At 45.5% G+C, this 140,846-nt stretch overlaps 7 protein-coding genes and 2 long non-coding RNA genes across 15 annotated transcripts in view; 5 read left to right on the forward strand and 4 right to left on the reverse strand.

Moving 5' to 3' along the window:
• Positions 1 to 14,890: 14,890 nt before the first annotated feature.
• On the forward strand, positions 14,891 to 29,449 carry NCF4 (neutrophil cytosolic factor 4). The gene is made up of 10 exons (XM_083462394.1): positions 14,891 to 15,087; positions 18,716 to 18,800; positions 19,970 to 20,123; positions 20,412 to 20,482; positions 22,067 to 22,194; positions 22,330 to 22,387; positions 23,128 to 23,226; positions 23,957 to 24,087; positions 25,746 to 25,811; positions 28,894 to 29,449. The coding sequence occupies exons 1-10, from the start codon at positions 15,062 to 15,064 to the stop codon at positions 29,120 to 29,122; spliced, it is 1,047 nt and encodes a 348-aa protein (XP_083318520.1). The 5' UTR covers positions 14,891 to 15,061; the 3' UTR covers positions 29,123 to 29,449.
• Positions 29,450 to 32,543: 3,094 nt separating this feature from the next.
• Positions 32,544 to 36,393, reverse strand: LOC310687385. The gene is made up of 2 exons (XR_014516393.1): positions 36,252 to 36,393; positions 32,544 to 32,886 (listed from the first exon to the last, which is right to left on the reverse strand). It is a non-coding gene; the product is annotated as an uncharacterized lncRNA (long non-coding RNA).
• CSF2RB (colony stimulating factor 2 receptor subunit beta) lies at positions 36,292 to 57,059 on the forward strand. Of its 2 annotated transcripts, XM_083462300.1 has the most exons (13): positions 36,292 to 36,432; positions 38,275 to 38,401; positions 41,066 to 41,232; positions 46,238 to 46,395; positions 46,950 to 47,130; positions 48,309 to 48,447; positions 48,551 to 48,711; positions 49,297 to 49,439; positions 49,528 to 49,690; positions 50,802 to 50,892; positions 52,478 to 52,547; positions 53,375 to 53,454; positions 54,432 to 57,059. In XM_083462300.1, the coding sequence occupies exons 1-13, from the start codon at positions 36,372 to 36,374 to the stop codon at positions 55,513 to 55,515; spliced, it is 2,625 nt and encodes an 874-aa protein (XP_083318426.1). In that variant the 5' UTR covers positions 36,292 to 36,371; the 3' UTR covers positions 55,516 to 57,059. The 2 variants fall into 2 exon arrangements, with proteins under 2 accessions (XP_083318426.1, XP_083318425.1); XM_083462299.1 differs by lacking the exon at positions 36,292 to 36,432 and having other exon boundaries at positions 37,711 to 38,401.
• Positions 57,060 to 61,247: 4,188 nt separating this feature from the next.
• CIMIP4 (ciliary microtubule inner protein 4) lies at positions 61,248 to 69,996 on the reverse strand. 4 transcript variants are annotated; one of them, XM_083462338.1, is made up of 6 exons: positions 69,852 to 69,996; positions 66,589 to 66,664; positions 64,535 to 65,187; positions 63,083 to 63,233; positions 62,003 to 62,113; positions 61,248 to 61,422 (listed from the first exon to the last, which is right to left on the reverse strand). In XM_083462338.1, the coding sequence occupies exons 1-6, from the start codon at positions 69,858 to 69,860 to the stop codon at positions 61,331 to 61,333; spliced, it is 1,092 nt and encodes a 363-aa protein (XP_083318464.1). In that variant the 5' UTR covers positions 69,861 to 69,996; the 3' UTR covers positions 61,248 to 61,330. The 4 variants fall into 4 exon arrangements, with proteins under 4 accessions (XP_083318464.1, XP_083318463.1, XP_083318462.1 ...); XM_083462337.1 differs by having other exon boundaries at positions 64,535 to 65,190; positions 69,852 to 69,995; XM_083462336.1 differs by having other exon boundaries at positions 64,535 to 65,190; positions 69,133 to 69,939.
• A 2,319-nt stretch (positions 69,997 to 72,315) lies between these two features.
• Positions 72,316 to 79,553, reverse strand: TST (thiosulfate sulfurtransferase; the record flags this gene model as incomplete). Its single annotated transcript, XM_083462402.1, has 2 exons — positions 72,316 to 72,812; positions 78,956 to 79,553. The coding sequence occupies 2 exons, from the start codon at positions 79,551 to 79,553 to the stop codon at positions 72,514 to 72,516; spliced, it is 897 nt and encodes a 298-aa protein (XP_083318528.1). The 3' UTR covers positions 72,316 to 72,513.
• A 249-nt stretch (positions 79,554 to 79,802) lies between these two features.
• MPST (mercaptopyruvate sulfurtransferase) lies at positions 79,803 to 86,765 on the forward strand. Of its 2 annotated transcripts, none has more exons than XM_083462395.1 (3): positions 79,803 to 79,919; positions 84,640 to 85,292; positions 86,023 to 86,765. In XM_083462395.1, the coding sequence occupies exons 1-3, from the start codon at positions 79,903 to 79,905 to the stop codon at positions 86,319 to 86,321; spliced, it is 969 nt and encodes a 322-aa protein (XP_083318521.1). In that variant the 5' UTR covers positions 79,803 to 79,902; the 3' UTR covers positions 86,322 to 86,765. The 2 variants fall into 2 exon arrangements, with proteins under 2 accessions (XP_083318521.1, XP_083318522.1); XM_083462396.1 differs by lacking the exon at positions 79,803 to 79,919 and adding an exon at positions 81,183 to 81,305.
• Positions 86,766 to 91,633: 4,868 nt separating this feature from the next.
• Positions 91,634 to 123,664, forward strand: KCTD17 (potassium channel tetramerization domain containing 17). Of its 2 annotated transcripts, none has more exons than XM_083462405.1 (6): positions 91,634 to 91,877; positions 94,856 to 94,964; positions 103,972 to 104,063; positions 105,888 to 105,983; positions 106,659 to 106,784; positions 123,584 to 123,664. In XM_083462405.1, the coding sequence occupies exons 1-6, from the start codon at positions 91,662 to 91,664 to the stop codon at positions 123,647 to 123,649; spliced, it is 705 nt and encodes a 234-aa protein (XP_083318531.1). In that variant the 5' UTR covers positions 91,634 to 91,661; the 3' UTR covers positions 123,650 to 123,664. The 2 variants fall into 2 exon arrangements, with proteins under 2 accessions (XP_083318531.1, XP_083318530.1); XM_083462404.1 differs by lacking the exon at positions 123,584 to 123,664 and adding an exon at positions 108,580 to 112,207 and having other exon boundaries at positions 91,639 to 91,877.
• LOC310687393 lies at positions 94,976 to 98,842 on the forward strand. The gene is made up of 2 exons (XR_014516404.1): positions 94,976 to 95,467; positions 95,507 to 98,842. It is a non-coding gene; the product is annotated as an uncharacterized lncRNA (long non-coding RNA).
• The window catches only part of TMPRSS6 (transmembrane serine protease 6), a 29,728-nt gene continuing 1,751 nt past the window's right edge, over positions 112,870 to 140,846 (reverse strand). Inside the window, exons 2-18 of the mRNA XM_083462309.1 lie at positions 140,481 to 140,641; positions 137,280 to 137,416; positions 136,536 to 136,603; positions 134,390 to 134,574; positions 126,836 to 126,877; positions 124,874 to 125,078; positions 123,606 to 123,742; positions 122,073 to 122,185; positions 121,317 to 121,426; positions 119,178 to 119,323; positions 118,550 to 118,648; positions 117,722 to 117,835; positions 116,751 to 116,867; positions 115,748 to 115,916; positions 114,860 to 115,131; positions 114,211 to 114,347; positions 112,870 to 114,034 (exon numbers count right to left, since the gene is read on the reverse strand). Coding sequence (XP_083318435.1) covers positions 113,873 to 114,034; positions 114,211 to 114,347; positions 114,860 to 115,131; positions 115,748 to 115,916; positions 116,751 to 116,867; positions 117,722 to 117,835; positions 118,550 to 118,648; positions 119,178 to 119,323; positions 121,317 to 121,426; positions 122,073 to 122,185; positions 123,606 to 123,742; positions 124,874 to 125,078; positions 126,836 to 126,877; positions 134,390 to 134,574; positions 136,536 to 136,603; positions 137,280 to 137,416; positions 140,481 to 140,631 — 2,364 coding nt within the window. The 5' untranslated portion in view covers positions 140,632 to 140,641 and the 3' untranslated portion in view covers positions 112,870 to 113,872. The remainder of the gene's footprint in view (positions 114,035 to 114,210; positions 114,348 to 114,859; positions 115,132 to 115,747; positions 115,917 to 116,750; positions 116,868 to 117,721; positions 117,836 to 118,549; positions 118,649 to 119,177; positions 119,324 to 121,316; positions 121,427 to 122,072; positions 122,186 to 123,605; positions 123,743 to 124,873; positions 125,079 to 126,835; positions 126,878 to 134,389; positions 134,575 to 136,535; positions 136,604 to 137,279; positions 137,417 to 140,480; positions 140,642 to 140,846) is intronic.

The following is a 140,846-nucleotide window of genomic DNA, read 5'->3' on the forward strand; positions in this document are numbered from 1 at the left end:
CCACGATCATGTGTGTGTGTAGCAGACACAAGAGGAGTAGTGGGCTGGAATCTTGTTCAAGTCATGCATCCCAACCCTCCTGTCTACATGGCTTAGCCAAGAGGAAAGATTTATGGCTAGCTGCTGACTAGTCCATCTTAGTGCTTCCCATAAATTAAAAAGCAGGACATATGTGGGTCAGGTTTTGGAGCTGTACTGTATGTCTTTGAAGACCGGGTTGGAGACTCCCACTCTCCCCACTTGTTTGCCCTTCTCATTCGTATCTGCTGTGGTGTGGTGGTAAATTTTGAAGTGCAGGAACTCATCAAGACAAACTCCAAAAATGCAGACCCCCCTCTCCCACCCTCCTATATATATAGGGATGGAGAGGAAGTTTGACCCCCCCATTTTAATATGAAACTACCAAACCTATACTTTTCAAAGCAATGTACAAGCTGAAACACAACTATCATTTCAAATTCACATTTCTCTGAATTTTGTGATGCAGGTCTCCAACCAGACAATATTAGCATAATGTGTGTACATAGGAAGAATAATATAAAAATACATTATAGAATGAGACATTACTATCGTCTGTCTATATCTATCTATCTATCTATCTATCTATCTATCTATCTATCTATCTATCTATCTATCATCTATCTATCATCTATCTATCATCTATCTATCATCTATCTATCTATCATCTATCTGAAAATTCAGCAGCATTTTAGTGCAAATTTATCCTAAAAATACATTTTTGTATGATTTTGACACACACAGTCAAAACCATACAAAAATGTGTTTTTTAGGAGAAACATGCACTAAAATGCTGCTGAATTTTTATGAGGATTGGGGGGGGGGAATCACAGATTGGTACAGAAATGTGAAGAACAGGAAGGAAGATGGGGAAAATGAGAAATGCAGAGAACCAAAATTGAGAGATTTGTCCATCCCTACTTATATGCATAGACATGTGTATTTAAATGTTTGTCTCATATATACAGAGGGAGGGCTGTATATAGCATAATTCCCAATTTACAGAGATCACCATGACTGCCACCCTGTGCATGGCTTCCTGGTGTACAGCTCCATTAAACGCTATAGTGCTTACTTCTGACTGCATTGGTTCAACTTGTCAAATAAATTGAGCTTAAACAAAAGGTCTCCAGCCTTTCAATTTGATGTGCAAACAATCTTGCAAATAAAAGTGTTAACTTCTAAACCAGTAGTATGAAACAGGAACTTCATCAAAGGCAAGAAAGGCATATTCAGTGCATGCTTGGCTATTCCCCTTATCCTCCGACTTCCTCTGTGCTAATCTGTCACAAACAAACCTGAAACCTCATTATCACCTCATTCACTTACCAGAACATGGAGGGTTCATCAGAAAGAAAGAAGTCCCGGAGCTGTGCTCCTTAGCACCTTCCCCCCACTACACCACTGTAAATAAATATTTCATTTATGTAAAATATTTTACCCATCCTTCATCACAAAGTTATATTAGGGTCGGGTGCAATAACATAAGTCACAATAAGAACTTTCAACTTCAAAAATGAAACTAACAGATAAAAGGAAGAGATAAGAAGCATAGCAAAGTCATCAGGGTTGCCTCCCATGAGTGACCGCCTCAGGTGGCAGGATCCACAGGGGCAAAAGACCCAGCCTTCAGGGAATTCATTGCCTCCTCCTCCTCCTCCTCCTCCTCCTCCTCCTCCTCCTCCTGCTGCTGCAGTAGTAGTAGTAGTAGTAGTAGTAGTAGTAGTAGTAGTAGTAGGAGGAGCCAGTGTGGTGTAGTGGTTAAGAGCAGTGGACTTGTAATCTGGTGAACTGGGTTCAATTCCCCACTCCTCCACATGCAACTGTTGGGTGACCTTTTTTTTAATAATAATATTTATTAGTTTTCCACCAAATTGAACACAACACTACAAAAAAACCAAAAAAGAAAAAACATACAATAATACAATGCAATACAAAAAACAACAACAACTGCAAAACACTAACATACAACTAACAAAACAAAACAAAAACCATTTAAAACATAGTCCAATTTCAATATCTTATCTTTCTTTCGCTAATTTCCACGACCTCCTCACACCTTTTTGTATTCCACTTCTATTAATTGTTTCAGCAATTCCTTTCCATCTTCCTCTGTTTTCTATCCTATAATTGTCTTAATTTACAATTAACTTGGCCTTCTGTTCAGAATATATTGCACCCATACCATTCTCAAATTCTTGCCCTACCCCCATCCCATGTAGATTCTTCTTAATAAAACTCCAAGAAATATTGTCAAAGGCTTTCTCCGCATCCACAAATATCAGAACTGCTTTAGTGTTTATATTCACCTCTAATAGTTCCAAAATGTCTATTATGTTCCTCACATTATCTGACAAATGTCCGTTTTCTATCCTATAATTGTCTTAACCCATTCTAACCTTATTTTTCCCTTTAATGCTCTAATAATCTATTTATACTTAATTCCTTATAACATTTCTACTAAAGCCATATACCTTCATTCCAACATCTTTCTAACATTCATTAATTTTACAGTATTTCTGTAAATAGTCTTTAAACTTTTTCCAATCTTCTTCCACTGACTCTTCTCCCTGGTCTCGGATTCTGCCAGTCATTTCCGCCAATTCCATGTAGTCCATCAACTTCATCTGCCATTCTTCCCTGGTGGGTAAATCTTCTGTCTTCCAATATTTTGCGATGAGTATTCTTGCTGCTGTTGTTGCATACATAAAAAAAGTTCTATCCTTCGTTAACACCAATTGGCCGACCATGCCCAGGAGAAAGGCCTCTGGTTTCTTAAGGAAGGTATATTTAAATACCTTTTTCATTTCATTATAAATCATCTCCCAGAATGCCTTAATCCTTGGGCACGTTCACCAAAGATGAAAGAATGTACCTTCAGTCTCATTACATTTCCAACATTTATTATCGGGCAAATGATAGATTTTTTGAAGCTTAACTGGTGTCATGTACCACCTATAAATCATTTTCATTAAATTTTCTCTTAAGGCATTACATGCCGTAAATTTCATACCTGTGGTCCATACCCGTTCCCAGTCAGCCATCATTATGTTATGTCCAACATCTTGTGCCCATTTAATCATAGCTGATTTCACTGTTTCTTCCTGAGTGTTCCATTTCAACAGCAAGTTATACATTCTTGACAAATTCTTAGTTCTTGGATCTAACAATTCTGTTTCCAATTTTGATTTTTCCACCTGGAACCCAACTTTTTTGTCCAATTTGTATGCCTCCATTATTTGATACTAATGGAGCCAATCTCGCACTTTGTTTTTCAATTTTTCAAAGCTCTGCAATTTTATTCTCTCTCCATCTTGTTCCAGAATTTCCCAATATTTCGGCCTTTTGGCCTCCATATTGAGTTTTTTCTGTGCCTTCGCTTCCATTGGTGACAACCATCTTGGGGTTTTCCCCCCTAACAAATCCTTATATCTGTTTGGTGACCTTGGGCTAGTCACACTTCTCTGAAGTCTCTCAGCCTCACTCACCTCGTAGAGTGTTTGTTCTGGGGGGGAAGAAGGGAAAGGAGAATGTTAGCCACTTTGAGACTCCTTAGGTAAGGTAAAGGGTAAAGGGACCCCTGACCATTAGGTCCAGTTGTGGACGACTCTGGGATTGCAGCGCTCATCTCGCTTTACTAGCTGAGGGAGCCGGTGTACAGCTTCTGGGTCATGTGGCCAGCACGACTCAGCCGCTTCTGGCGAACCAGAGCAGTGCACAGAAACGCCGTTTACCTTCCCACCGGAGTTGTACCTATTTATCTACTTGCACTGGTGTGCTTTCGAACTGCTAGGTTGGCAGTAGCAGGGATTGAGCAACGGGAGCTCACCCCGTCACAGGGATTTGAACCGCTGACCTTCTGATCAGCAAGCCCTAGGCTTTGTGGTTTAGACCACAGTGCCACCTGCATCCCTTGAGACTCCTTAGGGTAGTGATAAAGCAGGATATCAAATCCAAACTCTTCCTCCTCCTCTTCTTCTAGTAGTGAAGGCTGTGGTTCACTCCTTGGAGGCTGGATCCGTACCTCCTTGGCAGTCCCCCAAATGGCACCTCTAAAGGGACCTCTGGGTGAACTGGAGGCGCTGCTGGTCTCCTCCCACCCGCAGGTTTCCTAAAAAAAGAAACCTGTGCTATAGTTGTAGTAGATATGTCAGGGAACTATGTTCCACAACCTTGTTAAATATAATTAAAGTCAACAATAAACTAAAAGCAGATTAAAACAGATGCAATGTCCACGTGTTTGGGAGGGGAATGGGGTTTTCCTAACAACTCTCAACACCCTTCACAAACTACAGACCCCAGAATTCTTTGCAAGAAGCCATGGCGGTTTAAAGCGGTACTTCGTTGCACACTGTGAATGTGGCTAGGCCATCGGAAGGGTTGAGAAAGGGACTGAGGGGGAAGAAGGAAGAAATCTGTGCGGATGCTGTTGCACAAGGCCAGGAGTTATCCAAACATCCTGAGGCCAGCTTAGACATTTGCCTGATATCTGCCCTCCCTCCCGTTGCTTCTCGGCAGCACAGGACGGGTGTGTGTGCCTGGGTTGGCAGGCTGCTGAGAAGAGTTTCAAATTACAGAGCATCAGAGCCCTGGGCATAAAATTAGCAGCAGAGCTTTTTGGAGTGAGGCGCCAGCAGAAAATGTCACATTCAGCAGAAGGAGAAAAGCGGGAGACCTGGAACCTGAAGAATGATTTCTCACTACAGCCACCTTGCTGTTCCCCCACCCTTCCTCTCCCTCCTTCTATAGTTCTGTGCTTCCTGTTCCTGGGAGACCCCAAAGCCTACTGGCTTCTTGATAACAGAGGTTGGAGGCAGAATAATTAGATGGCGTGGCCTCCAAAGCATCATCATCAAGGACTTTGGCTCACATTTCATTTCCCTTCCCTTCCCTGCAGCCCCTTCCCTCAAATATGGCAAGAATTCACAGTCTCCCTTCCAAGAATTTGCTCACAAAAAATGCCCCAAAAGACTAAGACGAGAGCGAGGCAGCCTGTGCTTTCATTCCTCCAGTGTTTCGGCCTAATTCCTGCTCAGCTGTTTCTTCCTTTGAAGGGAGGACAGCAGGTCACAAATTGTCCATAGATAGGAAGCATCAAAATCAATGCAAGTTTTGGAAGCAGAGGTGAGGAGCAGAGGTACCGAGGTCTGCAGCTTGCCAGCAACGTGTTCAGAATGACCTCTCTTCACACCTGAGTTGAGGGAGTGGGAGGACATATAATGGAAATCATCTCTTGCTCTCTCTTCTCAGCCACCCCACTCCTCCTCTAGGGTGACCACTAGAGAGGGAGGAGAAATATTTAGTTCACATTTAAAAGCAAATCTAACAAATGTGCAATTTTTGAAAGGATGCCACCCCCACCCCCTGAGTAAAGAATGATGGGAAACATAAGACAGTATGAAGAAGGGGGTAGGACCAGGCCCCTGGCTATTACAAGAAGCAGCACAGAAATGAAGGATCTTGAAGGAAACGTTGTACAGAGTTCCTTTGCTTTGGGACTGCTTAGCATAACCTGACCACATGTGTTGTGTTAGGGAATCTTTCCCCCCTACCCTGAAAACACAGTATTTTTCCAAAATAAAAATAAAACCACAGTATGATTCTCATAATTATTTCCTCTTTCTGCCAGGGGCGAAGGAGTAATTTATTTTAATTCCTATTTAAAGGTGAATCTAACAAATTCACACTTTCTGAAACAATACGAAGCTTAGCCATCCTCTGAAATTTTCACTTCTCTCAATTTCGCAATGCATTCCTCTAACCTTGTAATCTGTACAAAAATGCATACACTAGGGTGAAGTGTGCAAAAAATATATGTGTTAGAGAAGACAACGTACAAAAATGCATTATATTAGGGAACATTGATTTGCACAAATTTGCATATCAGGGGGGGGAAATGCAAGCGAGCGTGTATTTTAGGAGAAAAGGGCACTAAAATGCTGATTAATTTTCTTGAGGACTTTTTTTTTTTAAAGCACACTGATGTGGAAATGCAAAGAGCTGAGGGTTGAAAAATATGAGAAAATGGAAGAAACTGAAACTGACAGATTTGCCCATCCTTACCTTCTGCAAGATAAACACCAGCAGGAATCTTGCTTATCTGAAAAGAGAAGCGTGTTTGGTATTCATGACAAGTAACTCTAACAGTCGCTGGCACACCTTGGTGCTGGCAGATACCAGGTCTCTTGTTCAATATCCATGCAGTACAATCCTATGCACATCTACACATGTGTAAGTCCCACTGTGTCCAATGGGGTTTACTCCCATGGAAGTGTGCACAAGATTGCAGTCTGAGAAGCCTGGGGCTTAATGGTTCAGATGATTTCCTCTTCCTTCTCTCTGCACCCTTTGTACTTTTCACCATTACTGACATGTGAGGTCCAGGGTTATTCTCCACCATCACTGCAACACTAAAAGAGGCCCTATGAGCTCCTAACAGGGCTCTTCCCTTCTTTCTTTTTCTTTACACATCTGTAAGGGCTGGATCTACCAGCTGGCAGAGTGAGACAGCCAGCTGATTTGGGGTGTCACAAAGGGGCAGTAAACTATATATTATGAGTTAGTTATTTAATTAGGAACACATGAAGCTGCCTTATACATACACCAGCATTGTCTGCACTGACTGGCAGCAGCTCTCCAGTGTTTAAGGCAGGGGGCTCTCTCAGCCCCACCTGGAGATATGAGGAATTGAACCTGTGATCTTCTGCATGCAAAACAGAAGCTCAGCCTCTGAGTTATGGCCATTCCCAAATAATTTCTTGTTATCTTTTTTTTTTTACAGCCAGGGAGGGGATGCTTGTAGAATCTGCTGTCTCAGCTGCCAAGATAACTTATCTGGCCTTGGGCACCATGCACCTTGACTTGGATAGATGGGCGAGTGTGGGGTACCATTTGCTGTTCTTGCTCAGTGTCAGGCGTCAGGGAATCCGATCCCCCGACGGTAGGCTTCCAGGAATAGATAGACAAGGAAGGTTCTTACCAATGTCTTTTATTCAATATTCACAGAGAGAGGCTTAGAAATGCAACCTCTTGGAGTAATGGCGTTGCTCCGAGTAATCCCCACCCCACTTCCCTCCTCAATCATCAACAGCACCACCCACCTTATGGTGGCTGCTTTGTCTCTGAGCTCTTTGCTCTCTCACTTTCAATGCTTGCCGGGTTCTGGGACAAGGGGGGGGTCTGGAATGTTTTCTGGTGATAGCAAGTCAGCCAGCTGCTCCAGCTCTGCTTCCCCCTCCTCTTCTCCCATTATTTCCCAGCTTTGCCCCTCATCTACCTCTGAGCTGTGACCTCCTGCAAACCACTGTGGTAAATCTATACTTTCTTGATTTTCTCTGGAAGCTTCAGGCTGGGGGTGGGGGTGGTGGTCTCCACTATTCCTTCTATCTGTCTAGTCCCTGACACTCAGGCAGTAAAATGTTGCTGTTGTTGTTGTTTTACAGTGTCTCCAGCAGGTTCAGTCCAGAGGCATTTTGCTGCCTGAAACAAAAGAGAAGATGGTGGCTGAATCTTACTTGAGCCCTGGAAAACAGGACCACACCCTCTGGCTGCCTGTGACTGTGCCTCTGACTGTGAGATCAGGATTCTGGACTAGATGGGACATTGGCCTGATCCAGCAGGGGGCTTCTTCTGTTCTTATCAGTGGCTTTTTGAGCACAGGACAGGCATTTCACACACAGCTCAACACCTCGCCACCACTCCATGTCCTGCAGTATCTGCTGCCTGAAGCTGCCACCTCCCTCTGACAAAATGGCAGGGCTAGCCCTGGCCTCCAAGTTCCTTTCAAAAGGAAGACATTTGCCTGACGATAGGTGCTCTAGCCTAGTGCTGCTCAGGAATATGCTGATGGTGTTTCGTGGCATCTCATTCTTCAACAATGTCTCTGAAGAGCAGCCAAGCAGCTCAAATGCAGCATCCATTAATCTGTTCCTCCAGAGCAGCTCAATCTGGTGCTCAGAGAGGGGAAAACCTTGAAAGGAGATTTGTGGACTGTGTGCAGCAGACCTTGTCCAGCTCCCTTGTCTTGTCCTGGTCCAATGCCAGAGGAAGTGTGGGGCTCGTCAAAAGCTGCAGTACCCCGGAGAGCTCCAAGTAAGCAATTGGCTCCAATCAGAGGTTGAGAGCAGAAGGAGGCCTTTAAAGTCCTAGTCCCCAGACTCCCTCCTCCAGCCTCTACCCCCTGGTGGAGAACATCAGAGGCCAACCCTCTGGCCTGAAGATAGGCACTCCTCTTCTTCCTCCTCCTCTGTTCTGTCGCCTCCTTCCCGATGCTGTTGGTGCCAGTGGGAATCCACATTCTGGCCCTACAGGACCAAGTGGTTCTTCTGGGAGCTCCTGTCCAGCAACCTCAGGCCCACTGGTGTCCTGGTCTCCACTGGTTGGCTGAGAGCCTTGAACTTGATCTGACTCCTTAAGCTCTACAGCCTCTGGCTCTGTGTCTGGATTGCTTGTGGGTTCATGGGCCATGTCACATCCAGACACCCCAAAGGGTATGCAACCCCCCCCCTTAAACAGGGAACCTCCAGCTCACATTTTATTTTTAATCACTGTACTATAAAACATTATGATATTGTATGGTCTGTATTGCAAAGAAAAGGCACGGCTAGTGTTGGGGTTGTGCATAAACCTTCAGGCTCCAGTCCTCTTTGGGCTGTGAATTTCAGTGCATTGCCACAGTCAAGCCGTCAGCACTCATCCTGATCTAACCTACATCACCCTGTTCTTGTGAGGATACAATGCTGCTCTGCCCTCATCAGAAGACGGCCGGGGTTCAGGTGTGCAAGAGAAATAAAACGCGCTCGCGATCTTAAGAGGCTGGGAAACCATGGCAAATCCCACAATGTAAAAGTCAGTGTGACAAAAGAACTTTGAAGTGTGTGGGAGATCCAGAGAAAGATGCTGTTTCTAAGGCTCAAAACAATTAATATCTGTATGTGCCCTTGTTAACCTGCGCAGAGGCAAAAGCACAGAGCTGGTTCTTTAAATAGGCTTAAGCCCACAGCTCAAAAAGGCAAGCAATTAACCTGTGGAGAGGGCACAGCGAATACTGAAGAATTTATTTAGCGCCCCTTTTATAGCATTCCCTGGACAAAGAGAAAATACTTGAAAAGCTGGAGAAGGGTACCTCGAGGAGACATGACTTTGCATTACAAAAATCACCTGGTGTTTCATAATCCTTACCTCCCCCCCCCCCCCCTTTGAATAGATATGGTACCTTATCTGGGATTGTTATCCTGCACACCGGATTCAAGTGTCTCTGAATTCAATAGGATTTACTTTTGAGCAGATATGCACAGGGCTGCACTGGCAACTTGGCTCTTGTGGATGTGAAACCTTGCACTGGTTTAAGGTGAAACCAGAACACACAGGAATTTCAAATAGATCTTAAGAACTGCTGATCTGATTCAGAAATAAATACTTTGTGACAAAACTATGTATAAAATCTGACAGTGGATATGCGTGATATTATTTCTGCTATATATCTGTGCTGTCTCAGGAACAATGCTCATGTCCTCTCCTGAATTCACCTCTGTTGGGAGATTTCTTTCTTTTTTTTTTAACCAGAAAAATAAAGTGATGGAGAATCATATTGCTAAGCACTGCCAGATGCATTTAGAGCTGGAGATGTAATGCAACGTTGCCCCCACCAGAGATGTAAAATTTAAAGACAGTTGAAGTCATGGGGGTTGGTGGGAAGAAAATTGAACTGTAAGCAGTACATTTCATCAAATCTTAAACTTCTGTTAAACCACTTTTAAGAGTGTGAAATGTTTGAAGGGTAACATAGGAAACACACCAACACCGTTCTGTGGTTCAGCAAATTTTTGAAATATAAATACCTTAATTTAATTAAAATTACTATTGCAAATATATAGATCTGCTGCATCCCAGGTCCTAGTCCTATACTCTAACCACTACACCAAAGTGGCTCTGCATTTTTGAATTTCTTGCATCTCTAGATGAAACGTAAACCCTATCTTAGCTGAAATATGGATATGCAATCTAACAGAATTTGTTTGTTTTGACCTCAGGGTTATACACACAGTAGATGGAGGGGTGCCTCTCTCTTTCTTTCATCTCTCCCTAATTAACGACATTCATGTATGCAGGCCCAGAGCATGTGGCTTCCTCAAACGCTTTACATGCCATGTGTAAAAATAATCTCTCTTCCCCTTTCCCTCATGAACCAACAGGCCGGATCTAGCTTTTGTGCATGGTGATCTGGCCTCTCATGTCCCTCGGGTTTTCTGAGGAGGAAGCACAAAGACTGTGGTTAGAAAGTTCTGTTAACAGACACCCCGGAGAAAGGAAAGGTGGTGCTGAGCCTGCCTTCTTGGGTTACATGAGGACTGGACACAGTCAGCATTGCTCAAGAAACAAAGGCCTCATCTGTGCTACACATTTAAAGCAATATCATGCCACTTTTAAGCAGCCCATGGCTCCCCTGCCCAAAGAATCCTGGGACCTGTAACTTGTTAAGGTTGCTAAGAATTGTTAGGACACCCCTATTGCAAGGCTGCAATTCCTAGAGTGGTTGAAACAGTCAATCCTTCTCTGGAAATTCTGGGAAGGCAGACTGCTGTGGTTCCCTGGAGTGCAACAAAACCAGCACCTGGAATGTTTTTTTATTATTATTTGTTAACTTTATTTCTGTTCTTTAGGAATCGTGAATTTTATTCTATGATTGTGTTTTGTTTAATACTGATTTCTCCTCACCCCTCTGCCTTGTTTGGTCATTAGGGTTGCCACCTGTCCCTAGAAAAACGGGATTGTCCTGTTTTTGCACAAAAGTGGCCCCTGTCCTGTTCGGATTTCAAATGGGACACCTTTCCCGCCGTATTCAAGCTTGGTGGGCCCCAAATGGCAGTTGCATCACTGTTGGTGCGACTGACAAGGAAAGTTTACATTTGTGGCTGTTAAGTTGTGGGCAAACATAGCAGACGACACAGCGATTTCTCCAGAGCAGCTCTTTATTTGTAAGCTGGACAGAACTGAACAGCAAACAGCTCAGCCAGCCTGCTTTTATAGGCAGCCGGCTGTCAACAATGTAGCAACAACAACCCACGGTTTCCCGCCTAAAATAACTGACGTGGACCTGAGTGAAATCTACATACACAATACTCCTGGTGGCCAGGGTGAGAACTTCAATACATAACACCCCTCCCCACCGAGATAAGGCGTTAGTTACAATCGTAATGGTTTCCTTATATACAGCACTATACGTAATGGTTCAATTAGGCACAAAAGCATATCGGTTACATTTCCCATACTTAGACCAACAGTGATACATGTCCAACAACATAGTCCTTTAAATCAGTTGGACGCTTGGAAACTCTGACAGACTGCTGGGGACAGGTAGCCAAGTCCGGGGGGCCACACAATTCTTGCTGAGGCTGTGGTGCGACCCTAGGTGGCATTGAAACCAAATCCCCTGGATCCGCTGCTGTGGGTGGAGCCTCCGCAAGTGGAGTGGTCTGAGCCTGTGGTAAGTCTGGCAGACCCTCTGAAGTGGCTTGGTTCGGCTCCACGCTGGCAGTTTGCGAGGGAGGTGTAGGTGAAGCCTCGCCATCTGTAAGTGTCTCTTCCGGAGCCACGAGCGCAGTTGGGGGCACCACGGTAGTGTCCAAGTCCCCAACCCTGCGCCTAAGCTGGTCTATGTGCCGGCACCACAAGTGTCCGTCTTCGAGTGCCACCTGGTACGAGCAAGGTCCAGTGACTCCCACTACTGTGGCTGGCACCCAAGGAATGTCCCCCACATAGTTCCGGGCAAAGACCTGGTTTCCTGGAACAAATGACCATGGCGCATTGGCACAGCTTGGGGGTTCGGCCACGGCAAAGTCCGGGTGCAGCCGGTCGAGCGGTGACCTGAGTCGGCGGCCCATAAGCAGTTCAGCAGGACTCAGCCCTGTGACCGCATGAGGGGTGATGTGTTGCACAAACAAGTATTCGGCGACCCGCTCATGCCAGTCTCCCTGGTCCAGGCTCACCAGTGCCTCTTTTACTGAGCGCACCATTCTCTCCGCTTGCCCGTTGCTGAATGGATGAAATGGTGCTGTTAGGGCATGGTGGATACCCAGTCCCAAAAGATACCGCTCAAAAGTGCCTGACGTGAACTGCGGTCCGTTGTCGGAGACAAGGACATCAGGACACCCATGCGTCGCAAACAGGCCTCGCAGCACCTGGATGACGGCCTCGGTAGTGGTGAAGGGCATCAGGGCCACCTCCAGCCATTTGGAATAGGCGTCCACCACTACCATAAAGGTCCGGCCGTGAAAGGGGCCAGCCAGATCGATGTGCACCCTCGAGCAGGGTGTCTTTGGCATCTCCCAGGTGTGTCCCTTAGCTGCCAGTGGTGCAGGCCTCGATTCTTGGCACGCTTGACAGGCGGACACCCAGGCAGTGATGGCATCATCCATGTTAGGCCACCAGACGTAACACCGAGCCAACGCCTTCATTTTGACGATTCCTGGGTGGCCAACGTGCAGAGCCTCCAGGACGCGTTGACGGAGTCTTTGGGGAATCACGACACGGTCTCCCCACAGCAGACAGCCGCGATGAGCCGAGAGTTCATGTTGTCTGGTTGCGAACGGTTGGAACTCCGATGCAAAAGGCCCTTGTGGTCACCCCCTCCACACCCAGTTGAGCACACGGCTGATGGTGTGATCCTGGGCAGATGCAGAGGCCACAGTGGCAGCCGATACAGGCGCTGCCAGAAGATCCTCAATCAGGAGGAGCAATGAAGCTGGAGCCGGGTCTTCCACAACTGCTGGAAGAGGGCAACGGCTGAGGGCGTGTGCATGGTACATCGATTTCCCCGGGCGATGGACGAGCCGGTAGTGGTAGGCAGCCAGCAAAACAGTCCATCGCAGCATGCGCGGTGAGAGGACTGGTGGAGTTGGACGATCACCGGCGAGGAGGCCCAGGAGCGGCTTGTGGTCAGTGATGAGGTCAAAAGTCCTGCCATAGAGGTATTCATGCAACCTCTTCACTCTAGCCACAAGTGCCAGTGCCTCCTTGTCGAGCTGGCTGTAATTCCGTTCCGTTGGAAATAGCGTCCTGGAAAAGTAGGCGAGCGGTGCTTCTCTTCCGTCTGGAAAACGGTGACTAAGGACAGCGCCGATGCCAAAAGGTGAGGCGTCACAGGCAAGGACCAGTGGCCTGGCTTCACTGTACTGTACCAGCACACTGTACTGTACCAGCACACGATTCGATCCATCAGGGCATTGTCTAAGTCTTGGAACTCGCAGTGCATTGCAGCCTGTCGCAGGGCGGTGGTGTAGTTGTTGATTGACTCCCCCTCTGCCTGGTTCCGGTGGTAGAACGCATGGCGGGCAGAAATCTTGGATGGCTTTGGTGCGTAGTGGTTGCGGAGCTTCTCTTGGATCGTGTCCCACGGTGTTGCCTGGACTGCTTCAGGCACAACCAATGCTTGGGCCGTCTCAAACACCTCAGGCCCACAGAGGCTGAGGAATAGGCCCCGCTTACGCTCCTGTGATACTTGCGTCAGCTCGTTGGCTTGGAGGTAGCAGTCGAACCGAGCGAGGTAGGAGTCCCATGATTCAGAGGCTGGCGCAAATGGCGGTAGAGGCACAAGTGAAGCCATGATTCCGATGTTGGCGTGAAGGGCGATGGATGGAACACCGTGCTCTAGCCAGAACAGTCAGCTCTGAATTGGTTCTGTTCAGTGATTTCGCTCAGTGATTCAGCTCAGTGATTCAGCTCTGCTCAGAGGGTGGCTGCATCTGGCTGTGCTCTGATGTCCATCGATCCCACCTTCGTCGCCAGTGTTAGGTTGTGGGCGAACATAGCAGACGACACAGCAATTTCTCCAAAGCAGCTCTTTATTTGTAAGCTGGACAGAACTGAACAGCAAACAGCTCAGCCGGCCTGCTTTTATAGGCAGCCGGCTGTCAACAATGTAGCAGCAACAACCCAGGGTTTCCTGCCTAAAATAACTGATGTGGACCTGAGTGAAAACTACATACACAATACTCCTGGTGGCCAGGGTGAGAACTTCAATACATAACAGCAGCTTTGTCCCCTTTGCCTCTAGTGCCCTCCAATATTGGCATGTGAGCCCTGGAAGGCTCATTGAAAGGAATGTGGCCCTCAGTGGAGACTCTCTGCCCCCTCTCTGAAAATATAAGTGTCCCCTCTTTGCAGATATGAGCTCCAAGGTTCCCCTCCCACCACTCTAAGTGGCAGCACCACATTTTAAGGCCACTTTACATACAAGAAAGGCCTGCAGATGGGCAGGTGGCCCGTAGAAAGTGTGCTGCACCCTGGAGAAACTCAAAAGCCATCATTTTTCTGAGCAGTGTTTCTGACGAGCGAATATGTTCTCATTTTCACTTTAAACACCTTTGCATTTAACATGCAGGTTTCAAAAACCAAAACAGCATCAGGGGGACAGGAGGAGGGGGCTGATAATCAATAGGATCAGAATAGGCATGGAGGGGAGGAATTAACCCTTTCCTGCCAATTTAACCCCTCTTAAATGCAAAAATGTGTTTAACATCATCTGTCCTCATTTCACCCTGAGTGTATTCTCTGCCTGGCACATCCTGACTGAGTCATTTTACATTTGTGCAAGTGGGTTCTTCAAAAAGGGGGCTGGGTGGGTTGCTGCCTTTTGAATGCTCCAGAGCCCAAATCTCACAGCTTTGCTCAGGTGTCAATATTTACTTGGGTGGGAAACTGGCTTCTATTGCAGTTTGGCCTTACTTGTGCATGTGTGTGTTTTAAAATAGGGTCAAGCATTTTTGACACAGGCATATGCACAACTCTTCTCTCTGTTTCAAAAGCCCCGTTCTTTCAGTTGCACTTCCTCAAATTGGACGAGGGAGGGGAAGGCCGATAAAAGGCAGACTCTTCTGAAAACAGAGAAGTATTCGGAGGTCTCGGAAGCCTCGTAGAGAGTTTGCAGCGCACATTTTAGGCCAAGGCAGGGTGCTGAGTTTGCCTTGCCTGAGCTGTCTGAGGTGTGGAGAAGCTGAAGGACCATTAATCCCTTTGGCTCTCGTGCTGACAAGGAACTGTAGGAATGTCTCAACAGCTGCGAGGCGAGAGGTGAGTCCCTCAGACACTTTCTCCTGGATACTCTAGCTTTTGCTTGAAAGAAAATGTCAGGAGCAAAGAGGGACAGGGGGCTCTCACACCTTTAATAGTTGTGTAGAAGAGGGCAGTGATGGTGGGCACCCATTGGAACTGGTAGCACAGAAGGCAGGCAGCCCAGCAATAGGTGGAGCCAGAGCCAATGACAGGCAGAGGCCATTAATCCTGGTTTTGCTTCTATCCTCCTCCCTGGTGAGTTCTGCAAAGAGGGGGAAGCTGCCAGGGCCACCCAGTGGACTGGATGTAAGTAAGAAGGCAGGCAGGTGGAGGGTGACTGAGGACAGACGGAGGTTGGTGGGGCACTGCCCCATTAGCTTCAGTGAGGCAGCCTCCACTGGAAGAAAAGATTGTCAAGCAATCCTCTTCTGTAAGACCAGGGGTCAGCAAACTTTTTTAGCAGAGGGCCGCTCCACTGTCCCTCAGACCTTGTGGGGGGCCAGACTATATTTTTTTGGGGGGGAGAGAATGAACGAATTCCTATGCCCCACAAATAACCCAGAGATGCATTTTATGTAAAAGCACACATTCTATTCATGTAAAAACATGCTGATTCCCAGACCGTTCGCGGGCCGGATTTAGAAGGCGATTGAGCCGGATCTGGCACCCAGGCCTTAGTTTGCCTACCCAGGTACAAGACTGTTGGAAATGCAGGAGCCTACAGTCCTCTTCTCATTTGGCCACTCTCATTTGAACAGCTCTCTGGAAAGTTTGTCTACTTGATCCAATGTTTGGATCTGCCTCTAGAAAACATAACAATGTCAAACACTGGTGAGCTTCTTTTAATAATAATAATAATAATAATAATAATAATAATAATAATAATTATTATTTATTATTTATACCCCATCCATCTGGCTGGGCTTCCCCAGCCACTCTGGGCGGCTTCCAAAAAAATATTAAAATACAGTAATACATCAAATATTAAAAGCTTCTCTAAACAGGGCTGCCTTCAGATGTCTTCTAAAAGTCTGGTAGTTGTTGTTCTCTTTGACATCTGGTGGGAGGGCGTTCCACAGGGAGGGTGCCACTACCGAGAAGGCCCTCTGCCTTTTGCGGGAGAGAGTCCTACAAGCAGCGGCGTAGCGTGAGTTGTCAGCACCCGGGGCAACGCAAGTAATTTGCGCCCCCTAACCCGGGGCAAGGCAAGTAATTTGCGCCCCCCCAACCCCTAACCTGCGAGTTGCCGCTGGCGCTGCCGCGCAAGCAACGCTGCTTGCCCGGAGGAGGATGGAGGCAGAAGCAGCCGCCGCCTGTGGCTCGGCCGAGGGGATGGCGGCGGCGGCAGGGTGCAGAGGCTGCCCGTGCCCGGCCAGGCGTCGGTGGTGGCGTCGGCGCTGCTGCAGCGGCTGCTCCTCCTGCGAGCAGTGAGCGGAGCGCAGCCACAGCGACGGCGGGGGGCGCGCGCGCTAGGGCGCAAGGCTGGCGGTGGCGGCGGGGAGCCCGGCGGAGGAAGGAACTTGTCCCTTCCCTCTGGACTCGCGCCCCCCCAGATGTTGCGCCCGGTGCGGTCGGCACCCCTGGCACCCCCCACGCTACGCCACTGCCTACAAGACCTGAGCAAATACTAAGGTGGCTCTAGTCTTAGATGCAAAAGAGGGCAGGACTCCTTTTGCAAGGAATACCTGGTAAAATTCCTTCTTCTACACAACTATTTGAGGCGTGAGAGCCCTGTCCCCTTTTGCAGCTGGCCCTTCTAGTTTTAAATTATAAACTGTTTCAATTCTTCAATCACTGGTGGGGAATCTTCAGCCTGCAGGCCTAACCAGGCCAGTCATTTGGTCATCCTCATTTGGTCCACGAGGCTGCTTTGGCCAAACCATCGTCACCTGCCCTTCACCTGATATCATATAAGGTTAAGGTAAAGATGTGCTTGGGCCAAACTGGAGGTTAAGCTAACCCCTTTCCAGTCCCGTGAGGAGTGCGGCGAGCATTCGCGCAACACACCTACACACTGCAGCTGATACACTAATGTGTCACCACACACAGTTTGGAAAGCTCTGCCCTAAAGTAACCTACTGTCCTCAGGTGCAGTAGGGAACACTGACCCATCACCGTGGGGATTCGAACCACCAACCTTCTGATAGGCAAGCCCAAGAGACCACAGTGTCATCCATATCCTCTACTTTTACCTTTTTACTTTTTCCATCACCGCTGTTCAGTTGGCTCTTTTAGGTGGAATGGAACAGGTTGCCATCTTGTCCTTTGCCTCAGGTAGCAAAATATCTTGCTTGTTTCATTCATTCATTCATTCATTCATTCATTCATTCATTCATTCCTCTGATTTCTTACCCATCCTTCACCGTAAGGCCCAAGGGCAGGTTACAGCAATATACTGTAGTATGCAGTTTTAATTGTTTATAACAGTTACAATTATAAGAACAAGTGAAACCATTTCAACCAAAACAGAGCAGTCTAGATTCAACAAGAGAGATGGGTCCTGCAAAAACACAATGCTTTACCTGCCAAAGGGGAAAGCTATTCAGTTTATGGTGAATGTTCTACAACAGAGGTGCTAGGTGCACCTCTGTGGCGAGGGAGTTCCACAATTTAGGAGTGCCACTGAGAAAGCCCTCTTCCAGGTCACTACCCCCCCCCCCACATTTCCGAGAGTGGTGGAACTACCAAACGAGCCTGTTTGCCTACCCCGACACCCAATGTGGCCTGTAGGGATGGAGGTGGCCTTTCAGCTAGACACCAACTTGGATGGCTTTAAAAGAGGATTTTCATGGAGTTTAAGGCTATCAATGGCAGCTAGCCATGATGGCTATGCTCTGCTTCTATGGCTGGAGGCAGCAATGCTTCTGAATACCAGTTGCTAGAAACTGCAGGAGGGGAGAGGGCTCTTATGCTTGGGTCTGCTCCTGAGTTTCCCACAGGTGGCCGCTAAGAGAACAGGATGCTAGATGGGTCATTGACCTGACCCAGTAGGTTCTTCTTGGGTCCTTATGTTCTTAGATTTTGGGGGACTAAGTCATTTAGGGCTTTAGATACCAATGTGTCTATCATTTGTGCTTTTTCATTCTATGTACCTCGGGTTACAGACACTTCAGGTTGCGTTTTTTTGGGTTACGGACCGCTGAAACCCGGAAGTACCAGAACAGGTTACTTCCGGGTTTCAGCGGTCACGCATGTGCAGAAGCGCTAAATCAAGCTTTGTGCATGCGCTGCTGCGGGTTGCGAACTCTGCGGGTTGTATTATTCGTATTTGTAATACACCCTGATTTTTAATTCATAGGTGGGTGGGGTAGATGTCTCTTGCATCATGACTGCCACCAGAATAATGGCTGTCCTCGTCTTCACTAATACCGTATTGGCCCGAATATATAAGCCACACTCCCCCCCCCCCAATTTCCAATCATGAAAAGTTAAAGTGCGAATTATACCGCGACCTTACGCTGCCAGCAAAGTGGTGTGACTCCCCCCCCCCCCGCCCAGGAAGCAGCCCGGGAGCACGGGGCAACGGCACCCATCCCATCTGCGGCTCCTAAGCATCCTCCAAGCTGCCGAATTTTAAAGATACAGCTTATTTGCGGGGGCGGTTTATATTCAGGCCGATATGGTAATCTCTTCACTTGTTTTCCAGTGATTTTGACCAGCTTCCCGATGATGTGCCTGTTTCTGCTAACATCGCAGACATTGAGGAGAAGAGAGGCTTCTCTAGTTACTACGTAAGAGAAGGACTTTTCTTATGAGTTTTGATCTGGGGATTGATGGGGAAACTGGAACTGCAGGAAATGTTTCCTTTTTGGGCAAACAGAATGTATCATTTCGCAAAAGGAACATTTCACATGGGAAATTACTTGCTTCACAGCACTAAATTTCACAATACAGTACTGTGATGACTGATGGTTATTACACAGCCTTATCTGTTAGACTCTTTCAAACATATGCAAAATTCCCTGATAATGTAATCCTGTACATTCTGAATGGGGAACCTGCCTCCTTCCAGATGTTGTTGTGCTACAACTCCTATCATTGGCCATGCTGGCTGGGGACTGATGAAGAGTTGTAGTCTAACAATATCTGGAGGGCCACAGGTTCCTTGCTCTGCCATAGATGTTTACTCAGAAGTAAGCCCCTGAGATACTTAGTGGGACTTAATCACAGGGAATTGTGCATAGGATTCTGCCTAAATATGCATTGGGACATAATGCTAAACCGTAGTTTAGTGTTATGTGAATGAACTTGGGAGCAGAGGCTCTTCCCTCCCATCTCCTCTGGAGCAGCTAAGCAGAGGAAATAAGAAGTGTTCAGTTCTGTTTTCAGCTAACCATGGTTTGAGATTATGCGCAGAGCAGACAAACTATGATTTGTGTTAGCTATGGTATGAGGAAACAAGGCCACTTCAATCTGAGCCTAAACCACAGTTAACATTAATCCTGGTTCTGGATTTGTACATAACAATAAACTACAGTTCTCTGAGAATTGAAGCCTAAATGGTTGTATTATGTTCTCAGTATTCAGTGCAAAACCCACTTATACTCCAGCGCCACTGAGAAAGTCAAGCACAGAAAGATGGTTTGCATATTTGTATGTTCCTGTCTTTCCCCTGCCTATTTTAAGGGTATAAGAAGCTTAAGCTAAGTCATTCTACAGGTCCAATTAATTCACACCCCATAGTTCTTTTCCAGGGATGTGGAATCTGCAGAGCTCCAGATGTTGTTGGACTCCAACTCCCATCAGCCGCAGTTCACATAGCCAGTGATGGGAGATGATAGGAATTGTAGTCCAGCAACATCTGGAGGGTCACAGGTTCTCCATCCCTGGTCTATTTTGACAATAGTTTTCCAAGTCATGCTGCTCAGTGTCCTTTAACTGGTGTCTTCTTCTCTCCCAGGTCTTTGTGATCGAGGTGAAAACAAGAGGTGGAGGCAGGTATATGATATTCCGCCGTTACAGCCAGTTCTATAACTTGCATGCCAAGCTAGAGGAAAGATATGGTTCAGAAAGCAGAAACAGTCGCTTTTGCTGTCTACTCCCTGTCCTTCCTGGTAAGACATAAAAACTTTCCTATACCTGTCTTTCATTCTTAGATAAATATTTTAAAGAATCATTCAAAGTGGCCGAGTAACTGGATAACAGTAAATTCAGATGCTTCCCATGTGTTCCTCCTTTGGATTTTCCGGCACTTGTGTCAGGAGATGTTTGAGGAATTCATTATTTATGAATTCAGATACAAACTGCCCTGCTCTATACCTACCAGGCTAATGTGTGGATCAGAATGTCATTATTCTTTGGATTTCACTCTTTTCTGAATCTCTTAATTTGGTGTTTTCCAGGAAAAGTTTATGTTGGTGCAAAGAGGGAGATTGCTGACAGCCGAATCCCAGTACTCAATGCGTACATGAAGGTAACTCTGGGCAGAACTGTCCATACTGGTGCATGAGGTTGTTTTTATATTGGATCATAAACTGAATGCAAAACCTATGCAGGGTATGAGTGAGCATTATTCCACTCCAACAGCATTCAAATATGGCTCAAAAAACCGGGGAAGCAACAAGGCAAAGAATTGCATTTGTTTCATATGAACTTTGCCATCACAGCTTCCTCCAAAGAATCATGGGAACTGTAGTTTGGTGAAGGAGCTCAGAATAGTTCATTGGCCATCACTGGCCACCCTTCTAGACTACAATTACCAGAGGTTGCTGAGGGAAGGGAATGACCGCTAAACCAGCTTGAATGTTATTATTTTCCTTGCCGCATTTGGCTTCGCTAAAGGACACTAAAGAAAGTAATCCATTTTGTAGGAATGAATCCATGCCAAATTCATAGATTTTAAAATCACTCCTCCACACATACAATGGGGCCACTATGAACATGTAGAGGAATTTTCATTTTCTATGTAACAAGATTTATATACCACATAATAATGATGATATAACTTACCTATGTGTAGATATAACAACAACAACAACAACAACAACAACAACAACAACAACATTTTAAAAAATGTAAATGAAGCCAACAGTTTTCTAAAATATAATGTGGGCAAACATGAGGTAAAAAATTTTCTTGCATCATCAGATCACATAATTTCAGGTCAACCGTTATGTGCTAACCTGACAACTTTGGCTTCACTACAACATATCAGGAAACCTGCAAGAGCTTGCCTTCTCATCAAGGGGAAATACCGTAACTCGCAATGAATGGGTTATAGTACCTGACCTCCCAATCAGACGCTTAGGCCCAATGTGCAGCATGAAGCCTGTAGTTGCCCAACTCTGACCTAATAGTTGAGAGGATTCCTAGCATCCCACTCACATGTTCAGGGATTATGTGAGGGGACTGCATTTGCAGTTCCCACCCCAGAGGTACAGCTTTATAGTCACACAGAACTCTTTCTCCTTAATGTTGTACATGTATTAGTGTTTAAGAAGTGGGGCCAATACACAAAATCCTACTTCACTCCCACATATTCATTGTAAGGCAAAAGGTAAAAAAAGGTAAAGGACCCCTGGATGGTTAAATCCAGTCAAAGGCGACTATGGGGTTGCGGCACTTGTCTCACTTTCAGGCCGAAGGAGCTGGCGCTTGTCCACAGACAACTTTCTGGGTCATGTAGACAGCAGGACTAAACCGCTTCTGGTGCAATGGAACACCATGATGGAAACCAGAGCACATGGAAACCTTCCCGCCACAGCAGTACCTATTTATCTACTTGCACTGGCATGCATTTGAACTGTTGGTTGGCAGAAGCTGGGACACAGCAACGGGAACTCACCCCGTTGTGGGGATTCGAACCGCCAACCTTCTGATCAGCAAGCCCAAGAGGCTCAATGGTTTAGACCACAGCGCCACCCGCGTTATATTCATTATAGATGGGTGGGGTGGGGGTAAACAGCCCCAGAGAGATCTCCTGTTGCTCTGGAGCAGAATCTTATCAGGGGTCATGCCCCATATTCATATACCCCCCTCTTGTTTTCCTTTGACACAGAAATTGCTTAGCTTCCCAGCCTGGTTGCTGCTAGATGAAGATGTCCGATTGTTTTTCTACCAGTCGGAGTTTGACAGTCAGCAGGTACCTCAGGGGCTGCGAAGGCTTCGCCCACGCACCCGTCGCGTGTGAGTATCTCCTCCCCAGTCTTTCTGCCAAATAAATAAGACACCCCCCCTTTTTTTACCTGCCTGGAATTTAATCCTGTAGCTTCATGGCCATGCATCCAAATGACACATTGCTCTCCCTCTTCTTGGTGACAGCAAGAGCGTTTCACCCCAGGAACCTGGCTTTGACCGACTGGCAGCCCCACGGGCAGAGGTGGGTACCTTATACAGCAAGTCGCAGAGGTGTATAAGATTGAATTTCTTTGAAGATATGGAATGTAGGGGCTCATCAACACTTCCCTTGTCCTATGCCTGGAAAGCATGTGTCTGAGCAGTTTTCCACGTTTTCTAGGTCTGGGTCCAAGCAGTTTTGCCTTTGCCCTGCTGCTTTCCCCCAGAAAACCCACTCTTCAGCACTAAATTGGGACAAACAGCAATTCACCAAAAACCCGATTGCCATTTCTTCTGATTCAATATTAAATATCAGGTTTCCTCGGGGGAGAGTGGTGGGGCGTACGGGGGTGTGGATAAGCCCTATGTTTCTAATACCAAAAAGATTGTTAAAGTAACATAGGCTGAGTTACCCAGCTTGTGCAAATAAGTATTTTGGCTTAGGAGAGCATATTGTTTAGATACCATGGGTCACCCTAGTTTGGGATTCATAAACTAACCTTAAACTCTAGTTTACAATCCTGGTTTGATCCTAGTTTGTTTGGGAGCAACAACCCAGAATGCTGGGTTTTCACGTTGTGGGAAACCAAGCTTAATAGATAGGAGAAATATAGTTGAAGTTAAAGTGTGTGTGTGTAATAGAATAATAAACTCTGCAGTCTCATTTATTGGACATCCCCTTCAATGATTGGAACTATGGGGATGTGATCTTTATCTTCTGTGAGCCTAGACTCAATCCATTCCTCCAGTTCTGTTACTTTATTTGTTTGGTTCTTTCAATAGGCACTGTTTGATTTTACTGGGTCCACTAAACTGGAACTGAGCTTCAAGAAGGGAGACTTGATTTATTTGCTCAGCAGGGTCAACAAGGACTGGTTTGAGGTAAATATCAAGGCCTTATCTGATCATATATTACTGGCTTGATTTCTAATGTCTATCCAGCTTGGAGTGTGCTTTTAATCAGGGGGTGGATTAGCTTTATTGCCATTGCTGGATAGATAAAGACATCACCAAATTTTGAGGATGGATTTGTGATTCCACTCCAGGTCAGAAGTGTGTGTGTTTTAAATGGACAATCCAGACAGCTGTGTTGTCATGCCTAGTTTGTTGCTTTTTGGCCAGATTTTTGTCATTAATGGCACATCCATATTTGGTCATTTTACTTACTGCCCTAGTCTTCTGCAGCTCATTTCCCAGCCCCCTCATTCCCTCTTAAGAAGATCTCTTTTTCACTGCGCTCATCAAAGGAGATTCTGTGCCACATCCATTGTTAAGTTGTGGGCGAACATATCAGATGACACAGTGATTCTTCAAACAGCTCTTCTTTATTCTGAGGCCCGAATTGAATTGAGCTGAAGGGCTCAGTCAGCCTGCTTATATAGAGCTCCAGTACCTTGTTACTGTAACAACTTTCTAAAACTATCCAATCACTGAACGTCACTTTTGATCCTTCATTTGCATAACTATCTACAGTATCCCCCTGCTGGCCCAGGGTGAGAACTTCAGTACATAACATCCATAGTCAACAAAGTCTTGCCATTGTGCTCTCACGCAACCATAGAGGCATGCCACCCTTTTAAAGACATTGCTTCTCCCCACCATCTTGTCTCAGGGAACTGTCCGAGATGCCACTGGAATTTTCCCAAGTGCTTTTGTGGATATCATCAAAGAACTCCCACAGGAAGAGGATACCATCAACTGGCTGCGCTGCTATTATCATGATGACAATGTCAGCAGCATCAGGTAGGGGAAACTTCTTCAGACGTGGGGCCACCTTCTGTTCTGGGTAACCAATAGTGGGTGGGGCCAGAGGTAAAAATGGGTGGAGCAAAGAATGTAAATTCATTAGGATAGTTTCGACATGCACCTCTTCCTATCCTCCATCCAGGCAAACGAACGGCATTGTCAGAGGTCAGTGACACATTTCAGCCAGGCGAACTATTCAAGGAGGGGCATTGTCTGGGAATAGGGGATGTGGCTGGGGGAAATGTTTGGATTTGGATTTGATATCCCGCTTTATCACTACCCGAAGGAGTCTCAAAGCAGCTAACATTCTCCTTTCCCTTCCTCCCCCACAACAAACACTCTATGAGGTGTGTGAGGCTGAGAGACTTCAGAGAAGTGTGACTGGCCCAAGGTCACCCAGCAGCTGCATGTGGAGGAGCGGGGAATCGAACCCAGTTCACCAGATTACGAGTCTAAAGATGTGTGGTTTAGGGAGAGTGCCGAGGGCTGGATAGAAAGGCTTGGAATTGCTGCTTCTGGGGAACTATTACAGCAACCTGGATTGACTCTTTATTTATTTTTATTTATTAAATTTGTATACTGCCCTTCATCTCAGGGCAGTTCACAACATGAAAATACAAGATAAAAACATGAAATACATAATAAAAGCAAGAACAACACCCCCACAAACCAATAATCCTCCCCATTGCTTCCCACAAACATATTTTAAAATGTTAATCAGCCCAAGGCCTAGTTGAAGAGGAGACTCTTGCCTCTGCTGTAAATTCAGCAGATAGTTTTAGGAAACTGCTGCCTCTTGAATCCTCTCACCTAACAATATGGGAATTAATAGTTCTGACATAGCTTGCAAGGTAGTTGTTAGAGATACTAGATAATGTACCTGATTCATTGCTCTGAATGTTGTTGTTGTTGTTGCAAAATGCTAATCTTTATGCTGAGTTGGGGAGAGAACTTGCATATTCAAGAACCCCTGAAGTCCTATATGCAGAGTTTCCACAGAACCCGGCCATTTAAACAGACACATGCCTTTCTTACTGGAGGATGGGGTGTTTGTGTATTTTCCATTTAAGCACTGATACAATGTCAGGTTGTTTCCAGATGACCTGCTTGTTGAGCATTTCTCCTGATTTGTTTGCACAAAGTTTCCCACAAGATTTTACAAAGTCTGCTGTTTGTTGAGCATGCTTTCAGTTTGGGTTGCGGAGAGGTTATCATACCCTCCAACATTTCTCCAATGAAAATAAGGACATCCTAAGGAAAAGTGGGACATTCAGGGATCAAATCAGAAACTGGGACGGCTTTTCTAAATCAGGGACATCCCTGGAAAATAGGGACACTTGGAGGGTCTGGGTTATAAGACGTTGTATTAAGCAATTGTTATCCCACACTTTCTTGTGCATTTCCCCATTATTTTCCCTACTGCAGAAAAGCCCGATTTCTTTTTGGAACTGGATTTGTCCCGCTAGAGCACCAACTCCACTTTAATGTACAACTTGATTTTTCTGGTCTGTGATCAAATCCCTTCTGCAAAACAGCCACAGTTTGGAAAGGGGCCACAGACTGAGTTCAAAAAGTGAAGTGCAAGCAAGCCCTTCCTGTTGGATTTCCTCTTTGGCGCTTCCGCTGCAAGCTGACCTCGTGCCTCTCTCTTTTAGGGACATATCGGTGGAGGAGGACCTGAGCAGCACCCCACTATTCCAAGACCTCATGGAATTAATAAGGTAAAAAGCACAGAAAGAAAGAGCTTTCTCAGGCAAAATACACTTAAATCATTTGCTCTTATGTGCACTTTGCTGAAATTCCAAATGACCTCTGCAATTGTATCTGGAAAAGATTTGCTGTAGTTAGGAGTTGAATTGCTTCCATGGTCCCTTAAACCAAAATAACTGAAAGAATCCCTTCATTATTATTTTTTGCTCTTAACAAGTGGAGGGAGTCTTCTGTTCCTTGAAGTTGTTTGTGCTGCTCTTCTCTTTGGAACTTTGAATGGGGAAATTTGTCTCTTTAGTTTGTCATTCCAGTGCAAATCTCTAGTGTAGGGTATGCTCACACTGCTATTAGCGCGTATATTCCCCTTACCTAATACTACGTACTGTCCTGATTTGCACTCCGCTTCCTTTATTTAGTACCAAATTTAGCAGCTCATTAAACAGATAAATTGGTAAGTGTGTCCATTAGTGCTAACTTTAGCATAGGATCTTTCTTCCTGCTCATTGTCTTGTCCTTCCTGCTTTGCTCTTATTGGGATGATATGGCTTTGCACACGTGCTTGTGAGTTAATCTGATTTTGGTCCTGTGCACTACTCAACTACTTTCACAAAGGAAATCTTAACTTTTAATCTAAAGGGCATAGGTGCCACAACACTAAAGGCCTGGTCCCTATTTTGTGCAGAATGGACATCCCTATAAGATGCTGTCTGCAGGAGGCCCTTACCTAGGGAGTGCAGTGTTCAATACTGTAGTGTATATAAAGACTGATAGGCTATTTCAGGTATCCTGGTCCCAAACTATACAAAGCTTTATACACCCAAACCAGAACCTTGAACCTAGCCCAGTAGCTAATTGGTGACTCATGGTATAAACACGATGGTGATATCCTTCCCCAGTGACCAGTCTCATGGGCAGCACCACATAGAACACATTGCAGTAATCCAGCCTGGATGTTACCAGTGCATGGACGACAGTGTTATGAGAATAGAAGGAAGAATAAAATGTAACTATTTTGAGAGCGAGAGAGCGAGAGAGAGCGCTACAACCAATCAGGAGAGGATCAAATACCGTATTTTTCGCTCCATAGGGCGCACCGGACCATAGGGCGCACCTAGTTTTTAGACGGGGAAATCAATAAAAAAAATCTCCCCCAGCCCCAAAGAGCAGCGTACAGGCTGCGCACAACTTCTCCCTGCAGGAGGGGCTGCTCGCGGCTATGGCACAAGCCTGCATTCGCTCCATAGGACGCACACACATTTCCCCTCAATTTTTGGAGGGGAAAAACTGCGTCCAATAGAGCGAAAAATACGGTATGTACTGGTATGTGCCGCAAATCAGTTGCACAGCACACACAACTTCAAAAATGTATATTGTCCAAGGACAGCCAGAACCAATGATCCAGGGACAAATACTGCTTGCAGCTGAAGTTTGCTGGTGCAGGTGGAGCCTGAGAGCTGAATCAACCATGTCACCATTTTTAATGAAGTTGAAATTTGTGTGGAGGACCACAGGAAACTTTCACATGTATGGAAACTAACTTGGTTTGGCCTACTTGTTTGCATTTGTGTGTGAGTGAGTGTGTGTGAGAGAGGGGTTTGGGGTTGGGGTGGGAATGGCTTTAAAAGATTTAGACAGATTCATGGAGGCAGTGCTTTCAATGACTGCTAACCATAATGGCTACGTTCTACCTCCCCTGTCAGAGGCAGTATGTCCCTGATTTCCAGCTTCTTGGAATTGTATGTGGGCAGAGGTTTGTAGCGCTCATGTCTTGCTGGCAGGCTTCTCACAGGCTTTCGGCTGGCCACTGTGAAAACAGGATGCTGGACTATAGGGGCCATTGGCCGGATTCAGCAGGCTCTTTTTCCATTCCTAAAATCAGCCACACCCACAGGGCATTGTTTTTATACCCTGCCACCCTCAGGTCACACTACAAAGCCTTCACATCTCTCCCTCCCCCCCCCCCCAGCTTGGTCTCCTCAGAAGGAGCTGCCAGGACTACACTCAGGAACGTTTGCTTTTGTGTATGGCTGCCCCATGTGGCGAATGATCAGAATTTCATTTTGGAACATTTGCTTTGCAAAAACATGTATGCTAAGCTCACAATTTATGCAAGGGTTCAGTTCCCAGGAACTGCACACAAACACCAAAAATGCGTGTGGCCAGGAAGGCCCCTTAATCCCGTAAAAAAAAAAATCCAGCAAAGAAAAAAACAGCACTTACCAACAAATGATGGCTGTGTTACTTAATCTTCCTCTTCCTCTTCTGAGCCTGGCATTGCTTCAGGGAATGAAATCACAACAGGGGTGGGGGGTGGGGTTTCACCGGTAGCCAGCTGAAGACGGTAAGCTTGGCCGTAGTCCAGCTTCAGAGCTGGGGTCGGCTTCCAGATCACGTCCCCTTGCTCTGAGACCACCTCTGCTTGTTCTCTGTGCTCTCGCTGGGCCCTATATCAGTCTCTGACTCTCTGACAACACCCAAACACTCTCCCAAGGTTAGTGCAGTTGCTGATGGGATTGCCAGCTTCTGACATTTTTCTACTGTGCATTTTGATTTTTCCGGTGTTTTTCCAATTTCTTTATTTTCCGATCGCCTGTGTATTGTTGTGTTTGTGTAAGAAAGGTGAGTGTAAGTTGTGGGCTTGCTGTATACCAGGCACAATTGCATAGAAGAGCATGTACATCAGCAGACATTTGCACTGAAATTCTTTTGAATTTTCATGAGGACTTTAGAAAAGAAAATCACAAACAGATCTGGAAATATGGGCAACTAAACTTTAGTAAAATGAGAAACCCAAAGAAATGAAAAATGGAAAATGAACACATAAGGATAAACACAGACTTCCCCATGCCATGTATGCTTTCCTTGTGGACTAGGATGGCTTGCTCTGTTCAAACAAGCAGCCCCCTGACTTGCCTTCTGAGATTGTATGGTTCAGGGGTGGAGAGCTACATTCATTGGTAGCCTCTGAGAGGTCAGGGGTCAGGGTTGGTGGGGCCATAGGCAAAACTGGCCAGAGCAGTGGCTTTACCTTTGTGCAGTAGGATGTGGGTCATCAGAAGAAGCCATAGGATTAACGTCTTTTTCTTTTTCCAGCCGAGCGTTTGCACGTGACGATATTGCCCTGAATTACCGTGATGCTGAGGGCGATCTGATCCGCCTGCTGTCTGATGAGGATGTTGTACTCATGGTGAAGCAGGGCAGGAGTTGGCCTTTTGAGAAGCACATCTTCCCGTGGAAACTGCATGTTACTCAGCAAGATGATTACAGTGTCTATGACCCAGCGGGAGCTGGAATCGCAGCACAAACAGCAACAGAACCATGATCCTTGTTGTTAGTGCTGCTCAACGTGTGTGTGTGTGTGTGTGTGTGTGTGTGTGTGTGTGTGTGTAATACAACAACCTGGAACCATGTGGAACTGTCCTGCAGGACTTTCTCCATATTTTACTACACATTTTCTTTGGTTAACAATATGCATTGCATTATCACAGAGGGTTATTTTGGGTTTCTCCTAAATACAGGTCCTCGTGTTGAGTTAGACTGTACCCACGCACCTCTCTTCTTGATTTAGAAGATTATTATTATTTTATTATTATGTTAATGTAAGTTATATGATAACATTGTATTGTAGTAAAAAAGTTACTATAAGCATGCTCTGGGTTCTGTCAGTCACTTCTAGGTTCTATCAATCTCATTTTAGTATTATATTATGGTTAGCAACTACAACAGTTTCCTTTAGCTCATTTAAACATGAGTTTAAAATTCATTTCTCCAGCTATCCTGTAAATAAATGTCTTTACTCGGGGATCTATCTACTTTATATACAAGCTTACGTTTACCAAGGCATCTATTTATGTAGAAAGACTAATAAAAAACGGGTTTTTAGAGAATGCTCGTTTACAGCATTGTTGGTTTCACTGAACTATAGAGCATGCCAGTGCATAATTCTTTTTTGAAACATCATTCCCTCTGCTTCTGATGCTTAGACTGTGAGTGACAATGCTTATGCTGTCAGAATGGTACCACCTGCACACAAGGGCGAGGTAGCAGTAGGATTGAATAGGTGGCCACTGACTACATTTCAACACTCCTGGGTGGCTTTTGTTAGTTTGCTGCTTCAAAAATCACACTGATGTACTTGGGGAAAGTGGGTTAATTGCTGGGAATTAGTGTGTGTTCACTTTTTGTTCTATTCTATTGTATGTGATTTCTAAAAAAAAAAAAAAAAAATAGTTTATGACCTTAGAATGTGTTGTATGTCACCTTGAGAACTTTGTGGTATTCAGCTAACAGAGAAATCTCTGTGACTTCTGGCGGGACAGATCCCCTGTTCTTCTGACTATCTTGATCCTTGAACCCCTGGACAGGACTCTGGCCTCTCTGGGGCAGCAGAATTTTGAGCCACGGGGCAGGCATGATAGGAAGGGGACGATGAGATACCAGGGATGTGCAGGGATAACATGCTTAGAGAATGGTGGTTGAATCTTGAAAACTGACAATGCTAGCAAATAAGACAAACAAGATTTCAACTGGACAAGGGGAAGGGATTTTCCAGGGAAAGGGACCTCAAAATATGGGGGCTGTCCCTGATACGTCAGGAGAGTTGAATTTATACCACCAGTGTAAAGCAAGGTGGGTATGGGTAGACAGATTTAATTTCTTCTGTTTTTTCCCCCCTTCATACCAAAATCCAAAAGTACTTTTATTCAGAAACAACACTCACCAGTTTCAAGGGAACTTGGAGCTGATACAAACATGAGTGTCCTTCAGGGCAGTGTGAGGGTGGGGGGATCCAAAACAATAGCATGTTGTGTTTGCAGCTGTGCTAAGTGGTCAGATTGAGAGAGTCGGCATGCATTCAAGGAAAAGGGAAGTTCTAGTCCAGAGGAAGTGGGATTGAGCAATTAATAACAGACCATGCAAACTGCCTCGGCATGGTTTAGGAGCCACCCACATTTAAAAAAAAAAACCCAAACACCTTTCTTTTGAAGTGTGTTTCACTGATACTACCACAATGCAGTTTGAGTGGTGGATTCTCTGCAACAGAAGTACAACCTGGAAGGAAGATGGCTGTAAATAGCTCCCTTTAGGTACTGCATTGGATCACTGTCCTACTACCCATAAGCCTGCTAAATATTTCCTAGATGGAGGATTGAGGGCACTTTTCCCAGGAGGATTTTATTTATTAATTCCACAGCGCCCTCAAGTGTGCTAAGCGCTCCAGAGAGAGAGAGAGAGTGCGCACAGGTATAAAGAGATATTTTCTTCAGCAGTTTTTAATGTTATGGAAGAGAAGAGGATTTTTTCTTTTCTTTTTGGTGTTGCTGCTTGAATAACCTTTGGCAAGCACTCTTGCCAGCATGAGTGTGCTGAAAGCTTCCCTCTCCTAATTGCAAAAGCACTGGCACTTATAATCCATGCAAATTTAATTCCGCAACCAATTAGCATTCCTTTCTGCCTTGGACAGAGGCGATGCTTGCTGAAAACCCAAGAGATAAGAGAGAATGCATTCTTTTACAGCTAAATACAACCAAACTCACTTAAGATGCTAGAAAGAGGAAGCTGGCAGGGGCAAAGGACAGCTGGTTCTTATCAAGCCACACTTTGAAGCTGCACATGCAGGGGAATAGTGGGGGGGGGGGGGCAGGGGGTTGTGGCCCCGGTCGTGGAATTTTGAGGGGATGCGAGCCAGGCACCCCCCCACAAGCACCAGCTTCCGTGGGGATCCCCATCCTTCACAACTTGCTGCCAGGGGTTTCTGGGCACCAGAGCCCAGCCCAGCTTAGCCACCAAATCCCCAGCCCCCTTCTCACTCGGGGCACTTCCTGGATGGTGAGTTAGGTGGGCAAAGGGTGAACCCAGCCCAGCCCAGCCCGGTTCTCCTCTCCACAAGCATCAGGTTAATTTGTCCACCAAGGGCTGCGTTGGCTAGTTGGGCTTCCCCCTGCACAACCGGGCAGGTGGTGCAGTGCAGCCCTGCTTGGCCCCGGTCAGGGCAGGGGCGGGTTCGCCCCAGTGGGGTAGACGTCCAGAGCCCACTTCAGCAGAATGAACAGGAGAGCCACAAAACACAGTAAGGCAGGTTTGTCCCATATTGTAGTAAGGGAAGCATAACACAGCATCGTCTAAAGATCCCCACTGATCATTCAGTCAACAAGAAAAACCTCTAGGTTTTAGCACATTGTGTTAAGAGCTTTTCAAGTTCATTTAAGCTTTAAAATGCCGTGAAATTACATCTCTTAAGGGCCACACCATTAATGGATGTACTATTCAAAAATATTTGTGTTGCTACAGTGTGGTATCCTATCCTATGGTCACTAACAGTTGGCAGGATGCAGCTGCTTCCCTGACCTCCCATCACTGACATTGCTGAGGCTTACCAAGAGAGGAAAGGGCAAAGCAGCAGCAAGGTCAGCACAGTGCAAATGCATTGGCAGAACCAGTCCAGGGCTCCTGCCAGTATGTTTGCACTGCACTGGCCTTGCTGCCACCTTCTTCCCCCTCCTAGTAATGCTGGTGCTGCCATGTTGGGTTAGCACCACCATCATCCTGACCTGCCAACTGCTACTGCCTGTGATTTGTTCCAGCTTCACCCCAACCTTGAATCTGGGTGGCTGTTGGCAGAGTGGTTTGTATGAGCCCCAGACCTTTCTGCTCAGTGAGATGGAGTCTATGGAACTGAAGCTAAATGACATCATATGAGTGGTCCCTGGTTCCCCACTTGTAGTTACTATGCACACACAGTCTTTTATTTCCATGTTGTCTCCAAGTGGAATGTGATAGGAAGAGAAGAGTGGCAAGAAGTGCTCATTTGCCAGCCCCCAAAACATGTCACACTTTGTCAGAAGACGCAGGAAAGTTGTGCAATCTGTATAACAATGGAAACAGAACAACTTCCTCTTCCATCCCAGAATCGATTTTGAAAGGAGGCAGCATATGAGAAAAGGAAACCGAGACGAAATTCTCAAGAACAGTCTCGATTCACCCAGGCTATTTGAAGACCAAAGAATGGGAGATCTCCTTTATCTCTGAAGAAGACCAAGAGGCTTAAGCCTCCCTTGGCTCCAGAGGAATCCATTACATCTCTTGCTTCAGGTAAGGAAACTATCTCTCTAGAGACGAGGAGAATTAAATGACAAAATCATTGGATTTTGGGGTGGGAAAGAAAGGGCATTTCCCATGCATTTGATGAACTGAACATTGTTATAGGATAGCCTCCCCAAACCTGGTTCCTTCCAGATGTTTTGGACTACAACTCTCATCAGTGCCAATTGGGGAAGGCTAGGATAGCAGATCATTATACTCAGGAAAATGGAAGCTCCCTGCTTTGCTCTTTCAGGTACAGGAGACAGGGGAGGAAAAGCAGGAGAAAAACACTCTTTCCTGAGATAAAGCACAGTCTTTCTCTCTCTGAAATGGAAGGCGGAGCCTTTCATAGGAGCAACCAGCATACTTGGTCCCATTTGTTCTACCCTGAAGCCTTTCCCTTGAGCTGATGATCAGAGGCACCTGCCTGGCAGTTCTTTGCCCTTGAGAAGTGCTCCTCAGTGGGCTGCTGGTGCGGTCAGGCACAATGCACACTTTTTCAACCTTTTGTTGTGCCCTAATCTGGCAGATAGGGACGCGGGTAGCACTGTGGTCTAAAGCACTGAACCTAGGGCTTGCCGATCGAAGGTCAGCGGTTTGAATCCCCATGACGGGGTGAGCTCCCGTTGCTTGGTCCCTGCTCCTGCCAACCTAGCAGTTCGAAAGCATCTCAAAGTGCAAGTAGATAAATAGGTACCACTCTGGCGGGAAGGTAAATGGCGTTTCCATGTGCTGCTCTGGTTTTGGCAGAAGTGGCTTAATCATGTTGGCCACATGACCCAGAAAAACTGTCTGCAGAAGTGGACAAACGCCGGCTCCCTTGGCCTATAAAGTTAAATGAGTGCTGCAACCCCAGAGTCATTTGCGACTGGACTTAACTGTCAGGGGTCCTTTACCTTTACCTTTTTTTAATCTGACAGATGGAAAAAGGTGTCTTTCAAAAATTATTCTTAACCCCCCCCCCAAAAAAAATCACCCTTGGCTATTTTGTCTACCATGAAACATTCTTGAAACATTGCCTCTGGTTGAAGCTTGCTCTTGCACAATTCCATAGACTTTTTTTTAAAAAAAGATGCATGTGCGCAGGTGAAAAATACCTGCGTACAACACATAGTACAAATGCACCCCCTCAAGCCCTGCCTGCTAATGTGAATGTGAAACATTGAGACTGGTTTTGGAGCCATGAAATTGAAAGCACTCATATGTGTACAATGGGGGGGGGATGATACACACACGTATTCCTGTGGACACAGCTATAGTCAATGGCCAGGGAATTGGTACCCTGCCCTAAAAAGAAAGGGATGGAGAAGAGACATAAAACAGCAGGGGGATGAGGCAGATGGACCAGAAGGTAGGCAGGTGGTGGTGTGTAATGTTGTGAATCCATTCATGTCATGCAGATTGCTGCAACCTTTTCCTAATAAAAGTATCATTCGCCAAATAAGACCCATTTTACACTCCTATGGAGCATATTAGAGAAGTGTCTCTTTCCTGGTCCCTCTTTCCTTGGAACGTAACTGTGTTTTCAGGGCAATAAGAATTCATCCTGGTAAGCTTGTGGGTTGTTTACATGTCTTCTCATTAGCCATTTGTTGATGCCACAACCTTGATGCACCTTCCAAGCAGCAAGAAGTCCAGTTTTCATTTGTTGTGCTAGGATGACAGAGAACTTTAATCTACTTTAATCATGCAAACTAAAATTCCTGCATGCCTTTGAATCCCCATCCCCATGAAAAATGCTACAGACTGGAAGCATCCAGAGTTTGGAAAGTGAAGTCAAGGGTAACAAATCTCCATAAACTCACAGTTAAACTGTAGGTCTGTAAGTCAAACAAGCCAATTGCTTGAGTTCTGAGAATGGTTTAACAATTGATCCCTCTCCCTCTTCCCAGGGAACACTGGGAATTGTAGTTCCATGTGGGGAGATGGTTCCCCCCCCCCACAACTCTGAGCACCCTTAACCAGCTACAGTTCCCGTGATTCTTCGGGGAAGCTGCTAAAGTGGCGTAAGTGTGCTTTAAATGTACAGTGCAGATACAGCTAGGCAAATAAAATGTCAGCAGGAGATGTGATCGTGGGTCACCCACATCATGACTAATGTGATCTTGAGTGATCACAGGATTCTTTCCTCTCATCCCCACACATAGAAGTTTCTCCGTGAGATGTGGCGAGAGTGAGAGTCCTTGTTTTAGCTCTGTAGACCAGTTTCGGTCTGACCTGAAAAGAAACTGGAGCAGTTCTTTCTGGAGGTCATAATGATGAATCAGAGCAGTTGGGGCCCAAGGCATTTCAGCACCTGAGGTAAAATGCCCTGCTGCCTCCGTGATGGGGGTGCAAACTCCATAAGCAGTTCCCCCTGCCAGGCAGGCGGTACATGCTTCCAGATCTACTCCCCGCCGGTGGCAAAGCTGGGTGGCAGAACGCCCCCACCCTTTTGCTGACCTGGCAGGAGGGGAGATATTCCTCAGAGCTTTGCCACCAGCCCCTCTGCTCCTAGAGACAGGGGAGACCAGAGGCAAAGCTGGGCAGCAGAATGGGGGTGATATCATTTGGGGCATGCCTCCTGAGGCAGCTGCCTCATCCAGCCTCATGGGTGAGCCGGCTCTGAATCAGTCTTACATTAGAATGTAAGAATAGCATTGCTGGACCAGGCCAGTGGCTCATCTAATCCAGCTAGCTGTTCATACAGTGGCCAACCAGATGGCCGTAGGGAGCCTGCAAGCAGGACTTGTGGTTTCCAGAAACTGATAATGCCTCTGATAGCAGAGGAAGAACATAGCCATCATGCTTAGTAGCCCTTGATGAACGTGGTTATCCTGCCCTTTATTTGTGCTGACTTCGCTAGACGGTTTTAAAAGTCAGCGGTGGTTTGGCACCAGGGGCTTTCAGAGTGTCTTCTGGGGAATCCTAGCATTCCTTGAAAGCTGATCATGGTTTCTTGATTGAGAAGAGCAGATGAGCTTCCCTGACAGGTAACTTTCCTACCGCTTTCAAGCTTCACCTATCATACAATTACAGCAGAGGGTTCTCTGTTTGCTCAGAGAGGGCAAAACGGATGGCAAGTGCTGTACTTGGACTGGGCTGTTTGCTTATTCCAGCAGCCCTTCCCAACCTGGTGCCCTCTAAATATTTGTTAGACTACAACTCCCTTCTCTCCTGGTCATTGGCCATGCTGGCTGAGGTTGATGGGAGTTGTTGACCAAGACGCCTGGAGAGCAGCAGGTTGGTGAAGTCTGCCCCAAAACAAATAAGAGTTTGGGGCAGATATCAGACAAGGCAATGTAGGTGAGTGGGGGTTCATTGAACATAACAGATTTGGAGTTAAGTGGGAAGAGAGAAGTATCCTTGATTTACACTTTTACTCCCACCTTCAGCAGGTAACCCAGGAAGAGCTGCAACGTGAACAGGTACCAAGAAGTTGGGCATCAGACAGCGGTCAGCCCAAGGAGTAGGACAATTATTCAAGGATAAACAGAGACAAGAGGAACATGAGATTCTGCAGGGTGGCCTTGGCTTTGAGCCTCTTGTCTTATGTTGTTGAAGCTCAGCGTGAGTTTTGTATTCATTGTCTCACTCTTCCCTCTCTCTTTTTTCTATTCTCCTTTAATTTATTTTCTTTTTCCATGCTCCTCTGATGCCGAGTGTTCTGTTACACCCTAGTGAAAAGGTTGCAAATCTTTGGAGGCCTCCGAGAACATCTGGAATTTTGAGAGCAAAAGCTGTGAGCACCATCAACTCTGGTTGATTCTTTCCCCTTCCCATCCCCCACCAACAGATTGAAAAAGAGAAAGCACACACATATACACATAGAGAGAAGGAGAAGGAGAAGGAGAAGGAGAAGGAGAAGGAGAAGGAGAAGGAGAAAGAGAAAGAGAAAGAGAAAGAGAAAGAGAAAGAGAAAGAGAAAGAGAAGACAGAGAGAGAGAGAGAGAGAGAGAGAGAGAGAGAGAGAGAGAGAGAGTCTTTACCTTTCCATGAGATCTAGGTAAAAGTTGAAGCCAGTAGAATTAAAATGGATCTTTGTGAATTTGCATGATTTTACATAATATCCCATTGACCAGCACATCAAATTTAAGCAGGGGTCACCAACTTTTGGGGGTCTTCTGGGAACATTTGCAAGCCAGAGAACCCATTGTGGTTACCACAAAACAAAGCACGTCCTTTGTAGGCACATGGACATCTGCAAGCACCATGTTGGCAACCACTGTGTTACACCAGGAGATGGAACCAGTAGGGTGGACAAGGCTATGAAAATGAAGGGGTGGGGTTATTGAGAAAGCAGATGACGCAGTGGCTCCAATTGACTTCAGTAGACATAGGGGGCTTCTATGTGGTAGAGAGAGGAGGGAGGAGGCAAAACCCAAATCATATCTAGAGACATGGGAATCACCATGAGGAGATTTAGCTTGGACTCCTCATGTCATTCAAAGCATGCACCTTTTCCCCCCTCCCATACAAGGGAATGGATGGGATTTCCTACAGAGTAGAAATATAAATCACTGAACTGAGAGAAAATTTTGCAATTAGGAAGGGAGCAGAAATTCAATGTAGCCCACATTTAAGGTCGAACCTACCAAACCCACATTTTCTGAAACAACACGCAAACTGAAACACAGCCATTCTTCAAAATCTATACTTCTCCAAATTCTGCAATTGCAATTCTCCAGGAAAGTAATGTGCACAAAAAGTGGTAAAATATGTTCAGAGACAGCTATGTGTAGGTTCTCTTTAAGAATTTCTCTGAATCAACATGCAACATGATAAGAATCCATAGTCCTGAAGCAAACCTAAGATGAAAGAAATGAATTTTCTAATAAAGTGAAATTAATGGTTTTATGTTGGAGTCTCCCCTCCAGAGTTCTTGCTTTCAAAGAGGATCATCTTAAGGACAGTTACAGAGTGACCTGATACCAGGGAGATTTATAAAAACAATCCAGAAATCCAAGTTGATTACCCATGGTCTGAATCAAGATTATGAATTTTCATCATATGGCATGTGTTAAATAGTGTACCAATGTCCAGTTGTTTGTGTTCTCAGCAGTAAAAGATCTGTAGTCACCAATGAAACTATTTTGCTAGCCAGTTCTTCCTTCTGCTCCTCTCCATCTCTACAATCATTTAGGAATTTAGGATTATACTTCATACTTTACATGAAATTGACTCTAGTCCCTGAAAGCTCATGCCACAATAAATGTGTTGTACTTTCAAAGTGCCACAAGACCCTCCATTCTCAAGACTATGAGGCTAAGAGGAACATTTATGTTCCTTAAATCCATGAACAACCACCAAGAGATTACAGAATGTATTATTCATTAACCGTTTGTTCCCTGCTTCTTTGGTTCTTCCCCAATACCAGTTTATATTCTTATGAATTTTTCCTTTCCTTTGCAGAGAAGTCACCTATGGAAACTCTTGACTGCTTCAGTGACTATGTGTCACACACAGCCTGCACCTGGAATGAAAGCCGGGATGCAAGGAACTTTGTCAAGATGAAGCTTCTTCATAGCGACATATATCAGTGAGTGCCTAACCTCTAATCCCTGAGGATAGGGAACCTGCGGCCCTCCAGTTATTGCTGTACTCCAACTCCCAACAGCCTCAGTCAGCATGGCCAATGGCCAGGGATGATGGGAGTTGGTCCAAAAGCACCTGGGGTGGGGAACAGGTACCCACCCTTGTCTTATCCATTGCAGAATAATGAAAAAATAATGCTGGAGGCTGCTGGGCCTAAGGGTGGAGATGCTTGAGGAACTGGATCTTTGCAAATCCCAATATGAACAGGCCTGATCTCTGCCTCCCAGACTCCCAGGTGTATGGATTCATTCACTTAGTTATCAACCAGTTGTTGTTTTTTGCACTTTCCAAGTGCTCCTGTGCAGTTCTCGGCTCAAAAACTCTTTTCAAAAATTCTATATTTTGAGAGAGAGGGAGAAAGAAAGAAAGAAAGAAAGAAAGAAAGAAAGAAAGAAAGAAAGAAAGAAAGGAAGGTTTCAAAATGCGCATTTTAGATAAATCCAAACTAATGGGTTCAAATTGCAAGAAATGGGGCTGAAACTAAACACTGAGAAGGGATTTCCTTGTGGTGCTCACAGTGGAACAGGCTGACTTCGAAGGTAGTGTGTTCTCCTTCCTTAGGAGTTCTAAAGGAGTGGCTGGCTGGATGCTGTGTAGCAGCAAATTCCCTGCATCAGCTGGCAGTTGGACTTGACTCCTTGAGTCCTCTTCCAACTGCAGGCTTCCAAAATACATTTTAAAATGTGTAATTCAATACATATTCTTCAAGGAAGGAAGGAAAGAAGGTGTGGATGAATGCAGAATTGGGATAGGGCAGACCGATGGGTAAATACATGTGAAAATGGCATGGACCAGAAGTAGACAGATTCACCCATCCCTCAGGTTGCTTTCACAGAAAGAGCGCCTCCTCCTTGCCACAGTCTCCTGCCCTGCAACTCATTAAACAAATTGTCTGTTTAATGAGCATGCCTTTTAATGAACATGCTGAGGATGGGAGGAGAGGCAGCAGATGCAATCATGCTCCCCTCTGCACATTCTTTGTAATGTGCGGAAAAGGGCTACGGTCGCTTTATGGGAGAGGAAAAAATAACAAGGGGACGGTTTTGTTAGGCGTGGGGGGCACTTCTCCAGAAGATGAAGTGGTGATGTTTCTTTCCATTTTCCATCTTCCTCTTCTGTGTTCCTTTGAAAGAGGAACTGAACCTTAACTTAGCCTGACAAAGGGGAAAAAAGGAAGGAGTGGTTAAGAGTAAGAGGAGGTGGAGGCCAGCAGGATACAGAGGCATGAAAATGACAGTCAGTGTGGTGTGGTGGTTAGAGGAAAGGACTGGGAGCTCTGGGAGACCAGAGCTCAAATCTCCACTCACCCACAAAGCTCACTGAGCGGCATGGCCGTAGCCAGGATTTATTTGGGGGAGGGGGCAGGCTTTATGCTGTAGGGGCAGAACTGAGTTATCTGTGATGCAATTGGTCAGTTAGTTAAATATTATTTACTTGATTTGGAGGGGCAGCTGCTCTCCTGCACCCCCTGGCTACATCCATGCTGAGTGCCCTTGGTTCCAGTCATTGTTGCTCAGCCTAACCTACCTCTCAAGATGGTTGGGAGGATAAAACAGGGAGGTGATGAGAGCAATGCATGACACCTTGAACTCCTTTGGCAGGCGCCTTCAGTGTACTCTCTTACCAACCTTTTCCAGCTAAACAATGTTTTTCTGGCCAGATCTCACAAGCAGAGAATTGTGCCCCATGTTAATTAAGGACAGCAGCAGAGGTGTAGCGATCTGGAGTCACAGGGGTTTGAAGAACCATTACTATTTCTGCAGCAGGGGCCCTGAAAGCTCCTTGCCTTCAGGGTCCCAGAGCCACCCTATCAGCACGAAAGGGGAAGTTTTTAGTCACTGAGAAGATGTCTTCTTGTCCTTTGTGCTGATTGGAGCCAATAAGAGTGAAAGGAGGTGAATCTGCCATTGAGGATTGGCTCCTAAGGTCACTCTGGAGAAGGCGAATAGTAGCTCTGTATGTTCGAAATACCAGTATAAAGTAAGCGGCACATAAGCGGCACACAAAACACTGGTCTACTACGAGAATTGGCAGCATAGGTTCATTTTTTCAGTACCTGTATGTTTGAAAGTCAAGGATTTAGAAACACGAAAAGCACACCATCCCTTAGTTTCAAGAGAAAGGTGTGCAAGTTTTGTTACACACAACGGAACTTCAAGCAGAACAAAACTTAAGTCTCTCTGAAATAAGATATTGGAACACTCAAAATCATTTGTAGATCTAGCTGAAAGGCAGCACATGGAGATCTGCATTGATCATTATAATGCATCCGTAATTATTATTATTATTGTATAATTATAAGATTGTATATCTTAGAAGGTTATATCACCTTAGAATGGGGCATGGCTGTGACTATCATGAAGGAACACTGTTCTGGGCAGGAGGAAATGCCTTTTCTATGTTTGAAACATTGGGGCAGGATGTCTATAGTCCCAAGATCCCCCCTCAGTCCTGTTAGCTTACATGGCCCGTCTTTTTTATAGAGCTGTAACAAGCATTGTGTATCATCAGACTCATTCTCTGGGACTCTGGGTTGTGAATGAATGCTTGTAGAATTAACAACTTTGCCGTTACCAGTAAATAAAATGAGGCTTTCTGGTGCTTATAGGAATAACCTCACACAGATGACATGTCATTCCAAAGAAGAAGAATCACAGATACATTGGAGCTGCCGCAAAAACCAGACAATTTTCAATGTCTGGTTGAATAATATCTTCATTTTCAAACCAGATCAGGAACTGAAAGTCCAGGTGAATGTCAGCCTCTTTGATAATGGTATGTACTCACATCTCCCAGAAATGTGAAAGGTCGACTCATGCAATTTGTCTAACAACAACAACAATAATTTATTTCTACCCCACCCATCTGGCTGGGTTTCCTCAGCCACTCTGGGCAGCTCTCAACAGAATATTAAAAACATGATAAAACATCAAACATTATGGTACCACTGAAAAGCACAGGGTGTAGCAACCTTGCTGAAACTAAATAGATCTGTGCCTTGATGGGAGACCACCCAAGAGCTCTGTGTATCAGCCTTAAATCCCATGGAATAAAGGTGGGAGTGCGAAATAGCATTACAACAACATTTGTTGAGCTTTTTAAAGAATTGCTCCCCACAGAAATTGTTGGGTTTAACTTACATTTACACTTAGGTGTTGAGGACACATGAGAGAACAGTGACTGTGGTCAAACATCAAAGAAACAAGTTCTCCATTATTATTGGCATCTCCTTTCCTGGGCTGTCAACCTGTTGCCCCAGATGACTGAGACTACAACATGCAGCAGGAGCAGCAGCAGCAACAACAGATAGCATGAGAGCTGAGGCATAATTTGATGAAGTGAACATGCATGAGGCCCAACCATTTTGCCTGGCATTCTTAGAATCATTAAAATTAAATGCAAATTTTATGCAACGATTTTATGCAAAGTTTATTGCAAATGGTATACTTTTCATTTTGTCACATGGATGACAAATCTATACAGGTGTTAAATCACTCTGCCTTTCATATCTGAAGGCCAGATGAAAAATAAATCCAGAAAGCTGAAATATATGTCAGGGACATTGTAAAGTAAGTTACAAAGCAATAAAGGTTGTCTGCCAACTTTTAAGTTCACAACATATGAACAGGAACATAACACCAGGTAGACTTGTTGTGTCCAAATATATTTATACCTGATTTAGACCTCCTGGGCAGCTCCCAACAGGCCTGGGCAGGCTGGGTCTTCCTGTCATATACCTGCTGGGGTTGACAAGGCATCTGACCCTCACCTGAATCTCATAGCTCTCCTGACGAGTGCTTTGGTCTGCCCACCAGATACTAGGCACTCTACTATTCAAATTGGGCCCCAGTGTTTTTGTTACAGTCCCCTTCTCAATTAAGCAATCAATTTTAATCTAGAATTTAAATTCTCAAAACGTTCTTGTTTGTTAATTCGAGCAAGTAAACTACTACTCTCACTTCATTACAAACAGTATTTCTACCTGCAACACACTTGAGCAAACCTGCTCCTCTTCCTTTCATAGATATTTTGTTGCCATTTGCAGCTGTAGCTGACTCTGATTAGTTATCATTTAACTCTTGGGGGAAATAATTAGCATCACACGTCATGGGCATGGAAGTTGCTGAACCAATTAACCAACTAGAAGGATTACTGTTAATAGCACCAGTTTTCCTATAACTTGATATTGCTGGATAGTTTTGATGGAACTTTTCTTTATTAGTGCCACTTTGTGTTGTACGATTCCTTGCAAATGAAGGAAAACAACTTTTCTGCTTGTATATGTTGATAATATAATTTTGGTTACTGAGGACAAACAAGATTGTACAAAAATGAGGTTGGGTGCAGGCCTGGCCAGGACATAGGTGTCCTGACTGTGACAAAGATGACCTGTGTGCTTGCTTGATTAACAGCTGTTGGGAATTTCAAGGTCCCTGCTCTCCCTTCTTATGGTCTTTGTAGTGGACCTGGAGACTCCAATAGAGAGCATTCCATGTCAACAAGGAGGGCAAGTGGGCACCCTATCAAATGACAGGGTAGGAGCTACACAGCACAGGGCCTTTTCACTGGTGGTGCCCATTGTATGCCTTGCTCTTGTCAGACCTGCTCTCTTTTGGCCTGTATTTTGGAGCCTTATAATTTAGGAAGACTTTAGAAGAACTGGTTGACAAGTCTCATCAGTCACTGACGTATGAGCGGATTTTATTTGCTGCTATTCTGGGCTTCTGGTGCACCAGTGTTTACACCAGCGTAATAGAGTTGGCCAGGATGCCAGAAGGGATACAATTTACGAGCTTTCTCCATTATCTGCACAGCAGGGGGTGTTCAGTCAACAGTGCAAAGGCTGAGCTGAAGCATTCCCTATTGGTTACCTGCTTTCAGCAATAGGGGTCACTGTTTGGTAGTACCCAATTGGTTAGCTGTCAGATTCTAGAGCTCCCTATTGGTCGCTCTTAGGTAATTCACAAAGTACAGAGTCCATTCTTAAAACATAGTGTTAATTCCTAAAGCAGTAACATAAATCTCTATTGCTACATATTTGGTGTATATTTCAGCGGTTGAATGTACAGGTTTACGGCCATGCTGTAGTGTAGTGCTTAAGCAACTGTGAATAAAAGGTGGCTGGGCTCATTGTCTCAGGGTTTGGGGGGGGGAAGAGGTGACAAAACTTATTTCCAATAAGTGTCCCCCTTTTATTTCCATAACAAGTCCTTGAGTCTGTACTCTGAATAGTGACACCAGGGACCTAGAAGGTGCAGGGCTTGTCAGTCCAACCCCTGCACAGTCTCATCAGGGCTGACCTTAAGGCAATTGGAGCAATTTGGCCAAATTGAGCCCCATGTGCCGCTCCTAAGGGGGCCCCTGCAGCAGGGCAATCTAGATGGATTTTATTTATATCTATAAGATTTTGCAGACTTTGGCTGTGAACTGGGGCCCTACATACACACACACACACACACACACACACACACACACACACACACAAAATCAAGTTGCACCCCACTGCTTCAAATTGGGCCCCACTGGCTAGCCCTGAGTCTCATAGTTGCTGGGCCTGAGTTGCCTTGCCTTTGCATGATGTCTTGGGTTTACAATTTTGGGAGGGGGAGAGTGTTGCACTGGGGAGAGGGCAGGCTGGTGAAGCCCCCTAGACTTAGAGGCCCGAGTTGCCCTGCCCTTGCATGAAGTCATGGGTTTGCAATTTTTGGAGTGGGGAGACTGGCTGGTGAGGCCCCCTAGATTTAGAGGCCCTAGGCTTCAGCCTACCTAGCCTATACATAAATATGGCACTGGGTCAAGGCGGCCGCCGCCCCTCTGCCACCGCCATTGCTGCAGCATCAACACCCTGAACATGTATTTATTTATTTATTTAGCCCCCCCCCCCCGCTGACCAAATTAGGCAACCCAAGGAGTGACGCAGCCCCTGGACAGGACTTTGGACATGCCTGGTCTAGGTTAATGTATGGTGACCCCTCTAGCCCCCACCGTAACCTTCCCACATCACCATCAGGATGAAAAAAAAATAGATTTGGGGGGGCTCATTTTAAATCTGAATGTGCTGAGAGCCCAAGTAGACTTTTGATGAAGATATGGCATTCTGAGTCTGTGATGAACATTGAAATCGGGGATGGAGAACCTTTAGTGGCAAGGATGTTATTGGACTCCAACTCCCATCAGCCTCAGCCAGCAAGAAAGGGGAGCTTAAATATTTCCATCCTTCTGATTCTTCTCACCCTGAATTATTTTCTCTCAGTTGTTAAGAATGTACTTCTTCCCTCTAAGTCATGCCCTCACACTGTTTTGGAGATGTTCAGTAGAGATGCATGCTCCTAGAAGTTGATGTCAGTCTTCCCCTAAATATCCTGTACTGCAGTGTGCCAAATCTCATATGGAGGATGCGGTAGTGGGCTTAATTTAGTCCAATCTTGGTGGTCTAGGGCAGTCACTGATGGTGATGTGGAAAGGTTAGGATGGGGTCTAGAGGGGTCAGAACAAGCAGTGTCCCATCTAGGCCACAGGTAGCCAACGTAGTGCCATCCAGATGTTAGACTCCAGCTCCCATCATCCCTAGCCATTGGCTATGCTGGCTGAGGCTGATGAGACTTAGAGTCCAACAACATCTGGCAGGCACCACGTTGGCAACCTCTGAAGCAAGTGGAGTCACTTTCAGGAAATCATTTGGTTCAGGAAAGTGCAGCAGAGGGCATTCAGGTTCGTGTACAGCATGTGCCCAGCCTCCCTCCCCAAACCAATAACAGGTCCACTTAGGCACAAACTCAGTGGCTTGGAAAGAGCAGAATCCAGGCCAGGTGCTATTACAAGGAAAAGGATTAGCAACAATCAGTCCAGTCCAAGAGCAAGGACCAAAGTTCAAGAGTTTGAGATTAGCAGTAGGAATTCCAAGGCTGCACGGGAGTTGCAAAGTTGTTGATAACTGAGGCAGCCTGACATTGGGAAACCAATTAATGCACATAATGTGCTAGAACGTCTATGCCTTCGTTCATTCCACAGGAGATAGCATTGAACCTCTCATTTTTTTGTAATTTAGCAGTTTCACATTGTCATCTCTTTGCGATGTAAAAATATTTGAAATATCATTAAGTTAGACTTCTAAAGCTGACACAATCAGTGTTTTGTTGGTGAAGACATCGGATCTATAGACCTTGGGCCTTGACTGAATGTCAACTAAACCATCTTTATTGCTTTCTTGAATTGATCCACAAGCTGCAATCTTAAGCACACCTCCAGGGTGGGAAATTCCACTGAAACCAATTGCCTCCTGTTCCAGTTAAGAGTGGATAGGTCCAAGGTGCAAGAAATGAAGATTTATTTGTTATAGTTTGTTAGATGCTTTATAAAGCAACTTGTCTAAGCATTGTACGGATCAGTTAAAACACCTGTACAATGCTTGTAGGACAATTGCACAGTAAATCTTAAAACTCCAAGAGCCAAGCAGAAGACAGGGAATAAAATCAGGTGGTCTTAAAAGACTTGGGGAGAAGGAAAGGTTTTTAGCCTGACACTGAAAAAGTAACAACATAGATGGTAAGTGACTTTCCCTATGGGGAGTGTTCCATAGCCAGAGGGCCACCACCAAAAAGGCCCCCCTCTGAACTCAGATTGAAGGAATGCATAGAGAAAGACATTCTTAGATACAGTTAGCAGGAGGTAGATACAAGAAGAGGCCTTCTGTCATGTACCACGCAGGTACCATAGGCAAATCTGTACCTTTCCACCTGAGCAAAGATTAACCTGTATTTTTCTTTATTCACCCTTCCAGTACGACCTCCTACACCCCAGGTTCGAGATGTTGTTGTCACAGAGGATGGTGACTACCTATTGGCTTGGGAAGCAGGGGGTGGAACAAATAAAAGACATTGGCTGGATGGAGTCCTGGATTTTGAAGTGACCTACAAAAGGCGCTGGGAACTCTGGGAGGTATCTATGATCAACATAGCTATCACGTCAACATTTCTGCCTGCACTTAGTCATGCAATGAATATTATTATTATTATTAGAAAAAACTACCACAAAATATTATTCTACACAAGAAGTGTATTCGATACCATTAGTAGAAGTGCTGACTGATTTTCAAAAATTAAGAGTTTTAAATGGAGTACAGAAGGTAGCACTATAGAATTCACTACCCCAAGATATAATGACCACCACCTTGGATGGCCTTAAAATGAGTTTAAACAATTTCAAAGAGGATAAAGCTATTAGTAGCTGCTAGGCATGATGTCTCTATACTCTCTCCAGTATCAGAGTTGATAGACCTCTGAATACCAGTTGCTGGAGAGAACAAGCGTTGGGAGTGCTGCTGTGATTAGCTCCCACTTTTGGCTTCCTATAGGCCCCAAAGCTGGCCCCTGTGAGAACGGGTGACTGGAGTATATAAAGTATATGATATATGGTGTCCCCCCGCTCGACTATGGAAATGTATTTATCTTTCTTTCCACCCTCTATGCAAATTTCTCTCTCTCCCTTGCTAGGATTCCACCTCTATCTTGGTGCCAAGCACCTCCAGATGCCTTTTCCTCCATGATGACCTTATGCCTGGGAGCCCCTATGTTGCTCGCGTTCGAAGCAAACCAAGACAAGGCAGTGGTCTTGTTGGTCATTACAGTAAATGGAGCCATGAAGTCTATTGGGAGACACCGAAAACATGGAAAGGTAATACTGCAAAGAGATGGTTTTTCCTTATGGTTATGGCTGTATGTTCTAAGGTGCTGGAAGAGCTGCATGCCAGTTGGATAAGATTTATGCTGGAAGATTAGCTCTGGATGAGTTGCACTCTGGATGCTCTTGCACATGCATATCTCATCGCTGTTCTTCTGTAGACACCCATGGTGTTGGGCAGCCTTTCCCAACTTGGTGCCCACCATCAGCTTTGTGTTTGTGATGCCATAAAGCAGCTTGTGAAGAAGCTTCAAGTTTTTCACTGAGATGAAGTGAAGATTTGAGACACACCCAGACATTTTGATCACTCTTGGAAAGAACTCCATGATGCTGGTGATTCACCTCTAAACATGATGGAACGTCTGTTGGAGTTAACCTGTACCTGTCATGACCCCAGAGTCCAGCAGCAATCAAGACTCAAGGTCATGGGCTGCAAAATCTACAGCTAAGGAGTCTGACCAAATGCAGAACTCTGAATCTGCTGCTGGAGATCAGGAGACACCTGAGCCAGAAGATCATAAGTCTCCAGAAGATGCTTATAATGACTCGGTCTGCTCTCAACCTTTCTTGGAGCAGGTCAGAAGCTGTAAACTCTGATCTGCCTTGTCCATGACATCCAGTATTGGACCAGGAGGTGATGGTACCTTCAGCTGTGCTCATTCTAAATAGACTTAAGCCTATTGGATACAAGGCTTCCCTCACATTTACTAACCCACTTCCCATCTTATTGTTCCATGCCCCTTAATTCAACAAGTGGTGAGGACTCCAGGGATGCACTGTGTACATAGTTTCTGTTTCCTTTGGAATTAATTCATTGGATGCTCCCTGACCTTTCGCCTTGATGTCTGTGTCTGGTCTAGCAATATTTGGAGGACCCAGGCTCCCCATTTCTGATCTACTCATTGGTGGCTTCCACAACACTAATGACAGTTAATTTGCACTGGTGTCTTCTCTGCAGGACAACCCCTATTTCTGTTTTGACCAGTAAAGTGTTTTGTGTTATATAGTTTGGTTTGTCTTCTTTGAGAAGCCTGATATTTAATGGATCCTCTTTTTCATTTCTAGTTGCACTTCTTCCCAAATCCCTCCGCAATGTTCCTTCCCTGTGTTAGATTTTGCCAAGCTCTGCATGACCCTAGACAGGGCTTATTCTTTCTGGTTTCTCCCATTAGATGATGAAGAAGCTCAGCCCAAGAACCTCCGCTGTCTATTTAATGGCATTGATCAGCTAAATTGCAGCTGGGAGGTGCGTCAAGAGGTCACCAGTTCAGTCTCATTCACACTCTTCTACAAAGCCAGCCCAGAAACAGGGTGAGATTTTCTGTATGAAGCAAAAATACCTCCAAATATCCTTGCCTTTTTTTTTAAAAAAAAAAACCTTAACTTCCTCTTGTTGTATCTTCCTTGTTCCTAGAGAGAAGGAATGCTCTCCAGTCCTTCAAATGGAACTGCCTTCCACCCGATATGTCCTGCAAAGCTGTTTGATCAATGTCACCAACCCCAAGAGGATAAGCCAATATCTCGTGACTGTGCAGCCAAAAGAGGAAGAGAAAGTGATGGAGGCAGCAAAACACAGTAAGGCCCATTTAGAGTCCACAAAGCTTAATTCTATGGGGCACATGCAGGCTCCTATGACTTTGCTTTGATTTGTGACTTACCTGGGCAATGTCACCTGTATGCAGTCATGAAGAAGCAAATGTGAGGATAAGATAAAATCACATGGCCGAACCCAGTGCCAGTGCCTCTTACAGGCAGACCAAGTGAGGGCCAAGACTCTGAAGGGAAAAGGTACAACAAACTTGTGGGAGCTGAGCAAGTCTAGATCTGGTCCATAGCTGAATGGAAGACCCTTGTCCCGTTACGGAGGGAACAAGGGTTATAATGACATAAAATGAACTAGCAGCCACTTGGGGTAGCACAATTCAAGAGACACTCCATAAGGAAAGAAGCACATCAGTCTGAGACTCTGAGGATGCTTTTGGTGTTGCCACTTCTCCAAGGAAGCTGGCAATGCATCCTAGTCCCTCAGTAAAGTCCTAGGGGCTCCTGGGGGTAAACTCCTGCTTTGCTTGGGCTCACCCTGACCTTACCCTCGCAAATACTCTTTAACAGGTTAACAAGAGATAGGTTTCTGTTCTTGATGCATCCTTTGTTTTCCAGTCAAGGCAGGCCCACCTTTCAAGCTGTCTGTGTCAACCCAGGACAACCAGGAGTACAGCCTCAAATGGGAAGTTAGGAATTCGACTCTGCGAATTCCAGAGACATATCAAATCTCATACTGGAAAACCGGAAAGCCTTCGGAGGTGAGCAGTAAATAAATTGCTCCCCCATAGTTTGAGAAAAGCAAAGTGTTATCTCCTCCCTCGTTTTTCTCCTCTTATCTCTTCTCAGGACCATTTGGGCAACAGTGATGACACATGGTTCACCTTCCCCTCAGAGTTGCTGGAACAGGACACAAGTTACACAGCAAAGGTGCGGGCAAAAGTCCGTGGTTACTCATATGATGGTCCATGGAGTGAATGGAGCAAGGAAATTGACTGGACAACACACAGGGGTAAGCCACAAATGGAGTTTCCAAACAAGGGCTCTAGTCCACCTTTCTTCTCTAGGGGAAAAGGTTCTATTGCTGTCTTCAGAAGGCGATATGCTGAAGGGGTGGTATGGACAGGCATGTGCTGAGCAGAGGCGTAGGAAGGGGGGTGCAGTGGGTGTGGTCTGCCCCAGGTGTCATGACAAAATGGCAGGCGAGTGGGCGGCACACCTCGTGCCTGGCGGCAGCAGCTCTTCTGACCCGGTGGCAGAGAGCAGCCCTCCTCAGCCGTGGCAAGGTGCATCCGGCCGCAGTAACTCCTGTGGAGAGCAGGAGAAAAGTGAGCAGCAGCTTCCCTGCCTCTCTCCTGTTAGAATTCCTGCTCCATGATTGCAGTCATTGGATTTTTGTCTATCACATGACGGTATATGTTTTGACTCCACAGATTGGGAAGTGACGGAAACAGGATGTTTGTGTTATTGTGTTCCGTGAAGTGGGAATATTGTCCTTTGTTCTTTTTCTCTTTGCTGCTTGATGCTAGAGAGAGAGGGAGTCATGTTGCAGTGCTCTGTGTGTGTTTATATGTAAATAAGGTAGATTAGCCAAAATGCTGAGTTGCTGAGGTCTGTTACGCAAACTGTGCAAACTCTGCAGATCCCTAAGTGTGCCAGTGTCAGTTAGCATCGGTCGCTGTGATCTTCGGGCAGAAGAAAGCTTTTGAAGCTCCCGAACAATCAACCAGAAGGCAGAAAACATGCCAGTTGAGCATGTGTCTCTGCCAGGGTCCTACTCAAGTGTATGCCGAGCTCCTGACATCTCCTACCCTGAACTGTGGCACGTGGGAGGGCACCCTCCATGCCACGCCCCCCTCGGAAGCACACCCCGCCCTGGGCAGTGCGTGCATATGCTCTGCCGCTGATGCTGAGGGCACATTACAGTAGCTCAGTCCGGAAGTCTGCTTGGCATGCATCTAATGTTTTCCCAGGGTGTGACATCTTAAGAACACTTGAAGCAAAGGCAACGCTGCTTTGATTTCAAAGTCAGTTTTCAAATTTGAAGTGCAATTTGCTTTAACTTTCCTTTCAGTTGATCTCTCAGCATTCTGATGATGTTGCAATCTTCTGTTTGGTTTCAGTTGTGCCTCCTTGGAGCATTATACTGATTGCAGCAGTCTCTGTCATTGTGATGATGGCAGGCATGTGCTTTTGCCATAGTTATCTTCTCAGGTAAGCATGTGTTGCAAATGGGTTGGGCATCTGGATACATTGGCACACAATAGTGAAGTGGAGGGTGGGAACTGGCTGCAAGGGGTTGCAGAGCTCTCAAGTGGTGGATGTTGCCATATAGTCCATGCCACAGTCCATGGCATACAGCTGCTCGTCATGTGGACTGGGTATTGTCTTTTTACCCACACCTCTATAAATATTCCAGAACATACATTTGCATTGGTGATGCATTGCACATGGACAGCTCACAATTTGTTAACATCCACAAAGAGGAGTGTTCTCCATCCTTTCTGCATCTGAAATATGTATATACATGCAGGCTACGCTGGGTGGCATAGTGTCATGGCAGTGTTATTATTATTTGTCATGTACAAAGTGCATAGAATTTATTCTGTGCTGTGTGCAGATTAAAAACATTGTGGTTCCTGCCCACAAGCATACAATCCAAAAGCATGACACAAAAGGGTTAAGGGGTGAGGAGGGAAGAGGAAAACAAGGAAACTCGGGTGTCAGTTCTAAAAGTGATATACTCATTTTTATAAGGGTTGAAGGGGGTGAGGGTATTCCAAAAATCCTTACCCTCTTTGTGCATGGCAAAATGTGTGTGTGTGTGTGTGTGTGTGTGTGTGTGTGTGTGTTGGGGTGTTGTTGCTGCTGAACAGTCTCTGGCTAGGGTGGAATTCTCCAGCAGTTTTGGAGAAGGCTGCAAAAGAAACTTTCAGAACCTTTCTCATAAATTTCTCGTCTGTTAATGCCACTGTTTGAAGGGAGCAGTGAGCTGAAAGACAAGAAGTGGAAGGTGCAGAGGCCAAGCCCACTGTTTCTTTCGACAATATTAAAATAGCATGAAACAAAATTAAAAGTGGATCTGCAAATTGTGCCCCAAATTCTCTCTCCTATTCCCAGGATGCAAAATTGGGAGTGGGGAAGTCGGCTGACCTAAAGAAAATTTGGGTTTTCTGAGAATTTTCTTACCTCCCCCCCATCAACGTAGTATTGTGGACAATTTCAGTCTCCTGTTGAAGAATGTTCAGCCAAATTTCAGTCCACATCTAATGTGCATAATGAGTAGCTTGAATGGAAACTGTTGTTGGGAGGGGGGAGCCAAACTGACTTGGTCTCTAACCCAAGCTAATTGAGAGGTCCAGGCTGTCTCATCTCTCATTCTGCTGCTTCCAGGTGAAATGGAGACTTTAAATGACTAAGAATCTGCTGACCACATGCTCTCAGCACTGCCAGATTTGCCTGGTTGCTTAGCTGGCAGCAACCAAATGTCATCTATTATTTTAGACATCCCCTCAACATCTGGAATAAAGACCATGCATCACCGTGGTTGAAACAGCATGTGGAAAACACTTGAAAACACTTTTGGTGGCAACAGCAGTAATGTGGAGATCCTTCTAACGTGGTGGTGCTGGTTCAAGCAGTGAACAATCCTATGGATGCCACATTGAGCAGCTTCCATTCAGAAGCTGTTTCATGCGGCATTTGTTGAAGTATAGATGGACTGATGTTTGCCAACGACAGAGAGCAAGTGGAAACTCTTCTTGGTCTGACTGACGTTGCTTTAATGTCTTCATTACAGGAAGAGCAAGAATTGGAAGGAAGCCATCCCACACCCTCCCAAGACGCTTCTTCTCCCAAACCTTTTCCTGGTGAGAGAGATTTCCTTTAGACTGGAATTAGCATCTCTGCTTCTGCCTTGCAAAAGTATACTGGGCTTCTTTGCTTGAAGGCATTCCTTCTGATACTTTTTTGTATTAAACCATCTTCCATGAGATACTTCAGCACTGTGTGTTTGGCCTTGGTCATGGGCCAAGGACATTAAGGCTCTCCCATGTGGGTGACCAATTTCAGGTCCATGTCACTTCTGACTGATTCACCCCAAGTCTGCTTCATTCCATTTCCACATTAAAAAAAATATCCACATGAACAACTGCATTTAAATCCATATTTTCAAAACCATGCATTTAAAACTCTCTTATGCTACTTTAAACAGTCATGGCTTACCTCAAAGAATCTTGGGAACTCTAGTTTGGTAAGGGTGCTTATAATTCTTAGGAGAAATCTCTCAGAGCTATAATTCCCAGCACCTTGAACTAACTACAGTTCCCAGGAGTCTTTGGGGGAAACCATGACTGTTAAAGTGATATATAAAAGTGCTTTCAATGTATGGTGTACATGTTGTTTTGAAAAAGGAAAGATATCTTGATATTTTTTTGAGCCAAGATCTGCACTGGAACAGTCTGAAAATGTGAAACGTAGGAAATTCCCTTCTATTAGAGTCAAACCATTGATCCACCTAACTGATACACAAGGTAGGATCTGAATGAAGATGAGACCAGCTGTGTATGGGCATTAAACCAGCACACAGGTGCCCATGAGAAAGCAGGAATATGCAGATGCCCTGCATTACTAACGCACTTGGGACATGGTCTCATCCGCAAACACCCTGTGCTTAACTGCCCTTGTATCCTTTCAGAGACTAGAGTTGCTAAATGGCTCAGAGGACAGTAGTAGCCAGAGCTCTAGGGAGCAAGTGAACAGCTGTACATTGGAAAGGTGAGTACAACTAAACGAAGGACACACTGCTTGTCCAAGGCATTCTCAGAAAACTAGCTGGTATGTTTCCAGGCCCTGTATACACTAAGGCAGCAATCCTATACACATTTATCTGCGAGTAAGCGCTGTTTAACTCAGCGGGGTTTCCTCTGAGCAGGGGGCAAAGAATTGTACTGGTTTCTGTCACTCTAATTAGTTCCTTCCTGTTCACTAGCAAGCCAACAATGGCTCGGAAAGTGGGCACATAGACCATTGGTCCATCTAGTTCAGTATTGTCTACACTAATTGTCAAGCAGCCCCCACCCACTTCGTTTCAGGCAGGGGACAATCTCAGCCCTACCTGGAGATGTTGGGGGCAGGGGTGGCTGCTGAGCCAAGGGGGCAAAATCTCAAAGCCTAGTAAGCAAGGTGTTGGGCTGTGGGAAGGAGGTGTTGGGCTCTGACAGGGTCTTAGAGTCTTCCCAGCTCCTTCTGAAAGCCTAGTTGGTGCTTTCCCAGCTTTGGGAAGGAGGTAGGAGGGCTCTAGGACCATGCCAGAGCCCTTACACCTCTTTCCAGAGCCACGCACTGCCTTACCCACTTTTGGGAAGACAATGCGAGGACTGGGTGTTTGTACACCAAATTTTGGTCTCGCACGGGGTGCCATAGTACCCAAGTCAGCCACTAGCTGGGGATTGAACTTGGGACCTTCTGCATGCAAAACAGATGCTCTGGCTCTGAGCTATGGCCTGATAAGACAGGTTTCCTGATCCCAGCATCTTCAGATGAATGCCTCCTCAGATTTCCCTCTCAACAGAGTTGGTGCATGGGAGGACGCTGAGGTGGGACTTGCATGTATGCCCCTGCCCACTCCCCACAGTTAGCCTTCACACACTCAGGCAAATGCTTGAGTAGGGGTATTGTCTCGGAGTAACCTGTTTTGGTGGGAAGATCTCTCTTTACTTACTAACATTCTCCACTTATTTCCTCTGCTGCAGCCAGAGGCTGGTTAGTCACCCAGAGCATCTTGAAGCCTCCAGTTCAGGGAAAACAACACCACATTCCACTGCCTTCCAGCATGTGAAAGGAACAGAACTTCCTGTGGCCAATGCCAGACAATTTTTGGATCAGCCTGACAAGCCACTCTGTAGCCACAAGGCTCGGAGGTTTGATTTTGATGGCCCATACTTACTCTTCCCACCAGAGTCCTCTTCTCCTGAGAACCAGAAGGACTTGGAAGTTGCCTCTTTGGAAAAGAAGGAGACGCCTGTGGCTCTGCAATTTGTGGGACTGCCTCATTGCTCTAGTTTCCAGCAGGTTCTACCTGTGGGGAAAGAGGAAGAGCCGCCACTGTCTCCTGTCCTTGTCCAAGAGCAGGAGAAGCAACAACTTCTTCAAAGGCAAGAAAGCCGAGTGGCAAGTGACAGGTTGGAGAAGGAGGCAAATAAAGGTTTGAGGTCACAAAGGCTTACTAGCACGAAGAACCACGGTCAAAATGAGTCCTTAGACTACATTGCCACAGAAGATCTATCATTAAGTAAAGAGAGGGACTTCTTGCTCCCCTCACCTCTGTTGACTTCAAAGGATGGAAGCCTTCTCTGTTCTGGGATGGCCACAGCTGCCTCTCAATTGACCCCAACCAGGGATGATATATCAAGCTCACAGCTGGACCAGAAGAAGGAAGCAGGTCCTGTGCACCCAGCTAATGCTCCAGTCGTGTCCCAGGACTCATTTAGTGACTATGTCACTAGCATGCCCCAAACCCCAAGATCTGTGCCAAAGGAAGGGCTTCCTTTCTCCCCAGATGAGCCTAAATACAAGGGCTTCCTTTTATTCCAACCTGGTGGCAACAGTAGCCCAGTTTTATTAAGCCAGATAGGTGAATACTGTTTCTTCCCTGGCTCCAAGACCATGGCGGAAGCCTCTAAGAGTCAAGCAGGATCTGTACACCAGCAACTATCAGAAGTTATTCAGAAAGGCACCAAGCCTCTCTGTGAGGACAAGCATCTTGGGAACAAGCTGCAGAGCACCCCTGCCCTCTCCCAAGACTTGAGAGTGGGCATGCCTCACGGACATACATGAACACCATTCTGTTGTCTTTCCTTTTGTCACTAGTATTGAGCTTTCTTCCCATTGTAAAAAGCAGAGGGGGGATGTGCTTGTGTGTGGTCCCTTCCAAGTCTACAATTCTTTGGTTCTGTAGGAATGGCAGCAGGGACAAGAGCCCCCTCCTCTCACAGCACAGACCTGTTTGCCCTAAAAAGGGATAAATCTGTCTGTTTCAGTGTCTGCCCAGTTCTCATTTCCCCCCAGTCTTCAGTTCTCCACAGCTTCATATCAACATGTGATTTATTTAGGTATTTTTTAAATGTCCTCGGGAAAATTCACCAGCATACAAATTCTCTCCCCCCCCAATACAGTATACACATTTTTATGCCATTTTCCCTAATACACACATTTTTGCAGAGCATTCTGTTTGTTATTTTCAGATAGATAGATAGATAGATAGATAGATAGATAGATAGATAGATAGACAGACAGACAGAAGGATAGCTGTATTTCAGTTTTCGTATTGTTCTGGAAAGTGTGGATTAAGTACATTTGCTTTTAAAGGTGAATTGAATTTCTCTCTTCCCCCCGCCCTGCTGCCCCATCTCCCTCTCCTTTCATGTCAGCTATTTATGTATTTATTTTTAAAAAGCAAGCCTGTCAACGCCAAATATTAATAGTGCCATATCTAGTTTGGCGAAATATTATTGTGTGTCAGAAAATGTATAGCAGAACAAATAAACATTCAGGGACTTGTCCTGCCCACTGAATTCCCAAACATACAAACCCCGTAGGATAGAAAAGATAAAAAGTTTCTCTCTCTCTTCCTACCACAAACTGGAGCCTCTCTGGGGGAAATTTTTGTCTTTAATTCTGGCCGCTCGGCTTTATGTTGTTGCATGACACCTCAACTTCTGACTGGTGAGAGATTCCAGGGGTTCCAGGCACTATATACCCAGGGCTCAGTCTCTTTGGAATGAGGAACAGTGGAGACTGCAGTGTCTTTAGGATATATGGTTTATTTATAAATATATACAGTGCTCTCTTTTTTCAGAAAATAAGGTGCCAGTCCTCATCTGTAGGAGCATTGCTGGTTGTTCCCCAAGATGGCAAGTTAGAGCTGGCATTGCAGGACATTGGACCAGATGGGGTCTCTTCCAACTTTACAATTCTATGATCCTATGAGGCTCATTTGCCAAAAGCAAGAAACTAAGCATGTAGTGTCTTCGGCTCAGTATTGTGGCATATCTGCCCATAGAGATTCCAAAGGTGTCTACTGTTTCAACTTTTAAACACCTCCTGAAAACTTTTCTATTTCTTCTGGATTGTGCAGGCAGTTAAAAGTACATCTTTCCATAATAGGGATCTGATTTCTGATTTCAATATTTTTCTGTCATTTTTATTGTATGGTTTTATGTATAATTGTTGTAAGCCACTCAGGTTTTTTTTAATGAATAGTTGTATATAAATATTTTTATGAATAAATAATAAATGCTGGGCTAATTCTCTGTCATCTGCCAGAGCTAACCCTCAGTGTTACCAAACAGAACAATTAAAAGGTCCTTTGGTAAGATTGATCATGTTATTATTTCTGCTTCTTTTATTATTTCTGCCCCAAACTTCTTAATTTGGGGGGAACACCCATAAGATGTGTTGCATCCCATTACTTTCTCTCAACTTTTCTGGGGAAAATGTTGATGTCTTTCACTCGAGGGCTTCAATTTTCTTTAAAGTATTTACAAATCTAAATATGTTCAGACCTACATTGCCCATCACTATAATGCTTTTTGTAATATTATTTTTAATTTGGAAGATGTAAATCATCTCCAAAGTAAAGCTTTGGAGAGATTATATCTATCTCTCTCTCTATATATATATATCTATAACAGAAATTAAATGATGCCATATTAACCATGGAATGCTTAGATAAACATTAAACCAAACATTTACTTACCCAGCTATATCAGCTATTAAATGATGCAATATGTGATTAAGCTATTAAGTGATTGAATGATCACTAATTAATCATATTTAAGTGAACATTCGGGGAAAGCAAAATAATAATCTATATTTGCTTGTAATATTTTTTGAAACAGATTACAATTTGAAAAGAAGGTTATGACTTTTGAATAAACATTCACAAACTTTTTATTGATAATAATTAGCTAAATAGTTTGAGGATCTATACAACTTTGTAACATGCAGAAAACAGCAGTCTCCAAAGACTGGAACTGAGGGAAGTCGGGGGTGGGGGCAGGTGGGTTTCGTGTGGGAGGCGGGAGGGAGGAAAAATGGGGGGGGGGACAAGGATGATATGTTTTTGGATAATATGTCTTGTTTTAATTTTGAATAAAAATATTTTAAAAAAGAAAAGAAAAGAAGGTTATGTGCCTGCCACAGTTAAGCACTTTAAACACATATTGAATAGACTTAAATGTGCTTCATTTTGGCTAGGTCATTTTCTGAAGCCAAGGAATATTAAGGGTTATAACAGAGGATTCTGACGGAAGCAATGTGTTTTCTTTATTGAATCCTACAATGAATCCTGGCCATCAATTTAGGTCTGGGACAGTTTTTCATACACAATCCAAGTGTTATGACCCCAATAAAGAGTATAGGAATGAGATTCCAGTATGACTCTATAAAGATGTTACACAGGGCTTTTTTCAGCCGGAAATCAATGGAACTCAGTTCTGGCACCTCTCAGGTGGGTGCCATTGCCATTACGTCTAAGACAACAAGGGAGGCATTCATGGTAAGTTCCGGCACCTTTCCCCCCCAGAAAAATAGCACCAATGTTAAATATTTTAAAAAGCTCATATGGTAGATCAAACAGAAAACCCAGAATTGCCTTTCAACAGTTGTCAGAATTTACCTCAAAACACTGTGCATTTATTCTTCGAATTTTGAAACTGTTTAAAAGCAGAAGAGCTTTAGGTTCCAGTCAGTAGAGCTTTCCCTTTTTATAAGGATCACATAATGATAAACATCTGTACTGGCAAAAGTCATCTTGGTGCTGTAAATGCAGACATGGCTGCTCATTTATTTGCTCATCTGGATATTCTGTAGATATGGTAACAACAACAACACTATTCTGTATAGTGCAGAGGTCAGCGAGAGCCAGTGTGGTGTAGTGGTTAAGAGCAGTGGACTCGTAATCTGGTGAACTGGGTTCACTTCCCTGCTCCTCCACATGCAGCTGCTGGGTGACCTTGGGCTAGTTACCCTTCTCTGAAGTCTCTCAGCCTCACTCACCTCATAGAGTGTTTGTTGTGGGGGAGAAGGGAAAGGAGATTGTTAGCTGCTTTCAGACTCCTTAAGGGGAGTGAAAGGCGAGATATCAAGTCCAAACTCCTCCTCCTCTTCTTCACAGGCCAGATTTGGCCTGGCAAGCCACAGGAAGTAGCCCACCAGTTCCCACAGTTATTTCCTGATGTCCGCACTGAACTTGCTCTGCTAATACCATAGCCTCCTAAAGCTTTAGTTTGCATGCTGCACTCAGCCTCATGGAATCAAATGACTTGGCTGAGCCATAACTGGCAAGCTCTATCTAATTCAGGAATTGTAAACCTGCCCCCCCCCCAGATGCTGTTGGATTACAAGTCCCACCACCCTGATCATTGGTCATGCTGGCTGGGGTTGATGGGCCCTGGAGTCCAGCACTCTGAAAATATGCAAATAGCCAACCCGGCTAAGCACCATTGGACACTATTCAAATCACTTATGTGCCTCATTCCATGACATCCATACTTATACTCAACATAACTTCACCATTACAACTCGGGTCCATCAACTGCAATCTAACATATTTGACTGCACAGCATGCAACCTGACATATTTTACTGTTTGGGACAGTTATTCAGAAGAGGGAGGTGGCACAGCTGGTTTATTATCTAGAAGGTATTACTTGACCTAGAATCAGCAACCTTGGTCAGTGGCTGCCATTGCAGACAACTCACGCTGGTGGCCAAGTGACTCCTTAATGTTCGCCATGTAATGTTGCAACTGGCATGATAGGGTGGTCCTAAATTCCCTTTTCTAGACACCTATTAAAGATGCAGGAGCTCTGTGTTCTTTTTTCCAGCTCGAAAAGCTTGACCTGGGCTACTTCCACCACAATGCTGTAAGCAATCACCCTGAGAATCTAGAGATACTTGAAATACCAACATTTTACATGTGAATGAGGTTGCAGTCCACAAAGCACATACTTATGCCAAGATTATCTATTGATGTTAATCATTGCTGGAGAGGTTTGTTTAAACAAACAAGGTGCAATGATTATCTCAGGTTTATTGTCCTAGAACAGCAGCCACAATCTACACAAACTAGGAAGTCCAGCCTGGGTTCTTCAAGTTTAAAGGGGATCCAGGGCCGGGGTGTCAGACTCTTTGAATCTGAGTGAAAAGTCCAGGTGTGGCAAAGTTTGCTGACAGTCCTGATTCTTTTGTGAAGCAGCTGATGCTCTGTTCTGAGTTCTCTACTGTGTGTGTGTGTTTACTCTGTAAGAGTACTAGGAATCAGGACATCTGCAAGGAAATGGAAGCCTTACAAGCTTGCTTCCAGTATTATGAAAACCTGTCCTCCTTCTGAAGTATAATTCTTGAGCTGACTAGTCCAAGAAAGACAGCTTAGTCATTGGCTTAATGGCATGTTTGTTGAATAGGATTCTGTAGCGCCCAGATTCATCAGGAGTTATGCATGGTTGCCCATAAAACTTCCCCTGCATCCTGCTAGCCCAGAGAAGCACCGGTAATGTCCTTAGGGCACTCTTTATTCATTCAAGGTGATGGATGAGGGACCCAAAGACCTCCCCAATGCCCCACAGAACATGATAGCATTGCTCACAAATTTTAGGGTAGAGAGACACAAGTGTTTCACAGCTGATAGATGGATGCGGTAAAAGTTATATGACTATAGGAATGCAATTGGCTTAGTACATTTTATCTGCAGAACAGGGGAAAGAGACATTTTCATACCTATTCTGTCTCCATGCATCAATACTTCTCTGGTAGCCCTCCCCACTATACACAGCAAAGGTAAAGGGACCCCTGACCATTAGGTCCAGTGGTGGACGACTCTGGGGTTGCAGCGCTCATCTCGCTTTATTGGCCGAGGGAGCCGGCCTACAGCTTCCGGATCATGTGTTCAGCATAACAAAGCCGCTTCTGGAGAGCCAGAGCAGTGCACAGAAATGCTGTTTACCTCCCCGCCGGAGCGGTACCTATTTATCTACTTGCACTTTGACGTGCTTTTGAACTGCTAGGTTGGCAGGAGCAGGGACCGAACAATGGGAGCTCACCCCGTCGCGGGGATTCGAACCGCCAACCTTCTGATCGGCAAGTCCTAGGCTCTGTGGTTTAACCCACAGCACCACCCACGTCCCAATACACAGTAAGGTATTCCATATCCCTCCTTACTGCATTTCTGCAAAACTATTCACTTTCCTAATTTATGGTTGCTATTGTTTGAAATGGACCCATAGGAAGCTGCCTCATACCTAGCTGGACAATTGGTCTATTTAGCTTAGTACTGTCTGCAGCGTGGACTCAACACTAATTGGTGGTGGCAGCTCTCCAGAGTTTCAGGTCTTTTCCCAGCACCCTGTGGAGATGTTGGGGGATCGTGCTTTGTTCCATTCTTTGAAAAGCTGCACCTGCTCATTTCAAGTGACTATTAAAGATACACAATCAGGCCAGGCTGACTATTCCCAGGCCAGTCAGATAACCCAACGTTCTACTTTATCCATATGCAGAGCACATCAAAAATAGAGGCTAGATGGAGGTTTATTCCACTGCTAGGGAGAGCCAGATATTTTTCCAGAAGGTCTTCATCCCTCTTCTATGCCTTCTTAGGATTTGCCGCCTTTGTTCTTGTCCCCGTATTTTTGTTCCAAAGCTTTTTGAAGGTTAAGGTTTAGCGCATTTTTCTGGAACCACCTCCCTGTTGAGAAACAAACAAATACACAGTTTGCATGTACATATCTTGTACCTTTTAGCAGGCACCAGGATTAAAGGGCTATCTTTGGGAGGGGCTGGAAAAGGGCCAGTAAAGGCAAGAGCTCATGAGGACATGGAAAGGCTGAGGTGTCTGTGTGCAGCTGATGTACAGTATGAGCAAGCTTTCTCTACTTCTCTCCCCTCCCCTCTGTGTGTAATGTGGGTATGGACACTATGATGCTAACTAGCCATAGACATGCCCAAAGTGGCAGAACCTTTATCACCGACAGTAATGAGAACAAGATGCCAAAAGATTCTTAGAATATGTGCTCAGTCTTGCAATGTGTGATTTGCAAGCTGTCAACTGGGGGGAATCCAAATATTTAGATTATAATAATACTTTAGGTATTTATATATAGCTCTTTTTCTAAGTGCTCCACTAGCATAATCTCTGTAATCCTCACAAGAACCCTGTAAAACAGGCTGGCACTATTATCCCCCATATTGCAGATCTGATGGGAGATGCCTGAGGCAAGTCCTTTGTTTCTCAGCCATCTTTTCCTTAAAACCCTAAGGATTCTTACCTAGATCATCAGTTTTTCTTCCATGCCAATGTTTGGGGTCCCGAACTGCCCTCTTTATTACATCTGGGGTATAGGAATCCTTCATCAGGCTTCTGCTTTCCAATGGTCCTCCTGCAAGAAAGGAGATTCACAGAACTCTTACGCCACTTGGACCAGAGTCATCTAGGAGCTGGATCATAGGCTAGGGGGAGCTGGCCCCTACAGGAGACAACAAAGCAATTTTATGACTTGGGTACCTCAAATTGTGAGAGCTGTCCTGAATTAACAGTCCCATGTTTATACAGAAAGAGGTTCCCAAGGGATTTTAGCCACACATGCCTTGCCCGAGTAGGATGGATTTGGTAGCCTGAACTGTCCAGAAAGCAGAGTGTGGGGGAAAGCCTGACTCGAACCCTTCTTGCGCTTTTAGCAGTTTTTCCCATTTTGGTGATAATACAATCACCTGCAATTTGCTGCAGATCAAAGGTAGTAGGTAATGGAGACAATAGGAAAATGGGCAATCTTACACAAAAACAAAAACCTCAAAGTGATGGAAGTTACTGACTGGATCTGTCCAAAGAATGTGAGAAACAGCCTGGAGTTTTCCTCTGTCAAAGGTAGGTTGGGTTGGGTTGTAGCTGTGTGATGGTGTTGTGAGAACTTTGGAATAGGCTCCTTTAGCTGTGCCTTAATAGCCCTTAATCTTCAGTGATTAGCGAGTGATAATATTTATCTACCATACCATAAAGCTTTGCCTGCTGGTATCTGAATATCAGAGTTCTGTTAAAGGCACAAGAGAGACATTACTAGGTAGGTTGGGTTTCTCTCCCTGCCCGCTTCCAAGTGTTCCTCCCTCCAAGTCTTCTACGTTCTTGCTGTGCCTTCTCCTAATATCTTTCCTATTTCACGCACATACACACAAAGACTTTTCTAAGGAAACTGACCCCACAAAAGATCTGTTCGATTTTCACTGCTCATAAGTAGCACGTAAAAGTGGTGTCAATTGTGGGAGATCTGTGAACTCAGCAATCCAAAATCAGTAAATGTCATAACTGGAGTCAGAACAGGCAGTGTGGAGGTAGACCTAGGATGCTCCTTTACCTTGGAAAATGTTGGACCTCAAGTTGTATCCTAGTTCATAATAATCAGCATAAGGTGACGATGCCATGGGATTCTCTAGAGTCTTATATGGCCAGTCACTGAGGCGCTTCTGCCCCTGGATCAGACCAGCCTCACAGAGAGCACGACGTGCCTGGAAAATACAAGATGATGGAGTCAAATTCCACTTAAGGTTCTGAGGTATTGGCTCCACCAGCTACTGGTGGAACTTTCCCCACTCAGAGTGAGTCCTCTAATCAGGTATAAACTTGGCTAGAACTAAGGTTACCACCCATACATTTTTTTAATCGATTGTCCATACCGTGTGCTGCTCTAGTTCACCAGAAACGGCTTAGTCATGCTGGCCACATGACCCAGAAGCTGTACACCAGCTCCCTCGGCCAATAAAGTGAGATGAGTGCCGCAACCCCAGAGTCTGCCACAACGGGACCTAATGGTCAGGAGTCCCTTTACCTTTATCTTTACCATACCCTGAACCCCTTTCCATATTACGGTAAGTAGAAGATTAATTCAGGGTCTGCTATTGTCTTATGATCTTCATGTCATGATTTTTTTCCTTCATAAAAATGAAATCTCAATAAAGCACAGTTATTTTTTCCTAAATGATGAGCCACAGGTGATGCATTTGTCACTTTGACAGATTATTCTGTGGATTAATCAATATGTCCCCTGATCTATGGCATCAACCCTTGTATATTTTAAGAAGTAGGGACAGAAGTTTTCCAAAGCTATAATTGTCACTGCGTAACCATGTTCTGTTTTTTAATTTATTGGTTAATGACTGAAATGATATCATGCATTATACTATCATTAGAATAATTCCTTTACAGCACAACCGTATTCATTTCAATTCAAGAAGTAAGCCCTATGGTCAATGGTTCTTACTCCTGGATAATTGTTTACTGAATGGCAGCTTTATATATTTTGCATTGCTGCTTATAGCTACCATGCTACTAGTAGCATTCCAATTTAGAACCATGTTACTAATAGTGCTTCTCAGGGCGTTTTTTTCAGCTGGAACTCGGTTCTGGCACCTCTCAGGTGGGTGCCATTGCTATTATATAAGAGAACAAGGGACATGGTGAGTTCTGACACCTCTTTTTCTAGAAAAATAGCATTGCTGCTACTTCTCCTGCTGAACTTACTATAGCTGCTGATATGAGAGTTACAAGTCTAATGAGTAGCATTGCTGCTGCTACTGCTACTACTGCTAATACAATGTATTACTCAACCTGTGGGTCCCCAGATGTTGTTGGACTACAACTCCCATCATCCCTGAGCTCTGGCCTTGCTAGCTAGGGGTGATGGGAGTTGTAGTTCAACAACATCTGGGGACCCACAGGTTGAGAAAGGCTGACAGATATTTCCCGTTTAAAAAAGTGTTAGGCATTCCTAGCTAACCCTCTTCAAAGACAAGACCATTGCCTTCTTTACCTGCTCCTCAGAGACCAGCTTCTCCACCATAGATGTGCCAAACTTGGCCTTGATATTAGGAGGTATTATTAGGCTGTTTTTCTTCTCCTGGAGGGCCTTTCCCTCTGCTTTGACATCTTGCCCACTTGATGCTAATGACTCTTTGGCACTCATGACATCCTGGGCTTCTTTCATGTCTTCACAGCTGCCCTTTATGTTCTTTCGGGGAGATGCGTGCAGTCGGGTCACTATAGGCCGGTATTGCCTACCTGTTAGTTCATCTGAATTACCATGGCCATCTTCCATTTCTTCTTGGCTAGACTTAGCTGACAGCCTGGAACCTCCAGGTTTCCCCTTTGGGTGATGATGATTCCCTATTCCCTTGGAAGTGGTACCATCCAGGCTGTCTTTCCTCCCTGCAGCCGTGTGAATGCAGAGGGCAGAGGGAGTTTTAGACCTGAGGGTCTGTTTGTTGTGGTTTCTGGTTTGGATATGCTGTGTGGATGGTGATGCCTCAGGCAGGACTGGGGGTTCGCCCATAGCTGTTCTGTTCTCGGGGTTCTTGGAGTTCATTGAGGAGGTCCTGCTGGAGCACCTTGAGGGGGGTCTTTTGTTGTTGGACTGTTCCCCAGTCAAGTTGTAGGTGGCCTGTTCCTTGTTTCCATATCCAGGCACTTCTAGAAGACAGTAAGAAAAGTATAACCCTCAGCAAAATGTTGTAGCATAGCCTCAGCTTCTCACAGAAGTGCTTCTGTTCTGGTTGCCAGGCAACCAGCTATGTTCCCCCCTCCCCCATTTTTATGGTTTTCCTTCCCAGCTGACACTACACATTCTGTGACTATTCAGCATGCTCAGGTCCCATAGGGCTCGGCGGGGGTGGACGTAATCTTGGGTTTGTGTGTTCAAACCCCACGTTGGGTGAAAGACTCCTGCATTGCAGGGGGTTGGACTACATGACCCTTGTGGTCCTTTCCAGCTCTACAATTCTATAATTCATATTGGTCTCTACAGCCACAGCAGGCGCTGAAACCTTCCAACAGTTTGACTTCACCCCCAAAGGTGCACTCCTCCATTGTCTCCCAAGACAGATGGTTGCCAACAAAGCCTCTCCTCCTCCAGGAGGGGAGGGGTTGTGAGTGGGAGATGATTCCCGCGACATGCAGGGGGCGTTCCGCCCCCTGTTTCAACTCCAGGGCTGGCGTGCCACGCCCCTCCCCGGTTGGGCACCCAATAGGGAAGCTCGGCGGGGGCGTGGCTTGCTGCTCAAATGCGGCCACGCCAGCCATCCCCGCCATTGCACACACATTTTCTTCTTGTGTCCATGTGTCTTTATTCCCCAAGCAGGGATCGGGTCCTCGAATCACAACAAAGTATAACAGATATAAAATATATATAAAAAAGAGATCTGTTGGAACTAAACATAAGGGGGGGGGGTGATTTCCATACCACAGTTGAAGATAATAAATGAATAATTATCCTGTACTTTATTACTCTAGTACATTATTAAAAGACTCCATTTCTCAATAAACACACTATCTTCTTGTCTGCCCTCTCTGGTTCTTACACCATATATGTAAGCTTAACCATGTAGACTATGTTCCAGATTTTAGTTATCCGTTCTCTCAAGGGTGGTATTCTCACCCCCCCCCCTTCTGACAAATAATAATTCTGGCAGCAGTTAAGGAAAACATGAGAGCAGTGCAGAATAAAAAATACCTAGAGCAAGGACAGATAAGTTTTGGCCCTCCAGATGTTGTGGGACTCCAGTTCCTATCGGCGCCAGTTAAGGGTGCTGGAACTTGTAGTCTAGCAACATTTCTAAGACCAAAGGTTCCCCATACCTGACCTAGAATCTTGCATCATCAAAGCATCGTCCTCTAAAGGCCTGAAAACATAGGTAAGTTATAACTTGGAAATGGAATCCCAGACCCGTGGCTGCCATATTTAGGTCCAGGAGGAGAGAATTCCTTAGGCAAGGTGTCACAATGCAGGAGGATGTGAGCCAAGCCCATATAACAAGTGTATCTATAATAGCTTGCATAAGGCATTGGAGAAGATTTCAAAGTATCTTCTACCTGTTGGACCACCGGCCATTCTGGTTTCATGGTATGCGGCGGCAGGAATTGGGAAGGCCGTCGTGTCCATGGGCACCTGTTCCAAAGAGAAGTAAAGAGTGGATTATCTCAGCAGTCTTTGCAGCAGCTTGTAATATATAATCTGTCCAGCACAAAGGGGAAGTGGAGAGGGAAAGTGGATTTGGTGAAATCATGGCTAAATTGACACTAGAACAAAAACATCCAACTCAATTCATTCTCTTGATCGCTACACTTTATCTGCTGTCCTGTAGATTTCTCCAGATGTACACATTGGATGTACAAATTGGATGTAACTCTAATATAATTATATCTTATGAAAATAATAGACTGTGTATAATCTGCTTCATTACATTGGCATTGTGTCTTGTTATTACATTAAATAATAATACACTGTACAAAGCTTCAGGTTTGAAAGTGGATAGAATTTGGGGTTTAGAGTTTCTTAGCCAATCTCTGTAGCTCTGCCTTTAAGGGCAGCTTGAGCTAGGGATCAATGAATTTGAATTTCCCTCTGCTTTTTTGTTTTTACAGACTTATTTTCAGTTCTCCACATTTCCAAAAAAGTTTTCAATTTTTTAAAGAAGTCCTTACAAAAATTAATCAGCATTCTAGTGCAAATTTTTCCCAATATTCACATTTTTATATGTAGCTTTGCCTTATACATGCACACATACAGTATATGCAAATAATTTCCCCAATATAATGCATTTTTGTCTGTCTAGTGTATGCATTTTTTTGCGCATTACTTGGCCAGAGAACTGCACTACAAAATTCAGACAAGTGCAACTTTCAAAGGATGGCTGTGTTTTGGCTCATATAGTGTTCCGGGAAATATAAATATGGTAGGTTTGTCTTTAAATGCAAATTGAGCCAAGTTTGTTTTTCATTCCTTGATCTGGTATTAATTTTATAGTTTAGTATTTGTTGCTCATCTCCATGCTATTTGCTTCCAGTAATAATCCATTTACAAATAACATTGAGATGTGCTCTAACCTTGTGTTATATTCTGCTATATTTTGGGAATTGGCTTTTACATCCGAAAGCTTAAATATAATGCGGAAACTCACAGTTAAGGGGAACACCAGGGAAATGGAATAAACTGCCATGTGAATGCAGCCATGGTTGCTTTGACAATTTTTAAATTTGAAAAAAGAGAGAGAGGAAATATTTGAATTTAGAAATTCTCAAGAATCTGTCAGGTATTCTTTAGCTGTAATTCGAGCACTGTAGGGGAGATTGGACTAGATGACCCTCTGGGTCCCTTCTAACTCCACAGTTCTGATGGAAGGCACTTCGCACCACTGAGGCCACCTGAGCCTCAAGCGACAGCAGAGTGTAACCCTATCAAGAGCAGGCAACCTCCCATCCATCTGCTCTAGGGAACCGCCCACTAACAGTGCCTCAGTCGTATCTGGCTTGAGCTTCAGTTTGTTGGCTCTCATCCAGTCCATTACAAAGGCAAGACAACTTCTACACAACTTCTTCACACTTCTCTAGGTGTGTTTATATATATGCTAGCTGCTGGTCAAAATCAGAATGTACTTATGACCTTGTTCACAGCATCACAATCTAAAATACAATAATGTCACAAAAAGACAGGGAAACTGAAAGGGAAGAAGAAAGTGTTTGAGCAGATTTGGAAAGGAAAAATAAATAAATTACAGAATAGAATTATTAACCTAGGAATAGAAAGAAATAGAAATTAGATAGCACAGCAATACTGGAACACATGAGATAAAAGGCTTGCTTTTAAAAATTTCTTAAGCGTGAGGCAACAAGGAGGGCAGAGAATATTTAAAGGGAGTGATTTCCCCACACATAAGTCATGAGAGGGAAAGCACAAAGATGAAATATTATACATAGAAATGGAAGTTTAATAATACCTGTTGATTTGAGATTATGAGTTTCACGTATTTGTTGCACATATATAAAGGTATTTAGTCACCTTAGTTGGCCACAAGACAACTCTCCACAGTTCTTAACACCTTTATTGTTACCTTCATAATAATGACAATATGATATGAAAATTAGCTGTGGCCCTCCAGCTCCTGGTTTTCCTCTGAGACTGGCAGATTCCTTGTCCCTGTGCTTAATAGATGCATCCCATTTTAAATGGTTGCATAAACCAGACTTTTTTTGACCTTTGGCTTCCACAACTGAACCTGTCGCAGATTCTGGACACCTAATTTTGCTGTCTGCTTTACTAGAGCAATAAACACCAAGAGTAGCAAGGCCCACAATGCTGCTTTCTGGGCCTGGAGCAAAACCCTTCTATTCCCAGTCAGTCCTGAGGCTGTCTGATTCCTCCTCTGCTCAGGTATGTACTTGCCACATTCCAATTATTACAGGAATCTGATGGCATCGGAAGGTGGCAAGAGACAGCTGTGGTCCTTGAACATCCCAACCCTCCTTTCCCTCTCTCCAAATCACCACCTAGACTTCCAGAGTCATTCTTGGTTCCCAATAAAGATCCTGAGAAAGTTGTGTTAGATGAGCCTGACCAGCCCCCACATTATTTTTCACCTGAGTCACATCCTCCATTTTGCTGGCATTTCTTGGGCAGGAAGACATGAGGCTGCTGTCCCGTTGGAGCAGGTTAGTACCAATCTCCTCCAGCTGTTGTAGATACTGGAGTACAGGGCTAACTTCTTTCGACTGGTGGACTGAGGGATCAACCTTTTCCTCAAGCTGCGGAAGTTGGTGGTGCATGGCAGCAAACTCTTCAGGATGCTGTAGGTATCGTAGCACAGGGCTAACCTCCTCAGGCTCGTGTATGTAATGGAGCAAGGGACTAGCCATCTTTGGCTCTGGTTGACACTGGAGCAAGGGGCTAACCTCCTCAAGCTCCTTCTGGCACCGTAGCAAGCCACTAGGCTCCTGAGGCTGGAGATATTGCCTGGCCAGTTTCACGAAACCTCTGGCTGGGAACAGCACAACTATTAGAATAAATGAGCTATATATGTGCCAGGCATGTCCCAGTGTGGCCAACCAGATATGGCTCCAAATCAGTTGCCAGAAGTGGCCAAGGACAGCCTCACATGCCTGCCACATGTGGCCTGGACTGGTATCAAGAAAGCAGCAAGGCTCACTGCACTGACTGGTGCTTAAATACCCAAGACTCTTTGTGTAGGTCATAGGGCATCTGAACAGTGTGTGTCTCCCTGCCTGCCTGCCTGGGAGGGGTTATTGTTGTCTCTGAGGGTGCCCAGAAGTTAAGTCCTCCTCATAAACGTGTGCCTCACCTCTTCCATGATCTCAACTGAGGTGCCAAAGTAGTTCTGGTGAATCAAGCAGATCCTTGCCAAGTCTAGAAGTGTCGACAAAGAGGTGGAACTATGAGAAGTCGCCAAGGACAGTTGCTAAGAAACCATCCCCATCTGTGAGCTGTGGTTGTCATGGGAACCAAGTAAACACAGGGACCAGCTGAGAGTTATCTTCAATGCCTTAACTTACTAAGTGGGTTTGGGCCACGGTTTCTTAGCCCTTGCCATAAAATGATAACTTTTAGGAGATAATTTTGGCCTGTCTTTCCAAGGGTGGCAAGTTATTTCATGTACCTCAGTTAGCTCCTCAGGACACATCCAGATGCAATACAGACAATTGATGAATGGCTCTCATGACTTTGTGTGTGTGTGTGTGTGTGTGTGTGTGTGTGTGTGTGTAAAGCAGCCATGCATTAGAGCAGTGGTGTTTGGGAGAGACTTAACCTTCTCCCCACTTGAAATTGTCCCTTGCTTCTGAAGCTACCATGAGATTCCCTAAGGACAAAACATGTACAGTTATTGAGCCTGCCTTTATTCTGCAATGAGGCTTACACCAGTTTTTAGGGGAGGGGTGCTTTTCATCTGGGTTATATCCCCTGGCCCTGCTGCCCTGATCCAATTCACCTATCTCTGATGAATGCTTTAAAAGGAAAGCATTAGAAGATTCAGTCGCATGGGGTTTGCCCCCAATCTCAAACACACTATATCGAAGTCAAATACAGCTCCAAATCTGGTCTTCACTGGGCTGTTTTGAAGAGTTCCTTCAAGCATTCTGGTACCTCTCGAGTGTGCATGCATGGTGTCAGAATTGTGCCATTCCAGCTACATAAGCTACAGTACTGACACAGCTGAATATCAGAAATAGCCTGATATTTGATAAATCTTGAATAGATTGGACTATGGGCAACTTTATATAACTGAGATGCGTGTGTCAGATGGCCGTTGCAGTTGCTTGAGAGTAGCCAGGCAGGACTCCAACCTGTCTTTTACAGGCTTTCTTTTAGTGCAACTATTTACAGTGAAGAGCCCCAAAGCTCATGTCTGGCTCAATCACTAGCAGAATCCAGGAGTGGTCGTCTTTTGGACCTCCCCCAACGTAAGAGTTTCATTACCCCCAGCCTTCTCCTTCCCTCTTTGCGCCTTAGACTACTGCAGAGGATGGGCGATGGCAAGGGCGTGTTTCCCTCCTGTCCGGCTTGCCCAGGAGCGGTGTTAAGGCTCCCACCAGCATCCTCTGGTCCTTGCACCTCTTCCCCACTGGAGGTGGGGTTTTCCTCCTTCCCGGAAGAGGAACTGCTGCGCAAGATTTTCGGAGGCTCCCTGTAACACAACTGCCCTTCTATTTCTCGCCTCTGAGGCAATGGCAGTTCCCTGACAGCGTGTTTTCGTATCTGGAGGGGTTAGCACATATTCATTGCACTGCATGTTCACATGATGAAAAACTGCACCCTATTACAGCTCTCTGCCTCAAATATATGACAAAAGTCTATTGTAGCTCTTGAAATGTGACTGTGCACATATGCAATCCTATGCATCATGCTTGGCGGCAAGTCCCACTGTTGAATTCAAAAGGAATAACGTGTGTGGGTTAAGAAATCCCAATTTCTTTGGCTTTTTTAAAAAACCAACAACAAAGTCTTTTTATGTAGGATTATCAATGCAATCTTCACTGAGGGAAAAAAAGTCCTGTTTAATTAGTCCATCTTGCCATTTGTATGTCTGATGCAAGATTGCATCAAGGTCTGTGTAGAAATCCACTGAACAGCTGCATTGTCTTCCAGCACGTACACTCTCTAGTGTTGGCGAAATATGTACCTAGGCCCTGATTGGCTGAAGCAAAATCACCTCTTCTGTACAAAACCTACTCTTCTTATAGTATAAAAACTGGTCTTTGACCTGGGTCTAACTGCCCCCATTCAGATGAAGGATTGTGAACTGCAATAGCCACATATGTATGCCTGGATGAAGCTTGCTGGTGGGGGTCTGTGCCTCTTAATAGTGTGTATTAGGGTGAGGCAAGCTAGCTTTGTTATCTTATAGACTGCACTCAAATTCCCAAGGTGTCTTTACTTTGTTAGCCTTCCTTAACTGTCTTTATTGGTGAATGGTTCTAATGTTTACAATTTCGTTCACTTCGGTGTGGCTTATTGAAGTAAGCTTGGCTCCTTGATCGCACACTACAGTGGTACCTCGGGTTAAGTACTTAATTCGTTCTGGAGGTCCGTTCTTAAGCTGAAACTGTTCTTAACCTGAAGCACCACTTTACATAATGGGGCCTCCTGCTGCTGCACCGCCACCACGCGATTTCTGTTCTCATCCTGAAGCAAAGTTCTTAACACAAGGTGCTATTTCTGGGTTAGCGGAGTCTGTAACCTGAAGCGTCTGTAACCCAAGGTACCACTGTTCTGAGAAATAACAAAAATTCACAGAGGTAAAAGGCCACTTGACCTGAGATTCTGTTTTATTCCATTACCAATAACAAAAAAGAAATAGGAAAAAAACATAGCGTTCAATTAGAAAACTAAAAAATTTATAAAAGACTACGAACTTCACATTTCCCCAGCCCTTGATCTTTGTCAGGAATAATTAAGAACCCAAACCTCGGTGCATGAATAACCGCAGCAGACTGCTATTGCTTTGCTTATGCCTTATGGCGTTTCCACTCTGAAATTTTAAGCTCTGGCGGGGCACGCCGAAACCACTCTGACCAAGATCCATCGTAGATGGCCACATCTGGTGTGCCACACAGGTACGCCGCCAGGGCAATGTGGCAGGCCGTGACCCCCTTGCGGCATGTGGCAATCAGCGGCTTTGAGAGATCCACTTTCTTCTCCTGGAACATGCTCCGGATCTCTTCTGTGCTCTTCTCAAATCCTTCTTCAGTCAAGAAATTGAAAAAAGGCATGTTCAGAGTTTGGGGGATGTGGCCTGGTTCAAGCCCTAGAATAGAAGGAAGAGAGAAAAGAGCCTCCATTTAGATATGGTGGCAAAATAAACCAATGCAGACATCTTGATGCTTCAAAAAACTATGGAGGCAAAGTATCTCAAGAAAAGGTTAGGGAATATGCTGACAGAAAGGGTTTAAAAAGGCTATTCCGGAAGGAAGGAAGGAAGGAAGGAAGGAAGGAAGGAAGGAAGGAAGCTATCTGCAATTATATAAAATAAATTCAGTTTAAAGATCAAATGATGATGATGATGATGTAAATTAAATTAAATTATGTAAAATGAATTCAGTTTAAAGACAACAACAAGCAACAAGCAACAACAACAACAATTTATTATTTATATCCCGCCCATCTGGCTGGGTATAAACTACTTCTGATACAAAACAGTTATAACCTGGGACACATCTACAAAACTTGCATTAAGTGATGAATCAAGGTATTTAGCCAGAAATATTCACAAACAACACTGACTCAGTAAAACTGAACTGGGAGATCAAGAAAGGATCTTCAATTATTTTGTTTGGTCTAAGTGAACCAGCCTGATCTGCACTTCCTAGACTAATATGTGAACTGGAACGTTGTTACCCTTTGGTTTTTGCACTTCTTTGAATTTTGCAATGTAAATCTCAAGCAACATTGCAAAATTGTACTTTTCTTTAATCAGTACTAGAATCAACATAAGCTACTTTGGGTTGCTTTAGGTTGCCCTGGGCAAAATAAAGGGACTAAAAAATTCAATAAATAGTAATAATAATAGTAATAATAGTAATAATGATAATATCATGGACAGGACAAATTGATAACACTAGACATTTTGAGTATGAGAAAACTGTTTTTCTCGTATTTATATTTAGAATGGAAACCACTGGTATGCAAATTTTGATAGTATGGAAATAATTTAAAAGAAAGGATATTCAGAGTTCAGAGTTTGGGTTTGCAACACTCCAGCTGTACTGGAAGTGCTCACTGTCTCACAAATTCCACACGTGTCATGGCTGGTTTTGATTACCTGATGGTAAGGAACAGGCACTCCGCACATGATCAAATGCAATGTCTTAATTGTTGTGTGAAATATCCAGTAACATAAATGTTTGTAGGCTAAGCTTCACTAAACTCTGGCTGGGATGACTGCCCAATTGCCACAGATTTAGGATGAGTTCATATGAAAAATCTGAAGAAATCACTAGGGCGGTCTGCTCATTTTGTGTATTTTTGTACGTATGATGGCTAATTTATTTGACATATCCTAGGCAACCTAATTACCAAGTAGCTCACAGGCCATTTACAGGTGCTTCCACTGAGGTGATAAGCCACAATCTTGCTGTTTGGGTAGAATTATATTTCTCAAATTTGCCTTAAATAACATGCATATACTGAGCACATGTGAGGATGGTGGTTGGTAGAGAAAGCAAATTCCCTTGATTGACTCATATTGAGAAGGAGGGCTTCCTCCGTAGCATATTGAAAGTCACTGCAGCTAGAAGACACATTTGGAAACGATGTATCATGTCCCACCAAATGAAGAAAAACCCACCAGCCAAGGATGTCAACCACCATTGATCAAGCTTATTGGCTTTGCTGCCTGTCTGGGCCTGCCAGAGCCATGAGACAAGTCACACAAAATACACAGTTTGGGGTGAACTGTGTTTGGCAGGTCAGCTCAGGACATTTAACCAAGTAATCAAAACATTCACTCAATCCAGGCTTCCTTGCCACAGCTGTTCATCCGAATCTCTCCCCCCCCCCCCCACTTTTGAGAAAGTTTAAATCTCATGGGTCAGGGCTTTGTGTTGTCAGTGTTGATCATGACTCAAGTGTCTTACGATAGGACAGCATTTTAGAATCCGTTTGCACTCACGTAGCACCATAATGCGAAGTTGCAATAAACATTGGCGTGCTTAAGGGACACGGGTGGCGCTGTGGGTTAAACCACAGAGCCTAGGACTTGCCAATCAGAAGGTCAGCAGTTCAAATCCCTGCGACAGGGTGAGCTCCCGTTGCTTGGTCCCTGCTCCTGCCAACCTAGCAGTTCAAAAGCACCTCAAAGTACAAGTAGATAAATAGGTTCCGCTCCTGCGGGAAGGTAAATGGTGTTTCTGTGTGCTGCTCTGGTTCGCCAGAAGTGGCTTAGTCATGCTGGCCACATGACCCGGAAGCTGTACTCCGGCTCTCTTGGCCAATAAAGTGAGATGAGCACCGCAACCCCAGAATCGGTCACGACTGGACCTAATGGTCAGGGGTCCCTTTACCTTTACCTATGGCGTACTTGGCTCCCCTCCACCCAGAAAAACACACACACAAAGTGGAGTAGTTTAGTAATTTTAGACCCTAGATATCATGGTCTTACAGGGGCCCCACTTTTGACTCTGATTGTAATGGTCTTGTGGGGATCCTACTCTTTAGATCAGGCTTCCTCAACCTCAGCCCTCCAGATGTTTTTGGCCTACAACTCCCATGATCCCTAGCTAGCAGGACCAGTGGTCAGGGATGATGGGAATTGTAGTCTCAAAACATCTGGAGGGCTGAGGTTGAGGAAGCTTGCTTTAGATTGTAATATGTGTTGCTTCAAAATGTGGTAGGCCAGATCTACTGTATATGGGGGCCCTCCTGCTGAGCTGGTCCCTGGATTTCTGCCCTCCCTCCACCTGTCCCTGATGGCACCACTGCATTTCTGTTCATGTGCACACACATAGCACACACACACACATAGCTCGTGCACACACACTGTACACAAAGAAGAGCGACTGGAACGCTGAACCTGCAGCAATTCTTTTGGAATCGTGCCACAGTTGGTCTCTCTCCACAATTCCAGATGGACATTTTTCGTCTCATTTGATTCTTGATTTGTCTCTTCTGTGCTCCGCAGGAATTGGCTCTGGAGCTCATGGCTTCCCTTGGACATTATCTCAACATTAAAGAGCTAAAAAAAAATTGAACTGAGTTTTTAATAACCCACCCCCCATCCTTCCCTTTTGACTGCTATGTTTTGATTTTATAGCACATCCAATAGTTTCCTGCTACTCCATCTGCCCAAGCTTTGAAGAAAACCAGAAAAGCTACAAAATATAATAGTAAACAGATGCTCAATGTTTACTTTCTCAGTAGTATCACATAAAAGTTAGGTCCCTGGGACTCTCAGTTGGCCATGCCCCCTGCCCAGACCATAACCCTGGCTAGCTCTGCTCCATGCCCTTCTCAAGTGCTTTTGCTTGGCTGAAAGGTGTCAGGTGGCCAAAATGTAGCTTACTGTACATCCATCGCCCTGCACACCTTGTCTCTGGCCCACCACCAACATGTGGCCTCTGGAAGGTTGCTCCCATTTGACCTGGTGTAAGTGAAGAGTATGCAGAAAGAATCTGGGGCTCCTATCTTTACTAAATGTCCTTCATACAAGTTGCAAGAATCATGTGTGGGATAAGAACTTCCTACAGTGAAGGATCAGGATTCAGAAAGCCAAAAAAATGTGTACTTGTCTCCCACAGAGGCTACCCCTATCCGAAATGTTGCATTTTTCAGGTCATGCAGCTGCAGTTAGTATATAAAAGGGCTTTAGCACGCAAATAGTGAGCTGCCAGAGTAAAACTTGCAAACTGACCCTTAATCTGTTCCAAGAAAGATAATAGCTGTGTGAACATAGTCATGTGATATTTTAGAGGCACTTATGTGTGTGTGGCTCTCTGAAGCAGGTTGCCTCCCAATGACGAAGCACTGCATGAACCTCCAACCCCACATGCAGCTTGTCACACATCCATGCCTATGTGTACTTTACCACATGTTGTTGGCATCCGTCTGTCTTGAAAGACAATAGAGTGTGCCTCTGGGGGTGAAGTCAAACTGTTGCAATTGCAGCATGGAAGTGACCTCCCTGGGGCGCAAGCCTGGACAGTGTGTATGGAGGTCCTGGGCTGCCCAGATAACAAGACCCCCCTCTTGGCCTCATTGATGTGGTCCAAAGGAAAGCAGAACAATACATTTGGCACCAACTTGGCTGCAGGAGTTGCCAGAAAAAGGTGTACAAGGCCCCATCCAACCATCTTAGGGACTCTACTCTGGATTTGTGTAGAGTTTGCTCCTTAGCCTTTTCTTTTCCTGCAGATGTCCCACAAGGCTGTAGAGGTCTAGGATGAGAGTTTTCCTTCTCCTTGAGAAGCAACCTTCCCCATGTTGATGAGCCCCATCTGCCCCTCACTTCCCTCTACAGAACATGCAAAAACCGACTTCTTGACCGTTGGACCCACTACTGGTCTCGTCCGTTCAATCTGCTGGAGCCTGTCTTCACATGCAGGGGAAGTCCCGAACTCACCGAGGGATTGGGATCCATTGGCTACTCTCACTTGGTTTAGCCGGCCAATGGAAGCCATTTCCCAGGGTGTGGCTGCTGTCACATGCCAACAGCTTCTAGGAGCCACAGGTGATTGCTAACTGCAGGGTGGCAACCAAAGGTTTGACAAACTGCCCCGTAAGGAGCACAAAACACATGTATGTACAGCTAAATCGTCACATGCATATTCATCTGTATTCAAAGCCAACCACAATGCTGAAGATTATTTGAGGAAAACCATCTAGCATGAAACTAATATAAGCCTTGTGAACTAGGTAGATTGTGTGTAATCATAGGCTGGGTAGAAGGACTTAGTTATCACTCAACAAAACAAACCAGGGCTAGGGTCACCACCTGAAATCCCTGGACAGCCACCAAGGCCCCAGAATCTAGGAGGGCCCACCAGTGCTGATCCTCTCACTGTTAGCCCCCCCCCCATCATCATTCCCCATCTTGGTTTTATTTAAGGATGGGCTGTTGTGTGCTGCATGCCCACACTTTTAAATGAAAATATCCTGGGGCATTGTAGAGAATTCAAAATGGTAGGCGGATCTGAGCGGTGCCAGTACAAATGCAAGATATTACACAGTGCATAAATAAAAGGGAGGAAAACTCTAAAGAAACTGGCCGTCACCAAGTAGATTACAGGAATGAATGCAAATTCTCTTATCTATATCACCAACCTTCAATTTAAATACTCTCTTATCTTTTTTGTTGGTGCTTTTGATATATATATTTTCTTACACGGAAGTGTTGCCTCCATTAGAAAAGGTGTTAAGAGCGGAGAGATCAGTCCTATAATTTTTCTGCTGGGGATAAAATGCTGGAGTAGCTGGGCATGGCGACCCTAGGGAATAAATGGTTAACTTGGTGTTTATCTCAGGATTCTGTACCATGAGGCTGCCATTCCTCTCTGACATATGCACAGATGCACACAACTTTCTGCCACTCCCACCCTTTTGGCTGTTGCCCTTTGTCCAGGCTGATCAAAAGTAACAGCTCAGCAGTCTCCCATGCATTTCCAGGGAGGGGGAAGAGTATACAAGAATGTGAGGCAGTCATTTCAGACTTTTTGTTTGAACAGGCTGGTATTTGGACAATTAAGAGGCAAATACTAGTCAAGCTGGTTCTCTGAAATATATAAGGAAGAGCCGCATTTCTTGAAAGAGCTGCAGAATTATCAAGTTACCAGAGAACCTGTTTTAACTTAACATGCTTCTTATTACGTTCATGCCTCACTTTCCTCCAAGGAGATTGTGGTGCTCCCCCTCCCCATTCTATACTCGCAAAATTCTTGGAAACTGTCGGTGGCAAACATAAATGTCAAGAGTACAGCTGCTACCAATAGAGATTGTTGGAAATAGACCCAGAGCACAAAAATAAGTTCATCTGCTGCTTTTCTGGCTACCATAGTCAATATAACTAACTGCTTTTGCCATATATAGGGGGAGGAGAGGGAATCAGAACTAAAGATATGCCAATGGACTATTTTCCGATCATTCCACTCTTCTAATAGATTGTTGGTGGGGAATCCTAAGTCTAATTGTGTCCAGACTTTTAAGGATATAAGGTTCTGCCAATATGGACTCCCTATTAGACACCCACCACGGCCCTGTGCAGGTTTACTCATAAATATCCCACTTTGTTTTTGCTTTTATGCATGCATGCATGGACAGGATGGTAGCCCAAGTGTGCAAAGGGGACTAAAGGAATGGATCTACATTAGTGGGAAATGAGTGTGGAGAGAGGGTCACATCAGAATGAATGCCAGAAAACACTCCTTTGCAGCTGAAGGTGGTTCCAGATACCGTTCCTACCTTGTGTCCCTGGCTCAGGTTCTGTTCCCCGATATCTCCCTTCAGATCTGGAATCCACCACTTGGAACCGCTTGGATTCTAGGTTCTCCAGCATATCCTCATAGGTCTTCAGGAGTGATCTGTTCAGGCTGGCTTTAAAAACGGCCGGCTCTGGTCTGGTGCTCTCTGATGTCACAGGGTGCCCTTCTTTCACCCAGTTCTTGAATCCCCCATTCAGCACGGAGACAGTTCGGTGCCCAAAGACACGGAACATCCACCAGGCCCGCGGTGCGTAGAAAGTGCCCAGGTTGTCTCCATCGTACACAACAACGTGGGTCTGGTTGCTGATGCCTAGGCGGCCGACGTAGTCCGCGAAGTGCTTCTCGCTGGGAAGCATGACCTCGTAAGGGGATGACTTGTCTTTGCATTCCTCGATGTCGAAAAAGGAGGCTCCGGGGATGTGCCGCTCCCTGAATTCTTTCTGGGCATCTCTCTTGCCACCGGGTTCATACCAGGAGGTGTCCAGCACCCGCAGCTCAGGCCCAATCTTATTGGCCCGCACAGCTTCTGCTAGCCATTTGGTGGAGACCAGAGCTCTATACAGCACTTGTTGCACCATGTCAGCTAAGGTGCTTTTGGATGGATGAAGACAGAACTCGCAAGCAGAAGGGAATATGCAGGAGAAAGGGGAGGGTCTCAAACTCACAAGCTCTGGTGTCTGGTTCCCCACCAATAAAGGAGCAAGGGGCGGAGAAACTAGGACGAACTATGTCCATTTGTATGCAGACCCGTCCTTTGAGTGAACACAGGCCCTCCCCCACAACAGCTGCCAATCCCAGAAGACCTTTTCTCCCTAAACGTTTAGTCTGTTTCAAGTACCTCGAACAAGTCCTAGCAGAGAACAAAAAACCTCTCCCAGTTCCCTTCAACACCAGCTGTTACGGGACGTGCTGTAACCAGAAAAAAATATGTTTGAAGTGCTACAGTAAGTGAGGGTGCAAGAGTGTGGTGTGATTGGCTGAACCGGCAGTGGGGCAAAGGGCTAACCTGAAAGGGGAAACTTACCAGTAAGCTTCCCAAGAAGGCTGAGAATGTGGGGTCGCAAAGGGCAAAGAGGAAAAGTTGAGAGAGAACTCAGGCTATGGATCTGAAACACCCTCCAGCTGTTCAGAACTCTACCCAGATCCGTTACAGGTTCACAGGCAGGCAGCCCACTGGAAACTTTTGCTGCCTATGCCGGACAGGCCTTTGGTGCGTATATAGTTGTTCCCAACGAATTTGAGAATTAACCCAGAAGTGAGAGGCAGAGCAAAAAATTAAATATAGCAGACGCTGTTGAGTGTCTCTTGGCTCTAATCCAGAGGAAATATCGGGAGGTCTGAAATAATACTAACGCTGCAGCCCTAAAGCCCACTTACTAGGGAGTCAGCCCTATGAAACGCAAGGGGGGACTTTACTTCCAGGAAAGCATATATAAGACAGCCGGGTTCCATGCAGTTCAGAGCTTGTGAGAAGCCCGATTCCTTTTAAGAACAGGGTGTTGTTTACAGCAGCACACAGTAACGCTGCAAAACTCGCCCAAGTTTACAAAGGAAGCATGTGAACGAAATCCACGCACCTAGGACCTTTAACAAGCAGAAGTGACTAATAACTATCTTTGTTCCTTCGCACGGCCTATCCCTCCGCCTTCCAAGTGTTCCTCCTTCCTCCTGTCCTTGCCAATGAGAGCGAGGTAGCAGAAATTACTCCCCGTTATTGGGTCAGCTGCAATTTCCACAAACGCCGCTTTGTCTGCTTTCAGGAAAAGGGGTTCGATGGGGAGACAGGAGACTTTGATCCCTGGAAGATCCCAGGCCAATGCACGGCTGGGAACACTCCCTGCATGCTGCTTACCCCCCTTGGCCGCGCTTTAAGAAACTTGGGGCACCCCCAAAAAACATATACACGCCTCTTTCTTTTAGGTTCAGCGGCCTGTTGCTGCAGGGAGCCGGCGGGGGGAGCGCGGAGCCTGCTCTAGAGCCGAAAGAGGCTCCAGAGGGCTTCGCACTTCGCCCAGTCTCCCTCCTCTCTTTGCCAGGGAAGGAAAGCAAGGCCGCCTCCGCGGTTCGGTCCCGAAGGGGACCCGGTCTGCTCATTGGGGCCGGAGACGTCGCGCCGGTTTCCCCTCCTTCCGTGCCCCGACTTGGTTTGCCCCGGCAAACTCCTTTCTGCTACTGGTTGGCAAAGTGGGACGTGGCCCTTGTCTCCACCCAAAATGCACGTAACGGCCTAATGGACGGGGAAGGAGGCAGCCCCGGCGGGCGGTAGCGGTGTGGGGGTCCTCGGAGCGAGCGCGATCGCCCTCGGCGGAATCTGTCGGAAGGACGAAGAGGTACCTTGGTCGGGGGGAGGCGGCTCCTGTCGGGGGTGGGTGGCTGAATGGGGCGTGAAGCCGTAAAGGCTTTTGCAGAGAGGGGAGGCCCGCACCATGTGCTCGGGAGACCGTCGGATTCTGCAAGCATTTCGCCTGCTCAGGAAGAGACGGGATCCTAGGAGATCGTAGATTTGTAGAGTTGGAATGGGACCACGACGGTCATCTAGTCCAACCGCTTGCAATGCAGGACTCATTTTCCCAACGTGGGACTCGAACCCACAACCCTGAGCTTAAGAGTCTCATGCTTTCCCTACCAGAGGTGCCAATTTGAATAAAATATTGGGGGGACACACACCAGGTAAGCCCCGCCCCACATCAACAGTCACATGAAATGAGGCACATGATGCACACTATTTGAATGGCACTGCCCATCAACCCTAGGAGTTTGCTTCTATGCTACCTACTGAGGTGTCCCAGCTGACATCACCAGCACTATTTTGCAGCTCTTTAAGGGTGACCTTGGTCCAGGCGCATGACTTCCAGCCTACCCAGCCTCATAGGATTGTTGTCCAGTGTCAAATAGAAGAACTGTTTCTGCTGCATAAAGAGCTCTGCTGGATCAGGCCAAATCAAGGCCCACAGCCCGGCAGCCTGTTCTCGGATGCTTCTGCGGAAAGCCTGAAAGCAGAACCTTAGTGCAAGCAGTGCTCTCCCCATGTGGATCTCCAACAACTGGTCCTCAGAGGCCTGTTGCCCTTGGCTATCTATGTAGAACACAGCCCGTGTGAGCTTCTCTTCCATTGACTTGTCTAATCCTCTTTTAAAGCTCGACCCAAGTAGGTAGTCCTCATTGCCTCCTGCGGGAGAGAGTTTCATAGTTGGAATATGTGTGTGTAAAGAAGTGCTTTATTTTGCCTGCCCTGAGTCTTCCAACATTCAGAGATGGGGAAAACTCATACTTACACTTCCTCTCACCTGGGCACACACACACTCATCTCATTTACCGTCTTTTCTAAGCTGCTTGAAAGAAAGGCGGGGCAGAAATAAAAGCAAACTCTTAAAGTCAGAGGGCAGTTGCTGTCTTATCACTTCCTTGTCTCCTGGAAGTCAGAAGTTTCCATGTCTGCAAAAAGAGGAGCTGGGGCTCTTTCGGAAGTCAGACCTGCCCCCGCCCCTGCCCACATACTCTTACCTCTAATTCTGCAAAGTCTCATGCAGCTCATTCTCTTATACAACTGTCAGTGGTCAGCCACAGAGCATGCGGCTCTGAGCAAGTGCAGAGTGCATTTGTGCTGACAGCTGTAATTAGTCAGTTTCCACAGAGCTAGGAATTATGGGAGAGGGGATTGCTAGTCTGATTAGAGTTGAGTTTAGGGCTGCAAAAATATAATCAATTAGATGAATCCATTAAAAAAACACATGCCTTCTCAATTTAGGCAGTAGTTATAAAAAAGACATACACAAATTTGATTTCACAAATTGATATATAGATATACATAAAACCACATACATAAGAATTTCTAAAACTTGCAGGTGTTAGCAGCAGACTATAGACATACTATAGCAGCGGACTATAGACATCGTTCCACCATTGTCTGTGATGCCACTCAAAAAACTGAACAGCAGCGTAACACAAACTCCTTTAAATCAATAGTGCCTTCATAAAAAATATATTAATTTATACTGGGACCAAATGTGGCTTTTCTGCAATGACGGAAGGCACTCCAATCACTGGTGTTTTTGTTTTTTTTAAATCGATTCACATGTGCCAGATGTGAGCCCCGGTATTTGAAGTTGGTTCAATGACTAAACCCTTCTGAGCTGTGTCTCAGGTTATGCATTGGTTATTAGCAACTTGTGCCATGGGAAAACCTGGCTGTCCTAAGTCAGGAAATTGGCTTTTAATGGGGAAGATTGTATGGAGGTTGTTTTTTTTTGAGCACCAGGAGAGAGAGAGAGAGAGAGAGTGAGTGTGTGTGTGTGTCTGTGTGTGTATGTGGTCACATGGCCACTTAAACTTTTGTTCAAAGCTTACAGCTTGCTGTGTTGAGGTGGATTTGTGCAACTCAACATGGTCTGCTCTCTGATAGCAACATTGAGTGTGAGACCATTCATGGTTCCTAAAAACTTAATAAACAAATAGGAAGTAGGTCAGTTAGTGTCTACTGCTGTGAACATTACCACAAGTGACAATGTTTACAGCACCAACGTAAGTTGCACACACTAAGAGTAGAAGTGTGAAACACACATACTCATTCACCTCTGACAAATAGTCTTTCTGTCTCCTGGATAAAAAACTTCCGGAGGAGAAGATGGATATGTTTTCCCTGGGCTGCATGCTCTTTTATATCAAAGAAGATGTTCAGCTTTCCCTTCCCAGCCAACCTAAATCTGCTCCCTTTCTCCTTGAACTTAATTCTTATTGACTTCCCTCTCCCAGCATATCTTGCAGACAGCAGTTCACCTAATTCTTTGAGACAACATTTTAGACTGAGCAGATAACTGAAGACTGTTGTAGTGGTCCTGAATCTTTATTTGCTCCCTGCAGCTAAACAGGGAAACGTTCCCATTATTTGAGAGAGAGTCCTTTCGGTTGTCCAATCTAGCACAAGCTTCTAACCATATTTAATCTACAAAAGAAACAATAAGCTCTCTGATTCCGGTAAACACACAAGACAGTGTGCACACAAACTCATTCACCCCCTTGCCATTTTTGTTGCTTTCCACAAGTTGGCAAGTTTGTTGGATCAAGAACATTGCATCTAACTCAACCACATAATAGGCTAAATTTATCTTTCTATTTGTCTACATTGAGGCTAGGCAACTTTTAGGCCCAATGGGCCAGTTTTTCTATCTCCACCCACCCCATGGACCCAACTTTGATAGGTGGGTGGGCCGTGCACCTGTCAATCATCTGGCGTCATGATAACATCAGGTGACTGCTAGGTGGGTAGTCCCACCCACCTGTCAAAGGTTGACCCATGGAGGTGCGGCAGACATCTGTTTTGCCAGTATGTTCTCCACAGAAGCAGCACCCAGCAGGATTGAACTCAAGTGGTGGGTTCAGTTCTGCCCTCTGCAGGGATCTGCTTCCCCTGTTGGGAACATGCTGGCAAAGCAGCACTTAGAAGCATTGACACCCTACCAATCAGCTGACATCACCCAGAACTGATGGACAGGTGGGCAAGGCTTGGAGGAAAATGATTTTTTTGGCCAAATTGGAACTTCACTTGGCCCAAGATTGGCTCACGAGCTGGAGCTTCCCCACCCCTTCTCTGCATCACGGCAGGTGAACTGCTCCCTATTCTTGTGGGGATGACAATGTTTGTTGCATCATCTTCTTTCACCATAGTGCGGACAGTCCAGCAGAGTCCCAGATACCTCCTGAACCCGAACAGGACTTGAGCACCATGTCTCAGCAGCTTCTGTACCGGGCTCTGGTGTCGGCCAAATGGGTCTCGGAAGCCATCAAGACCCCTCAAGCTGGGCTGGCTGTGCGGCTCCTGGACGCCTCCTGGTACCTCCCCAAAATGAAGCGCAACCCCCGGAGCGAGTTTGAGGAGCGCCACATCCCCGGAGCGTCTTTCTTCGACATCGACCAGTGCAGCGACCGCACTTCACCATACGACCACATGCTCCCCAGCCAGGCTGCTTTTGCAGAGTACGTGAGCAAACTGGGGGTTGGCAGCGACTCCCATGTCGTGGTCTACGACGCAAGTGACCAGGGCTCTTTCTCTGCCCCTCGCGTCTGGTGGATGTTCCGGGCCTTTGGGCATGACGCCGTTTCCGTCCTAGATGGCGGGCTGAAGAACTGGCTGCGCGAGGGGCACCCCGTCAGCTCCGGGAAGAGCCGCCCTGTCCCTGCGGAATTCCATGCCTCTCTGGACAGATCGCTAGTCAAAGCCCACGAGGATGTTAAGGAGAACATTGAGGCCCAACGCTTCCAGGTGGTGGATGCTCGGTCAGCTGGGAGGTTCACTGGGACGGAGGCAGAACCTCGGGAAGGTAACACATCTCAGTAGGCCTTGAGGGTAGAAGAGTTGGCTTTCTTTAGCTCAGCAACTGAGAAGGAAAGAAGCAAGGGAGAGGCACCAGTGCAGGATATGAAGCCTCTAGATCAGGGATAATAATAATAATAATTTTTATTTACTGTATTTTTCGCTCTATAAGACACACTTTTCCCCCTCCAAAAATTAAGGGGAAATGTGTGTGCATCTTATGGAGCGAATGCAGGCTTCATGGCTTCAGCGATAGCAACGCAAAGCCTCCAAAGCGCAGTGGGAGCATTCCCGCTGCGCTCCAGAGGCTTTGCGTTGCTTTTGCTGAAGCCTGGAGAGGGAGAGGGGTCGGTGCGCACTGATCGCTCTTGCTCTCCTGGCTTCGCTTCGCTGGAGAGGCACTGTGCAGCTTTCCCTCTCTGCACAGAGCCCCTTCAGTGAAGCGGGAGGAGAAATGGAAGGGGCTCCGTTTCTCCTGCCGCTTCGCTGAAGGGGCGCTGTTCAGAGAGGGAGAGATTTCTTTTTTCTTGTTCTCCCCCGCTAAAACAAGGTGCGTCCCAAAGTGTAGTCCCAAAACATTCGGAGGGCCGAGTCTGGGGATATCTGATTTAATGAAGGCAGTTTGAATTGCAAGGAAGAAGAAAATGAACATTGTAAATGTTCTTGAGCGTGTGGGTGTCCTAAGCGGTTGGTATAACTGTTTTTTATACTTTTTATTTTGTTTTAACTTTCTCCAGGAATTGAACCTGGTCACATCCCTGGCTCGGTGAACATCCCTTTCACTGACTTCCTGACCGAGTCTGGCCTGGAGAAGAGTCCAGAGGACATCCGCAGCTTGTTTCAGGAGAAGAAAGTGGATCTCTCCAAGCCCCTGGTGGCCACTTGCGGTTCAGGCGTCACAGCCTGCCACGTGGCTCTGGGGGCGTATCTGTGTGGCAAGGCTGACGTGGCCATTTATGATGGCGCTTGGGTGGAGTGGTTCATGCGGGCACGGCCTGAGCACATCATCTCAGAAGGGAAGGGGAAGAGCCTGTGAGTTTTTGGGCCTCTCGCCTCAACAAGGGGCAGAAACATTGCCTTGTACAAGGGAAGGGCCTCCCATTCAAAAATCCTGTCTTAAGATGTTCTCGCCAATGCGTGAAGCATTTCAACAGCAAATATGAGGTTCTGCTGTCCCTTTGTTGGGCATGAATGATGTCCTTTGTTCACTGCTGCTTGTCTGGGTAGAAGAATGCACTGATCATGGTATGGCAAAATAAGGGTTTCAGGTTGCACAAAGGAGTTGTGGTGGTCCAGTCACATGGGCCAAACCACAGGAAAGGGTTACGTATGGAATCAAGATAGCACTTTGACCGTGGCAAATTATCTCATCTGACTACACAGTACCCATCTTTCCCCCTTGTGAATTGAAATCTGGTTTACTTTTTTAAAAAAAGTGAATTCTGATTTTTTTTTTTTTAATTAAAAGCATCTTAAGGTACTTTAATTGTTCAGTGTGTTTGCTTGTCCTGATGTAGTGGGTTCTAAAGCATTTTGTTCAGTACACCATATGTTGTAGATCACAACTTGAGTTAACACAGTTCTGCACTTGACCACAGCAGCATAAATATCAGAAGGGCATTGCCACCCATTGAATGAAACTGTACCCGGGGAAATGCACAAGCTTCCTGGCTACACAGAGCTCTTAAATCAGGCATAGGCAAACTCGGCCCTCCAGATGTTTTGGAACTACAATTCCCATCATCCCTGACCACTGGTTCTGTTAGCTAGGGATCATGGGAGTTGTAGTCCCAAAACATCTCGGGAGCCCAGTTTGCCTATGCCTGTCTTAGATCTTTCTGTGGCCAAGGTGGGAAGGTGGTTCTTAATCATCCATGGAAGGTGTTACAGAAGGACAGGAGCATCTTATGGTGAGGAAAAACCCTGTATGTTTCGGGTAACTTTGGATATGATCGTTAAAAGTCAATTTCCTAGTTCCACTTTTTGATGAATAATTACAGGTAAGCATGCCAAAGCCACAAATTCCTTCCCTTTAAAAAGTGGTGTACGTTTATTCTGCCCAAGGCAACAGTCTCAGTTGGGGAATGGGGTTCTGGCTCAAACGCGGGGTTAGGTTGGACACAAAGTTCAGAGATGCTGGTGTTGTCATGGAGAGGGCCGGGAGGCCAGCTGGCTAGCCCCAGCTGGGCCGTCTCCTTCCAGCCATCCCGCTGCGAAGACCATCACCTCTGCTCCGACATAGCCAGGGCACACTATCAGCAGATCGAACTGCACACACAGAATAGGCATGAGGCTTGTGGAAGCATACTACAACTACAGATTTATTAATCATAAATCAGGACAAAGAAACATGTCTCTCTCTCTCTCTCGTCTCAGAGAGAACATAGAAAAACAAAAACTATACACAATGGAAGTTCCCAGCAAGCTGTGCTGGAATGTAAACAGACATGTGACACGCAACAATTCCATATGTCTGCTCCTTAAGATGGAATGGAAATGTCAACAGCTGGGGCACATATTGCTAGCACCAGTCCCAGATCCAGGAAGCAAAGTTGGTCAAGTGTAGGCCAAGTCCAAGCAAGGCAAGCTCAGCCAAAGCAGAGGTTCAGTCCAGATAAACAAGGTCAGGCAAAGCAGAGATCAAAGTCCAAAAAGCAAACAAGCAAGGTGGATAGCACCCTGGATATCTCCATGTGAAGTTAGTCTGGACTCAGACAAGGCAGGGGTGAATACTTCATATAGTTATATTGCATTAAACAGGACTGCTGCTTCCTTTAAGCAGCTGGCTCTAGCCTCCAATGAGGGCCAAGCCTTTTCTCTAAATGGAGCCCAGACTATTTTAGTTGCTGTGGATTCTGGTGATGTGGAGGAGACTGTGGTTGTGCTGTTGCCTCCAACATCACAGACGGTAATGTGACAGCTTTAGGCAGGAGATGTGCAGGCATCACAGGCCCTTCTGGTCCTGGAACTTCTTATGAGGTAGGGATGTCACAGGCCAGCTCAGAGGGCAAATCTTCCCTGTCAAATATGTCCTCTGAATCCAAGAGGTTTTCCTCTGAGGATGAGCAGTCGGAGCCCTTGGTCATGACACTGTGTGACTCCCCTTGATAACAGTGCTATAGCTATTATGACATATAAAAAGTAACAATTGCAAATGCGCTTTAAAAGTCATTGCTCTTTTTTGCAGTATAATCTTTGATATATTCAAACACAGGCATTTATTAACTGCAGAGTCCCTCCCCTCCACCCCCAAAAAACTGGCAAAAGAATAGATATGAATTATACATCGGCAGCAGAAGCATATATGAGAAAATGGATTGTGCTCCTGTTAAGCTGGCAGAGTGTTGATATGATGTGCTTTTAAAATGCGAAAGCCCTTTTGGCTGATAGAGGTAGCTCAGATGTATGTATCTGAGAGCCACTCTTATCAGCATATCTCCCCTTCCAGCTCTGTTTTGTTCAGCAGCATTGGAGGGTTTGGGTTTTTTTGATAAAGGCTTCTTCACTGAAAAGCAACAAGCCTGGAAGAAATATATAAAATGATATTTGAATTTGGCTAATTCGCTGTACTGCTGTTCAGATATGGAACTTGAAGGTTTGAAGTGCAATATACAGGGATATTTCACAGGTAGTAATTTATGTGGCTATCCCCTCCCCGCCACCCAGCTTTCATTCTAAAACCATTGCAAAAAGGTGGATGAAAGCCCATTTAACTCCCAAAGCCCTATGCCACCTGATATAAAAGGTAAAGGGAACCCTGATTGTTAAGTCCAGTCGCAGATGACTCTCGGGTTGCAGTGCTCATCTCGCTTGAGCCGGCGTTTGTCCGCAGACAGCTTCCAGGTCATGTGGCCAGAATGACTAAGCCGCTTTTGGTGAACCAGAGCAGCGCACGGAAACGCTGTTTAGCTTCCCGCCGGAGCGGTACCTATTTATCTACTTGCACTTGACGTGCTTTCGAATTGCTAGGTGGGCAAGAACTGGGACCGAGCAACAGGAGCTCACCCTGTCGCGGGGATTCAAACTGCCGACCTTCCGATCAGCAAGCCCTAGGCTCAGTGGTTTAGACCACAGCGCCACCCGCACCATCTGATATACATGGAGCTAAAAGCTGGGGTTAGTGTCTTGACCCTCTAACACAAGAACTTCCATCTGCAAACACTGATCACACAAATGCACTTTATATGCACACCTGAACAAATTTAAGGCTGTACACCTTTGCATGAGGCTGCACACCTGGAAATAGATCCACTGAATATAGAGCAATGCAAGGTGTGCCCATGGCAAGTGTGTTCATTTACAATGAAGTCATTCAGCATGCAAATAAGTAGCGATCAGGATCCCAGAGGATCTACTTTGTGGGGAGCACTGTAAGAGATGTCGATCTGACTGAGTGCTTGTTGAGCTAGGAACAATCATAACCATGTTCTGTATGCATTCCTCATTCAAAGGAGCTGTTAGCACAGGTGGGTGGAGGCAGGCTAGCACCTTCTGGGATCTATGATGCTTTTTAAATAGAATCCTGATTCAATTAACCAGCTGGAGCCAGATGCAAAAATAGTGACTGGGGTGGGTGGACATTTAATGATGCTTGAAGACGTGCTCGCCTACAAATTTGTTTCCAGCACCAGAACTGGGCCGCCTTCACACCATATATTTAAAGCACTGTGATGCCACTTTAAACAGTTGTGGCTTCCCCCAAAGAATTCTGGGAGTTGTAGTTTAAGGGCACTTACTTCTCTCACAGAGCTACAGTTCAGTTTCCTGTGAAGAGGAAGACTGATTGTTAAACTACTCTGGCTGTGAATGTGTCCTGTGGATGACCCACTCTGGCCTCATTATCCTTTCTTAGGAAAACAGCCCTGGTTCCCTGCCCAGCCTTTGGGCTCAGCAGCCTAATTTTCATTCTGGGGGTGAGCAATGGTGGTGATGGGGAAGGCTTTTATCATTCTCAGCCAGTGGTCAAGAGTGACTGGGGTTGGAATCCTAGAACATCTGGGAATCCAAGGCTGAAGAACACTGTGTTTGGCAATTGCTGAGAGTCCAGAAACTTGCTGTAAATCACCCAGAGCCTCTCCAGTGGATCTAGACCAGTGGTTTCCTGCAGCCAATCAGAAGCTGTGTTTTGGTTTTCAAACGTTTTGGAAGTCAAACGGACTTCTGGAACGGTTCTGTTTGACTTCCAAAGTACGACTCTAATTCAAGTTTGCATAAATGTGCAATTAACTGTTATTGTTTTGATTTTTTTGTGTTACTATCTTCCTTAGTGGGTCACACAAATGGCTATTCTGAATAATGCACTGGGGATAAGAGTTATAGAACCAAGGGGGCAGCGGATTGAAAAAGATTAGGAACCACTGATCTAAATTGACCTTCTGCCAACTCTTGTCCTACTTTCTGATAACCTATTAACAACGAAAGACACGCACACAGCTCCTCCTTCAAACTGAGGCTACATACATACCATACATTTAAAGCATATCACCCCACACCAAGAATCTTGTGAGCTGTGGCTTGTTAAGGGTGCAGGGAATTGCAGCTCTGTTGGGGGGGAGCTACAGTTCCCAGGAATATTCCAGGGGGAAATGTGTGGGATAACCAGCCTCATAAAACCAACATGTATAAATCTAATTAATGCATGAAGGGGTTAATATCATGGAGTTAGCTGTCCTACTAGGCTTAGTTATGTCCACTTCCTTTACCTTAGGAGGAACTAGTCTATCAGGCCTATCATTCTCTCTCAGTCCACCAGAGCTCAGCATGTAAAGAGCATTGAGCTGGTTGCTCCAGCTCAGACCACATGGCTCTCATCAGCCACTCTTGAATTCCTATACTGTACCAATAATCTAGGAAGCTTCACCACTTTGTAGCTAAGCCAAGTTTTATGCTTAGTGGCTAACTTTTCAGAATGGTGTATGGAAAAGCACATGAATCTGACCTTGGGTGTGTTTGTAAGTAAACCATTTCTAATATACTAAATGTGTGGTCTTTTCTTGTGCTGGAGGAAGAGGAAAACTTTGGAAGGAACTTAGAAGTGCACATTTTTAAAGGTCTAATAGCCTCTATTTCCATGCTTGACATGGCTTGATAGTTTGTGATTTTGAATCTCTCACCCAGTACTTTGCCAAAACCTGGATCTTGGCATCCAGGGGATCTCCTTTTTCAAGCATACCTATTGTTTTTCCTTGAACCCATGAAACGCGCTTCGAATGCGCTCTAACTGTGCGTTGCGCTGCTCCAGCCCACTGGGAAAGCCTCCTTTGTGGTGGCGCTGCACCCCAGAACTACAAGCCCCAGAATCCTCCAGGCGCCCCCACCTGCCTCCGGAGCCCCGCCTCCCCGTGGAAGTAGGAGGGAACGGCGGCGAGGAAGGGAGATGAGGATGGACCGAGGGGAGGCAACGCGAGGCGTGCGGAGGGCTCCTTGCGCGTGGGAGAGCTCCCAGCAGCCTCTGCCCCCCAGCAGCCGAGGCAAGTGGGTGAGGCTCAACGTCGGCGGCACCATCTTCCTCACCACCCGGCAAACGCTGTGCCGCGAGCAGAAATCCTTCCTCTGCCGCCTGTGCCAGGGAGAGGAGCTGCAGTCGGATCGGGTAAGCGAGCGAGCCCGGCGTGCCAGGGCAAAGGATCGCGGTGTTTTCGCGGGACACGTGCGCTCCTTGCTCCTGCCGGGAGGATCGGTTGCGCCTTCCGCCCGGGAGAACAAAGGAGACACCGGAGGAAGCGCCCTCCGCTGCTCCTGTGTCCCTCGCTCAGCCTTGCACTTTGCAAGGCGCGCTCGCTGGAAGGAGTCGGGCTTGGCTTATTATTTTATTTTTATTTTGCAAAGTCATAAGGCTTGCATTGCAAATGTTGCTGGGCCGCTGGATTTCCATGCATGCACCCACCCCCGGTCAGTTATATACAAGCCTCTCTCGCCTCCTTTCTGGCATCTGGGAGATTTGGAAGAGGCGTGCCGACGAAACGCAGCCGCTGAAGGAATCAAGTCCTGGAGGAGGAGCCTGATTCGGGAAGGAGCCTCGTACTGAGCATACAGTACTCGCAGAATTAAAATAAAATGAAACGACGCCTGTTTACTCAGTAGCGTTTTCCCTCCGCGCGCCCGGGCAACTGCAGCACCGCCTCCCGCTTAGTTTACTTGTGTGATGATCAGTTTCCCCGGGGAGGCAATTGGGGTGTTTGGGCGCGAGCTCTGGATCTCAGATGCGCCTAATTTACAGACCGCACTGATGGGCGCACCCTCAGAAATACGAGCGCCCAAAGCGATGTAAGCGCCGCGTTTGCCTCTCCTCTCCCGCGTTGCTGGTTTGCCCCGCCAAGCCCTCACTGGACGCTGGTCGTCAGTACAGGGAGGCGCGCCATGAAGGCTCTTTTTGGCCAGCCTTCCGGGCGGCGAATCAAAGGAGGTGTCCCAGAGTCCAAGGTGGGGCGTTCCGGCTGCAATCTGGACTCGCTTATCTGGAAGTCGTTTCCGTTGAATCCAGTGGGGAGTATTTGAGTAGAGATGAGTAGGATGTATCCGTGTTGAAGACCAAGAGTTGATCTTGGCTCTTGATTGCTCTTGCAGTGATATAAATACTTAAAGTATCGGAGAGAGAAAGCGAATTTTTGAAGTACTGTATGTAATTTCAAAGTTTCAGCTTCCCAGTTTTAAAAGTCATAGTTGCTGAGAGCAGATGGAAGAAAGAAGTAACTCCAAACCTGCAAATTTGGCTTACAATAGTCAACATTTTCTGCCTTCCCAATCTCTCCCGATTCCTTCCTCTCAACAGCATCATCCTGTTCTGAGGCTTCCTGCCACCTTGGCTCCTGTTCTTGGCCTCCTGCCTTCCAGCCTAGCACTTTCTGGCCTCTGCATTCTGTTGCATTCAACTTCCCATATCCTTAAGCAGTTTGCGAGAAGCTTCTTTCCCATTCAAGCCAATGTTTCACTTCCTTCACAGTAGAAATGCTGACTTAAGAGTCCAGGACACCCTCTTCCTCAGTATAGTGGTACCTTAGGTTACATACACTTCAGGTTACAGACTCCACTAACCCAGAAATAGTGCTTCAGGTTAAGAACTTTGCTTCAGGATAAGAACAGAAATCGTGCCCTGGTGGCGTGGCGGCAGCAGGAGGCCCCATTAGCTAAAATGGTGCTTCAGGTTAAGAACAGTTTCAGGTTAAGAACGGACCTCCGGAACGAATTAAGTACTTAACCTGAGGTACCACTGTAGTTAGATTTATGAGCATTCTGTAACATCACAGCAACAGAGGGGACATACCATGGACTATTGACAGCCATCAGGCAGATGACTGTTGACAAATTGGATGCTGTGTTTGGACACAAGCGTCTTTGGACACTTACTACCTTTGAGACTTGGTGACCAGAGCTGTACAATATATTTCAAGGTTTGTACAAAGTAGGGGGTGAGGAAACTCTGGCACATGGGCTTAATAAGACCCACTAGGCACCTTCATTTTACCCACAAAGCCATTTTGGTCAAGCCATGCCCACCTGCCCTATACCTAATATAAGGTATGTGGCAGGTCATAATTATCTGGCTCAGCCAAAACTGGCCGTGCAAGACGGTGTTTTGCAAGCGTCTTCTGAAGTCCCTTGCAAAGTGCCCTGCAAGACCCACACATGCCTAAAAAGACTCACTTGACATTGCAGTGCTGTCAGGTGACCTGCCCACCTATAAAACTTGGCCTATGAAGAGTGGGTGTGGAGAAGATAATGATCAAGTCCACCAGCCACTTCCAGTTCCCTACCTGTAGGCTAAAGGCATTATGCTGCTAGCAGTTTTATTTCCATCTGGTTGGTTGGATGGCTGTCGGTCTTGGTTGCTTTTGTTGAGATCCATGCATTGGTGGGGGGGCTTGGGTTAGACTAGGTGACCCTTGTGGTGGCTTCCAATTCTACGATTCTATAGTGACTTGAGCTGTACTCATTATATTCCACACCATAGGTTTGTTTAAAACCATTTTAGTATTGACACTTTTGTTTTAGAGCACAAACAATCCCTAGCACATTGTTTCCACAACTTCTGCACACTGGATCAACATTTTCTTTAAGCTCTTCACCATGACTCCCAAGATCCAATTCTTGGTTGGTTACTCCCAGCTTGCCTTCCACCTGTATAAATGCGGTTAGGATTTTCCTTCAGTGCCTCACTTTGCACTTGCTTACATTGAACTGCATTTGTCATTGTATGGCCCACTCTCCCAGTTTTGGACTGCTTTACAAACACTTCTTGTACATCCTGAATAATTTGGTATGTCGTCAGCAAACTTTGCCACCTTGCTCCACACCCCTAACTCTTGGTCCTATGCAAAACAATTAGAAAGCACCAGTCTCTATACAGATCATTGGAGGAGCCCACCTCTTCTATTGTGAGATCTGCCCATTTATTCCTCCTCTCCTTTAGTCAGGTTCTGACCCATAAGATGATCCCCACCCCCCTTATTTCATGAATGCTAAGTCTACACAACAATGTATATCACCCCTATCCAGATGCTTATTAACACTCTCAAGGGTGGTTCATGAGACAAGATTTACGCTTGTTTGTTGTCTGCTTCTTTTGTTTAGGATGAGACGGGTGCATATCTCATTGATCGGGATCCCACTTATTTTGGACCCATTCTGAATTTCCTCCGGCATGGGAAGCTAGTACTGGATAAAGATATGGCAGAGGAAGGTAAGTTTTCAGACCTGTGCAATTATCACACCCAAGTACAGGACTGCCTGATGTTGCTTGGCATGGCCAATGGAACAAACAGAGTGCATCAAGGCATGACTTAAGCTGACTGTAAGAAGTGGATGAACTAGCCTATAAACCAGTGGTAGGGAGCTTCTGATCCACGGGCCTCCCCATTTGGCCCATGAGATGCTTTGGGGGGAAAGGCTTAAACTGCAAAGTAACAGTCTTCAAGGAAATGCTTTGTTTACAGTGCTGCTAACATCCACTGTAAATAGAGTGCTGGTGCCATGGCTCTTGTTGTGCTATGACAGATCCTCTCTCTCAACTTTTTGTCCCTGCATCCATGACGTGTGTGTGAAAGGAATGTCAACATTTATCGTAGTTCCATTTACAGAGTACAGGGAATGGAGCTAATATATTGTCCTGTGTTGATAAAGTTTTGATCCTTGAGAATACACTTGTGCTTTTGTGTCCTCAATGTTTCAAGTTTTGTCCTCTTGGTACAAAGAGAGAATTTAAAGCAAAACACTTTGTTTCAGGGCCATGAAGAATAAGGTGCCAGCTCCAGGTTTAATGGGGAGGGGAGCTTGGGCAGGAAGCCCTCACTGAGAGGGGGGTCCATCCCTCAGTGAGTCTGTGCCCCCATTGCCATTGCTTTTACAGGTTGTTGCTCCTCTGCCGCCTCATTATTACCACTTGCATGCTTGCCAGACATAGTCAATAAACAAGCAGGCACTGGGAACTTCACCATCACTTGCTTTCCCTCCCTCCCTTCTGAGCCAGAGGCAAGCAGAACAGATTGCCTAAGGGATCACATAGCACCATATATACCTGCCAGGCAACTGTGCTCCTTAGATGATGCACTGCTAAGAGCACTGTGTGTTCCAGAGGTGCACTTAGTATGCACTAGAAACCAGGCGTTTAAGTTTTGCAGCTCCATTCCTTTGGAATCAGTTGGCAGCTGAAGTGAGACTTCTTATTCCAATTGCATCTGTTACTTCAATTGCATCTGTGCTATGTAAATCTTTGTGTTCCTTGCCTTGTTTTTGATTCTGGACTTGGCTTAGCCACACGCTTCCATTCTTTCTATATTAATTTATGTCGTCTTCTGTGTATGTATCTAGGCAATTTACAAACATCATAGAAACAGCTAAAATAGTTTTAAAAACCATACTGAACATAACTGAAGAGAGGTTTAAAAACAATACAAAAAGAAAATCTAAGGTGGAGAACTTTTCATCCGGCTGGAAAAGCCTGTTTGAACAAAAATATCTTCCACTGTTTCTGGAAAGTTCAGATAGTGGGTGCCTATCCTATCTTGACAGGAATGATGTTCCACAGAACAGCGGCAACCACATTGAAAGCCCTGCTCCAAGTTACTGTGGAGTGGGCTTCTGATATTTTAGGAACTTGAAGAGGTCGCTTTGCTGTAGAATGCTGTGGTCTACTGGGTACATAAGGAATAAGGAGGCCTCTCAAGTAACCTGGTCCTTAGTGGTATATAGGGCCCAGACCTTGAACTTGGCATAGTAGCAGATTGGCAGGTAGTGCACATCCCACAAACAAAGGTGTTGTATGCTGATGGTGCTTGGCTCCTACAGAAAAAGAATCTAGCCGCTGACCTGCCCTTCCAAACCAACTTATATCAAGCACATTGCAGTAAATCCAACTTGGAGGTTACCAGTGTGTGGGCAATTGCAGCCAAGCTGTCTTGACTAGGGCTGGGCAATGTCAGGTTTTCAACATTGTGATGTATCACCAGCCAAACATAGCGATCTGGCAGCACATTGTGATGTTAAAAGGGAGGTACAAGCTGCATTGGCCCTGGCAAGGTGTCGGGGTGAAACCGCTGCCCCACCCCATGCTGAGGAAGTTTGCGGTGGTTTCACCCCAGTAACTCGTGGGGTGGGGAAGAGGCAGCTGGATCCAGGCACCAGGAGGAAGAGGCTTCCTGCCCGTGCGAAGATAGCTCTGTGGGTGGAGCTTGTCAGGATTTGTCCGCAGGGCTCCCTTGCCACCTTCGCATAGGGGGCGGCTTCTTTAAACTGCTCCACTGAGGGGTGCACAGCTGTCGGGGCCTCAGCGGAGAGGTTTAACGAAGCCCCCATCCTGTGCGGTGGCAGAGTGACTTGGGAGCAGTGGTGATTTCAGCCGTGATACATCTCCCGGGCTTAATCTCGAACCCGGAGCAGGTGTAGCTATCTTACCAGCTTAAGCTATATCCTAATAAACCACCTCTTTCTCAGGGGAATGCGGGTAGACAAGTCAAGAGCAAGAGTTGTCTTTGAGCTGCTCCACTTTTCATTCATTTTCTGCATCGCAAGCCAGGAGTAAACACAGTGGAAGAAATGCTTGCTCTGACAAGCAGTTATGGATGACCCTGACTGGTGGCATGGTGCAATTTTGGTATTCTGCTTTTATCCTCACCCCATCTCTGGGAGCTGGAACATTGGGCATGGGCAGGAATCAGAAAGCTCATCAAGGTCCTCTTAAACATTGATGACTAGAACGTCTGTGGTCATGTCAAAAAAGGAAGGTCCTCTCCCTCCTCTCCCACTGCCCCCTGGGATTGAAGCTTTCAGTGGCCATAGTTCTTTATTCATCTGCTTCTGCGGAAGGAAACAAAGATATTGAAAGGTCAGGGTTTGAAATAAGATGGTGTGTCTGAGCGGGTTCTGGGTAATAACAGAATGCTGGTTCCTAAGCATCCTTCTGTTTCCACTGTGGATTCATTAAGTGCCTATTGCTATTGCTAACTAGGCAGCGGAGGAGGTTGTGCATGCCTCTGGGGAGGTGATGGATGCAAATAACCAGAGATTAGCATAGCAGATGACAAATGCTTATTTGCCTATGTTGCAAGAAGCAGCATCTCATGTTAACGATCGAAAGGCAATATATATCCCTATATCTCTTACTGAGGTCACCAATTTGTCTTTCTGGAGAGGTTAGCCTTCTTCATGGGTTCAAAACTTGTTGATTAGTTGATTCTCCTTGGTTGACTAAAAGGGGTTCATTGTACAGAGACTTTATTTTCTTGAAGCTGACCTCATTTGCACCTCCCATCGTTCCATGTCCCATTTCTCTTCTGCGATAGAACATAATTTAGGAGGGGGGGAATAGTCGTTGCTCCAGCAGGGCATCAGAGAGCTCAATAATTATTTTCCATTTTTCATGATGCACAGCTTGCCCTTCTGTTTAGTACTATTCACGAGAGGCTGTTCCAGAACCCTGCTCAGGGGCGTAGAAACCATTTCACCTGCATTAATCCCAGACTGAATAATGGGACAGTTGATTTATTCCCTCCTCTCTGCTTAACCTAAATGGGTCGCCTTCATTTGAGTACCAACTCCATGTATTCATGGATTATCGACTCCTCTATCTTTGGCACTCTGTGCTTGTATTCATTTAAAGTGTTCTCCGTACTTATTGATTTATTCATATATTTCTTCATCACCCTTAAGAGTATGCAATAGGTACAGAATTCCATCCTTATGTGAAACTGCTATCCACACACGAGGGCACAGGGCTGCCAACAGGATTGCTGGGTCCTGGTAAAGGTGTGGATTGGGCCCTCAGCTCCATTCGCAAAAGAGGAGACAAATCTGTACCACATTTTGCATATGCTCTGTGTCACATGCAAACTTGTACTATCTTTTGTGGGTGGAGTGGAGGGCCAAAAAAACAAATCTCTCTGTGTGCGCGCACCCATGTAGGAAGATATCTGACCGACAAGAGGAGCTACTCCCATAATTGTGATTCCATGCTAGGGAAGGTTTAACCTGTTGTCACACAAGTAGGATGCATCTATACTATACATTTAAAGCACTTTTCATACCACTTTAAGCAGTCATGGCTCCACCCCCCCCCAAAGAAAAGAATCCTGGGAACTGTAGTTTGTTAAGGGTGTAGCGAGTTAGGAGACACCTATTCTCCTCAAAGGGACACAATTCCCAGAGTTCTCTGGGAAGAGGGATTGATTGTTAAAGCTCACCGGAAATTGTTAGGCTATTGATACTACATTCTGTGTAATGGTAGGCGTGGCATTTTGGATTGCAGGTGGAGAAAGTTGTCAGAAGATATTTATGTCAACCAAAGTCTGGGAGCCCATGCGTTGATAATTCAAAAAGCAGTGCATTTTAATAATGCTTTTTGTTATTTAATAATTTTAATAATTTATACCTCCCTAGTAATAGATTCAGCATTTTTTTTGTTACAGGTCGAAACAGCCACTCTCCTCCCTTGCAACTCCATCTCTATTGAGCAAAAGGATTTGAGCCTTTGGTAGGCAAATATATACCCATCTAAGTGTTTATATTTGCAGCAACAGCACATTTCCAATAATCATTCTGACCTCTGGTCAGTTGTGGCCTCTTAGCCTACTCTACCTCACAGGCTTGGTATGTGGATTAAATGAGGAAAGAACCATGCAGGCCACCTTGAGCTGCTCAGAGAGAGAAAAAAAGTAGGAAATAAATGCAATACATAAATAAATAAAAACTCCCCTTCTCCCCCTATGCTGCTGCTGCTGCTGCAGTCAACTTACTAGCTTTTTCCAGTGACATTTCCCTAAAGCACCCTGGATAGCAACACTGCAGGATTGTCATATACAACTCTCTCTCTCTGAGCCCCTCTCCCAAGTGTTAGTATAGCAATATGTGAGCTATGCTTTTTCAGGCACAGTGCCCCCCCCCCCCGCAATATGGATAGACTAATCATAGCATTTTTTTCAGTGTTTACATAGGGGGAAAATACATTCTTGCACAAAATTAATTTTGTTACAGTTTTCACCCCCAAAGGCCTTTGAAATCCAGCTTTCGCATTATTAAAGGTAAATTTGCTCTAAAGGTGTTCCAGGACCTAGACTGGTATTGTCCTGAATATATGTGGACATGCTGTTTGTTTTTCAAGTGCTAGGTTCTGCTTCCAATTTAACAACTCAGATTTACAACTTCTGTCGTATGTGCCACCCAGCTTCTCGCTCTCTGTGGCTGTGCATGTGTACACTTCCCACATTTGTATATGTGTGTGTGTGTATAGTGGCCATTTGCCGTTTTAGTTTTGAGCACTGTTAAAAGAGTGCTGGATTGCATTTTCAACATTAGCTGCAGCATTTTCCTTCCTTTGCTCTCATTTACATCAAGTGCCCCTCTGGGGTTGCCATCCTTAAGGTCAACTGGGACATCTTTATAATTGTGGCATCTCTGCGAAGTCTTTTTACTTTGCAGAGGGCATAAATACCAATGGTAGAAATAAATACTATAATAAAATGATGGGCCTTTTCTGCAGTGGTTCCCCATTTGTGGGATGCTTTCCCCAAGGAGCCGCACCTGGCGCCTTTATAACATATCTGTAGGCGCCAGTAAAAACATTCCTCTTCTCCCAGGCCAGGCACCCCCAAACTCGGCCCTCCAGCTGTTTTGGGACTACAGTTCCTATCATCCTTGACCACTGGTCCTGTTAGGGCTGATGGGAGTTGTAGTCCCAAAACAGCTGGAGGGCCGAGTTTGGGGATGACTGTCCCAGGCCTTTGGCTAATGAAATAATCTGACCTTTTAAACTGGGGGGGGGGGGGGAGCATAGTTTTTGTTTGTTACTACATTATGAATTTTTGTGTTTTTATATTGTAAACTGCTCTGTGATCCACAAATAAAGGGTATATAATAGTAATATTTTTTAGCATTTATTTAAACATTAGCAATAATAACATTCCCTCCCCCCGCCCCTGTAGCTTTCTTTTCTCTCCGTATTTTCTTGTTAGCTTTGAATTTCCTTTCTGGTGTCCATTGTATAGCTAGAATCAACTCTGTCCGGCATTCATTAAGCCGATAGCTGTTTCTCACTACACACCCTTTGAAAAACCCCTACTTTGAACATAGTTATCAACTTATTTAGGTTTGGAATCTTTTTCTCTTGCAAGTTGTATCTTGGTGCTTGGTATGTAGACTGCAGTTACTTGTATTCTTCCTGCCTCTAGGAAATTTAGACTCATTTGACTCCACAGTGCTGTGGAAGTCTTGGCTTCAGGCAGCGTGCACAGAAACAAGCTCTAAAACTAAAAGTGTTTTCTTCATCTTCTCTTAAGAGTTCTGCCCAGCCACAATTGAACCACTATCATTTTCGAAAGAAGAGCTAGCAATCCTTTGCTTATGTTATGAAAGGTTTCTTTTCATTGCCCATTACTTTAGCTATCAGTTTAGTTCCTCTTCGCCAACCCAGTGCCCTCCGGATATTGTTGTACTACAACTCCCATCTGCCCCACCGAGCACACTTGGTGGCCTTGAGATTAATTGCTCTCAAGCCTAACAACCTGCCTCATGGGTGTGAGGATTTAAAAATAGAAGGGGTGGAGGACAGCTTTGTATGGTGCATTGAACTTGCAGGAAACATGGGATGGCCATGTACATAACAGGATGGTTCACCCACAAAGGAAGAATGGCAAATGAAACTGATGGGGTATGCAGAATTAGCAAATCTAACAAGTAGCGTTAGAGAACAAGAAGAGACTAGATTTAAAGAAGATTGGAAAGCATTTGTAGATTATTTGAAAAACTATTGTAAAAATGTTAAGGCACTAGTCGGTTTGGAGTAAGCTCAGCTGTTTAAAATTATATGGAGGGAAATAATATAAATTTATTTATTTGGGTTTTCAAAGTAACATTTTACAGAGATATATCAAACAAAATTAATGAAAACAAGATTCCAAGGAATCTCCTGAACTTCCATTCTCCCCTTTGTGGGTCCTATTATTAATCATTTCCTCCCGCATCTTTTATGATAATCCAAATCTTTTACATTTCCGTTGTGTCCAGAATTCAGTCTTAAACTACAAGTAATATTCCAATCCTACTAACTGTATGGAGGGAAATATAGAGGTAAAATGGCTTTGCTTAAAATAGAATATTCAGTAGTAAAGCCTCTCCTCCTACAAGAGGGGAGGTGTTGTGGGCGGAACGTGATCTCTGCGTCACACAGGGGGCGCTGTGCCCCCTGCCCCACTCACCTGGCTGGCGCACCACGCCCACAGGTAAGCACCCAACCGGGCGGCTTGGAGGGGGCATGGTTTGCAGTTTAAGTTACTGCTGCGGCAGCCATTCTGCCTCATTTTTGCCGTCTCGTCGTGGCAGTTAGCCACTGGAATGTGTTGTTGGTGTGTGGAAGGGCTAGGTGTGGCCATCGCCTACCCCTTCAAATTTGGGTATTCCGTTAAAGGAATCCAGCGGTCGTGGATCTTGTCCGATGCCTGTGTGGCGGAGGCCATGGCACGACCCTCGGTGACATCAGGGGAGAGCTTATAGTTGTATTAGCATCAACAGGCTCCACCTTCTGGTGAATAAACCCCCTTTGGGCTCGCCCCCTCTCCGAGTGGGTGGAGTCAATCTGTTGTGGTCCAGTGCCTAAGCCAATACCTTCTCACTTGCTGTAATCAATAAAGTTGTGGCCTTTTCTTGCCCATTAACCTTATATTCTGTGTCTGTGTGTCCTCATTCCACAAAGCGGGGATCGGGTCCTCAAACCACAACTGTTAATTTAAGGAAACCGTGGAAGATGGATGGGAAGTCAATTGTATTTTTTCTTTCTTTCCTGTTTTTATTTCTCTATTTGTTATGCTTGTATTTTGAAAAAATATATATAATAGGATGGCCTTGCTAGTTGGTTCTGATGTGTTTGGGAGTACACATGTGATTCAGCCTACCTATGGGATCAAAGCATCCCTATGGAGCCAGCAACAAAGGAGCACATAAGAAAATAAGAACCTGCTATATCAGAGTCCATCTAGTGGAACATCCTGTTCTCACAGTGGCCAAGCAGATGCCCATGGGAAGCCCCAAATTAAGACCTGGGTGCAATAACACTCTCCCTTCCTGTGGTTTTGAGCAACTGGTATTCAAAAGCACGTTGCCTCAAATCATGGAGGCAGACCATACCCATCATGGCTAGTAGCCATTGGAAGCCTTTAGCTTTAGTATTTGATTGAGGTTGGAGAGAGACTGAGTTGAGAAATAAGACCAAGAGTACATATTGATACAGGAATGTATTAGAGAAAATGTAAAGAAATACAGTGGTGCCTCGCAAGACGAAAAGAATCCGTTCTGTGATTTTCTTCGTCTAGCGCTTTTTCGTCTTGTGAAGCAAGCCCATTGGCGGATTAGCGCTATTAGCGGCTTTTAGTGGCTTATCTGCTGATCGGATCAGCTGATAAGCGGCTTAGCGGCTTAGAAAAAGGGGGGGAAGAAAAAAAACCAGCAGAAATTCGCAAGACATTGTCGTCTTGCGAAGCAAGCCCATAGGAAATTCGTTTTGCGAAGCACCTCCAAAACGGAAAACTCTTTCGTCTAGCGAGTTTTCCGTCTTGCGAGGCATTCGTCTTGCAGGGCACCACTGTATACAATAATAAGAGTACATTCATTTGAAAAAAAGGAATATACAACGGGATAGACAGGAAGTCCAAAGTGTTGGTATATATATGATTTTGGAATAGTTTTTTGCCCTTGTTTCCCCCCCATTTCTTTTAATATATAAACTTATACAAGTTGAAAATTATAGTACAATAAGCCTTGTGATGTAATATGGTAATGTTTACCGATATAACATAAGAACTTTAATAAATAAATAAAATTCAAAAAATAATAATAATGAAAGCCTTTAGCTCCACAAGGTGTGTATGTCACAATAAATCTGCTTGTCTTTCAAGTGCTCAGCTAGCTCAAGTGCCCAGTGAATTCACCCTTCCTCGCTGTACGTGGACTTAGGGTATGAGCCCTGCTTCCCAGAGTCGCTGTTAATAGCAGGCTGCTTTTCAAAATTTCATCTGTGTAATCTTTAAACTTCTGCGGCAATATGACTCTGGCTCAGGATCCAGAATTAACCAGCTGTCTGGTTATAGAATGACTAGATGATGGTAACAAAGGATGAGTATTTTTATCGAGAGCTGCTTGACAATGAGTCAGCTCAGTGGCTCAGTGCTCATTATTTTATCTCTTGCGCTCTCTGCCTTTATTTCTAGGGGTTCTGGAAGAAGCCGAATTCTACAACATCGGGTCTCTAATCAGGCTAATCAAGGACAGACTGGAAGAAAAGGACTACACTATAACACAGGTGTGAACTGAATGGCCCCAGAAGGCCTTTGGCAAGAAAAGAAAAATACTAACAATAACAGGGAACCTTCATGTATGAGATGAAAACCGGGGGCTTTGCACCTCCCCAGAACGGCAGAAAATCTTAAATTCTACCTTCTGAGGATGCGCAAGCAGGAAATCTTGCAGAACTGGTAGAAGAAAGAAGGCCAATCTTTCATCCCCCCAGAGGAGGAAGTGAATGAATCTGGTTGTTTTAATTTCTGAGCACTCCCTAGCCTGGATCTCAGATTACAGTTTTAATTGCAAAGTAGAAAAGGGTGGTGAATCATTGCTGGGAGGGAGACTCCTGAGATTCTGCTTCTCTGCATGGTTTGGAGATACGGGGAGGCAGGAACAGAGAGAAAACTGGAGAAAATAAATTGTTTGAGAAGCAGAGGGAGATCTGTGGACGCTCAATGGAATGGGGGCGTTCCAGACTCCTGGGCTCTTGTCCCTCATGGTAGCAGAAGGACAAGAAGCCAGCACACTTTTCAAGCAGTGTAAGAAAACTCAGATATATAAGGTAATTGCCAAATGGCACCTAGAACCTAGGTTATGGTCGCCACAGCAGGACAGCTAGGCTCCATTCCCTCCACCCAATGAAATATATTATTTTGTTTCGTTTCCATACCACTTTACATTTTAAAGGGGGAGGAATCTCAAAAGCAGTTTACAACACATTAAAACATTCAACAGAACAAATTCCAAGGGAAATCTCTCTGACCCTTCTCTAAGTGAAAATTTGCTTCCTCCATATTTTTTTACCTGCTTAATTTATATAGCTGCTGCATAGCAGAAGCCAGTCTAGTGTAGTTGTTGGAGTGGAGGACTCGGACCTGTCCGGATTTTCACTTTTTGAAATATGACAACCCCATCTTAACCTACTTCACAGGGTTGTTGTAATTAACTGAGGAGAGGAATAAACCATGTATTCCTTGGAGGAAAAGGTGGGATATTACCTACTTAAGAAAGCTGGAGAGGAGAGGCCAGCCAGGTGGAGATGTCTGTCACCAACTTGGCATGCAGAGGTCTCCATGTGGTTGCCATTGGACCTGCGCCAGTTGCAAAATGTGTCGGGGGAATTTCTAGCACGGCTTTCAAGGAAAGGCTCTAGCAACCTGCCTTAGGGCAGGCCAGGCACTCTGCTCATCTTGCTCAGTGGTGTCTGTTTTGATTGGCAGTGGCTGGAAGGCTGAAGTCTTTTCACGGCATGGGCTGCTGAATCCTTTTAACTGGAGATGCCAGGCTTGAAACCTGGGACCTTCTGTTTGCGAACTGTGGTCTGTCTCATCCCTGTTCTGAACGCATCCAGTCTACTGACTGTTTCCCTGCCATGTGAGAGGGGCAGAGGAGGCCTTTGAGTCAGGAGCTGGCAGCCAATTGAATTGATGAGGAAGGCCTCAAAGAATTATTTGCATAGGTGCATCAGAAGGGGCCTTATACCAAGCCAGGCTATTACTGGTCCAACCACCTCAGTTTTGTCTCCGCTGACCAGCAGTGGATCTCCACAGTTTCCCCCTGCTGTACCTGGAGATACCAGGGCTTGAACCTGGGCCCTTTCACAGGTAGATCATTTGATCTACTACTGAGCTTACAGCTGCTCCCCAGATATAGATGTAAATGCTCACAGCCACCAGTTGCCCCTCGCTTTGATTTTCTGCAACAAGTAGATAGTGCAGGCAGAACTATCTGATGCCCAGTGATGTTGGTAGCCCCATCTGGCTTGGTCTCCTAATGAGAATCTGCATGGACAAAGGGGTCTGCTTTTACATCTCAATACTGGTGGTTCCTCCTTTTTTCCTAGGTGCCTCCGAAACACGTGTACAGGGTTCTGCAATGTCAGGAGGAAGAACTCACACAAATGGTTTCTACTATGTCAGATGGATGGCGTTTTGAACAGGTATGCAGGAAGAGGTGGGGTTATATAAAAAGGAAATTGATTTTGCCAGGGTTTAGCTTCTGCAGAATCTCAGACACCCAGACAAGCGCCACTTGGCTGCAACAGAGGGGAATATGGGATGCAGATCTTACCCACTGAGAGACCAGGTATGTTGGGCTTCTCTCCCTCAGCTGTTTCCATTCATGCTGGTCCTTAGCAAAGCCTTGTAACTTAAGAATTGGTGTCTGTTACCCCCAACTCTCCCCATTACTTGTTTGTTTGTTTGTTTGTGTTGTGTCCTTTCTCTGTATTTCAGGGATGGGAAACCTGTGGCTATGCAGGGAGTGTTGGACCACCTCTCCCACCCCCACCCTCCGGCCATTAGCTTTGCTGGCTGGGACTGTTGGGAGTTAGACTTCAACAACTTCCCCATCCCTGCTCTTTTTGATCATGTGTGCTTTTAAAGTGGCCACATGCCCAAATCTTTACCAACCAACAAAGACAGGAAGTGTACACATTTACTGCTTCATTTTTAGCATTTCTTCACTGCTTCTTTCAAAAACAGTTTGCTCAGAGGTGGCCTACAGAGCCTTGGAGCGTCCCATTTTTACCGAATTTTGTTTCAGAGGAGTACTGAATGTTCCTCACTTGGCTTACTTTGCAGTAAAAGGCATTCTCTCCTTTTCCACTTCTCAGCTGGTGAATATTGGGTCATCCTATAATTATGGGAATGAGGACCAGTCGGAGTTCCTGTGCGTGGTCTCCAAAGAGCTCCTCAGCTCGCCCAGTGGCCTGTGCACTGAACCCAGCCGGAAAGCCAAGGTGAGGGCAAATCACCAGCATCTCGAATTTTCACCAGTCCCATGTTTTCAGATACAGAATTATAGAATTGTAGAGTTGGGAAACAGACCCTGAGGATCATCTAATCCAACCCCCTGTAATGCAGAAATATGCAGCTGTCCCATACGGGGATCGAACCTGCAACCCTGATGTTATCAGCCCCACACTCCTAACCAGCTGAGCTGCGAAGAATCTAAATGACAAGCTGGTTAAAACTACACTACTTTGGGCCATGAAACACCCTTTCACATCGGATGGAATGCACAGGGGCATCTTTCACAATGGCCAACTAGATCCCATGGGAAACTTGCAAGTAGGACATGAGCTCAGTCATCTTCTTCCACTCAAGATCCTCAGCATCTGGTACTTGGAGACATGCATCCTCTGATACTGGAGGTAACATCTAGCCATTGTGGCTAGTGGCCGTTGATGGACGCATTGTCCATGAATTTGCCTGATTCCCCTTTAAAGCTATCTAAGTTTATGGCCATCACCACATCCCATGGCCGCAAGTTCCATAGTTTTAACTATGTGCTTTGTGAAGTAATATGTCCTTTGGTCTGTCCTGAATCTTGGACAGTTTAGCTTCATTGGGTGATGACCCTCAAATTCTTATGAGAAGGGGAGGGGAAATCAAACCAAACATAATTTCATACCCACTTTCTTTGCTGAACATGGAAATGTGGCAGATAGTGTGTACAAAACCCCCCCACCAGAGAGCAAGCATCTCATACCTGCCTTATGTGGTCCTTTGCTTGCTATTCCAGAACAAGTTGAATTTCCCAGCAGGCCTGACTTGAGGAATATAAGAATCCCTCATGTTTGTGTAGTGCTGTCAAGTGTCCAGAGCTTTTTGCAGGCGTTACTTGTTGCAATCCTTATAGTACTCTTGTCCGGAAAATCAATATGCTGACCTTTAAAACCCTAAACGTCCTCAGCCCAGTATACCTGAAGGAGCATCTCCCTCCCTCCCCCCATTCAGCCCAGATGCTGAGGTCCAGCGCTGAGGGCCTTCTGGCGGTTCCCTCACTGCGAGAAGTGAGATTACAGAGAACCAGGCAGAGGGCCTTCTCGGTAGTGGCGCCCGCCCTGTGGAACGCCTTCTCATCAGATGTCAAGGAAATAAACAAATATCTGACTTTTAGAAGACATCTGAAGGCAGCCCTGTCTAGGGAAGTTTTTAATGTTTGATGTTTTATTGTGTTTTTAATATTCTGTTGGAAGCTGCCCAGAGTGGCTGGGGAAAACCCAGCAGATGGGCAGGGTATAAATAATGAATTATTATTATTTATTTTATTATTCAGGTTAGTAGCCATTGGTCCCTTCATCCTCTTTTACAGCCATCAGTGTTGGTGGCCTTCACTGCCTACTGTGGGAGTGAGTTCCATAGTTAACTAGTTTCTTTTATCTGTCCCGAATCTTCCAACATTTGGCTTCTTTAGATGTCCACGCGGGTTAGGAAAAAGTGAGAAAAACTATTCTTTGTTTGATTTCTCCATGCCATGCTTAATTTTTTTTGGTAAAGTTCTATCATGCACCCTCTTACTTGCCTGTTCTCTAAACTGAAAAGTCCCAAAGACTTCAGTCATTTCCCATAGGAGAGTCGCTCCACCCCCTTGATAATTTTGGCCGCCCTTTCCTGAAACTCTTGAGAACCCAAATCCTCGCCTACAGAGCATCTGCCTTTTGTGCAGAAAGTCACAGGTTCAATCTAGTAGCTAGACTTGCAAGTATTTGTGCTCCACCTTCCTTTTTTGTACTGCATGCTGGGATACAGAGCACAGAGGAGGACCTAGAGGAGGAAGAGCAGAAGGAAGCAGAACTGCAGGAGGAGGAGGAAGAGGAGAAGGTGGTGGAGCAGGAGCGAGAGGAAGCCGGAGTGGAAGAAGAGGAGAAAGGTGCAGCCAACCTCTGAAGACAGCCAGGAACAAAACCAATACCGGACCTTAAAGCCGCATGCTCCCTTTTCTGGCGGGAGCAGGTGGGGGGAAGCACGAAAGGGGTGCTTCTGCAGGTGATGCTTATGCAGGGAGGAAGCAATACCTGGTGGCCAAAGGCTCAGGGAGGGAGGGGGGAGATCAGTTCATTTTGGAAGCTGCTGCATTTAGGTCTAAACCACGTGTGTGTAGTGGTGTTTTTCTTTTTCTTACTTCTGAATTTGTTGCAGATTGGAATTGTGTCTACCCCAGGATTCCTCCAGTTCCCTCCCTGCCTTCTTCCCTTTTGGGTTCCTCTTCACTTTGGCTTTTTCAACTTGTGCACATTTCCCCCTGCCTTGCCAATCCTTCTTTCCTCACCTTCTTTCTTCTCTCCCTGAGCCAGCAAAGATCTTTTAATCTTTCCCAGCCTAGATCTCTTCCTCCTCCTCTGCCAGCCCAGCCCTGGTCTGCACTGCCAGACTTGGACGAGTGACTCCCACTCCCTTCCCTTTGCTCGGACATTTGGGTGGGCTTAGTGCACCCTTGTCCTGAATTTGTCTTCCAGGGTAGCCCTTGCAGCCCCGGAGTGGGATGAAGAAACTTGGGGCAGAAGAAAAATGCAATTTGGCCAGGGAGCAGGGGAGAGATAGCTGCCGGCAGTGAACCTCTGAAGCAAGAATGTGAAACCTGTTGCCCTCCTAGCTGTTGTTAGACTCCATCATCCTGGATAATTGGCTATGCCAGCTGGGGCCGATGCGAGATGGAGTCCTATAACAGTGGGAGATTCACAGGTTCCCCACACTGCTCTATGGTAGCGTAGGCCAATAGCCCACCCAGTCTACTGCTGTCTATTTTTTGATGGACAACAGTTCTCCAAGGTCTCTGTCTGGAGTCCAAGTGCTATTCCTTGTCCCTCATAGCTGGAGAAGCCCGAGATTGAGCCTGGAGCCTTCTGTGTGCAAAACATGCTTCTCTCCATTCAGCAGCAGGGCAGGCACTTGGTGCTAAACCAGAGAAACCCACATCCTGTACTGCAGGAATCCATGTATCTGTGCTCAGAATAAATGAATGCAGATTTGCATTGCATGTAATATGCTTATTTCTCGTTATGGTGCTTAAGAACTATTGCGGAGGGCAAGCGGCGTGGTCTGGGAAAACTAGCAGGAGGAGAAATCAGGGCCTAGGTGCAGGATGGGGAGGGGCAGTAATCGATGCAACACATAGCAGATCTGCTCCATGTCCTCCTCCCTTCCCCTAATAGTCTTGGTTACTCGTTTTCCGCAGGGGCTGCTCATTTTGGCCCATCCTCTCTCCTAGCGCATCCGCCTCCCTTCAACAAGCTCACAACCTTGAAGCCTAGAAACTGAAAATTTGGATTCGCAAGAAGCCAGATTCTGTGGCCAGGCATTGTCCACAATCCAATACAGAGTTAAGTGCTCTTAAGGATACTGATTTCAACTGAAGGTGGAAACAGAAGAGTGTAGCAATCATTTTCAGTATCTTTGTACAAGCTCTATTCCTAGAAGCAGCTATCTAATCCTTTGGAGGGGAGGTGTGGATCTTGCTGGTACTTTGCTTGCAAGTTCCCACATCTGCCTTCCTACCGATAATTGTAAAAACTTACGTTTTAATGGCAGGAACAGTTATTGCACTGTAGCTCCTGGTCCATGAGAAGCGTTCCCTCTTCCTCAGAATTAGAACTCAGGATTTAGCAGAAGGGCTGTCTTTTCCATTACGAAGAAGCCCTCATTGTCCTCTGCAATGAGAGCTGGAGAATTTGGTTCTAGGAGTGCAGGCTTCTCCTTTCTCCTTCTGTGCAGGAACCTCTGCAATCCACTGTGGCCTGAATATGAATATCACATCGCCCTTCAGGCTACTAGTGCTTTTATGTGCATGACCCCTGCCCTCCCTCTCTCCCTCCCTCTCTCTCTCCTTCCCTCCTTCCACTTGCCCCTCTTCTGCCGCCTCCTTCCTCTGTCTTAATCCAGCTTTCTCCCGTTCACTTGGCTTCTCTGGCTTTGCTTGTTCTTGTCACTTTAAGCTGTTACAAACCAGATGTCTCAGGATATGATGCTGATCAATGGTTTTTTTTAATGTTAATTTTAAAGTCTTTATTTTTGTACTGTACTTTTTTCAAAATAAAAAAAAACACAGCCGGGGGGTGCGGTGCGGGTGGAGTTAGAATAATATTGCATTGTGGACCTTTTTACACAGCATTTTACGTTTGTCACAAATTATGAGCCACTCTTTCATGGATGGAAGAGGTGTGTGTTTTGCCTCCAGCAGATCTCTCCGCTCCCCTGCCCCACAAGCCCTAGGGTTGGCATTTCATGCTGACCTGGTTCACAGCCCCCACCCCCAGCCAAACCATGGCTTAGTGCAGATGGGCGAGCACCTGGCCTACAGGAGAGGATGCTGCTGCTTCTTCCGCTGCTTTACATTCCCCCTTTTTGTTCTGAGCTGTGCCAAGCCTAGATTTAAAGTACAGTCGTACCTTGGATCCCAAACGCCGCAAAACCGGAAGTGAGCGTTCCGGTTTGCAAACGTTCTTTGGAACCCAAACGTCCGACGGGGCTTCCACAGCTTCCAATTGGCTGCAAATCAGAAGACACGCTTTGGTTTCCAGACGTTTTGGAAGTCAAACGGATTCCGTTCGACTTCCAAAGTACAACTGTAATTTGAACCCAGGCTCATGGTTTAACTTTTGCAGAGACACCATGAGCCATAAGCCACAAATCTTGGTTAGAGTTCATGGTTAGTCTGGAGAGAGGTAAATCCCAAGTGTAGGTTTGGATGATAGGCTAGGCAAAGTCATGGCTTGTATCAGTGGAGCAACTGGTGAGCAAAGCAGTCACAATCCCCTCTCCTGGAGTCTGGACCCTCATGGCTTCACTCTCAGCCATGGTTTGACTTAGTGTGGCATGTGAACTGGACCACAGTCACAGCGACCCCTATGGGGAACAGCAGAGCACAGCCTTACAGCTTTTTTGTCTCCCATTCCAAATTCCCATGTTTGCTCTGTAGGGAGGCAGTTTCTTGATAGGCTTGAACTCACAAATACACTCACCCCTGAATAGAACACTATATCAGAGACAGGGCATCTGTGGTCCTCCAAGGTGGTGTTGGACTCTTGACTCCCATCATTCCAGGCCACTGACCCTGCAGGCTGGGATTGATGCGAGTTGGGAGTCCCAACAACAACTGTAGGGCCACTGGTTCTGCTTTATTTCAATAAATGGGAATGACAGGAGGATACTTCCTGGAGTGTTAGGTCAGGAAGAGAACACCTCTAACAGAAAGCCAGTCCCATTTTACTACAGCAGGCTCTGCCGCTAATTGCGTTAAGATTGGACGGTAGCCACAAAACTGTGCCTGAGATTGCTGTGTAATAACTCCTGAATAAATTCTCGCGTCATCTCACCGTATGTGAGCTGGGTGCTCTTTTATGTATAGAACCGTTTTCTCCATAAAGGCATTTGAACTCTGCCAGCTGTCTTACGTTTTTTTCTCTCCAGGAGGCAAAACTCCACACTCGGTTTGTGTGTTTTGGAATAGGAGTGGCTGCAGTCCTTCAGCCCAAACATGTTGATATCTTCAGGAGCATGTCACCAGTTTCTGCTTGTCATAGTATTTGAAAATGGTCATAGGATAGATAATTTCCATCGGGCTTAAAAGACAAAGGAATAGAACCTAGAGATGAAATCTAGGGCAATAAAACTTTTGTTATGAAACTTGGGACTTAACCTTCTCTGATGGGTTAAGGCGGGTATGGGTCCCCAACTCCCATCAGCCCCAGCCAGTATGGCCAACAGTCAAGGATGATGAGAGTTGTCCTCCAATGGCATATGGAGGGCTACAGGTTCTCTCATCCCTGATGTGCTGCCGTTGAGAGTGAAGCATACTGGGTCTTCATTGCTTGTGAATTGCTGCTTGCTGTCTTCTGGCAACCTTTTGGAGGTACCAGAAGCAAACACCCTGCTGCTTCTGTTGTTTTCAGCTGGTCCTACCTTCTGGTTGACCTTTCTATCTCCAGCCTCGGATAACACACTGCTGCAAACTAGGAAACAAGGCACTTGCCATCTTGCCTTACTGGAGGATCAAAAGGTTTGGATGGGAACAGAATCCTGACAAAGACCCAGAAAACGAAATAGGCCACAATTGGCTGCATTTGCAATATTGCTTGTACAAAGCTAAGGCATTGATCATTTCAAATTTCATAAATATGTCAAATGCTACAATTTTATATTTAAGTTATAAGACGATGTATGCTGGTAAAGCAGTAAAAATGGGTTTGATAAGAAGCTTAGTATTGCATATATTTGGTTTCTTTTTCTCTCCCTCCACCCCCCGCCCTGCCCCAGTCCTCAAGATTTCTAGAAAGTGTACATCTCTTGTTACGGATGGTGGCAGACTGAGTCCAGCAGCAACTGGGGGCCCTCAGATTATCCCCCCCACTGCATTTATGTGTTTCCACAAACTCTTCGGCCACCCCCACTGATTTTTCTTTGTGGGGGGTTGCGTCCCACTTTCAGCAAAGTTCCACAGAGTTCTAGTCTTGTGAGCAGCTCCAATATGCTTTCTGCTGTTTGCTTGCTTTACTCTGGCCAAATTTAATGTTTGAAATGTAGCTAGTTAGTAATTGAGCATGTGTTGGATCAGTGCCCAAGTTTTTGGGGTGCTTAAGGTGAAGGCTTAAGCATTTCTCCAGTTCCCATCAGCTGCAGCCAACAGGAAGGATGGGAGTTGGAATCTAGCAACAGCCGAAGAGCCAAAGGTTCCCCATTCTTGTTCTTAGATTACCCATCTCTGGTTATCATAGAAAACAAACCAATGACAGACACTGCCTTTGGTAGCACCAAAGACGCAACTGACCAAAAGGCAGGGGAGCATAACTTGCAGTTCCTCATAAGTCAGGGACACCTCACATTTTGGGTTTCATATCAGGCCCACCTCACTTGTGGTCCTTGCAGATGCTTGCTTCTACCCAGCACTGTATCTTTGACTAGAAACAGTTGAATATTAAGTGGGACATGAGCTGATGTGGGATGTCCCAACAAATATAGGACATGGGAGAGAGAGGGGTGAGGCCTGCAGGTGGCTCCTCCACGCAGCCTGCATTGCCTCGAAAGAGAAAACTGGTTGGGCATTTGCTCAGCTCTTCGTGACTTGCTTAATCCATTCCATTACACTGGTGATCCTGGTGTAGACCCCGTAGTAATTCGGACGTGCACATCCCATTCCCCAGCTCACCAGGCCAGCTAGAAACCACCTGCCGCTCGGCTCCTGACAGGCAAGGGGTCCCCCAGAGTCGCCCTAGGAAGAAAGGAGAAGGAAAAAACACCAGTCAGGTCAGGGGGGAAAAGTGGAAGAGAAGGAGACAAATGTGCTTTGAAACTGGCCATGCAATGAGTTGCATGGAAACAAGAAAGTTTGTTGACAAGGGCCTGAGAAGACCTTTCTGTGCTGTGGGATGTGGTGCACCCAGTTACCTGACAAGAGTCCTTCTTTCCATCGTGGTAGCCAGCGCAGAGCATCTTGGACGTAACCTGGTAGTGATAGGCTTCATTGCACATGTCCTGCTGCACTAGCGGCACACTCACCCTTTGCAAAATCTTACTGCTGGGACCTGCATGTCGGGTACAAAGGTCAGCAAGATTGACTGAAGGAAAAAGAAATCATACCTCCTCATGAAATTCTCCACAACACATATTTTATTCCACATTTACATTTCCTGCCCATTCAGTTGGTCTTAGGCAGGAGAAGCAGTGAAAACCTCCCCATATATCCACCCCCCCCCAAACAAGCTTATTGGCAAACCCGATACTTTGAAATACCATCCATACGCTTGCATGATTTTCTGGAAAGATTCGCTAGGGGGAGCTTGGGAGCATCTTGCTGCAAAGCAGGTTGCAGCGATGACATTCTGCCTTAGCTTGTCATACTACTTTATGATGGTGAGTTGGGTTTTTGACAGGACAGGACACACCTAAGCATTGTACATGCACCGTTTCTGCAAAACTCAAGAGGTGTTCTCGCAAGGTTGCTGCCAATTGCATGGCTTCGGTTAGATTCTTATTTTAAAAAGCTGCAGAAAGGGGACTCTTGGAAAGGATGTGATATATATATACTGCGGATTACCTCCTTCCTTAGTTGCACCCCATCCTGTGATCCAGCACAGGAGCCCTGCCTCAAAGAGATGGGAGCTGGCAGGCAGACATATAGGCTGGATGAAGGCTGAATAGATGACTGGGTGGTCGAGCTGCAGCAGCGCCACATCGTAGTCATGGCTGTCCTCTTCATAGTACGGGTGCTGCAGGATACGAATCACCTTGAAGGAGACCTCGTTTGGGCTGCTGACATTCAGAAGCTGCTTGCCAAGGTAGACTGTCCAGACAGTGGGGGAAGCCTGCCTGGAAAGGAAAAGGGTAGGGAAGGGTTTTGGCAAGATCTTTGCACGCACGCCACTCCTGTTCTCCAGCACCCAAAAGACTGCTCACGGGGACAGGGTCAAGGATCTTGCCTCACACCAGGTCACACTATTATCCACCTAGCTCAGCATTGTTACTGAGAACATAAGATGAGCCTGTTGGATCACACCAATGGCCCGTCTAGTCTGGCATCCAGTTCTCACAGTGTGGGCGACCAGTTCTGACTGGCAGCAGTGATTCAAGACCATTCCCCTTACTTGCTACCTGAGCCTTTCACCTGGAGATGCTCTGGATCGAACCTGTGAACTTTGGGTCCCTTTGGGCTGTGGCCTCCCTTTTCCATTAACAGTGTGCCCCCAATCTGCAGAGGTCTGCAATTACAATTCCTTACCTGGATAATTCTGTTGCATTCTGAACTGACTGGTTCACCCTGGGGGACGTTGGAGTCAAATAAAGGAGGCCCGGAATAACATAGTAGACGTGGACCCAAACATCATCAGGTAGAGATGGGAGGCTTATCTGAGTGGTGGCTAATGGACTACTTGAATTGTATCATTTCTAGAGATTCCAGCTGTCCTTCCCCATCACCCCAAATCACCTGTCATCCAGGAAGCAGTGAGCGGCGGTGATCACCCAGCGATCTGCAATCAGTGTCCCACCACAAACATGATGACCCCGCACCTGGAGACTAGCTTGCCATGGCCACTCCCCTTCCACAGAATGGGCACCGCCCACAATGCGGTTCAGTGCAGGTTGCAATCCACAGTCTGAGGAAAGAGGGAAACAACTTAAAATCAAGTCCTTAAAAAACAAGGACTGGAGCTCTCTGTGTTGAGCCATCCCCATCTTTTTTGGCACCTCCTGTAAATCATCACCTCAGAAGACAGACAAACATGTTCGCCTTGTGCTTATTATAAACAAATACTATTGATTCAGAAAGCCAAGGATGGTTCCTCAGCATAATGTGAACCAAGCATTTTGGATCATCTCCAAGCTGAGCATTTAACTGCAGTGCATCTGCCGCATCCCTGAAGGCCCACCCTGACAGCGCTATTAGCAAGACATCATTATTACCATCTGAGATGCTAACAGGGATGGGAAAGCTGTGTCCCTCCAGGTGTTGCTGGACTCCAGCTCTCATCAGGCCCAGTCAGCATGGCCACTGGTCAGAGATAGCGAGAGTCCTGGCACATCAACATCTGGAGGGCCACAGGCTCCTCATACTTCCTTTAACAGCATAGTCTTAAGCATGTCTATTCAAATGTAAGTCCTGTTACAGGGGTGGGGGAACCTGCTTCTCTCTGGAGATAATTGGACTACAACTCCTATCAACCCCAGCCACCATGGTCAATGGTCAGGAATGATGGGAGCTGTAGTCCAACAGTACCTGCAAAACCACAGGTTCCCCACCACTGTCCAATTAAGTTCAATAGGACTTATTTGCAGGTTAGTGTGTATGGGCAGAGGCCCCATAGACTCAGCTCATGACAGAATCATCTTCTTTAGAGCCCCTCTGCCAATACCACTATAAATAGAAGGGTCTCCTCTGATTTGGCTGCCCACACTAAACTAGAGCAGATCTTCTCCTATTAACATCTCACCACAGTGCATCTCATCAGAGCGATCCTTGCAGTCAGGGACTGAGTCACACTGAGGGTTGGGCTTCTTCACGCAGCTCCCATCGGCACATAGGTAAGTGAAAAGTCCACAGGGAACTCCTGGAAGGAGAGATTTGTGGAAGTAGAAAGGAATGGGAAGTGTTATTTCTACTGGGTTGTATTCAACTAAGTTTAAAACAGAGTAGACCCATTAAAATTAACGGATCTAAGTTGTGTATATAAATGCCATGGGTCTACTTTGAGTAGGCCTAGCACTGAATACCACCCACTGCTAAAACTACTTTCTCTATGCCCAAAATGCTTGCCTGGTACCAGCAGTGTGCTATACAGACTGTAGTGATTAGTATGCAGCACCGCTTGCCTGACCTCCCATCACTGCCATCAGTAGGAAGGATGAAATGGTGAGGTTATGTTGGTGGAGCCTATATGGTGCTCCTGCTGCTCTGCTTACGCCATGCTGACCTCACTGCTACCTTACCCCTCCTCTTCACAACACACCATGGTAACAGCAGTGACATGAGGTCAGATAAACAGCATTGCCCCAGGCCCCTGACTGCTACTGGAAATTACATGGTCAATTTGGTCAATACGGAGACACTTCAGAGACATTATGGACAATGTATGATCAAACTATATGTTATGTTATAAACTTTTTTTTTTAAAAAAGTAAAACACTAAAATGCTTAGAAGTGGCCATGTGTTTTTATAAAAAAGCAACTGGGAGGAACCCCCAATCCAGGAAGGAAAGGGTTAACTTGTTATCCTCGTGTCATCTTCCCACTGAAACTGCTATATATCCCCAAAGAAGCTATTTGCTGCAGGAAGATCACTTGGCAATGCAGTGACATTGACATAACATTCAGAAGGATAAATAAGTATCCTGTGTTAACACTCTGCCCTGTGACGCCGAAGTTCTGGAATGGTATTCTAATGTAGGTGCCTGACTCCATTACCTTCATTGCATTGTTGCTCATCACTCCCATTGATGCAGTCCAGGTGTTTATCACAGACCTTGGAGAACTCGATACACGTGCTGTCTTCCTGACACTGGAATTTTGCAGGGCATACTGGCAAATTTCAAAACACAGGAAGAGAAGAGGTACTGAGATGGGTGTTGGGAGTCTTCAAGCTGAAGAAGGGCAGAGGTGGGGCGGACTATTATTTTATTTTGGGCCCCTCCCATTGTGCTTTTTGTTGTGCATTCATGATGATTTGTGCTCATGATGGCAATTATACACGATCCCACTTTGAATACTATTTGTGTCTGCAAAGATTCCAGCTTGGACATACGGCTACTTTTACAATCAGTGCATGTCTCATAACTTCCTGCCGAAATTCTGTAACTTTTTTATATCACAAATGTTCTTGTTTATTTTTTGTCCTGCTTTTGTCCTGTTGCTCTATGGTGAAAGTCAGGGTACTTTAACAAGAAATAAATATTCCCCGCAAACAATAGAATGTTACAGAATGAAGATTCAAGGGAATATCTCTAATGCTGATCGAACCTATGGATGAGAACAAATGACAAACAGAGGCTTTCTGAACAGAGCAGATTAACTCATTAGAACAAATTCCTTGTGCTGACTGGGGCAGATGGAAGTTTGAGTGCAAAAGAACTGGTGAATACCAGGTTCAGGAAGGCTGCCTTAGAAACTTTCTTCCCTCCTCCAGTATTCCATCTTGGGTTTAGCTGACCAAGCATGGATTGGAGGGGCGTTTGCTAAGGAAGGGCAGCTAACAGTGTGAATGGAGGAGAATGGAAAAAGTAAATAGCCACGCACCACAGTTTCTCTCATCTAATCCATTGGGGCAATCGTTGATCCCGTCACAAGCTGGCACACAAAGCCCATTCACGGAACAAAGGAACTCTCTGGGGCATGCTTTTTAAAGCAAAATAAATGAATAAAATAAAATAATGTTAGTTCATTCAGTCTACAATACCCTACACACTTACCTGGGGAGTAAGTCAGCCCCACTGAACTTAATGGGACTACCTTCTGAGTAGAGATGCATAGGACTGTGCTGTCAGCATGCTAAGTCAGAGGTCAGTTCAAATATTTCATGCATTATTTTTCTATTTTACTGCTCTTAACCCACCTCAAGTTCCATTTGGAGGCAGGCAGAGTATAGGTTTTCAAAATCAATGTTATAAAGTTCTGGGACATGAGAAGGAAAGGTAGGATTGCAGCCTTTCTGAATTCTATCTGCATTGCGTGTTTATAGCAACAGGGTGCTCACCAAATCCTCAAAGTTGAATTATTTGTGTACCCAGCCTGGTACACAGATTGCGACACTCATTGAGTGTAAGGCATGCACACCCCTCAAGACAGCAAAGGTCTAACAGCAGGGTATGATGGGATTTCTCCCTAATACTTTGATCAGCTGCTAAACTGCGTGTTTTGAACTCACGGTCTGACTGATTGTATAGGCTGTAAGCTGCTTGCACTCCAGGCCCTGTTAGGGAGTTCTGAGAAGTGAAGTTGATGGTGACCCCAGCACTGGACACAACAGGGATCCTTTCAGCATAGGCCTGCAAAGTCCGCAAGCCACACAACCTGGTTAAAATGAAAAGAAGAAGAGCAGGCAGGAGAATATCCTAAAGTCCATGGTGCTGCCTTATGACATTGGCAAAGTGGTCATTCAAGGCTGAGTTCATGTTTGAGCCTCCCACCCCAGTTAAGTTTGCTGGTCAGCAGTGGACACTGCAATGGGATGGCAGTGCTCATCTGCAGTGCTGCTGCTTACCGGGAGGTAGAGGGGAAGGGACAAAGTAGCAGCTAGGTGTCAGGGACCATGCTGAAGAGGACAGCACTGAGGGAAAATGGTGGGAGCCACCCCCTCCCCCTGATCCTGATCTTCCCAGGAGCAGGAGAACAGTATAGATTTGGAACAGTGGTTTGCAGAGGGGCATAGTTCAGAAGGCAGAAGCTGGGACGTACCAGATGAGGAACAGCTAGCAGAAGAAACACTAGAAAAGAGAGTTAACAGATTCACAGTCTCTGGGTAGTATCCACCCCTCTTCTCCAAAATCACGGAGAGCTCAGAAAGTTTTAGAACAGAAAGCGCAGAGGCTACAAACTCAGATTACAGGATGTAGGAATGATGTAAATTAATAGGGATGGAGAGGGGAGTTGACTCTTAATTGGGAGCACCGCCATTCCTGGAGATGTGTCCTTTGTTCTCTCACTGTGATTATTAAAGATTCTAACTGCTAAGGCATTCCTTTTGATTACAGTGGTACCTCAGGTTACATACGCTTCAGGTTACAGACTCCACTAACCCAGAAATAGTACCTCAGGTTAAGAACTTTTCTTCAGGATGAAAACAGAAATCATGCTCCGGTGGTGCGGCAGCAGCAGGAGGCCCCATTAGCTAAAGTGGTGCTTCAGGTTAAGAACAGTTTCAGGTTAAGAACGGACCTCTAGAATGAATTAAGTTATTAACCTGAGGTACCACTGTATCTCTAATACCCAGCCACCCAGCTGGTGCAGGAGGGCAGGATGAGGTAAGGCATTAGCAGTGTTCTCTGCCAAGGCACTTGAACCCTGATTACTAGCCAAGGACGCCAGATACTGGTTGTGGCCAGTTTAACAAAAACAGGAGGTGGGTTTGAAACAAGCCCTGAAAAAAGGAGTGCCCTATGGATATTCATTGTGATGATACCTCTGAAAATATAGAAGGAAGGAATTACACACTGGGGAGTCTAAACTCAAGTTTAGATAAAACCTCAAGTCTGGATAACTTTAGGACTGATCCACATGGAAGGAGTCCTCAAGTTACTTTATGCACCTACCAAAGCAAGGGAACTGGAAATGCTTGGGGTAAGTGCATCTCCTTTTTCCAGCTATGACTGCAAGTAAATTAGTAATGCAACCTTTTCATCTGACACTTCCAGGCTCTCACACTTTTGCAAAGGCTAGTTGCTAGTATGTGCTCTTTGCACAATAAGAATGTGCCTTTATAACCCACCACAAAGAAAGCAAATACACTGCAATAGATAGGAACTGCTAAACAACGTTCTCTTGCACAACAAATCCTCTCCCACCCATCTCTTAAAAATAACTTTTTACTGTAAGAAAAGTGACCGGAAACTACAGTGGAAAATTCAAGATAACAGCCCCTTGATGGTGATTGCGTATGACTGCCATGCAAACTTTGTGAAAACAAATCAGGACGGTTGTTCAATATGCACTTCATATAGAAGCAACCAGAGGACCGGGGCTCTTAAAAGCCACACTATGGCAGAAATGCAACAAGTGATATGGAGATATTGTGGGGGGGAAAGGGGGGGAGCTGCACCTCTTGATTTTCTGCCTGTCAGGTGGGTGTTCAAAGCGAAGAGCTAGAAGAAGTGAAAGCACAGAGGATATGATGTCGCAGGAGCAAGTGGAGAGAACCTTTCCCAGCAGATTCCTCTTTGAATGATGGGCAGCAGGAAGAACAAAAGCACAAGTCCGGGAGATAGCTCCAACCCAATAAAAAGTGAGCTGGAGCATCCATGAAGAAAGGGACATAAACAGCCATACCAAAGTGTCACAAGCTCCTTACTTTCTGTTCTGGATGGTCCATTGCCCTTGGGTACATGGGAGGTCATGCTTCTGTCTCCTCAGAGTGTAAGCATCAAACCAAAGGACGACTCCATATTCCAGAGATGGGACCTGCAAAGATGGAGATGTTGTCCATGTTAACCAGGGATGGGGAACTTGTTGGACTACAACTCCCATCATCCCCTACCATTTGCCATGCTGGCTGGAGCTGATGGGAGTTGGAGTCCAGCAGCATCTGTAGGGCCACAGCTTCCCTGTCTCTGTTGTTAACTATCGTATTTGCATAATGCTAGGTAAAGGGGCTTTGAATACAGAAATGAAAGCAGCAAAGCATGAGGGGAAGAAGGGGAGAGAGATGAGCACATGCAGACATAGTATCCTCAACAAGAGGCACAGTAATGTGTTGTTGTTGTTTTAAAAAGTGTGCAAAATAAGAGAACACATTAGGGTTGCAACCAGGGAGATCTGGGTTCAAATCCACATTTACCTGGTGACCTTTGGCCAGCCACACTAGTTCTCAGCCTAAACAACCTCACAAGGTTGTTGTGAGAATGAAATTGAGGCTGCAGGAAGAGAGCCATGCACACTCCCCTGAGTGTGATCCTTCAAGACAGGGACCCGGGTGTAAATGTAACAACAACATCAACAACAATAAGTGCATAATGCAATTCTTTTGGTACAGAATTTAAGTGATTGCTTTGGTGCAGAAGGACACACACAGCCCATCTTCATCTGGCAAAGCACAAAGAGACCTCACCGTCATGTGCCAAGTGCACTGCGTATTGGGCGCATAGTAACTGGGGTAATACGGAGTCCTGATGTTCCCTTGTATTTCCTGGCTTCCCCGTAGCGTTAGATTCATCTGGCAGGCTGAAAAGACAGAAATATTCTGAACACCAGCTGAACCACTCAAAAAATGTTGCTCATGTTTATACTTCTGACTCAGAGGAAGGGGCTGCTCACAGAAACACTGTAAAACTAGACAGTCCTTTATCTCAGGGAGAAAGAAATTATAGCTCTTCTGTTGATGCAATGATTTAACCGTTGCTAGCAAATCTGCAGTTGTGCATGGCAGACTGATAACAGATCTCAGAGATGTCAAGGAGCTTCCTCATGTTTACATTGAATATATACCGAGGAAATATATGCTTGATTGTGTTTTTGGGCTGCCTATAGACACCTTGTCAATTTCCAGACCCTGATGTCCAATCCAATGAACAAGAGGAAGTGGTGAAGATTCAGACCCTGGCATCTCCTGGTAGCCCTGGGGGAAGACTCATGCCTGATACTCTTGAGAGCCACTGCCAGTTAGTGAAGACAATATTGAAGAACTTGGATCAATGGTTTGGACATGGTATAAGGGAATTCTTTGGCTAACACAGTCCTTTCTGTATATCCAGTGTGTGTGCACATTTGGGGGGCGGGGGGCGGGAGAGAGAATGCCTGTGCATTTGACTGAGGCATTTTCACTTCCTTGCTATTCAGAAGCTATGGACCTTCAAGTCCATTTACTTTCTTTTTAGCAAATAGAGAACCACTCAGAGCAGTTTTACTTAGAACAGCCATGGACAACACCTGGCCCTCATACTGGTTGGGGCTGGTGGGAATTGGGAGTCCAACAACACCTGGAGAGCCACAAGTTCCCCACTCCATAACTTAAGAGGTTGCTGTTTGGATATCCTAATGCTAACTTTGATAGAGAATCCCTGTGGTGATGGTGTAAACACCCAAAGCTGCCTTATGTAGAGTCAGATCACTGGGTCATGTAGCCTTGTATTGTCTATGATGACTGGCTCCTCACACAGAGACCTTCCCCAGCCCTAAAGTGAAATCACTTTAACTGGAAATGCCAGGAGATGAACCTGGAATATTTTTGCATGCGAAGGAAATATGCTTTTCTGTGGCTCACCTGTGCTAGAACTATGTAGATGCGGTGCTAAGTATTAAGCTTTCTCCTGTCCAGAGGCTAGCATGGATAATTACTGCGCAATCTTCTGTCCCAGATTCTGGCTTTAGTATAAGATGGAAATTTGTGTTACATCTTCTTATATAAAGGTTGCTCTTATCTTAGTGTCTAAGTTACTTTCCAAACATCAGTGAATTCTTGGGCCAAATTATTGTGCAAAGCTTCCATTCCATAATAGATAGCAATTACTCTACATCTCAGATATGGTGTTGGCTGCTGAAATTGTAATAAATATCTATATCTATGATGAGTGATGTTTGGCAAAGGAAGTGAAGGGTTTGCATCTTCTTTTTTCTTTCCAGACCTCTTGGGATCCTTCCTCACCTTCAAAGGGCACAGCCTGTGCAGAAAGTATGAAAGGATCGTAGTAGCTGTACATCCCCTTCTTCCACACCACAGACATGACGGGGCCTGAAGACAGGACCTCCACCACAGGCTCCTGGCGGCTGCAGCCATACAGCCTGGGGCAGAGGGTGAAAACAGAGGAGATGAGTGTATTGACAAGGTGGGAAAGGGCAGAGAGAAAATGAAGGGACTTCGAAGGGGGGGGGGAGATGAGGACTCATCTACATTTCCACGTGTGCTGTAGCTAGAAAGCATGAGTCTGAGCAGTTTCTCCCTTGCCTAGCTCCTTTCCAAGGGAAAACCCACTTTGGGGAAAACCCCCAATTGCTGTTTGCTCTGATTGAGCACTAAAGAGCAGCTTTCTGTGGGGGAAAGCAGTGGTACAAGAGGAAGTATGGATAAGCCCTTAATCACCAGGACGGTTAGAAACGTTTTTTAAAGAACATGCCTGTGTATGTGTTTTTTAAAAGTGGGTTTTGTATTTGCAGAATCATAGATATTGATGGGACCCCAAGGGGTTTCTAGTTCAACCCCCTGCAATGCAGGGCTCTCAGCTAAAGCATCCATGACAGATGGCCATCCAACTTCCGCTTAAAAACCTGCAGGGAAGGAGAGTCCACAACCTCTTGTGGGAGTCTGTTCCACTGCCGAACAGCTCTTGCTGTCAGAAAGTTTTCCTGAATGTTTTCCAAAAGTTCTGGTCATATTACCCTAGTGCTAATGTGGAAACCAGGCCATGACCCTTGGCTTACTGTTATGTCTAATGCAGAAACTGTGATTCCTTTTGCTCCAAAAAAGCCATTGTTTTGGGCTTCCCAACTGTGGCATGTTTCAGCGAAACGAACCACCATTTCCCACTCAAACATTACACCAGCCAAGGGCTCATGCACACTTCTGCTTGTCCCGCTCTCAGTTCACTGCTGAATTGGAACGAATCAGTTTCTCTGTAGATTGGTGATTGTTCCGATTCAGCAGTAAATAGTGAGTTTTCCCGAGGAAAGCAGTGGGACAAAAAACAAAACAAAACCCGGCTTCGATCCATTGCTAGAAAGCATCGGGCAACTGGAAAATCTCTTGGACCCATGTTTTGCAGAAGTGTGGATGAGCCCCAAGCCAAGACGGTCGTGCCACGTTGCTATGTGCTCATTCAGTATAAGCCATTAAACACTGCTTTACTGTGATGCGCAAAGCAGCCCCGTGGCCCCATCTTTTGCCATCCACGCTTCTATGGCATCAAAGCTACCTACGAAGTGATGAGTCGCTTTTCCAGAGGTCCTGCTGCATCATACATGGCCAGTCGGTCTCTGCATTCGGAGAGGGTCCATTCCAGGCGCAGCTTGATCATGTGGCCTTTGGGGCCATGGAGATGCCAGAGGCAGCTAGAGGCAAGGTAGTCCGGGCCCCTCAGCTTGAGCACAGCATCTTCCCTGATGTAGCTGTACCTGTAGCAACCTACAAAGAGAAGCAAAACTGCAGAGCGTCCCACTAGACTGGGGTGGGGTGGGGAGTCGTCTTGCAGAAAAGGAGTCTTACAGCACCACCATCAACATGCTTCCTCAGAATTAAGCCCCATTGAGTTCAATGGTGCTCACTCTGAGGAAAGTGAGTGTTCTGTAGCATTGCAGCCTTGTGTGGCTTAAACTACTCCATATCCCTATGAGAGATCAAAGCGAAGTAACATTCTGCATTCCTCCAGGTTCTTTTGAAACGATCAAAATTTAGTAACCAGTCTGATTCCTCAATGGCACCACTCTCTCTCCTTAAAGTGTTGCTAGCCATCTCAGTCCTTGTCACCCCAAAAACTGTGCTCAAGTCCTTTTGTCCCAATGGAAAAAGGTGAAAGATGGGCTTAAATCTCTGATTGAGATCAATAGAATTGTTATTTAAAAAATGCTTTGCTTTGACCCAATGGTGCTCTTCATTTCTGCTCAATTCCAAACTGTTTCATTACAAAATGACATTTTAAAAGCACACTGTGAAAAGTATTTTTTAAGCATCTTTTGCATTTTGCATTTTTTAAGTTTAAAGCACTAATAAAACAGTCATAGGAACAGGGAGAATAAAATTACAAGATAGTAAAAGTAATAAGTAGCTATTTCAAAGCATATGTATTATACTTTATGTCATTATGATCAGGTGAGAGACAGGTGGCTGCTCCCACCAACCAGGCTGGGGGATTTAGGAATCTTGGCCAGCAGCTAGATCCAGTTCCCCACTCTGGAGTATAAGCACAAATGTTAAAACCCCCCAAAGACATATACATATACATGGGCAAAGACAGCATGTGGATGTCAGCTAAACCATGGTTTAGCATGATGTTAACAAGCCTAGCCTCCTCCCAGGTTTGCATGCTCCCTCCTCCTTTGGGGAGATTTTCCTTTTAATTAACCATGGTTCTGTTGTATCATCTGGAGTGAAACTGTGGTTAGCATTAACAATTGTTAGTTTAAAACAAGACCACTTTGAAGGGTAGTTTCTTAAGCAGGCTTGTTTAAACTAGCTATATTTATTATTAACCATGGTTCCCAGCTTGGACAACATGGTAAGTTGTGGTTCAGCAAAAGTGGAAATGAAAGCTTCTGAGCACCTTCTCTCAGTCCTGCAAGAGATGGGAAGGGGAGTGAGGAGCTCACAAGCCTGGAAGAAGGCTATATCAATTTACACTAAGCTAAACCATGGTTTAGTGTGACATCCAACTTCCACATGCATACACACAAATGGCAAGTGCTCATAAAAATATTCTTTAAGACAATTAGACATTCCTCATTTGCTTTTTTAAAAAGGCATATGTATTTCACACATTGCATACCCACAGCAAACTCCAAGTCTATGCTGATGTTAGAGGTATTAAAAACAGAATCAGTGCATGAGGACAAGGACCAACCACAATGATACCTTTCCCTACTGAAGGTAAACCCAAAGATGCTCAGAAGAATCAGATTAAACATCCACCCACAAAACAAAGGACAACAACAATATATAAGAATGCAACCTATGAAAATGAGGCCGAGTGCTATTAGTTCCTGCTGTTTTCAAAATATTTTTATTGTTTCATCACTTGTTTGCTACCCTGAGCTCCTTTGAGAAGAAGGGCGGGATATAAATTCAAGAGATAAAATGTCACATTGGTTTATGGATTTTTAAAAATAAACTCCTCTCACACACTTCAATGCAAGAAACATAAAATAAGGGAGAAATAAACAGCCTACCCAATGTGGATTTCAGGACTTTTATGTCTTTCACACTGGATTCTGTTAGAAAAAACACACACAAAGAAAAAAACAAAACCACATGAGATCCTGCAAGACCAAAAACTAAAAACTTAAAAAGGCTAGAAAGATCCACTCCATTCATGCCCAGCTTCCATTTTTCATGTTGCACCATACACACCATAAATCGTCCCCCCCTTCCCATTATCAATAATTGGTTGAATAAAATGCCAAACCATAGTTCAGCACAGGGCCAGATTGAGGTTTGATGAGGCCCTGAGCTACTGAAGGTAATGGGGACCTTTATATGTCCAGCTGTCCTTTGTCAACAAAAAAATTGTCACTGTTTTTTGTGTTGAATATATGCTATATGGTAATTTATGGACCTAATAGGTATCTAAAGCCATTTGCACATTAAAAAAATGTATTTTATCAAAGTAATTATTGAACTGAAATACAATTAAAAGGAAGTATAATAATAGTGAAATACAATTAAGAAGAAGTATATTTTTGGGGGGGCCCCCAAGAGAGTGGGCCCCTAAGCTATAGCTTGTTTAGCGTATACGTAAATCTGGCACTGGTTCAGCACTATATGTATGAGCCTGCCTGCTCAAGCACCCCCTTTTTCTCTCCTCCTGCATGCACCAGAAAAGGAGATTCAAGGCTTCTGGTTCCAACCCAATGGCATGGGACAGGCAGGGAGGCAAGGAGCAAAATGTCCTCCCCTCCCCCAAATGCACCTGGGACCACTGTCCCCCCTGGAAACGCTACTGATTGTTTACATTGACTAGCAGCAGCTTTCCAGGGCTTCAGGCAAAGGTCTATCCCAGTCCTACATAGAGACACCGGGGATTGAACCTGGGACCTTGTGCATGCAAAGCTCTGCCACTGAGCTATAGACATTTCCTGAATCAGGGCTAAATGGTATCAAAATTGGGGTGGGTGTGGGTGGGGATGCTGTCATTCAAAGGGATCAGTCATCAAGAGGACGCTTTATGCTATCAAATGCCTTTTTCAGAAATCTCTACTACAAGTATTCCCACTGAACTGAATAAGCATAAGGTATTGAAACAAGAGGCGGGGAGGATGTGGGAAGAAAAACATGCTGGGGTGAGTGATGTACAATGGAAGAGACACTGAGCTGTTCTTTAATGTCAGATGGCTTTGACAAGGGAAAGCAAAGCAAAAGACAATTAAGTTGTTGGGTTTTGTTTTCCCCCTTTACAGCTTTGTAAGAATAGAGATGAGTCAAAAGAAGTGGAGTGGTGGGTGGGAATACACCCAGATATCAGTCTTTAGAGGGGAGGAAATGGAGAGGAAATATTCTTGCACTTTGTAGGTGCTTCCAGTGTGGTGTAGCGGTTAAGAGCAGTAGTCTCGTAATCTGGGGAACCGGGTTCACGTCTCCACTCCTCCACATGCAGCTGCTGGATGACCTTGGGCCAGTCACACTTCTTTGAAGTCTCTCAGCCTCACTCACCTCACAGAGTGTTTGTTGTGGGGGAGGAAGGGAAAGGAGAATGTTAGCCGCTTTGAGACTCCTGAAGGGGAGTGAAAGGCAGGATATCAAATCCAAACTCTTCTTCTTCTTCTTCCAGACTAGAGCAATTTAGCAATGCTGAATTATTCCACTTGTGCAAAGAAGTGGAAGTGGAACGGCCATTGTGATCCCGCATTGCACCCAACACAGTGCTTTATCCTAATTGCAGTCTCACAACGCTCCATTTCCATATGAAAGGCAAAGGGATTACAGAGCTGGGATTGGCAGTCCTAAATATATTAGTTATTCATTCTATTCAATCAAACCTACACCCACAAAAGTGCACTTTAAACTGGTAGCCTTCAATCTAGGGTTAGATGGAGCCGACTAATTTCAGTCCAAGTCACTTTCACATGTGTTCCATCCCATTTGCACATTAAACTGATGAAAATATTTTTTTAAAAAAAAACTGGGATAAATCAGATTCATGTAACCAACATGCTTAACTCTAATAAACACATTAAGGGCTTAAGACCATATAGCAAGCTGTCTGGCAGGCTCAACTAGTTCACAACCCCTCGCCTTGGGAGCAAGGGTTACCAAACACTTTGTTCTTTTTTCTTCCACCATGATGTGAACTCTACCAGTAAAGGAGTTCTAAGCTGGATGCTCCATCCATCTTTGTGTTTTTTTACAAATAATTTAGAAACTCTTACTATTTTGAAACTAAGTTAAACTGCCTTTCTTTTCTTGCTGCTGTATGGGAAAGCACATGAATCTGACCTTTGAAGGTTTTGTAAGTAAACCATTCTTAACTTATCAAGCGTGAGGTCTCTTTCTATGATAAGGGAAGTGGGGAACTTTGGAAGCAACTTAAAAGGGGATATTTTAAAAGTCTAAGCCTACATTTCCACTTTTGCTGCATGTTTCATTATTTTAAATCTTTGCTGGGGCTCTCTCAGCAAAGAGTGAAGGTAAAGGGACCCCTGACCATTAGGTCCAGTCATGACTGACTCTGGGGTGCTCATCTCGCTTTATTGGCTGAGGGAGCCGGTGTACAGCTTCCGGGTCATGTGGCCAGCATGACTAAGCCACTTCTGGCGAACCAGAGCAGCACACGGACACACTGTTTACCTTCCCGCCAGAGCGGTACCTATTTATCTACTTGCACTTTGATGTGCTTTCAAGCTGCTAGGTTGGCAGGAGCAGGGACCGAGCAACGGGTGCTCATCCCGTTGCGGGGATTCAAACCGCCGACCTTCTGATCGGCAAGTCCTAGGCTCTGTGGTTTAACCCACAGCGCCACCTGCGTCCCCCAGCAAAGAGTACTTGTCTCAAACATGGATCTGGGCATCCAGATAATTCATTTATCTTATCTAAAGTAATTCTCTCCTTAAACCAAACACAAAATAAATAGCAACAAAAAGTCTACAAAACTTTGCACTTAAATATATATTTCTGAATCTATTTCCTTTTAATAGGTTCATTCCTAAACCTATTTTGTCTCAAAGAATTTTTTTTGAACCAACATTTATATGGCTAGAATTTATTTCAGAACCTAGTTAGTATTTTTTAAAAAAAGATAATCTGTTCTTGATTTTTAACAAATCAAACAAAATAAGGAGAGTTAATGCAGGACAAATCCCTCCAGTAAGAAGCTCTTAAAGCTTTAAAAGAATTTGTCACCATACCATGTAATACGACAATTATCATAGCAAGGCTTCCTTCTGAGGTACAAAAGTCTTTACAGTTACCCATTAAATAATGAATCACGCCTCTCTGCACTTAGCATGGAAGGAAAGCAATGATTATCTCCAATTAGAGGGAAGTATTATTGTTGTTATTTATACAGTACCACCAGTGTGCATGGTACCAAGCAAACTGATGGCCTTAATACAGGTAGCAAAGCAGAAAAAGACTGTGTATACACCATGAATTTAAGGTACACACCCCAAGAATCCTGGAAATTGTAGTTTATTAAGGGCTATGGGAATCGCAGCTCTGTGAGGGGTAAACCACAGCTCCCATGATTCTTTAGGGGGTGGGGAATGTGCTTTATAAGTACCATATTGGCCTGATTTTTTTCCAAATTCTGTCTGTGAAAAGTTAAAGCACGGCTTAAATTTGTGACCTTACCTAAAGTGGCTTTTACAATATTGCTGCTGAAATAGACATATGGTAAAACAAAATGGGTGTGAGTGCCTGAAGAATTTTAAGGGAGCGGCTTGTATTTGGATATTGTCTTCTTTTCTCCCCCCCCCCCCCCGAATTTTAAAGCTGTGGCTTATATTCAAGTGCAGCTTATATTCGGGCCAATACGGTAAGCTGTATACTCTGAAAGTGGAAATATATAAAAGAATAAAAAAAATTGTCCATTAGCACCTTAGGGACCAACTAAGTTTGTTCTTGGTATAAGCTTCTGTGTGCATGCACACATGGCTACCTACCTGACTCTGAAAGTATGGGTTGCCAGCACCCGGGGGGGGGCAAGTGTTATGCCCCTCTGGTGGACTGGGAAGCTGGGGTGGAGGCATGGCGGTGGAGGAGCCAGTGTGGAGGGAAGGGCGAGCTGGTCTAACCTCATTGGCCAGCCCAGGAGGAGGTCGCAAGTGAGAGTCCCTTGACTGGCCATGTAGAGAAGGAGGCACCACCCCACCCCTGAAGGCCCAGGCCGGGTGTGGCTTGCCTTCCCATGGCTCTGGAAGGTGGTAGGAGCTCAGCCTGGTTGTATGCCTCTCAGAATTTTGTGCCCAGGGCCACCGCCCCTCTGCCCCCTCCCCACGCTACACCGATGTGAGTATCAGTTGCTGGAAACCACTGGAAGGGAGAGCATGCTTGGCCCCTGCTTGTGGACTTCCCATAGGGACAGTGGTGTAGTGTGGGGGGTGCAGGGGGGGCCAGCCGCACCGGGCGCAACATCTGGGGGTTAGGGTTAGGGGGCGCAAATCCACGGTTTAGGGGGCGCAAATTACTTGCCCTGCCCCGGGTGCTGACAACCCACGCTACGCCACTGCATAGGGATCCAGTTTGCCACTGTGAGAACAGGAAACTTGACTAGATGGGCGACTGGCCTGAAACGGCAGGCATCTTCATGTGTTCTTACGATATAGAGAACAGAGGGAAGCAGCTTAGGTGGAAGGCTGACATGTTCAGCCTTGAACATATCGAATTCTCAGCAGCACTGAAACATCCAAGTGGCTTGCATGGGATTCTTATGTAAAAGCCACAGACATACGGAACAAAGGAAAGTACATCTATTTCTTACTCAGTTACAGATAGGTAGCCGTGTTGGTCTGCCATAGTCAAAATAAAAAAATTCCTTCCAGTAGCACCTTAAAGACCAACTAAATTAGTTCTTGGTATGAGCTTTCGTGTGCATGCACACTTCTTCAGATACATGCACACGAAAGCTCATACCAAGAACTAACTTAGTTGGTCTTTAAGGTGCTACTGGAAGGAATTTTTTAAATTTCTTACTCACTTAGACATCTGCTTTTATAACATGCTGGATTGAAGCACTTGAACAGAAAGATATAAAGAGCGAGTATAACCAATGCAGAAACATACTGTCAGGCAAAAGATGCAGGGTAATTTGGCTTTAAAGGCTTTATTTATAAGGTTCATCCTAAGAGTGTTGCGGGGGGGGGGGCATTACAGCCTTATGCATTTTCTGTTGCCCGTGCGCAATTATTTTGCCTCACTTTTTAATATAAAACATTTTGCGTTCAGTGTATTGTGCAAAATGGATGCACCAGTAACTCTGAGCCCAATATGGCTACCTATGTGATGGAAACTGAAGATTTTTCAGAAGCTCCAGATAACATAATCTATTGTAATCCCACCGAGATTTGACAGTGGGTTTGAGACTTGATGATGCCAGGGCATAGCCCTTGTCACTTAGATAGGTTGAAATGTGTCCTTCCGCTCTTTGCTAAGTGTGATTTGCAAAATTATAATACACAAATTACTTAGAGCTGAGCAGCGTCACGCAGAATGCCTCAGGAATGGAAAAAAATGTAAATAAAAGGTAATGATGAATGATGGCAATTTCTTAGCAGGGAGATTTTCGGAAGCATATAGACTTGGTCTCATTTAACATCTTTGCCAGCGGTGAGGAAGAGAAATTAGAAACCAAAATCCATTCATTGACATGTTCGATGGCAAAAGGGGCAAGCATCTAATATACAAAGAGCTAATAATAAGGCCAGTTTTATGGGCAGGCACAATGCACTGAAATAGGAAAGACTGTAAAAACAGGCAAATATTAGAGTTGTAGTGCAAATGCATCAGCTTTATTTCATTTAACTTTTGTCATGGGCTTTTGTTTTGTTTTTGCAAACAAGCCAAGTTTTAATTCAAGATGATTCTGAGAATATTTTGTTCAAATCCCAACTCTTCCCACCGCTAAATACTAAAACTCCCTGGAATTTTCTGCGTTCTCTGAAAAGAGGGAATAAGTGTTTCACCAGCAGTGTAGAAGTGAGAGTGAATAAACACATACTGGAAAAACACAGCCAACTTTTCCACAGGGAACATTGCAAGGTATACTGTAACAAGAGGAAGGCAAAACTGTGGAAAGAGAGTTTGAGATGTAAGTTTGCTGTCAGGTGCAATGCAATGCAGTGGGGGTGGGGGAAGGTTTATGGGGATGTTTAAAGTCTATCTGCCAGCAAGTGTGATTTAGTCTTGGGAACAGGTTTCCATTGTGGGTGGTACTTGTTCTTTTTAATTGCTACATCTAGCAAGCTGATCTGCACCTGCCATTATCCATGATAGATTAGGTCCTGTGCATATCCTCTAAGTAACAGAACTTGTGGCTTTCCAGATGTTGTTGAGCTACAGCTCCCACCATCCCTGCGGACTGTCCCTGTTGCCTGGGTCTGATGGGATTTGGAATCCTACTGCATCTGGAGGGCTATAGGTTTCCTACTCATGCCTCTAAGAGATGGCTGATCAGATGTGACAGCCAGCTGATCACTGAGAAGCGGACAATGCTGACCATCTGTTTGGAGGGTGAGTGAGCATGTTAAGATTTTAGCATGCAAAGATCTGGGAATGGGATACTATCTCCAGCAAAGAGGGGATACTTCTGCTGGATAAGGTATGAAATATATAGTACATCTTCATTTTTCCAAGTGGCCCAGGATGCAGCCAGATAATCAGCTGTTCAGATAAAGAAGGAAAACTTACATAACTTTGCCACTAGGGTCAATGGAACTTTGAAGAGTCATTTTTGGCTGGAATGTATACTATTAGTTTTAAGCACTGTGACACCATTGGTGGTGGTTGTTATAAAAATTAGGACTTCTATCAAATGCTTTTTTTGAGGAAGATTTATAAATCTTCAGAAAGCATTCCTTTCAAAAAGGGGAGACATTGGGTTGGATGTAGACTCAGTTATGCTTAGATGAGAAATTGAAGAATTTGTCAAATCTGCTTTCTCATATTTCCAGTTTTAAGTTCAGTTTTGCCACATTTCTGCATCCATTTGCAAATTTGTTAAGAATCCTCACAGAAGTCCACCAGCATTTTAGTGTGCATATCTCCTACGATACAAATTTGCAAGCATTTCCCCTTCATATAATGCTTTTTTGGTACATTTTAATTCACAACCCCCCCCCCTGCAACATACACATTATTGCTCACAGTTATTTGGTTGGAGAAGTACAAAGCCTAATTTGGAAAAGTGGAAACTTTGACGGATAGTTGTGTTTCAGGTCAAGCATTGTTTTGGGAAGTGCACATTCGATAGGACTACATTAAAATACAAACTGAATTTCTCCCTCATCCCTAGAGTAGACCCACTGAAATAAATGGGATTTAAGTTAGTCATGATTTCATCTGCTCTAATCCAAGCATGACTAAGTCTGGATCCATCTCACTGCATCTTTCCTTTCTTGGTCTTATATTGTCAGCATCCTACCCTGCTGACAGACACACTCACTCCGCCCTGTGTTTCCTCTCATCTTTTTCTTCTGCGGAGTCAGGCAATCTTTTTTTCCAGACTATATAGGTATCATAGGCAGCTCTTCCTTCTTGGGAGTACAAACTGCACATATGCGATTAGTACTCACCTAGCAAAACCAAGGATTCTGGGTCAACCTTGTATTCCGTCTGGTATGAGAGGTGTCCTGTTCCATCGGTGCTGCCAAGAAGCTCTTTGTAGAGCGTGGCATTCACTTTCTCTGCAGTCATCTCCTTGTGCTGCCCTTTGGGGACTTGAAGGGCGAACCAGAAGAAACATGTCAGAGATCCCTCCCTAGCAAATGGAGAAAACAAATGGATTTTTAATTTATTTTAATTCATTTAACAAAATTTATATAAGGCTTGAGTGCAATAAAGGGGACGTGGGTGGCGCTGTGGTCTAAACCACAGAGCCTAGGGCTTGCTGATCGGAAGGTCGGCAGTTCGAATCCCCGCAGTGGGGTAAGCTCCTGTTGCTCGGTCCCAGCTCCAGCCAACCTAGCAGTTCAAAAGCACGTCAAAGTGCAAGTCGATAAAGAGGTACCACTCCGGTGGGAAGGTAAACAGCATTTCCATGCACTGCTCTGGTTGCCAGAAGCAGGTTAGTCATGCTGGCCACATGACCCGGAAGTTGTCTGTGGACAAACGTCGGCTCCCTTGGCCTATAGAGTGAGATGAGTGCGCAACCCCAGAATCATCCATGACTGGACCTAATGGTCAGGGGTACCTTTACCTGAGTGCAATAAAGCCTCTATGTGGTTTACAGGAAGTATTAAAAGCATTGATACCCCCCCCCCCCGCAAAAGCATTAAACATAATTAAAATTAACAATAGAAGAAATTAAAATGTGGAAACATCTACATGCCTGGATAGGCTTGCTAAACAAAAATATAATTTAAGCAGGTGCTGAAAAATGTTCAGTGAAGCGCCTGCCTAATTTCAAATTGGCAGGGAGTTCCAAGTGCAGGTGCTTCCACACTAAAATATCAGTTTCTTACAACTGCAGAACGAGTTCTGTAGATCAAAGCGGTCAAATGGGCACATGTAGGGTGAAGTGTTCCTGCAAGTAAACTGTTCCCAATACATTAAAGGCATTACATAGCAATGGTAACATCCTGAACTTGACACAGTCAGTAGTGGAGAAAGGTAGGGGCGGTGGAGGCAGTGGGGGTGGTCCTCCCTGGGTGCCATGGGGGGGTGGCATTGCCACAGGTGCCCCCGGGACACGCACCATCATTGGGGCACCCCCCTAGGATGCTCCCCTCTGCCAGCACAACCCCTGGGACTTGCGCCGCCGCAGATGCACCTCCGTGGGCTGCTAGCCCTGCCCCCATGGGCTGCTCTGGGTGCCAGAGCAGCTAGCTCCACCTCTGGACCCAGTAGCATATCAGCAGCCAGTGCAGATCTCTGAACAGAGGTGTTACATGCTGACAAGGCCTCCCTTCTCCCAGCAATCGTGCTGTAGCATTTTTCACTAACTGCTGTTTCTGGGTCAAGTTCAAGGGAAGCCCACATAAAGTGCACTGCAGTCATCCAGTCTTGATGTCACCAATGCCTGACTACTGTAGCCAGCCTCTCCTGTGTTAGGACAAAGTTCAGGCACAGCTGGAAAAGACACTGCTTAGCAACTATGGCTACCTTGCCCAAACAGCTCCTTCACAGGAAGCGCAACCCCATCCAGGGCAGGCACTGGACCAGTTAGGATTCAAGCCCCATTTATTTTCCCTCATCCATCCCACTGCTCTGTCCAGACACATGTCAGGGGTCTACACAGCATTTCTTGATTCAGATGTTATGGAGAAATGGAGCTGAATGTTACCAACATATTGAGGGCATCTTGCCCCAGAACTCCCAATGAGCTCTCTCCGCAGCTTCAATTTAATATTAAATAGCAATGAGAATAAAGCTTCTCCCTTTCCATTTGCGCATCTTAAATTCATAGAGTTAGATGGGACCACAAGAGTCATCTAGTCCAATGCAATGCAGGTATCCTTTTGACCAACATGGGGCTCAAACCCACGACCCTGAGGTTAAGAGTCACTTGCTTTACCAGCTGAGCTATCCCAGCTTCAATAGTGGCAATCATGCCACTGCTACTGCAGCTAGCTAAACATTTCCAGCTTTAAGGTGTATTAACCCAAAGTCACGACCGATAATCATTTGGGGGCAAGTATGGCAGATTCTTCATCTCTGTAAAATAAACACACTGCAGCTTCTAAGGGCAGCTTTCAAACAGGCTAATAATGCTTCACTCACCCAAAGGCATAGACAGTGCTGGAGTTGTAGTAAGGAGCCAAATCGGTGGCATGAATGAGGTCTTTCAGCTGTAAAAGAATGCTCTCTAGTCATTACCAGACAATGGTGTCATCAGAAAATAATACCCAGTCTCTCTCACAATATAATTCACCTATCATTCAGCATTCAGGCATGAACCAGTATTGCCATATTTATTTTTACAATCTCTGCTCTAGGGTGCTGCTTCTGAATTGCCCCAAATGCATCATGAAAAAGAAACACATCATGAAAAAGAAACAATTGCTATAATGTAAGCAGCAATGCAATGCATTTTACCATAGCAGGGAAGATTGTGACCAGGTGAGCTGTGTGCCTGGCCTGCTCATTCTGCTGTTTAGGTGCTAACCATGTCAATAGGCCATGTCTGCTGCTTTCCCTTCTTATGGGTCTTTATCTGTAAACTGGGCTTCGGTGTTCAAATAGAAGACACCTTAAAATAGAGGATTGTCCTCTGTAAAGTAGGGTGCTTGGCTACCTATGGCTGCTTATGTGCCTTTTGTTGCAGACTGAAATGTAGAAATTTAGCAGACGAGGCTTTTCCTGCTGGGGAAACCCAATAATGACTCAGGGGAAGTCACAACTTAAACTGCTTTGAAAGATACTGGAGGAGGACCCATAGAGAAGCTGGCAATTCTGCACACTAATAACCTCTGTACTAATGCCTCACACTAACACCGTTTGTAGCTCATGAAGTCGTACCCCTACCATCTTCTGAGTCTTTGTTGTCTCTGTCCAGAAGCCTCTGGATTCCATCCGCCCGTGATCCAGGGAAAACTGTCGATTAAGGATCCTCAGGCTGCCTGAGTAGAAGTGCAGGGATGCTGTGTGGCGTGGTCTGTAGTCTGCCAGGAAGGTGAGACACATGGATGAGTTCCATACAGTGGAACCAAGATACCACAGGGGCTCTCACTGCACCACACTTAAAATGGGTAGACTTCACTCAAACAACTCCGTCAAAGGAGCCAGGCTGGTGGGGAAGGATGAGATCCAAGTAAAATAAATAAATGGCAGGCCCTCATCTGCAAAGCAGGATGTATGGCCACCGTAATGAAACCTGCAGAATGAAGTAGTATTAGAATGGACAGTACCACTTCAGACTGTAGGTGGGGGAGTGGCGCATCAGGTCCCCTGCCACATTCTAAGCTGGGCTGGCTTGCGCTGGCCAGGGTGCTAAATTGAGCAGGTGGGGGGGGGGGAGAGAAAGCCAATCCTTCCTTCCTTCCTTCCTTCCTTCCTTCCTTCCTTCCTTCCTTCCTTCCTTCCTTCCTTCCTGTTACACCTCCTGCCTGGTGAATAGCTAAGGGGCTGTGGGGCTTTTGAACCAGTGGATCCAAAGAATCTGGTGCCCAGCCCATTCTTGTTGCAGGGCTTCCTGCACACTATGGTGCAACAGGATCCTCTGCTGGGAAGAAGAAACGAGAGGAAAAATGAATGCCAAGGAGGATGAAAAACAGATGAAGAGAAAGCCAAGGAAGGAAGGAAGGCACTTTTTTTAAAAAAAAAAAATCCCCATGCATTTCAAGAACATTAATCTGTTTATCAAGGTTTTTTTTTAATCAAAAATACAAAATTATATACTCAAATGCCGGATTACGAAATTCTATAGTGAGCATAGGAACACAGGTAGCTGCCTCATACTGAGACAGACTCCTTGCCTAACTCTGTATTGTCTACACCAATAATGGGGAACCGTTGTCCTGTAAGCAACCTTATGCCCATGTTGGCCCTTGGAGCCACCCTATACCTGACACCAGGTGAAGGACAGGTAAGGACATGGCTAGGCCAAAAGGGAATTTGCAGGCACTGCTCATCAGCTGATTGTTGGGCCTTGCAAAGCACTGCACCAGGGTTTTGCAAATACCACCAATCAGCAGTGACTTTCCAGGGTTTCAGACAGGGGGCACTCCCGGCCCTACCTGCAGATGATGGGGATTAAGAATGGGACCTTCTGCATGCAAGGCAGATGTTCTAGCGCTGAGTCTTGTCCCTCCCCCACTCTAAAAAGTCAGCCCCCATCATTACTGTGCTATACTGAACAAATTCTGCAGTACTTAGCCACAATGACCGCTCCCCACTTAAAACGGGGGGCGCCCTTTGCGTGGACGCGTGCAGCCCCTAGATCTGGAGCGGCTCCAACAGCACAGGCTTGGCTTTGCCTTCCCTCAGGTGGGATACCTGGAGGTCTCCACCTACCTCAGTCAGTTGTCCAATCCCACCTGGGGGAAGCGTTGCCAAGGAGACCAGGCCAGGTAGGGGAGGGATTACCTGCCCACACAATAGAGGGAGGATCTTACCTAGGAATCCTGACTTGGCTCCAGAGCTTCTCCCACCCTACCCACCCTCAGTTAAGGTCTTATTTGCAGGTTAACTTTTCTTCACAGGTTTTGCAGGTTAACTTTTCTTCACAGGTATGCGGGCGCTGCTACGTTAAGGTCGCTGTTAAAGGGCCGGAAAGGAATTTCCCTGCATTGGCAGGTTTCGCCTTTCCCGTAGCAAAACGTCACAACTTTGGCGGTATCAGGCCTTGGGCGGAATCCTTTTGTCCATCTTCCTCTTGCGGCGGCGATACCAGGGTTCCCCGTTAAAGGGGTTTTCGGAAGGGAGGCTTTGGCCGTACACCGAAAGGTCGTCATTGCTCCCTCCTGCGGCGGCGGCGTTACGGGGGCGGCCATCTCTGCTTGAACATATGTTCTCCAGAGCCGGCCCATCCCCCCCACACACACTGGATAACCCTGATGCTCCCTAGGTCCCCGGCTGGGGACCGGGGAGGGAGAACGCCCAATGCCTGAGCCAAGGTCTACCCACATTTGAAATTTAATAAAGTTGTGGCCAATTTAATCCCATAGCACGTTGTCTTGAGTCGTTATTCACATGACGGGGGGACCGTGCAGGATCTGGGGACTCCGCCTGTCCACGCAATATAAATAAGACTTCAGCATACTGTATTTAATTAAACCACATGTAACTGTTTAATTCCCAAAATCTTTAAACTAATTGTCATAATATGTCAAGTGTAACTTACTTAGAATCTCCCTTCTTTCATGTATAATAAAATTCAAAACTTGTATCTTTCAGTGCTTCTTGGGAAAATTGCTTGGGGCAACTTCTCTTGATGCTTACCTAAGCGAATTAAAATGTAGCCATCCCAACAGGATATCTATCAGATTCTTCCTCTAGCCAGCTATCTATAATTAAGTTAAATTAGCATATTTTGTGATAATGCTGGACCTAGATGCTTCCATGATGGTGCGGTGGGCTGATTGTGTGACTGCTTCAACCTTCCCATGAAGCTGACCTGCATCTCAGCTGCAGATTCTCCCTCAAACCATTTTAAGTGACATACAATCACTTCCCCATTCAGCCACATGAAAGAGGAGTTGACTTCACCATGTCAAAAGTGAGCAGCAAACAGGAGGTACAGATGGAAGTGTCTTTAAGACACTTGAACTGGCCTCATTCCCCCACGATGCTGCATCAGTAACAGGGATGTGATTTTTCTCTCTCAGTTTCCTATTTTCCCATACTTACGTTCAGTTCTCCACATTAGTGGAATTCAGTTCTCCACATTTGTGTGTGTGTGTTGTTGTTTTTTACAGCCCTCACGAAAATTTGTTAAGAGTTTTGTGTGAAGTCCTACTATACACAATCTTGCATGTTATTTGCACTAAGACATGCATTTAGATGCACACTTCAGTTTATGTGTTTTTTCATACATTGCTTGGCTGGAGAGATGCAAAATTGAGATAAGAGCGAATTTCGAAGGATCATTGTGTTTACTTCCTGAATTGTTTTGGAAAGTGTGAATCAGGCAAATTCACATTTAAATGTGAACCGAATGGGATTTCTCCCCCCAACCCAGATCACCAACCATCCCAGAGAAGAACAACGAAAGACTCAAACAGTTACCTATGAAATACCAAGTTAGCGCTCCAGCACAGCCCAGCAGCACCAAGACTACCCAGAGTGGGATGCACTGCTGGCAGTTACAGAGTCCACGCTTGTGTGAGGCTTGGTGAGGCTGCACCTCTGAATGGTCCTCCTGCTCCTCTCCCTCCATTGTGGACAACCTACCAAACAAGCAAAGCAAGTATCAGCCTCCTCTCCTTTCTCCATAGCTGAGGTTCAGAATCATCACAATAAAACCATGATAACTTAGTGGAAAGGTGGGTTCAAAGCTTCCTCTATTTTATGTCATCTCCATAAGTTCACAGCTGTATATCCCACACATTCCCATCCCAATCTGCAGCCACCACTAGACTGAGTGCATTTTTA

Source organism: Podarcis liolepis (genome assembly GCF_965112155.1).
Source record: "Podarcis liolepis genome assembly, chromosome: 10".
Taxonomy (NCBI): domain Eukaryota; kingdom Metazoa; phylum Chordata; class Lepidosauria; order Squamata; family Lacertidae; genus Podarcis; species Podarcis liolepis.

Excerpts from the sequence above, each read along its gene's own strand:
- NCF4 (XM_083462394.1), top strand. The coding sequence starts at position 15,062 with ATGTCTCAACAGCTGCGAGGCGAGAG. Across the intron at positions 20,124-20,411 it reads TCTACTCCCTGTCCTTCCTG|GAAAAGTTTATGTTGGTGCA; the intron begins GTAAGACATAAA and ends GGTGTTTTCCAG. Across the intron at positions 22,195-22,329 it reads CGCCCACGCACCCGTCGCGT|CAAGAGCGTTTCACCCCAGG; the intron begins GTGAGTATCTCC and ends TCTTGGTGACAG.
- CSF2RB (XM_083462299.1), top strand. The coding sequence starts at position 38,184 with ATGTATTATTCATTAACCGTTTGTTCCCTGCTTCTTTGGTTCTTCCCC. Across the intron at positions 46,396-46,949 it reads GGCGCTGGGAACTCTGGGAG|GATTCCACCTCTATCTTGGT; the intron begins GTATCTATGATC and ends CTCCCTTGCTAG. Across the intron at positions 48,448-48,550 it reads AAAGCCAGCCCAGAAACAGG|AGAGAAGGAATGCTCTCCAG; the intron begins GTGAGATTTTCT and ends CCTTGTTCCTAG.
- CIMIP4 (XM_083462336.1), bottom strand. The coding sequence starts at position 69,744 with ATGACCTACACAAAGAGTCTTGGGTATTTAAGCACCAGTCAGTGCAGT. Across the intron at positions 66,665-69,132 it reads AAATGGAGGATGTGACTCAG|GTGCCCATGGACACGACGGC; the intron begins GTGAAAAATAAT and ends TCTTTGGAACAG. Across the intron at positions 61,423-62,002 it reads AAGAAAAACTGATGATCTAG|GGAGGTGGTTCCAGAAAAAT; the intron begins GTAAGAATCCTT and ends GTTTCTCAACAG.
- MPST (XM_083462395.1), top strand. Across the intron at positions 85,293-86,022 it reads GGAGGCAGAACCTCGGGAAG|GAATTGAACCTGGTCACATC; the intron begins GTAACACATCTC and ends AACTTTCTCCAG.
- KCTD17 (XM_083462404.1), top strand. The coding sequence starts at position 91,662 with ATGAGGATGGACCGAGGGGAGGCAACGCGAGGCGTGCGGAGGGCTCCT. Across the intron at positions 91,878-94,855 it reads AGGAGCTGCAGTCGGATCGG|GATGAGACGGGTGCATATCT; the intron begins GTAAGCGAGCGA and ends TCTTTTGTTTAG. Across the intron at positions 94,965-103,971 it reads TAAAGATATGGCAGAGGAAG|GGGTTCTGGAAGAAGCCGAA; the intron begins GTAAGTTTTCAG and ends CTTTATTTCTAG.